The sequence below is a fragment of the Pezoporus flaviventris genome, unplaced genomic scaffold (assembly GCF_033815535.1).
Source record: "Pezoporus flaviventris isolate CSIRO_AGI_PZ_B2104156 unplaced genomic scaffold, CSIRO_AGI_Pfla_v1 ptg000050l, whole genome shotgun sequence".
In the NCBI taxonomy this organism is placed as follows: Eukaryota; Metazoa; Chordata; class Aves; order Psittaciformes; family Psittacidae; genus Pezoporus; species Pezoporus flaviventris.
The window spans coordinates 7618172-7762350 of NW_026892598.1; the positions used below are offsets into that span (position 1 = coordinate 7618172).

General features: G+C 39.4%; 4 protein-coding genes across 5 annotated transcripts; 3 read left to right on the plus strand and 1 right to left on the minus strand.

Moving 5' to 3' along the window:
- Window positions 1–6118: 6118 nt before the first annotated feature.
- Window positions 6119–47253, minus strand: IFT74 (intraflagellar transport 74). The gene is made up of 19 exons (XM_061468787.1): window positions 46346–47253; window positions 45708–45843; window positions 45141–45189; window positions 44207–44305; window positions 43982–44042; window positions 42917–42976; window positions 41830–41891; window positions 31673–31811; window positions 30625–30687; window positions 29651–29794; window positions 28988–29028; window positions 23785–23864; window positions 20463–20516; window positions 17428–17525; window positions 16306–16432; window positions 12590–12753; window positions 11823–11948; window positions 9332–9392; window positions 6119–6816 (listed from the first exon to the last, which is right to left on the minus strand). Exons 1-19 carry the CDS (start codon window positions 46460–46462, stop codon window positions 6701–6703), a joined length of 1797 nt encoding a protein of 598 aa, XP_061324771.1. The 5' UTR covers window positions 46463–47253; the 3' UTR covers window positions 6119–6700.
- Window positions 33370–40553, plus strand: LRRC19 (leucine rich repeat containing 19). 2 transcript variants are annotated; one of them, XM_061468785.1, is made up of 5 exons: window positions 33370–33499; window positions 36306–36471; window positions 37966–38476; window positions 38675–38881; window positions 40160–40553. In XM_061468785.1, the coding sequence occupies exons 2-5, from the start codon at window positions 36388–36390 to the stop codon at window positions 40480–40482; spliced, it is 1125 nt and encodes a 374-aa protein (XP_061324769.1). In that variant the 5' UTR covers window positions 33370–33499; window positions 36306–36387; the 3' UTR covers window positions 40483–40553. The 2 variants fall into 2 exon arrangements, with proteins under 2 accessions (XP_061324769.1, XP_061324770.1); XM_061468786.1 differs by having other exon boundaries at window positions 33408–33499; window positions 36379–36471.
- A 193-nt stretch (window positions 47254–47446) lies between the features above and the next one.
- PLAA (phospholipase A2 activating protein) lies at window positions 47447–64713 on the plus strand. The gene is made up of 14 exons (XM_061468788.1): window positions 47447–47673; window positions 50433–50626; window positions 52793–52893; window positions 52972–53092; window positions 53428–53595; window positions 54575–54710; window positions 55204–55373; window positions 56826–56983; window positions 57901–58117; window positions 59201–59269; window positions 60313–60384; window positions 60979–61080; window positions 62323–62487; window positions 64004–64713. The coding sequence occupies exons 1-14, from the start codon at window positions 47525–47527 to the stop codon at window positions 64561–64563; spliced, it is 2382 nt and encodes a 793-aa protein (XP_061324772.1). The 5' UTR covers window positions 47447–47524; the 3' UTR covers window positions 64564–64713.
- Window positions 64714–68964: 4251 nt separating this feature from the next.
- On the plus strand, window positions 68965–87244 carry CAAP1 (caspase activity and apoptosis inhibitor 1). Its single transcript, XM_061468793.1, has 6 exons — window positions 68965–69181; window positions 69931–70131; window positions 71209–71293; window positions 72308–72383; window positions 81264–81334; window positions 86120–87244. The coding sequence occupies exons 1-6, from the start codon at window positions 69053–69055 to the stop codon at window positions 86458–86460; spliced, it is 903 nt and encodes a 300-aa protein (XP_061324777.1). The 5' UTR covers window positions 68965–69052; the 3' UTR covers window positions 86461–87244.
- Window positions 87245–144179: the final 56935 nt, after the last annotated feature.

The following is a 144179-nucleotide window of genomic DNA, read 5'->3' on the forward strand; positions in this document are numbered from 1 at the left end:
TGCAGCCCCTAAGCCGTCTGTTTTACCTGGAAGCGAGAGATAGGATCCAGGTGGCCAGGCAGAGTGCAGGTGCAGTGGCTGGTCAAAGTGGTCAGGTGGAGGACCATCCCTACAAGGTGCAGTGGCAGTGTAGAAACTGGGGGTAGATAAAGGTTTCTGTGGTACATAGCTAAAGATAAGTTGTAATAACAGGGAAAGGACAGTATAGAGGAGTGGTTGTGAGAAACTTTAAGGTGAGGTAGAAAAGGTAGTAGAATCTGTTTTTTGTTGTAGCTCATTCTCTTGCATTTGGCACACTGTGGAGGTGCAGTTACTTTTTGCTTTTTCTGCTGCCTCTCCTGCATAAGCATATTCAAAGGGTAAGTCAGGATTGCAAACATAGATATCATCGGGTTTTTTTGCTCAGAGTTTTTGTTTTCTTCTCCTAAAGGAGCTTCTCTTGGATTTTCAGGAGACCATTGCCTGGAAAATGGCTGAGTATTGAGCAGTCAACAGAACAGCCTTAGCCAAAGACAGCTGTTGATTTTCTGTCTTCCTAGCCAGTGAAATAAAAGGGAATTTACTACAGCAGAATTAAACACAGGATGTCATGGAAATCTCAGGTTTCTCTCAACTGGAAAGTTCAGCTGATGAAACAACAGAGGAGTACTTTAGGGCCTCTGTATCAGTAAAGCCATTGTGAAGGGCATCAGGCTGTTTGACTAAAGTCTCTCCTCTGGAAACTTTTAATTTGCGAGTCACTTGCATTTTGCTGAAATAGGCTTTACGTAGATTTTACAAAGGCCTGTTGTCAGCACAACAAAAAAATTATGTTTCCCAATTCATTGTTGACAAAAGAGACTTTTTAAAAAAGTACACGGAGAAAGCAAGCATGGGAAGTGAAGCTATGAGTCAGCAATGGTGATGGCCCCTGATGATGTCAAACACATATATGAAATCACATGAGTAAGAGTGAGCAGTCTAGTTATATCCCACTTAGTTTTTGTTATGAAAACAACAAAACTGCATCCTTGTTGTCATTGCTTTTTGAGCGCATTGTTTTCCTGCTTTTGAGCACATCCACTCTAGTTTTTAAAAGATCTGATAAAAGAGGTGATTCTGACTATGTGCTAAATTGACTCCAAATCAAGCTTTTGTTTCTCTGCCAAGACCAGGTTCAGGACCAGGCTATGGGAGCACAGATGTAACTGATGTTAATTTGCTGCACCAAAGTCAAAAGAAGCCTGGAGATGAGATTTTCCAGCCTGAAGAGGTGTCACTCAGCAGGAGATAAGCAGAGCTCATACAAAAGCTACAGAGCTTATGATTTTTCTCCTCTGCTCTGTTACTGCTTTTCTACTTATTCTTTCTACAATAATATATTTTGAAGGACAAATGAGTCTTTGTATTTATGTTTAACATAAATGCTTAACTGTATATCCAAATATATATTTAACAGTATATTTAACTGTATATCTAAATGTCTTCATGATACTGACATTGAATCACCCCAAATGATGCACCACAGTAAAGATATGACTGCCTGAAGTAGCCTAGCATTAATGAGGTAGATTTCTTATCTGAGCAGTTTGGAGAGAGAAAGACTAATTGTGTAAGCCACTTATTGAACGTGAGGTTTGCAGATTTGACTATTGCTTCCAAGGACCAGGAAATGTGTTGTGTTCATTAGATCTCAGGGTTACTGTTTTCATCCATTCAGGGTTAGTGTTTTCATCCATTTAAGTTAACAAAAATCATTTTTAAAATCCTGTTTACTGGACCAACTATCTGCCACTGAATTAATCTCACACTGTTAATGTGATTCTAATGGTCATTTTTATTTGATGACTGCATCATTTAATTTTATTTAACTACAATCAGCATTCATCAAGTACAACTTACTGATAAATTTGCTGTCTACTTTGCTCTGCTTCTAAATTGATGTCACACTGGGATTGGCTAAAATCTTGTACTGATTTAGGAGAGCTACATGTGCACTGTTGGTGAGCTGCAGTGTAACTGTTCCTTCTCTTGAATGCTCCAGCTTTACCTTCAGTTTTCTTATTTTCCCTGTGAGAGAAAGATTTCTAAATGGAATACTTTAGTGTTTGATCAATACAATTTTTTGCAATTCTTTAAATATGGAAGCGTGAAAGAGAAACGTGTATCTCAAGGTGAGGAGTTAAAATGTAGATTTGCATATAGATAAAGAACTTCAGTAATTTTCAGCTGAATTATCCTAAAAAATGTGAACACAAGTCCAAGCCACTAAGCACTTCATTTAATTTGGAAGAAGGAACAGGAAGGATACAGAAGATTTGAAGGCTTTATTTGGAATTTTTTCTTTCATGCATAACTCATGGGGTGACTGATACTACTGATAATTTCTGCTATAATAATTATTTTAATTTTCTAATTTTCAGAGATGGTGAGTCCTTCTCACCCCACTTGAAATAGTATTCATGGGCAAATTTGTGATGTATTTTGGAGACCAGTGTCTTGTACCTTACTCATCCCTTGCTGCACAGCAGAACTCTTGGGCCTGATCCAAAGATACCAGTGCTGAGTGAATCAAGCCCAGCCACTTTGTAGCTTTCAAGGAATTAGCTTTACAAGAGGAAACGAGTGGATCATTTTACATTTCTGGCTCTTTTTTTTTTGTTTTTTTCTTTAAGATGTGGGAGACTTCCTCCATTTCACACATCTGGCATATAGACCAGCCAGTCCTCCTTCCTGAGAGGAGAACACTGCAAACCAGCGAACGGAACATTTCTTCCTCTGCTTCAAACTTCTGCCAATGCCAATGAATGATTGATCAAAGCTGGGATTTTGAATTCAGAACATCTCTGCAGTTACGAAATGCTTAAAGGCTTCCTTCCTCTTAACCAAAAAAAAGAGAAAGATGACACTGGCTTGGGAGTAATTCAGTTCCCCTCTGAAGAGATTAATGTGCACTCCACAGTATTGCTTTGGCCGAATTATCATCTAAAATACGTACAGCACTCAGCTAGCATTCAGCACTCTGTATGTGTTTAAGTGAATGCCAATTTTGTGATCTTAGAATCTGAGGGGTTTTTTTCACTTCAAACAATTGCCACATCCACATCACCAAGATGCTTTATCACTGAGACATGTTTCCAAGGAGTTCACACAAAGCAGATACTTTGCAGAACAGTTGTTATAAAGTAAGCATTTTAACATCTTTCTCCTCAAACGAAGGTATTTTATGGCTAGTATCTCATCATAAGATCCGTCTTATGCCTTGTATTTTTGTCTTACACTTGCAGCAGAAAAATAGACTTAAAAAAACAGACTTTACAACCACTCACTTTGGAAACTTACTCCTCCAGCTGTGAAACAGACCACACCAGCACTAAGAAACATTAAATAATGTCAGGCAGAAAGAACTAAAAAAGAACCTCAGTATTCTGCTCACCTGGAATTTCACATAGGAATGCAGAATGTTGACTTCTAAAGCTCATTAACAGAAGGAGAAAAAAATCAACTCATTTTGACAGAAAAATACCCTTTTTTTTTTGATCACAATGAAAAGCAATGGAAATAAGATGAAGCAAGAAGACCAACAAGAGGACTACCTCATGCTTGCAGCAACACCACAGCTAGCCTGGATGCACGATATCTCTGAATAGGGGAACAAGGTTGGTGCAGTATCATCCCATCATGAGCTGGGAAGAATGACACTCATTCCTATGCTCAACATGCAAAGAGCAAACATAGAAACAACAGACCATTTGGTTGAAGATTTTAAAATTGAAACGCTTGTTTCTGTGCAGTGTGACAGTGAAGTGGGATTTGGATTCACAGACACTGCCAAACCTGGTATTCTAATGCCTCAGTAGCATCTTTCTGGAGGATGACTAAGTGAGGCAACTTTTAAACAAACTATGCATAAATCTGTAGGGCTTGTAAGGATGCACACACATGTGCAGAAGCTGGCTGATGGCATTGTGAGGCCATGCTTGCTTATTGTTTTTTCATGGTGATAAGAGGGGTTCCGGAGACTGAAAGGAAGCAAATGTCATGACTATCTTCAGGAAGAGAAAGAGCAAGACAGGTAACTACAGGCTGGTCAGCCTCACCTCAATCCCTGAGAATGGAGCAACTTATGCTGGAAACCATTTCCAAACACATGAAGGATCGGAAGGTGATTGTGAGCAGGCAGCATGGATTCATGAAGGGGAAATGGTGCTTAATCAGCCTAATAGCCATCCACAATGAGGTAACTAACTCAGTGAGCAAGGAGAGAGGTGTAGGTGTTTACCTCAACATCAGCAAGGTGTTTGACATGGTTTTCCATCAGATCCTTATAGATAAGCTGACAAAGTACAGGCTAAGTAAGTGGACAGTGAGGTGGACAGAAAATTGTCTTGGGGCTCACTGTGTGGTCTAATCAGCCTTGGTGAGAGAGGTGAGCAGAAAAGGTTTTAGATTTCTTCACCTCATAGATGTTGCCACTTAATGTCTTCTCAGTTTGAAGTCATCACATAAAATGGATAAAAGATTGCCTGGAGAGAGAGACCTGTGTAACTGAGTAACTGTCTTGATACACACAAGAACTTTGGTGAAAAAATGCCATGTGTCTGGTACTTAAGCTTGTGTTTAAGAAAATATAAGAAGATTACCTCTTTTTATATTTTCTTAAACACAAGTTATTTTCACTGAGATGTTGAGAGCTAGATATGGATACAATTTACTCAGCTCACTTCTGGGAATAAGTTGTTAATGTCCTTGAGAGAGATAAAATGCCTGCTGTGTACCTCAGCGTTTAGAATCCATACAGTTCTTTTCAGCTACGGGTACTATGACCATAATCCAGGGCCATCAGGATGAACTGTTAAAAGTCAGAACAATTGACAAGATTCTGAGACAGGAACAGGTAACCTGGAGATCCCTGAACAGCACAAAAACATCATGCTGGAGAGAGGACTTCTATGACAAGCATCGCCTGGGAACACCACAAAAATCTGTAAACTCTGCCCTGCTATTTTACAGAATCACTACCAAAGAATAAAACTATCCCCTGCCCTGAGTGGAAGCAAATTTAAAGCAGTCTGTTTACTCAGTCTGCAGCTTTTTTTCCATTGTTCATTAAAATGTGTTATTGTAGCAGAAGTGGAATTCAGATCATCTCTGATGATTTGGTTGGTGAGAATATTAGACTTCAACTTTATCTCAGCAAATAATGGGCTCTCTCTGCAATAGCTGAAACTTTGACAGGAAGGAAGAGACATTAGTGGAAATTTCCCCTAGATAACAGTCCTTGGTTTATAGAAATCCTGTTCTATTATCTCTAAATATTATACAGACACACATATACAGAGCAACAGCATTTACTGTGCTGAATTTGGAAACATGTTCTTCTCTGTGAGAATCTTAAATATTTTTGCTTTACATAACTCTTTATACTCCCAATGACAATCACAGATTTGAGAAACTCAGTGACATAAATACAGAACTTCTATTTTAATCGACTCAGCACATTTTCTAATTCTTCGTCTACCCCAGTTCTATGAAGTGAAGCATACAGTCTACTACTTTTTTGGAAAACTTTTCTAAGAGAGTGGAACAATTACAAATCCAGACCCTGCTCCTTGTCATTATTTTTTAAAAAGGCTGGATTACTGTCTGGCTAAGATTCCTATCTACAGTCAATTGTGCTTTTTTTTTTTCTCTTTGACTGGGACTAGGGTTACAACATATAAGGTGGAAAAAATTATCAATAGGAAGTTTTTAATTACATGTAGAATGTGCAGGAAATACCCACATGGAAATTTTGTTTTATGTAAATGTTTTCTGAAAGTTCTGAAAAACACATTGTTATTTCTGCATCAGTCCTGGTTTTCTTCTATGATGTTGGATCTAAGTATTTTTTCAAAGTAGAGGTTGTGCATGACACTGCAGCTTGAAACCTGAGGGAAAAAAAAAATTGCAGAAAATACAAATAATTTTCCCTGTTATTTCTTTTATTGGTGAATACTACAAAAGTAAAATGCTCTGTACAAGATCAGTAATAGTTACGCTTCACTTTGCATGAAAAAAGTGAATTGTTCTCATATTAAAAAAATATAAAGAAGTTAATCAGTTCTCTATTGGGAAATGAAAATTTTCTAATACATAAAGTACATTTGCTTTTATTGTAAGACTATTTTATTATAAGACATTTATAGTATAAAGCAATTCTGACTCAAAAGGATGCTTGTCCTCCTTAGGTGCTTTCCTTCTTTGTCATAAGTTGCTGTTTAAATAGGGATGTTATATTACCATTAATCTTATTATACACTTCATTTAAGATAATGTGTATGACAGCCTGCCAGGTAATCCTTATTCAAGGAAAAAACTCCTGTTATGTTTGGCAGCGATAGGCCTACAAGACAACTAGAGTGCAAGCAGGCTAAAGTTTCACATTTCAATCCAGCAATGGGCCTCAGTAAAATATTGTGATGATTTTACACTCATTGCGCAGTATTTCTTTTTAATTTCTACAAGTTTATAAAATTCAGAAGTTAATTTCTAAAATTTTAACTAACTGTTGCAAAAGAGGAATAGTATTAAAAACTGTGACTTCTAAAAACCTGAAAGAACTACTTTTAAGAGTCTGTTGCCATAGTGGTGAGTGAATGAGTTCAGCATCTAGTTTTCCATGCGGCCTGCGGACATCTTTCATTGTTGGTCCCCTGGGGCAGGAAGGAAGTGCCTGGATTCAGTTCTTGGTGTTCTGTAAAGCTTCTATGAGAGCTTTGTTGTATTCTGTGACCAGCTTTCTCACGTTCTTCATTATTGGCTGGTAGTCACTCTCCTGACTTTTTGTTGCTATGACTGATTAAAAGAACTAAGGAAACAAGCTGCCAGTATAAATATTAGGATAATTAGGGACCATAAGGAAACCACAATACAGTAAGTTTCCTTCTGTGAAAACTGTCAAGGGGTGCAAATAATGGAAAAACCTCAAACTGGGTCTAAAAGATTTACACCAATTTACTAGCTGCAATCTCATGCCAAGCATTGTAAAAGAATAAAAAAAGAGTACATTGCCTGAGTCAGTTTTATTTTCATGTATATAGGCAATAGGTCACTTGTGGAAGCCTCTTCTCATTGTAACACTGCAAAGAAAATCATTTCAGGTCATAGAATCACAGAAAGCTTAGGGTTGGAAAGGGCCTTAAGATCATCTAGGTCCAACCCCTGTGCCATGGGCAGGGACACCTCCCACTGAACCATGTCACCGAAGGCTCTGTCCAACATGGCCTTGAACACTCCCAGGAATGGAGCATTCACAACCTCCCTGGGCAACCCATTCCAGTGCCTCACCACCCCCACAGTAAAGAACTTCTTCCTTATATCCAATCTAAACTTCCCCTGTTTAAGTTTTAACCCGTTACCCCTTGTCCTATCACTACAGTCCCTAATGAAGAGTCCCTCCCCAGCATCCTTATAGGACCCTTTCAGATACTGGAAGCCTGCTATGAGGTCTCCACACAGCCTTCTCTTCTCCAGGCTGAACAGCCCCAACTTTCTTGGCCTGTCTTCGTACAGGAGGGGCTCCAAGCCCCTGATCATCCTCGTGGCCCTTCTCTGGACTTATTCCAACAGTTCCATGTCCTTTTTATGTTGAGGACACCAGAACTGCACACAATACTCCAAGTGAGGTCTCATGAGAGCAGAGTAGAGAGGCAGGATCACCTCCTTCTACCTGCTGGTCATGCTCCTTTTGATGCAGCCCAGGACACGGTTGCCCTTCTGGGCTGCAAGCACACACTGCCAGCTCATGTTCAGTTTCTCATAGACCAGCACCCCCAAGCCCTTCTCCACAGGATGAAGTCACTCAGCTATTTACAGCCATAGATTCAGTTGTGTCACTTACTCTGCAAAGGGGTTCACATTTGGATAGGCAATACACTGTAGCAAGTAAGGAGGTGCTTTTAATATAAACCTATTTTTTCTTGGTTTGTTTTAGTTTTTTGTGTTAGAAAATATAGGATCTAAGATTTTTGCCTTAGTAAGATATTCCTGTAGAGTCTTCTTCATAGATGAGGTGCTAATTACCTTACATTGTCCAAGATTTTTTTCTTATTTTTTTCACAGCACTTATCAGATACGAGAAGTGGGATATCTGGAATATGAAAAAGATAATGCTATACGCATATCCTGTACTATTATTGTTATTTCCCTGATGACCAGGCTGATACTGAGTTGCCCGAAATATATTCTTGTGCCATTTGCTGAGACATGTAGTCATGTACACTGTTCAACACCCAACACTTGATGGTGTGGTCCAGTTTTGCTGTTGCTTTTACCAACTATATTTATACTGTAAAAATCATATAACTGTGGGTTATATGCACCTTTGAGATTATAGATTTTTTGTTACCTGAATCATTTTACAGAAGTTAACGTATTGCAGTGAATTTGAAGTCCCTAAAATATAAAATAAAAGTGTAACTATACCCTACTCAGATCTCTTCAGTAACTATGGAGAATAATACAAGATGAGAACCATCATTTCTAATTACAAATAATTCAGTGCTTTTGCTAATTTCAAAAACTACCTTATGAAAAACAAGCTTTTGCTGATGGTTTAGAAGGTCTTATATGCCTCATCACTGGAAGTGTTAAAGGCCAGGCTGGACAGGGCTTTGAGCAACCTAGCAGAAGGTCGGTCTAGTGGAAGGAAGGGGGTTGGAATTAGATGATCTTTAAGGTCCATTCCAACCCAAACTGTTCTATGATTCTATGATTAATGGAATGCAAGTTTTCAATAAGCAACGCATAATGAGAAAGCTACAGTGCACTTCCCCCATCCCAGCCCATTTTGCAGCAAAAGCACCTCTTGTCGTATCTTACAATATTTGTCTAATTTTCCCCTCTAATATGCAATTCCTCTTTTATTTGATAAGAAATAGAGCAAATGCTCAGAATTTTTTTGTTTACTTTTTCATAACTGATGTCATGGTGTTATAAGATTGCAAATTACCACGTAAAGTCACCATACTACACAGATTTTCCAACAATGCTACACTTGCTGCGTGATTTCAGATAACACTGGACAGATGATAGGATATTTGTATGAAAGTTAATGCAAGACTGATCCAACAGGAAAACTCCAGACTGCAAGACCAATCTCTTGCTTTAGAATTGTTTCAGATAACACATGAAAGTTTTGCTATATACAATATCTATCAGCTAAACAGACATTTGCAAGGCATCTCCTTTCCCCTCCTCCCCTGTCTTCTGCTGCCAATTCCATCCTGCCTTATTCTGCTGGAGGAAACAGACTTCTTCCTCAATTAATACACTGCATGAATTTTACTGTATTTCTTAAAGAAAAGGATACATTCCTTCATCATAAAGTTATTTTGCTCATGGTGTTGCCACTTCCTCTCCAAATTTATAAGCTGAAAACATAAAAAGAACAAAAAATGAAAACTATTATTATTACATACGTACTTTATACAAAGAATCTCCGAAAAAAACTAGGTTATATGAACACCCTGTACCCTATCACCTGATAAGATCAAAGCTATTTCACAAAAAAAAACCCAAAACACAGAAATGAGAAACAACAGCAAAATTGTTTTAAAACTGCCAATGATTAACCTATATCTAATTTAGCACTTCATACTTCTATTTATATAAAAGCACTGCATTTACCTGCAGTTGTAGGTGGAAGAAAAGTCACCTGAGAATTCAAGACTTGTCGTATAAGGAAATGTGTAAGCAAGTGAGAAGTAAAAAGGTAAACACTGCAGAGAGATACTAATTCTCATTATAGTTCATATCATTTAAATGATCTCTTTTTAAAATCAGTAAGATCTAAAATCACCAAAGATACAATATTTCCTGACACTGTCTTGGACTTTCAGCTATACAGAAGAAACTTCCTTACTTCCATAGTTTAGTTTCCTGTCTGATGCCAGAAGCTGTGATAAGAACAGAGCTGCAGCAAGAAGATTGTAGGAGTGTGGGTTAAGTGCTGGCACTTCTTCAATACTTTCAGCATCAACAGGAAACTAATGCGGACATTATATCGATGGCTGCTTCCTTACAGTACAATTTTATATTTGTTTTTCTGATACTACTGTTCAAGGTTCTGCATTTCAAGATATGCAGATGTTATTTTTAAATGCAAAACCTGAAAATCATTTTGAGACTAAATTTTCAGTGGAAACTAAGGTAATAAATTAGTAAAATATAGTAAGATTTTACTTAAAAGCTTATTTTTAAGCTAGAAGTTTATACGAAAATAATTCCTATATTATACAAAAATCTTTCAGTGAAGAATAAGTTACCTAGTGTATTTGTTCACTGAAACATGCCAGTCATTTATTTCCAAGATATGGTATTTCTGATCAAATATAATATTTATTGCTGTCTTTGTAGACACTGCTACATGCAGTACAGCCAGTATAGTAGCCTGTCTGATATATATAAAAGGAAATATTCAGTGCATTTTTGTAGTAACTCCTTGAAGGCCACAGCTCATACAGTCGACTGCTTACAAAATTGCCCAAACCCTCAAGAGATGCAAATGCTATTTGTACTTCAAAATGCTTGACGAATGTCAACTAGTCAGCCATTTTATATTTATGCACCCTCATGACTTTTGCTCTCATGACATAAAAAGCAAAGAAACAAATCCTTTTTGCACCCATTGAAATAGAACTGCCACAGCTTAATGAACTAAAGAAATGCTGTACATTATAATGCTATTTTATACAAAATTTTTGCATCATTATGCATATCTTAACACTGGCTGGGTATCCAGGTCTGATTTGCATAACCTCTAGGAATAAGAATCTGATTTTGGCATAAAACATAAACAATAACTGAAGTCTTGCGGACTTTGGCATGTAGCTTTGGGGATTTATCACTTTAGAGTTAGCCCACAATAATCATATGCTATGAATCCATATATATACCTCCTCATTTAGAGCTATGCCCTCTCATCTGCTCCATAAAACTCACTCCAGAAGAAAGTTAAATTAAACATGTACAAATATCTCTTTCAACTTTTAACTGAATCAGAAAAAAATAACAGCTCTAAAGACAAAGACTTCAACATCCTGAAACAATTAAAATCTGTGAAATGAAGAGAAAATAATCAATTTCCATTTTTTCAGTTTATTTTGATGTTGTCCATTTTCTTTCTGTGCATTCAAACCTATATGCCATTAAAGCTTTGTTGCCAAAATGACAGTGATTTTGGGGTGTTTATAATGGAAGAAAAAAAGCTGCTTAAGATTTTACAAACATCATCTTTCCTGATTCACTTTGGAAATGTAAAAGTAAATACACTCATATACCAAAGTTCCTTGGGTTTAAGAAGTCTCATCAAACCCTAAAAATTCAGTGTTCTGCAAGGAGCAGAAGGATTGGGAAAACTGAAATGGAATTAATGTTACAAGTTGCAAGAAAAAGCTTACTGACACAATAACTTTAAAAGCAAAAGGGATCTTATCTGACTACCAGTGACTCTTTTTTCTTGTAATTTCTTAAGCTGGTCCTCAAAACTCCTCAAGCAGAGGAAAGGCAAAAGGGGAAGAGTTCTGAGCAAGATTAATACAAACAGTTCAAGATTCACCCAATTTTTAAGCTCAGAGAGACCTCTGCTAGTGACTTTGAAATCCAAAGCTTATGAGCAATTTATTGGCAAGATATTAACTTTTGTTTGAAAACAGAAAACAGGGCTACACATTTACAGCACATAATTTTGAACTCCCTGAGAAGGGATAAATGGATTCTGTCAATACAATGCTTCATGTGCATGAGAAAACTGAAACTACAATGGAAACAACTGAAGAGATAGTATGTAGCTTGATCTATACCTGAGAATGTGTCTCATTCTCTTGCAGCTCTCTCTTTACTGTCTCATACTCTGTATTCAAGTGTTCCATTATTTTCTTGAAAGCATGGGTTCGTTTTGTTAATTTTTCTTTGTCATCCTGGAGTCTCTAGTTGGGAAAAAAAGAAAACATAAACCAGTTAACGGATGAGTTAATTTGCTTTGGGTTAAAGACAAATGAGTCTAGTTTAGCTTTCAAGATGCTACTTTTTCTTCCTTTCAGAACACAATCATAAGCTTAAAGAGCACATAATGCTTTTCTCTAGCATGCAGGTTCTATCCTAAAAACATTATTCAATGGCTGTAACCAAGTTGGAGGCTTGTAGCACTAGCAGGAAAGCTAATGTTAAGAATTTGTAGGAAATTTATCACCTGCAAAGCAGGAAGTGCTTTAGATGGAGTCTGTCTTAGAGAAAATACATGCAGAATAATTTTTCTTTAGTGTTTTGATTCCATGATTGCTAAATTCAAACTTATGGGTGGACATAAGTTACAGCAGAAAAGTTTAGATGAATCACTAAATGAGAAATTTTGTAGAAAGAAATTATCAAAAGGTATCCAGTTGATAGCCTGCTACAAATACCTAGTCATATGTATAAGCAGAAAAGCATCTGGATTCATTTGCCCTGGAGTGCAAGCCCCATTTTCAGGCATCAGTCAGGATCCCCAATCATAGACCTGGATTCCCCTCCACTAGGTGCTCAAAAGCACAAAAAGTCTGCATATGAAAGGATTCATTCTTTTCATTACCTGTTTCTTCTCTTCTCCTGATGCTTTCAGAGCTGGCAAATTATTATAGACCTTCAAATCCATTTTTGTTTGTTCTATTTTGTCTTGAAGAGAAGCTAGTTCATCAACCATCTTGCCCTCCAAGAGTTCCATCTTCTGTAGGTCCATCTGCAGTTTCTGGCTTTCTAGATCACAAGTACACAATCAATTAACACAGCATTTTATTTCATGATACACTGTCTACTATATAAAGATTTATTCTATATCTAAGCAACACAAACAGCTCCTTCTTATCTTTCTGATTTTGATATGCATGGGAGTGTTAATGTGAAAGGAAAAAAAATGATCTTCAAAATCATCCCGTAAGCCAGACTCCTATATTACAATTAGTGTATTATACTCAGTAAGTGAAGAGTATTGAAAAAGTGATTTTCTGCATGCAGTGTCGTATTTCTAATGTTGTTTACAGCAACAAGGCTGTGAACGGTGGCGATGCTTAAGCAGTGGTGATACCTTACAAAAAGTTGACTGCAATAATGCAGACAAACTTATTTATTTATTTGTTATTTACGTTGGTTTTATTCATTTTGCTTGTTTATCATAAGAGAGTTCTATGACAGTAAATAGCCAAATTTGCTTTAAGAATTCACTCTGTACAGGAAAATATCCACAGAATAAGTACTGTCATAGCTTATAAAATGAGCATGTGCTACAATATACAGTGTTTACTTCTGACAATCCATTAAAAACAAACAAAAGAGATATAGATAATTAAAGGAGTTAGAAATATGGATGCTTATATGAAAAGAAATGGAAATACTGAAACTGTTCAGTCATGAGATGCTCAAGAAAGGGCACAACAAAGATACACAAAATAAAAAAAAATACACTTTGATCCAGTTCAAGTTTTACCCAGTTTTGGGGTAAGTTATCCACCCCAAGTGTGGAAAAACTAGATGTGGCTAGACGGGTTTTCTGACCTGTAGCCTTGTCATTGTTTTTTCTTCATTTTCCTGAACACTTAAACATATGGGTACACAACCTTACGCTTCAGAGCAGTGTCTAACTCAGAAGAATGACACAAATAATGCAGGGTTTTTCCTGTATTCTAAAATTTTAGGCAAAGTGGGCTACTGGGAGGAACGGACACCATAAAGGAACTTCTATCAAAATAGACTGCATATTTTGCTCACAGACTTAGGTTTATGCTGATCTCCTGGAAAAAGGGTAGGATTTCTTTCCTCCAACTTTACCAAGGCAGTATAGATCTTTACGGCAGTAGGGAATGGACATGCATATGTAATAGAGGGCGAGTTCATTTTTCCAAAAACTGTGGGTATGGTTTCCTTAGTGAGATTATCTTGGAAAATCTCATGTGATCAAAACTCTGTCATAGCAAGCTTTTGATACTCATTTCTTCTCTTATGTATTTATGCCATATACTATTTTTTTAGAGTGAAATATTTGTTTTAATTAGCATTTCTGGCTTATTACAGAGTGCTTTGATGATTTCTTGAGGAACTTCAAAATAACAAGACAAGTCAAGACTTTTGTGTAGAGTATGAATCCACCTTAAAGCACTTAAGAAAACACCTTCCCCGTGTCTAAAGTATTTTGTAGCTGCCTATAGCTTCACTTTGAAGCTCCTGCTATTGTCAGTGTCAGATCCTAAACCACAACTGTACAGACCACAGCTCTGCTTCTTTTGTTCCTTATTTTGTTTCTGCCACTGTGGTTTAAAGACAGAGAAATGCTTAAGGACCTTAATAACTCAAGAATTTAACATTAAAACCAGTTAAAAAAAAAATTATAAAATAATAATAATTCAAATTGGAGAGAAATAGCAGAAAACAATTTCTGATTTTCTTATGCATTTATTTAGGCATAATCACAGTATTTTCACTCTCCATATAGCTGTTCTGATATATTTACTTTTTATTTTAAAATTATACATAGTTGACTAATTGGGATTTTTTTTTACATGTGAAGAGTCATAACAATATAAATGGCAAAATGCCAGAAAGGATTCTTATGACTGTTTTATCTATATACTGGTAAAAACTATGTTGAGACAGCAATGGGCCATTCCTATCCATTCATGTTTTCTGGTGAAAAGGGAAGAAACTGGAAGGAGTGAATTTTATCCTTATCCAGCAACAACCTAAATGAAAAAAAACCCTCAAAACTAAAAAAATTCGAAACTTCTCTACGGGAAGAGACAGGAAGAGGATGCAGCCCAGTTCCTTCTGATACACCATGAAGCTGCAGTGTCTAGCAAGCAGTGTGTACACAGTAGCAAACTCCCAGACCAAACTACAGTGACCCAGGGAAATGCTTTTGGGAAACTATGCTATCAGCACTTTTGTTTACTCTTCATGGTTTCCTTTTCTTTTTTCCTTTTTTTTTTTTTTCTTTTCTTAAGGGTTCTGCTGGTAGACATTTTTACAGCAATGTAATTTGTTTAAACACAACAAAAGAATCCTGAAGATGACTATGCTATAATTCAAGGATTAGGAAGAATCTAAACTGTGCAAATTGAATATTCATTGTATATTTTCAAGAATCTTATATTGCTTAATATAGTATTTTCAACTCCTTGCTTTCAGGAATTTACTTAAGAGTCATATAAATGTCCTACTGAAAATTATGTATTGTAACTTCCTTTCAACATGTCTCTATAGTGATATGTGCTTCCAGAATATCCTTATATTGTAAAATAATAAGAAACAATGCTTAAATGAAAGAATAAAAAGTCAGATTTGAACTTGCAATGTATGGCCCAGCTTTTAAGCCATGCTAGAATGGCAAAAGGAGTACTTGCAAACAAGCAAATACTACATGTTAAAACACACAACAGAAAAATCTATTTCTGTAACACTGTGTGTATAACAACTTAATTGCACGTAACTACTTGAAGTTACAACACAGGCTCCTACTTTGAAAATTTCTACCAAGTAGAGCATGTAATAGCCTTCTATCAAAATGATTTATGGTTCTTAATTCCTGCCCCTTCTTTTTAGCCAAACAAGGAAAGGCTTGCTGAACCAATAATGATATTGGCGAAGACTTAGAATTATAAGAACAATTTCACTGTAAACAATGAAAAAAAGAACTAAATAGAACTTGCCATGGAAATGAAAGAACAATACTGTAAGTTTTTTTAAATTACAGGCAAGATTCCACAGATTCTTACACTTACCTACTTCAGTAGTTCCAAAATGAAGTAAAAATTAATATCCACTCTGCAAAATCAAAGCCTGATAGTTTGAGAGCTATTCACTATTGTTGGAAATTATTCTTTCATGGTACATTCCCTTTTAGAAAAGCACAAAACCATAACTAAGTGATTCTGAGAACTGCATTTACAAATAATACATGGTTAGATAACTGAAGGAAGTCTCTACTTCAATTTATTAAACACTATTTTAAGACAATGAAAACTGCTTATATTCAAGGTGAATATTAATAAAGTCAAACTTCTAGATCAAAGAACTTTGTACCCCTTTATTAAAATACATATATTTAATGTATATCTGTGCAAAGAAGCATCATAATAGCAAGCTAAATACTCCTAAGGAATATAAAGAACTTGTAACCCACAAGAGTTTGAATTTATTAACTTGCCACTGTATTTTGGTATTTGGAGATCACTGATCTTGTACTTATGACTAATATAACAATTCAGGTAATTTTAATTTTTTTAAGGAATTAATTTGAAAATTAATTGGTGATCTTACCTGTAATCAGATTCTTAGCAGTGCTCTGTGATTTCTGCATTTCATTTGATTTAAAAGTGAGGTCTTCCTGCATAATCTTCAGTTCTTGATTGGTAACAGATGAAATTTGTTTCATACGATTCACATTCTGTGTGTTACCAATAAAAATAATGAGAATATGATGCATCTTTGAAACAACAAATGGTAACTGGACTAGTAAAAAACTCTCCTGTCTCTGTACATTGTCTGTTATGGGGCTTTTCTTCTGCAAAGACTGAAAATACTGGAAATACTCTGAAGGGACTTAAATGTGACCAATTTTCATTCTGCCAACTTTTGATAAAAGATGTACTGACAGGCCAGTGAAGATGAAACAGAAATTCAGCAAGTATATGCCATAAAAATGCAACAAAGGTATACTGTGTTGCCATTATTAATCCCTACTAAACTGTCATTGCCTAAAATATACCTATGGAATACCATACTGAAAAAGTTTTAGAAGACAAAAAAGTGGAGATATAATCAAACTATTACTCAGATGAAAGATTTCTGTAAGATCAAAAAAAAAATCTATGGGAATTAAAAATGTTGCAAGAACAAACATTTTGAAAGTGCAAAAAAAAAATAGCAGACGGCAAATGGGAACAATTTCTAAAGTGTTTACATTAAATATTACACAGCAGGGTATTGGAACACTGTCAATTACTTAACAGTAGTGACAGAATACCCATGAACTGATATTTGCAGACCTTACATAAACAAAATATTGCAGTAGTTTTATTTGCAATATTCTGAAATGTTTATAATGAATGGAATAAAGTTGATTATAGCAGTGATGATGAGTTACAGCAATTATGCACATCTTTCTTTTACTCTGGTGGCAAGTGTTATCTAATATACAAAAGTCTCTTCCCAGAAATAAAGTTAAATTAATCAAATATGCCTTGGTTTTGTTTTTTGTGGACTTGCTTTGTTTTTTTAACTACAGCTGTACATGATTTAGTGTTTAATTCTCTTACAAGATTGCAATGCAGATATTGGATGGATAATACATAAAAACTATCACCCTTCTTAAACCAAACATGCTCCTGTTCTGTCCTTTTAAATTCCTAGCTTACCACAGGAAGAGAAAAATAGGCTTACCCTGCTTGAGTGCTCCAGGAGTGCAACAATGTTGGCTTCTATTTGGGCTTTTCGTTCCAATTCCTGATTCTTCACCTCTTCAAAAGTCTCAAAAAAATCTAGAGATCAACAAACACTATAAAGAAACCTGCTGCTGTGTGGGTATAGCATAAGTCCTTGTAGTTTCCAGCCAAAACTTTCTAAGCTCTACAGTTTCAGACAGGTTACTTTAAGATAAATTATTTAGTTAAGACACAGGTGATAGAGTCCTTGAAATATGTCAACTTACGGGTTAGAATGAAAAAGAGGACAATTTTTGCAGAGACGCATGTTTGACAGATTAATGATATGACGTAATCACCTTCTTGGATACTGTTTAGGTGAGGGTTGCTACCCAATGCATAAGGAGTTTCATTACGATAATTTCTGACAGCTTTTTAAATGCTTGTCCCAGCAGCTGTTGATCTTAATTCTTCTGAGGGCTACCAAAATGGGCTACTATATAAAGGGAACAGGTACTTCACTAGGGACTTGATTATCTCTAATGGGGTGGACTAAATGCCAGACATTGCTAAGGGCCTGAGACCAATATTTACCTGGTATCTTTTTCTTTACGTATGATGTCCCTTTGCTACCTCGCTAATTTATGTTCATTCTAGTAAGTGTCCAACTGAATCTGGTAAGACACTTGTAATGGTGGTATACCCTCTGTATGTGTGTCCTGGGCATACTACAATGTACTTCTGATGACAGACATATTGAAAAAAGGGTGCTGGCCACATCACATGAAAGTTATAGGTCTAACAAGACGCCATCCAGGGCTACAAGTTATGATCGTCCCTCTTTCGGGTCTCCTTCTAAAACATGGCTTACATACACAGAAGCCCTCAGTAAATATAAGAGTTTGCAAACTTTCTAGCTAGATGAAAAAGAGAAGTGCTTGTTTGAGCAAGAAGGATTAGATAATAGCAAATTCAAGAATGAGGAAAGATTATAAGAGGATCTACTTAATGGAAATACTGACAAATCCTGAAGGGATGAAGACTGACTAGAGAATTCTGGATTTCAGAGCATCCACGGGTTTTAATAAACATCTGATTTTAAAATTCTTTACTAATAAAACATTCCTGGATAAGAAAACTACTGTAATATCTGACATCATCTGCAACACTGCCCATGAAAGAGTTAAGAGAGATGCTTCACAGAGTACAGCTTCTAAAACTTGTAAAGTGGAAAATCTGCACTATTGGAGCCAGTGGACAATACTAAGACACTACAAAGACTATCTCTGAGGCAGAGATTTCAGGATCAAAGATACTAGGAATTCTTAGAAGTTTAATTATGTGCATTAGAAAACACATCTGTAATGTGCACAGCTGATTACTAAAAATGACCAGTTCTGATGCAGATTCAGTTGGCTCGGAAAGTTGAAATAAAGTTTTGGTCCAGCTGATGCTGACTAGTAGCTGTAGAGAACAGTACTTGTCAAAAATGTAAAAAGGTATACCTTTTCCCAACACTGCTGTGAACTAGTAACCAGGAACAGAGTTAAAACCAAAGTGTAAAAGCTTGCAATTGAAAGAGGCTAGTCACTTCCCAAGTGCTGAATAAGACCATTGTCAAGCCTGTTTCTCCAGTACCCAGGCTACAAATGAAGCTATTTTCTGTGATGTTCTTTTCTTTCAGAATGAATTTGTCTTGTTCGATCTTAAAGATAGGACAACTATACTTTAATAAGAGGGACAACAGCGTCAGCTCCAAAAAGAGCTCCTTTCTCAAAGGGCACTTACTGAGTATTTCATACCATCTGTTGTGAAATACAGACAGGAATATCTCAGCACAACAGAACTAAGGGAAAGGTAGTAAAGAAGCAATAGTACTGAAATTTTTGTTTAATGTTTTGTGTTTAAAACATTTGAGCTCTTCTTTTTTTTTGTTTAAATAATTATGTAGGCAGTTTTTACAAAGGGAATCATTCAAACAACCTACCTCAAAACTTTCAGTAACATTTAACTATTTAGTGCTCTAGTGGTGAGAAAGGCTTCATTAATATCTGCCTTTTCTGGGGGACTGAGCCACTTCTTTTTACATAACAGATGATGCCATGGACTTTGATGCATCTTAGCAAACAGGTCTTAAATAAGTTGGCTGCAATATCTTGATAAGCCTATTTATTTACTTCAAAGGAAGCTGCAGACAATGAGGATATTGAATCTTCCAAAACACATAGGTAAGTAAGGCAGAGGAGTGAAATAAAAGTGCCTTCATGAAAGAAAAGCATTCTCACATATTCGTGAGAACAAAACTAAATTACTTTACATCCACAAATATATAATTCTGTAAAACTGAGCCTGAGTGGAATTAAGACCTAAGAATCATACCTGTATGTCTTGACTAGTGTTTTTAACCTTTGGCATTTTGGACCTTTTTAACTGTTTGTTTTATTGTTTGGTTTTTGGGGTTGTTTTTTTTTCAAACCTCCTTTGAATTTATTTAGAAACATCAAGCAAGGTCCATACTTACATCTCATCTCATCGTTTTTCTGCAAGCAACTCTCCATTTTATCACACTCATCTCATCGTTTTTCTGCAAGCAACTCTCCATTTTATCACAGCTGTCTGATTGACCTTGTTTGTCTTGTGGAAGAAAGCTTTAGTAGCATTTATTTTGAATAAACAGATATGAGAAGCCTTAATTTTAAAGAATTATATGATGTCTATGCTTTTCCATTTTTAACTTCTGCTTTTAATCAGACCTGAACAGCTGGCTGCATATGTCTTTTATTTAAATTAATTTAAAAATTCATTTCAGTCTTGTTTTCATACAATAAAGCTGTATTCCTAAGACTTTTAATGTTTGATGAAAAGCCTTGAATGATGCTCCAAATGTTTGTAACTGTCCTATAAGTCCTAAGATAGCAATTATCTTGTCTTGAGGCAGATCACAGAAATTTTATGCAAAGATCAGGGCACTGGTTCTTTCCAGCTCTAAATTAATACAAGGAAATCTGTATTTTGCTGGAATTAGGCCTAATTGAAGTATATTAGACAACTTACTGTCCATGCTTTCTTCCCTCTTCTTCAGCTCTTTGTATCTCCAATTTTCTTCTCCTGAAAGGGATGTAACATGGATTTAACTTTATTTGTCTCAGTCCTGGATTCCTTTAGGAAGGCAAAATGTCAGTTTTAAAAATTCAGATTCTACATGCCTAGAAACTACAGGACTCACCCCATGTCATTTAATGTAATCACTTCAAATGACTATGCCATACATATTTTTATATTCAGAAAAATAGATTAATAAATCATTCTCAATGCAGTTTTTAGAACCTTTTAGAGGCTAGCATTTTTTTATAAAAAAAAGTGGGATAAATACTTGCTTTGAACAAAGGAACAAGATTTTTCTGATGTCAGGTGAATTTCAAGAAAAGATACATGTTTTTGTATATATGGGCACCAAAATACTGACTACAAATAACTCTTAATTAAACTGCATTATTAAAGTGCGAGATCTGATATGTTACAAATTTCAAGAAGATTACACAATTCAGCCTCCAGGAATAATTTAAATTTCAAAGAGCTAGATTTTTAATTGTTTGAGTTTTTGTCATTGATAAATTGTCAGCATAATCTTGTAACTTTAAAGAATATAAGGAAAAATAATGAAGTGGACACAGATATAACTGAGCAAGCAAATCTCTCTAGGTCTTTTTACTGGCATACCCCATGCTTTCCTTTCTATCTCATATATACAAACAATAAGAACACCCATGGGTCCCTAGGGGACTGTGATTCTGCTTTGACTTCCTTGCAGCTGTGGCTTTATTCGTTGCTGGACTCTCTCTTTCATTTTCCAAGGCAAGTCCCCAACACTAAATAACTCAGTCTGTTCTACTCTTAAAAAGTCTAGTTATTGTGAACCATGAAACAGAGAGCTACATGATCTGCCAAGTATTTAAAGAAAAAAAAAAACCCCACAACCTTTAAAATTTACAGATAAGTTTTTGTTAAAATACAACATTATTACATTAATGTCTTAGCCTCTCTTGCAATTTCTGAAGTGTTAAGTCTATTCCATTATGAATTAATGTTGATTTTGACTGATCAGTTACCGGATCACAGAATCACACGATAGTTTGGCACCCTCAAACATTATCTAGTCCAACCCCCCTGCAATGAGCAGGGACATCTTCAACTAGATCAGGTTGCCCAGAACCACATCCAGGCTGGCCTTGAATGTCTTCAGGGATGGCACATCCACCACCTCTCTGAGCAACCCGTGCCAGTATTTTACCACCCTCATTGTAAAGAATTTCTTCCTGACATCCAGCCTGAATCTCCCCTCTTTTAGTTTAAAACCATCACCCCTCATCCTGTTGCAAGGGACTCTACTAAAGTCTCTTCCCCATCTTTTTATAGGCCCCTTTTAAATACCAAAAGGCCACTAATATGGTTTCCCGGGAGTTTTCTTTAGGCTGAACAACCTCAACTCTATCAGCCTTTCCTCATGGGAGAGGTGGTCTGGCCCTCTGATAATTTTTGTTAATGGTAGCTGCTAATATATAGAACATATAAATGAGTGATTTTTTTCCTTATTTAGATTTTCTTAAGTGAAAACTAAAAATAGTTATTTCTATTAATGGTCTTTTTATTTCGGTTTTCCTGCTTAAAAATGTTCCTAGCACTGAAATGTTTACCCTGAAACATTCAAAAAATCCTTAGTTGTAATTATTTTATGGCTATTTTACCTTAAATTTAACTGAAAAACTTAAAGAGCTCAAGCTTTGGGAATGCTTTGTAATAAACAGTTTAAATACTGAGCCAGTATTTAAGTTGGCTGAAGTAAGTTGATTGGGGATGGTGGGAGGGAGGGAGGACAGGAATCTCAAAGACACACCAAAGTGCTGATTTAGAGCAGAAGTATGAATGGCTCTCTGGGATTCTTTCTCTACTCACTAGAGAAAAGGACACTGGGAGTCAGGATTTCTGTGTCTTAAAGCAATTCCTTATGAATAACTTCTTTATCTCCTCTATGTTATATCAATAGGTACAATTCCCTCTCTTATACCACAAGTTAACTATATTTTTGAATATCCTGTCTGTTCCTGATTGTTGAAAGCAAGCATGGGCTTTCTCCTACATATGCTTTTAACACTTCTTTAACAGAAGTCTTTTCCTAAAATAAAGACATGCAGTCCAGCAATGAATGATAGTGTCTGTAAAAGTTATTATAAAATGCAAAAAAGCAACTCACTTCTTACCTTCTGCATTTCTCCAAACATACAAAAAAAAGAGTTGCAAGCCAAACAAAAAGGAAGAATTAAAGCAGAATAGTAAAGTTGGCAACGACATTATCTGGAAATAGCTAGTAAGACAGTCTTAATGAATTATTTGCACAGAAATAATGAAATATCTGGAGAAACATGAGATATTTTGTGACGCAAAAGATGAGAAACAGATGTATCTAACATTTGTATAGGATCAATTTTAGAAATATTTCTTCACCTTCAAAAAAATTACAGCTAAGTTTTATCCTGATTACCTGAGAAAAAGTATAAAGTAAAAAAGACACAAACACATTAAGTCAACTGTCCTACAGAATTTAAATAACTTGTTAAAAAATTTTCCAGAATGTATGTATATATTTATGCAACTCCTATCTAATCAAGATTCCTTATAAGAAGGTTTTCCATGGGATCAATTACCATTTTAAGGAGAATCTTCCACAGCTATTGAGGGCCTGCACTCAACTGTGGTTACATCAGAACCATATGTGCAATGCTAGGACAAATCCCATCCTAAACTAGCCCAATGTACTATAGCAGGTGTCTGCTGGAGGCTAAGTTTCTAAGGAAATACTATTTCTAAGCTCTGTACTATTTCTACAAACTCTTGTAAAAATCAACACAAGGACTTTGAAAGACAGATAAAAACAGTACCAAATTCTGTCTACTTTATACATTATTATTAAACATCCTCAATTCCACATTTGCTGACAGTACATCAGATCATATAAAAGGTTAAATAAAAGCTGTTCTAAAGCTGAGCTGGTTCTGCAATGCTGCCATCAAGAGAAACTCCTATTCCTCAAGTAGTCCTAAAAATAAAACCGGGACAGAAAACCAGACAGCTGTACTATTATTTTATATGGTATTTTTACTACTTAATATAAACTTGATGAACCACCCACTAAAGGTGGGTACTCCCCATTTCTCATAACTGAAACAAGTGTGCACCCCTGAACAGAAAACCTTCTTCTAATGGTCAATAATAGACATTTGGTTAAGCCTAAAAGTTGCAAGCAGCTAATGTCCATAACAATATGTGTTATAATACAGATGCAGCTCTGCATAGGCTGCTAAAACTCTAGCCATATTACCTTCATAATTCTCCAGGTCTGTATCAAGTCGTTGAATGACCTTTTTAAAGTGGTTTGTTTTTTCTTTTACTTCTGCCAGCCTGAAAATGGATAACGAAATCCATGGTTAAAAATGTGCTGTAAAATACTTGCTTTTTTACACAAAAGTGGAGAGAAAAATCAAGAATAAAAATAGCAAACCTAAGTTTATGAAAACAAAAAATATATCAGGATTTCTGTTATTATAAAAGATTTACATAAACCACCTGTCACATAAGTCCCCATATCTATTAAATGGAAGCACTGCTACTGTTTATTGTAATTTTTCTTTTTTGAGTCCTCAGGAGCTTTAACTTACTCAACTGGTCCCTCTGTTGTCTGCTATACCACTTTGCAGAGGTACAACGTAATTCATAAAATGCAGCCAGGAGCTGTATTCCTGAAAATTACTCATGTGTTCACTAAAATCCATTCAGATATTGCCAAGTAAACCAAAATATTACATAATCACCCTAAAAAAGCTTTGTAAATTCTCAAATATAATTCTCTGACAGTGTTTCTTAAAAAAAAAACCTCTTAACTTGCATTATTATCCACTCAAAGGTGTTAATGTATTAAAAATTAATGAATGATTACAGTTGGGAGTACTGCTTTAAAGAATTTAAAATTGTTTCTAGGAGATTTCAGGAATTATTTCATTGTTTCTGTAAAGGGCAAGAGATCACATGAGCAAGATTCACAAAAACATTGTACTGTTTTCACTCCTACCTGGCAATACGTTACTATTTATTGTAACATCTTCCAGAGTTCCTAGCAAATCTTCAGAAAGGTTGAATACCCAAGAATCAAGAAGCAATTCCCCGTTACTCTTAGGAATGGAATTTTCTGTAAGCAACTTTGTAACTTATAGGTTTTAAGAACACATAACAAATAAACTCTTCAAAATGTTACTACAGCATAATGTAAGCTCAACTTCATAGATGTCCCAGATGAGTAGCTGTCATGGATGAATGTCTTCTCCAGCATTAAATAAGTTTATGACAATGCTATTACCCATTTATTACCAATTGCTGAAGTGAGTAGCTCCACAGAGGATGCCTCCAACACCTGAGAGGGGGGTAGCTCAGCGTCCAGGAGCCTTAATTCAAAGCGGCGAGAGCCTCCCACTGAGGGAGCCTCAAGTCCTCAACAGGACTTGCCCAGAAGCCGGCAGCTCAGCTGACGCGAGCGAGCAGCTGACTCACACGGGGCGGAGCCTAAAGCAGCAGCACCAGCCCTGGGCGGGTAAAAACCTGCCCCAGGGAGCGCGAGTGACCGGGTCAGGTTGAGGCAGTTTGTGCAGCATTCCAGCGGGATGGTCAGCACTTGCCGTATGATCAGGGCCCGGTCTGGAAGCTCTGCTCTGGCTGCCAGGGCGGTGGCCAGCGTAGGCACCCAGAGCTGATGAGAGGGGAGGCTGCAGTGCAGAGCTCGGGGTGTAGAGCGTGCCTGCACTGGTCTGGTGAGGGGAGGGTGCACAATGGGCAGGGCTGCACTCGGTGCTCCCTGGTGGAGGTCCTCCTGCAGCAGGGGCTGAGCTGCGGGATGCTGTTAATAGGCTGCGAGATGTCAGGGAAGCTGAGAGGAAGCAGGAATGCTTTCCCCAGGCCCAGACTGTGCAGGGGCCTCAAGCGTCCACTGTAGCTCATGAAGGAAAGAAGGAGGCCGTTAACCCGGGGAGCTGGGAAACAGTAACAAAAAAAAAAAAAAAAAAAATCCAAAAACCAACAAAAAAAGGAGGAAAACTACATTTAAAAGCAAGGGGCTTCCTCCTAAATCTGTTGTCCCCACCCAGAACTGCTTTGCTGTCCTGCAGGGGGCTAATGAGGAAACAAACTCACACCAGAAACAACCGGCTGATGAACGGGTAAGATCACTACTGGTGCTGCCAGGAAAAAGAGGCGGGTCATAGTAGTAGGGAACTCTACTTTGAAAGGCACAGAGGCACCCATCCGTCAGCCTGACCCGGTCTCAAGGGAGGTGTGCTGCCTACTAGGGGCACGGACTGGGGATGTTGCAGAGAGGCTGCCTGCTCTAGTAAGTCCCACTGACTATTACCCACTTCTAGTGATACATGTGGGTGCTAGGGATATAGACAGCAGTAGCCTAGAGAACATAAAGAAGGACTACGGCACCCGGGGAGAGGTGTCTGGGGCTCTGGAGCTCAGATTGTCTTTTTGTCAATTCTCCAGGATACAGGGGAGGACCTAAAAAAAGCTAGGAGGATTGGCCAGGTTAATAAATGGTTAAAAGGGTTGTGCCATAGTCAGGGGTCTGGTTATCTTGAACATGGGATTCAATTTAGGAGGCCAGGTCTACTGGGGGCTGGTGGAGCTGCTCGTGCGCAGTTTTGGTAGGAGGCTTGCCAGGCTGGTCACAGAAGCTTTAAACTAGATGTGCTGGGGGAGGGGGGCATCATTCCATCCCAGCACTCCCAGTCAGTTGCCAGCACCTATAATAAATGCTTGGAGCAATGTAGAGATATTCCAGCTGCTCCAGCCAATGACCCAGCCTCATCTGGAGCTTAGCTCAGGTGCCTCTATACAAATGCCTGTAGCATGGAGAACAAACAAGAGGAATTAAGAGATGTGTGTGCATCTTTGGGGATATGATATAATAGGCATCACAGAAACATGGTGGGATGGCTCCTATGACTGGAGTGTTGGAATGGAAGGTTACAGGCTCCTTAGAAAAGACAAGCCTAGCAGGCGGGGAGAGGGAGTTGCTATTTATGTTAGGGATAGACTGAAGACTATGTAACTCTGTCTGGGGACAGATGAGCAGTTAATAGAGAGTTTGCGGGTCAGGATTAAAGGGAGCACAGAGATGAGAGACATTATTGTGGGGATCTGTTACAGACCACCTGATCAAGAGGAATCTGTGGATGAAGCACTCTATAGACAGATAGGAAAAGCCTCACGCTCACAGGCCCTTGCTCTCATGAGGGACTTCAACCACCCTGGTATCTGTTGGAGGGATGGTACAGCCTGGCACAAGCAATCCAGGAGGTTCCCCGACTGTGTGGAAGACAACTTCCTTCTGCAAGTAATAGAAGAGCCGACAAGGAGAGGTGCCATGCTTGACCTTGTGCACACCAACAGGGAAGGGCTGGTTGGAAGTGTGACGCTCCAGGGCAGCCTTGGATGCAGTGATCGTGAGATGGCTGAATTTGAGATCCTCAGGACAGTGAGAAAAGCGTGCAGCAAGCTCACTGCCCTGGACATCAAAAGAGCAGACTTTGGCCTCTTCAGGAAGCTGCTTAGTAAGGTTCCATGGGATATAGCCCTAGAGGGCAGGGGGGGCCAAGACTCTTGGTTGATATTCAAGGATCACCTACTACAAGTTCAGGAGTGTTGCATCCCAACTAGAAGGAAGTGCAGCAGGAGGGCCAGGAGACCTCCTTGGATGGATAAGGAGACGCTGAAGAAAATTTGAAGGAAAAAAAGAGGCTTCTAAAAGGTGGAGGCAAGGACAGGTGGCCTGGGAAGAATACAGGGATGTTGTTCGGGAAGCTAGGGACCAGGTTAGGAAAGCTAAGGCCCAGTTAGAATTAAACTTGGCTAGGGATGTGAAAGATAACAGGAAGGGATTCTATAGGTACATTGCAAATAAAAGACAGACTAAGGACAACGTGGGCCCTCTCTGGAAGCTATCAGGAGAACTGGCTACCCTGGATTTGGAGAAGGCTGAGGTTCTGAATGACTTTTTTGCCTTGACCTTCACTAGCAAATGCTCTGACCATACCACTCAAGTCTTGGAAGGTAGATGCAGGGACTGTGACAATGAAGACCTTGGGCCCACACAACATCCTTGTCTCTAAATTGGAAAGACATCAGTTTGATAGGTGGACCACTCAGTGGATAAAGAACTGACTGGATGGCTGCATGCAGAGTTGTGGTCAATGGCTCAGTGTCCAGCTGGAGACCAGTAACAAGTGGTGTCCCTCAGGGATCGGTGTTGGGATTGGTGTTGTTCAACATCTTTGTCGCTGACATGGACAGTGGGATTGAGTGTGCCCTCAGCAAGTTTGCTGATGACACCAAGCTGTGTGGTTTGGTTGATCCACTGGAGGGAAGGAATGCCATCCAGAGGGACCCTGACATGCTTGTGAGGTGGGCTGATGCCAACCTTATGAAGTTTAACCATGCCAAATGCAAGGTCCTACACCTGGGTCGGAGCAATCCCAGGTACAGCTACAGGTTGGGCAGAGAAGAGATTCAGAGCAGCCCTGCGGAGAAGGACTTGGAGTGCCAGTCGATGAGAAAATGAACATGAGCTGGCAGCGTGCGCTCACAGCCCAGAAAAGCAACCATATCCTGGGCTGCATCAAAAGCAGCGTGACCAGCAGGTAGAAGGAGGTGATCCTGCCCCTTTACTCTGCTCTTGTGAGACCTCACTTGGAGTATTGTGTGCAGTTCTGGTGTCCTCAACATAAAAAGGACAAGGAACACAGTTGGAACAAGTCCAGAGGATGGCCATGAGGATGATCAGGGGACTGGAGCACCTCCCATATGAAGACAAGCTGAGAAAGTTGGGGCTGTTCAGCCTGGAGAAGAGACAGCTGCGTGGAGACCTCATTAGCAGCCTTCCAGTATCTGAAGGCGGCCTATAGGAATGCTGGGGAGGGACTCTTCATCAGGGACTGTAGTGGCAGGACAAGGGGTAACAGGTTCAAACTTAAACAGGGGAGGTTTAGATTGGAGATAAGGAAGAATTTCTTTACTGTGGGGGTGGTGAGGAACTGGAATGGGTTGCCGAGGGAGATTGTGAATGCTCCATTCCTGGGAGTGTTCAAGGCCAGGTTGGACGAGGCCTTGGGTGGCATGGTTTAGTGTGAGGTGTCCCAGCCCATAGCAGGGGGCTTGGACCTAGATTATCTTAAGGTCCTTTCTAACCCTAACTATTCTATGATTCTATGATTCTACGATTTTACAACTTATATTCTTAAGGCATGTTCATAAGGGTAGGAGGTATCTTACTATACAGAAATAGGTGTCCTACCACCACAGAAGTTGTTTAGCTGAAATAGAAGAGTATTTTCTATTCTCTGTGGAAGGTTAACATTAGCAGAGGCTGGAAAATGTGGTGATGTTCTAAAAGTCCATAGAAACATACAATGGAATTCAGCTATGTGTCTTTAGACTCTAAATGTAATTTGTAGCAACAGTATAATGGGATTACTCACTGTCTGTCCATACTCGCTATTTCTTGACTGTCATCCTTAACCTATAAAAAATTGTAACAATTTTAACATATGAAACAAAATCTACAAATGAAAAAAGGAAAACAAAAAAAGAGATTTCTTAATTCAGTACACAGGGAATAGAGACTCAATATATGAAATCACAAACATGCTGCCACACTGTCCAACAATGACTCCTCACTGAATAGAAGTGATATGATTTAAGCGTTACTTCTTCCAAACTTTCTCCTGCTTTCTAAGTACATAATGAAAAATCAGGCACACCAGTGTTATTCAGTCCAATAATCTGTACAGTATATATGGGAAGTTACACAACACAGCATAGATGCTTGGAAACTAATTAAATTGCTCCTGGATTAGTGTATCTGCTTAGTACCCCACAAGGATACTGTCTGGAATTATGTTATGGAAGTGTTCAGTAGGATCAATTTTCCCATAACAACATGACTGATGACTGTGCCAATTTTGTTCTGTCTGAACCTGAAACATCCCATCCAGCCAATTCATTGTTTTTAATTTCAGATGGTTTCTGCTGCTTAAAGAACAAATAAAGGCAAGATTCAAACCAAAGTATTTTAAAATATTATCATCCCTTAAAATACTGAGTCAGAGAATATTTTACACGATATCATTTTATATTCTTGCCTGTTTTAGTAACCTTTCTCTTTCCTCCTGTGGAGATTCCATATTCTTATCCTCAGCAATCATTTGGTCTCGACGTTCCTCGAGCTCATGGAGCTTTTCATACATCTGCACAGCCTCCTTTTTCACCTGGGAGTGTTCTATTTCCTGTTGGGAAAAGCAAACACCTACTAGCTATTTTCAGATGTCAAGACAGCATTGCAGAAATTATGCTTTAGTTAAGCAGCACTTACCTATATATTGAAACTGAAGCTTATTTATTATAAACAGTACAGAGACAGTCTAAACAATAAACTTTATTATCCATATTCTCAATATGGTATTTTTGGAATGGAATTACTCAGTCAGCTACTTCTTCTTTATGTAAGCCTATCCTCAAGCCAATTTTCTGAGTAGGTTAACTACCTCATCATTTCTATGGGATTACAAACCATATACAGTTTTCAAAAGGACTGGAAAAATGTCTAGTAGTTTCTGAAATTTATACTTTCTGAATATATATACATGACTGTATGTTTCAGCTGACAGACCCTTTTATCCATGGAAGACCCAGTACAAGAAAATTATACTCCACCTAGCAATATGGCAGTGTATTAGAAGTGTTTATGTATGCATGTGGGATAAAAAATATCTTGGCGAGTACCACTTTGTGTTTCAAGTACTAGCTGCTTTTAAAATGGAACGTGGAAGAAGAAAATCATTCTCACACAACCTGAAAGCTGAAAATACATTGAAAAACCAGGTCTCACAAATCCTTAAGAAGGATGTGAATGATAATGTCATGTTTATCTTTACAGAGCAACTCCAAATTAATCAAAAGTCACACACCTCACTATTGCCATAAAAATTTAATGCTTGGCTTCCACAGAAACAATTTTTACCCAAAACATGGAAATTTCCACCCATAATTTCTGCATTATTTTTTACACTAGAGTTTAGCAAAGACTGGTACAGAGACCACTTGTTATCATACATACAGCTCTTAGAGCCTCCTCCTTTATATTTAGTGCATCCAATTCCTGTTGCTGAACAACCAATTCCTAAAAAGAAAAAAAAAATTGCAAAATTCACATAAAAATTGCTACTTGGTAACGTTTTTGTTCTGAAACTTATTATTAATAAAATACTGTAAAACATCTTATTGCTGCTCTAAAAATTTTAAAAGACTGTGTCCAGCTTCTCCAAGTGACTCAGATACAATATCCACCTACTTTCAGCATCCAGCTTTTTCAATAAACTGTTAGTATTATTTGCAGTTAGACTATGATGAAAAACGTGTGTACCCTTTTACCACTATTTTGTGTAAAATTTAGTACTGAGGGTGGAATTTGTCATTTCTGCATTAGAAGTTTAAAACTAGATTTTAAAATCTGAACTAGCCACCTCAGTTTCTTTACAGTCCAGAAAGAGACAGGCCCTAATTGATGATTTAGCTCATCCTAAGATACCTGGGAAGCACAGGCTTCAAAAAATTCCTATCACTGTATACACTATACAGAGGAACTTCCTAAGACTGTGTGCCTGAAGCTAGATGATCCCAAAGAACCTAGAAATCTTACTGCTTTTGCTAATACAATTCGTGAAGTCAGAAAAATTTTACAAAGCCCAGTTCATTTTTCTGATATACTGAGATGTACAAGAATAACAAAAAAAAGATTCACTTTCGCACAGAAGAAAACTTTCTACAGAAGTGAACTACAACAATTGGTGAGGTTGTTCTTCCCTTTTGCTTGCTTTTTACACATGATGAAACATTTAAGCACTACAGTAACTTTTAAAATCAGTCCCCAAATTTAAAAGGAAAATAATGAGCATCATTTGTTTTCTATAAAAGATATACAAAAAGACAAAGTATTTTGTTTTAGTCAATTGCTCTATTTATTTTTAAGGCAATTCTACAATTAATTAAGATACCAGCAAACTTTTTTATTGCATTACTCTGTTCTTAAGCTCTTTAATAATTTGTACCCGGAACCAATAGAGCCAGGCTGAGAAACATTTTATGTAAGCACGAGACCAACCAACCTGAGAGAGTTTTTCATTTGCAGCCTTCATCTCCATATATTTAGCTTGATTTTCCTTTGACATGTCTTTTATTATGTCTTCTGCTACAACCTTTTCACGTTCAATATCTTCTTCTACAGTCTGAATTAACTTTTCTGTGCTGTAAAAATAGATTGGAGTTGTAACTTTTACTAGTTGATGTGTGTTTTAAGAACCTATTTCAAACTCTGGTATTCCTCCAGCTTCACTGACAGCTTACTCTAGGAGCAGTAGCGCTGGACTAGATGATTTCAGAAGCCCATTCCAACATCAGCTCTACTCTGCTTCTATGAATTTTTCAGTGCTCACTTACCCTGAAATTATGCATCATATTTCAAGCCTAAGGGCATTCTTGGCTGCAGTCATTGATCTGATAACTGTTGGTTAGCCAGTTTAAAACTTTTTGCATCTTGCAACTTGGGAAGAGTTAATGAAAAATAGAAGGAAAAGAAAAAAAAGTGGACTGCATCAAAAGCAGTGTGAGCAGCAGGTCGAAGGAGGCGATTCTGCCCCTCTACTCTGCTCTCATGAAACCCACTTGGAGTACTGTGTGCAGTTCTGGTGTCCTCAACGTAAGAAGGACATGGAACTGTTGGAGCAAGTCCAGAGGACGGCCATGAGGATGATCAGGGGCTGGAGCACCTCCCGTATGAAGACAGGCTGACAAAGTTGGAGCTGTTCAGCCTGAAGAAGAGAAGGCTGCGTGGAGACCTCATAGCAGCCTTCCAGTACCTGAAAGGGGCCTATAGGGATGCTGGAGAAGGACTCTTCATCAGGGATTGTAGCGATAGGACAATGGGTAATGGGTTCAAACTTAAAGAAGGGAAGTTCAAGTTAGATATAAGGAAGAAGTTCTTTACTGTGAGGGTGGTGAGACAATGGAACAGGTTGCCCAAGGAAGCTGCTCCATCCCTGGTATTGTTCAAGGCCCAGTCAGACAGAGCCTTGGGTGACATGGTTCAGTGTGAGGTGTACCTGCCCATGGCAGGGGGGTTGGACCTAGATGATCTTAAGGCCCTTTCCAACCCTAACTATTCTATGATTCTAAATCCCAAAGGCACGTATCCAGCTGATTTTGCCATTCTTAGTTGTAGAAATCACTTGGAAACAAGCACACAGTTGAAATAATCCTTCACGAACTGTGAAGGTACACACTTCTTAGTCTCAGGATTTTCTGTAAATTTCCTTTAGCTATCTTCTTAATTGATTAGCCTCCAGAAATTTCTTAGAAATTAGTAGAAAATAAATGAAACAGACACGTGTCCTTAAGTGCTTGTAATTCTGTGCAAACAATGAAGTTTATGCATCACACCCTCCAGCTCTTCTGATGTTTTTCCAAACTACAAGAATTAACACCAATTTAACAACTAGAAATCCTTACTTCAGTATGCAAATATCTTGACTTTTTCTTCATTTGATGACTGATCACATAAAAAAAAAATGCAAGTATTTCGCTGTCTCCAGCATATCTTTAACTGATTATAACAAAACTTGCTTGTAAATTCCCTGTGGCATTTCAACTCAGTACCTTCCATATGATCTGGAACTTGACACCTGAGCATACTACTATTAGACTTTCCTATTGGCTGCAGATCCAATTAAATCCAAGATGATTATAAGAAGTTGCTCAACTTAGTCAATCTTTTCCTAAGGATCTTCTAGGTTTATTATTTTTTTTTCACTGCCTGCTTATTCATCAGGTACAAAGGTTGAACAAAAACAAAGTGCTGTTGCATCATATTATTTCTTGTCAGTGCATTGAAAAATCTGCTCTTGTGCACATATGCTGCTCTAAAAAGCAACAGAAAGGTAAGACACTTGCCACATCTTTTTGAAAATGTAGGCAAAGATTTATTAGTATAACTTTATTGCTAGAGTGGAAAAAAATACATCTTGAGATACATTAAAAGTTCAGGAATTACTATGAACCTTGGACATGGTAAGTTGCTGAGTAAATTGTACTTCAGTAGAAAGCCAGGGAATAGACTGTGTCTTCTCTGGAAAACAGACTATCTGATTACATAAACTTCACTATCTCCCAGAATCTTTTTCTTTAAAAATGCAAGAAAACCAATAGGAATTATATTACTATCAAACAATAACATCTTAAAAAGTTCTCAGAGGAAAACTTTTAAGAAAATGTTTTTAATTACAAGGTATTACAAAGGTACTGCCAGGCTCAGTTTCTTTCCAAAGTAATTATTTTAAACGGCAATTCCTGGAGTTTGGTTTAAGGAAAAAGCTAAATTGCAATTAAAATTACAGATACTTCCTTTTTCTTTTACTGCTCTTCCACAGGTTCCCCACACATACAATACAGGAAATCAAACTTGTAAAAAAACCCCTAACTTGTCATTAGAAACTAAAGTAAAAAATAGGAACTATGCTTTAGACATATGTAGAGCAAATTTTTATGCAGAGTGAAGTTTCAAACAAGAAAGGGATTTTTTAAATTAATGGCATCTCCTTAATTCAGATATTTTTAACTTTTTCCTTGAAGTTTTGAAAAACTTTAAAAATTACTTTCATTTTCAACTTGATTGTTACCAACTTACAGACTAATTTTAAAATAATATTTTAATACAAAACAATATTTTAATATATTTTTCTCACTGTATTAGAGACAATACTTTTCTTGAAATCTGCAAACTACAACAATATTATTAATTTCTATTTCTATATTGCCTGGTTAAGGCCACTCTCTTTCTGAAAATCTTGGAAGCAGGATCTTTAAGGTTCAAGTATACAACAAGATCTGACTGTTAACACAGTCTATACTGGGAGTTCTCAAACTGCAAAATGGTTTCTACTAGTAATATACAAACTGTCCCAAAAAATGAATTACTCAGTTTACCAGCACCATCACTGACAAGAACAACACGTAATATAGAACATAATGGTTGGACTTGACGATCTTACAGGTTTTTCCCAGCATAGTTGATTCTGTAATTTTGTGATACCAACATGGCTGCTCCTGCTAGTACCCCTTGTTTGTGCCACTGACAATGTCTAACAAAATGGTTTATGAATTCTTTTTGTATTTAATGTAGATTTCCAACAGCAGTAGAAACACACAATGGATAAGAGCAGCGTAAATGGCTTTTATTTTCTTATTTCCAAGAAGTTAGTAGGTTTCCAGGCTGATTCAGCTAGGTGACTGAGGTCAGTCCATAGACACCCCAAGCAATCAATTACACTTGAACAAGTTGTTCTGTGCCCTCATGTACTCCATGCTGACTGGCAAAGGCCTCCTGGCACTCTTTTTAAACATTTGTGGAGTTTTTTTAATCTGACTGGCTGCCTAGGTTTAGCATCGTTCATGCAATTGAGCTTCCTTACATAATTTTCCCCACTCTTCTCTGTCAAATTCAGTGATACTCCCTACAGCTAAAAATACAACAGGCATTTGGTCCTCGCTATGCAAAAAGGATATAGGCAGGCTAGAGAGGGTCCAAAGAAGGGCCACAAAGACGATCAAAGGACTGGGAAGCCTGTAGTATGAGGAATGGCTGATAGAATTAGTTTTGCTCAGCCTGGAGAAAGGAAGGCTCAGGGAAGACCTTATCACCATGTCTCAGTATTTAAAGGGTGCCTACAACGAAGACGGAGACTCCCTTTTTACAAGGAGTCACATGGAAAAGACAAGGAGTAATGGGCACAAGTTACTCCTGGGAAGATTCCCATTGGACATGAGGGAATTTTTTCACAATGAGAACAATTGTGAAAATTGGAGATTAATCTCCCCAGGGAAGTGGTGGTCTCCCTGGTGCTGGATGTTTTTAAGATTTGGCTGGACAGGGTGCTGGAACATGTAGTCCAGGTCATGCTTTGCCTAGAATGGTTGGACTAGATGATCCCTGAGGTCCCCTCCAACCAGCTATTCTATGATTGTATGAGATCTTGCAAATAATGCCTGATTCAAAGGAGACGGATGAGTGACACTTTCTCTAAGAGACGTTAATGTTGCAGTGAATACCACTGGTCAGAAAAGCTTTCCTGACTCTGAAAACAGTAAGGCTCAAATTCATACAAAACCCCCAGGACCAAGACTGAACAATGTTTACTTAGTTCCAAAGGTCAGAGCAACAACTGTACCTTTATAATAATCAGAAGACCTGGTTTACATCTTATAATATGCTATATTATAGATAATAAAAATATTAGAAGATCAATCTTCTAAGTAAAAGAATCACAAAAAATAACTTACATAAGAATTGAATAAACCAACAATCCATCTAGTACAGTATTCTACCTCTGTCAGTGGCAATGTAAGAAATTATTTCAGGAGAGCACACAAGCCTGAATACTTTCTGCAGTATGCTCCTATCAGTGTCTTCCAGTACCTGCAACTGTTTTAACAGGGAATTAATAAGTACAGCCATGGCTATTCATTTTACCCATATAAGAAACTGCTGTCTAGTAAATCCCTCTTCTATTTGCTGATACATTCTGCTCACTGGATTTTAGGTTTAGCTCAAAAAAGTGAAAGCTGAATGCATTAATTCTAATAACCTATGTTCTTCCTCTTAATTTCGCATTTCATTGTATTTGTGTAGAAGAAAATTGATTAAATTATCATTGAAATAACTACACCTATTAATTTGTTCAACTACAGAACCACTGTAGAAACCACTGCAGAAGTCAGCGGTATTCTCATACTGGCATATAAAAGTGTTGCTTTTTACTAGGCTCTAAACATGACACTCTCTTGGCTTGTGATCTGTGCTGGAACACTGTTTTTGAATCCTGTCTCTGCTGACTGCAACTTTACTTCTCAAACTGTAAGTTTTATATGTAAATTACCCTTATTTTTCAAAGTTACACTAGAAGCTAAAGGCATTTTTAAAAGCCACCTTGTAAACATAGAATTACTGAAGAAGCACGTAGAGGCAAGTAAGATTACATGGCTTTCTGTGAAATGGACAACTAGCTGCTGGCAGTCATTTTCAGTGGGTGAATAACACTGAAACATATTTGAGATGGATTTGTATACCAGCCATCTCTTTGCTGACAACAGGAGTGCCTCCTTTACCTTTACATTATTTTGGAATAGACCTAAAAAGCAACAGTTATTTGGACAAGGCCAAAAACTGCTCAAGTTTGAGAGATTTACCAAGTTAGTATTTGACCAAGTCAGCTCAAAATGTATGTAAGAAATTTTAAAAGGTTTTTTCTTCCAGAGATTAATGTAATGGATTTTGTATTTACTAGAGAATGGAGGGGAAGGAAGAAAACTTAGATTAACAGTCAAGTAATAAAATTGGTATTGCACTACCTGCTCTGACTCACTGCCCACTGGGTCAGTACTATATCTACTGTCTGTTAATCTTTGGGACAAAGATAAAGAATAAAAAAACCATTTACTGGGTATATACAGTGTAGAAAAGGCACTCCACTACATTTGTTTTTAAACCAGCTATCTAGCTATACTCAATCTGGTCACAGCAGTAGCAAGCTGAACGTAAGCTACTTAGTTAGGAAGAGGAGTAACACAACTAGTCAGTTTGCAAGACTAAGAATCTCCTTTAAACCCAGTTCAAGTATCTTGACACTAAACTATAGCTTACAGTGATGCATGCATGTACATATAAAGAAATCTACTCTTGTCAGCAAACAGCCGTCCTTTAAGGTATAGTTAACACTCTCAAACCTGAAAAGACTGCAGCTATGCTAAACTTAAAGCCAGAAAACCAAAATTGTTATAATAAAAAAAAAAAATCCAACAAAAATCAAATTAAATGTTTTGTTGAAGGTCTACTCCAAACATGTTTTTAAAAGTAAATACAGCTGTTTTTAAAATAAAACAATACATTAGAAAAGGCATATTTGAATTAATTTTCAGCCGTGGATCCACTTCCTGACACCTTCTTTCCAGATTGTGTGGGAAATGAATCCTTTTCCTACTTAGCCAATCTTCACATAGAGTCCTAAAACAGAGAGCCCTACTAACTCCAAAATACTATGCGAAACCATTTGAATATTTGCCAAATAGTTTGAATAATCATCATATAAAAAGCCTTGCATGCCAAACAGAGCTCGAGCACTAAGTGATCTGAAACTTCAGGTCTCTATATTAGGAGCATTCATTCCCCTCTATCACCAGACCATGGGTGTATTAAGAAAAATATAAATAAAATTGCATGAAGAGCATTAGAACTTTTAAAGTGCTGGCATTAAAAAATACAAGAAAGATTTTTTGTGCCCTCAATAGTCATCACTGAGACATCTTCAATGGACTTCCCTATAGTATTTAATTGTTGTCTTTTTTTCAACAGGTCACTTGTGAGGCGTCTGGAAAGAACCTCTCTAATATACCCAGTAACCTTTCCCAAAATGTTACTATATTAAGCCTCAAAAATAATAAAATCACTTTAAAAGATATCGACAAAGAGATTCTTCAAAGTTTTATTAAACTCATTGAACTTTACCTGAATGAAAACATGATTATTGTACTGTATAACAATAGCTTCTGCAATCTGACAAAACTGGTAATTCTGGATATCAGCAGCAACCGTATTAGCACAGTTCATAAGACAGCATTTGCAGGATTAAATCAACTGTCAGTGTTGAATCTATCCTATAACATGATTACTCAACTAGATCCTTATACATTTACTTGTCTAAAAAGTCTGACAGCTTTAAATCTACAGTATAACCCTCTGAAATATTTTCATATAAAATCACCCTTTAAATTGATTAAAATAGTTTTAGCTGGAAACCCCTGGACCTGCTCCTGTGACCTCCTTGATTTACAGATATGGCTAACTGCCTCCAATGTGACAAAGGGTAAGTTTTGGTTAGAGCAACATTTCATACTTTTTTATATTAAACAGCCTTATCTTATTTTTTACTGATCTGGATAATATCCACTATCAGCTTATTAGCTTTTTGCAATAATACATTAGCTTACCTATGACTTTTTTTAGATCAGAGTGCCAATTAATTAATAATATCTCATAGCCTTTCCACTGCTCGCATCCACAGAAAATGAAAACAACACTATATGTACGTTCCCAAATACCAAGGAAAAATGCTCCATCAAAACAGTAGCTATTCAACCAGCTGACTGCAAAACTGAACAAGCTTCTTTAGAAAACACTGTAACTTCCGCTTCTGCCATTAAGCTTAAAAGTAGCGCCTTCCTAACAGCTCGGACTCCAAACATCACTGAAAACAATGGGACGCATGCAGGTAATATACTGATGTTCCACATTATTGCTTATAAGATGTTGGATTTGCTATTCCATAATTTCATACCATTTGTACACCTCATACACTATAATTCTTCCATAAAAGCTGTGATTATGGAACAGGCATATTTCCAGGTTTTGGTAGACTGCATACAGACTATAGTGAATGCTAAGCTCTACGGAGTAAGTGTTCAAAACTGATAAACCACATCTGAATTCTCAAATGACACTACAAACTGACGATGACATTTCAAAGTCTTGAAATTCAGGTAATTGCCCATATCTACCTAGCAGAACTGGGGAAGGATCTTTTAAAAATTTCAGTTACTTCTTCCAAAATCACTGCTTTCTAGAAGCAGCTGTCTTCTTAAATGTGAAATAGTGAGCAATAGTGAGCAATAATTTTACTCCTGCCTTCAACTGTGTTCAGTGTAAAGGAGACAGATGTGCCCATCCCATATTCTTTCAAAATTTCAGTCTCCTTAATTTTCTACCCATTTTGAGGGTAATTCTATCATCACTGTAATATTTTAGCTTTTCTTTTGGTCAAGTCACTTTCTTCTTTCTCACATGCAAATTTCCACTCTCCATACTGTAATGTTTTTTACTTCTTGCTTCTGACTAAAGCAGAAGATACATTTTCCAGATACATACGCAAACAGTACACAGCCACTGCTATACACTTCTTTTACCATAACAGCTAGATTCTATTTTAGGACAGGGGCCAGCACACAAAACCAGATTCTAAATAAAGACTCCTGGAAACTACAGTCTATTGAAATTTTTATTTTAAAAGAAGTACAATAGCCAAACAAAAGATGTAATATTTTAGGCTGCAGACATCATCACCAAACAGAAATTTAAGCCTGCGAAATAGAATTTGAAGTCAATTACTGTTTGGGTTTGTCTGGTTTTGTTTTGTTTTTTTTTTTTCCAAAACCTAATCTTGGAATTTAAATTTTGGAAAAATATCATTTTTTAGTTTATATGCCCCCAGAATTTTTTCCAACTTTGAAGCTATTGTTTTTTATAAATATGCATGGTGGATATATATTGCTAAGAAATATAAGATGTACATGCATGTTTTGGTCAGGTGATGTGGCTAATTCCTCAAGAACATAACAATAAAACTCTACTAAAGCTTTGGATACACTCAGTAATTCCTCTATGATTGTTTATTTTGCGAGTTCCCAATTTAACTATGAAAAAATTCATACTAGAGTTCTTGCTGGCATTCCTCATGAGGATGATTCTTCCTTTTTTCCTGTTTGTTTTAAAGAGTTACCACTTCCTGGCAAAAGCTGGACCTTCCTAGCAGGTGTCCTAGGGTTTGTCCTAAGCATTACACTCCTGATTTTTATGGCTGCAAAATGCCCAACATGGTATCGCTATTTGATAAGCTACAGTCACCGTCATCTAGAAGAAAATGACTCAGAGATGTTTGAACAGGAATTCTCAGCTGACATGAGTTCTTTTCCTACATTATTGGATACAAACAATGAAGATCCAATTTCCCTTGAGAAAATTCATACATGTGTGCCTGGGGAAGATGGATTTATTGAGAATAAATACACTGATACTTATGCAACTGAGGAGAGTTAATAATGTCTTAAGGATGAAGAACTGATTTCTCAAAACTGTAGTACGCTTGTACTTCCGTATTATGCGACTTATGTACAATACAAAAGGAGGTTAAGCAGTCCATCTCCTCTCATCTTGACAAATTCATAACAAGGTTTGCTGCATGAATCATGAAGTTAAAAAAAAATGTGGTGATGTGCATGCCTCAGTGCCACAATAAGTAGTTCAAGACATGCAAAAAGTACTCAGAATCCACCTTTCATAAAATCCTAATTGGTTACTTACGGCAGGGAGAGAGCTTACTGTATATTGCTTAATATGAACTCTTTACAAAGTAGCTTGTAAAGTTGGCATAATCACTAATTCTTTAATTGTGAGTAAGTCCAGAAAGGAAAAATAATTTCTCTAAAATGCTGGAGCAGATCACAGCCAGACTAGGGGCTGAATCCAAATCAGTGGTGTCCCAGCTCAGCAGGCTATTAAGCTAAACCAAAGCTATCAAAAGAACAGAGCATTTGTTGGGTTGTTTTCTTTTTCCTTTTCCTTTTTACCCAAATTAGCAGAGCAAGAAAGACCAACTGCTCCATTCCCTTAAGTGAGCCTACATACACTACAACAACAAGTTATCATTACTGTATACCCGATGTCTTTACTCCTTAGTTTGCTACTGAACCTAATTTCTTCTTTTTATACTTATTTCCTTAACACTTAAAAATGCATTCAGGGATAAAATAGACACATTTGTGAGCTGCTGAAAACTGCAATTCTATTGAAAAGTGACCTACTATTACAAGGCAAATTGTTTTTTAAAAGTGCTTATCTATACATAGAATCTTATAATTGAGATTGCTCTTGCTTGCAACAAGCAAGATATCTCTTTCTCCCGCACATCTCTGGTTCCTAAATTAAACATCTCAGAAACTCACCCTCTCAGCCTATAACTACACAAGCCATTCTCATGGTGTACGAATTGTTACTGCAAGCATATTGCTGTCATCTTCCTCTCCACAAGTCCCCACCTAACACAGGAAACTCAGTGATAGTTCCCATTTCTGCTTACTTTTTCCACTCTGGATTCCACAACACAACTCACAAAACTCAGGTTCCCAAAAGACAGGAATCTCCACTGCCGCTTAAGTCCTCCTGGATGACATAGTAAGTATCTCCTCCAAGCAGTTAATCAGAAGAGTTTAAAGCTAGGAACCCAGCTGCGGTATGGCACTACTATACCATCCTGAAATTGCTCAGTTATCACATGTGGCATACATGGAATCGTTAAGGAACTTCTGAATCAGATACCACCTCAATTTTGCCAAGTTTGGTTATGATTTTAACAGCTTTGGAGAAACATACACTTCATGTACTCACGTTTGTCTTTCTGTGAAAATTTTATCCACACTCTGAGTGTCTTGGTCATTCTGAACCTTTAACTTAAAAAAAAAAAAAAAATCTGATATAATATACAGTAATAAAGATACATGTTCTATATATAAATTTGAAAAGTTTACTTTGGAAGAGAAGAAGCAGCTCAGAATGCATTAGAGGAAGGAGCAGCAGAGGCCACCTGCTCCAGAGGGTTTTCACAGTTGATACTGAGCAAAGGCCATCTGAAAGTACAGTCTTCTACTGGAAACCAAAGGAAGTAAAAAGGCATCTCTATGTTTAAAAAATCTAATCAAGTTTGTTACAAATCAAGTCACTTACTGTGGGATCTATTCCTGCAACATTTAGTAAAATACTGTTTAAGTCTACAGGCATGATGAAAATGTAACACTTGCAAAGCATTCTTTTCTTTATGACACAGACATTGTGACTTTATTGTGCAATCAAATGCAGGGGGGGAATGTTGTTTTGACCAAAATAACGTATTCTAAAATCAAACTAGTTTCTTTTGCTTATGGACAAAGTTATCCTAAGAAATGGAACATGCTTAATGCCACTTGTGTCTTAAGACTTAGAGGAACACTCTATCTGTATTAGAAAATAAAGAAAGGCAAATGAGAGCTCATTGATTTTGTGGTTATATTTATTATTTAATAAATATTGAATATTTATAACATGGGAGTAATTTAAAAGGCTGAAGAAACAATATAACTATCTTTCCAGAAGACCAGGCAGCTTTACAAGGCAGTGCAGTCTAATGAATTTGCCTTTCATAAGACTAGTAGTGTTCCATGTTCCCAAGTCAAATAAAGAATATATCTTAACACTCAAAATTTGGGTTGGGACAACATCCTTCTCAAATCTAAACCATAGAAAAATATCATGGGCCTGTTAATGCAACACTTCAGACAACCGACTCACTGCAAACATGTTGCCCATGGTTTATTTAACTTGGAAAAATGGGTAAGTTTTAAATTAGTGCTATGCCTTTTAGATACATTGTACATTCAAAGTTCCAAGAATGTAACACACCATTTCACCCTTCAAACATAGCTTATATCCTATTTCTTACCATATTGTAATCGTGAATCACTTCTGCCATATCTGTACTAGTATTAAGTATATCCACAACCTGAAATGAGACAGAATTCCAACCTATTAATGCTCTCCTTTTGTTTTAAATTACACACAAAAAAATCAGACAAGTAAGTAGTCACTCACAAAGCACTTACGAAAACACAACAATTTTGTGTTATTGCAAATGGAAAAAAAATGATGTGGGAATCTGAATAGATTACATGCAGTTTTAAAATCTCAGATTCATAGAATGGTTAGGGTTGGAAAGGACCTTAAGATTATCTAGGTCCAAGCCCCTACCCATGAGCAGGGATGCCTCAGAGTACACCATGCTGCCCAAGGCCTCGTCCAACCTGGCCTTGAACACTGACAGAGATGGAACATCTATCACTTCCTTGGACAAGCCATTCCAGTGCCTCACCACCCTCACAGTAAAGAACTTCTTCCTTATATCTATACTGAACTTCCCCTCTAAGTTTAAACCCATTCCCCCTTGCCCTATTGCTACAGGCCCTAATGAAGAGTCCCTCTCTGGCACCCCTGTAGGCTCCCTTCAGATACTGGAAGGCTGCTATGAGGTCTCCAGGCAGCTAAACAGCCCCAACTTTCTCAGCCTGTCTTCATATGGGAGGTGCTCCAGCCCTCTTATCATCCTTGTGGCCATCTTCTGGACTTGTTCTAACAGCTCCATGTCCGTCTTAGTTGAGGACACCAGAACTGTACACAGTACTCCAAATTTTCAGAAATTATTGTCATTATATGTAGCTGTACATAACCCACAAACGCTATGCTGCAGTAATTTCTTAAATCCATATGCAACTGCTTCTCCTAATGTATAGTACACTTTTTTTTCTTTTATGATTTCTTTAGTTTCCACAGTTTCACTTTCCAATAACTGAAATTATTGAGGCAGAATTAATGAGTGTATTTTCTTATTAATACTGAGGTGGTACTAAGCAATGTATTTTTACAGAGAAAAGTTAATAAAAAAGATGCTGAAGCAATACAAAGCAAACAAGATAGGGAGAGCATTCAGTATCATAAGTTGATAGCAGCATACCATGTTGTAGTCTGCTAGCTGACCTTGAAATTCTTTGATTTCTCCAGCTAGAGCCTCTGCCCTAAATATAAAACAAAATCAAACTTCAGACTTGTACGTATAAAAATAAAATAATGAAAAGAAAAAAAAAAAGATATTACTTAGTGGTTTCTTGAAGGCAGCACAATACCTGAGAATAGTTTTGTTACTGAGAAAGTTAGCACTGCATTAGCTGCAACATCTCACCTTTTTTCATATGACAAGTAGACAGTTTTCTCTTGCTTGTACATTTCTACTTCTTCCTGCAGCTTGTTAATTTCTGTTGTTAGTTCACTTGTTTTGCTTCTGCAAAAAAAAAAAGCAAAATATTGGAATGTACAACTAAAACACAGAATAGAAACTGTGTTTTACTCTAGCTGTGCAATCAGTATGTCTTTCTCACACTGCATGATGTTTCAAATCAATATTTCAAAGAAGAGCTGTGGAAGTGAGCAAAAAATACGACTGTTTCTAGCAGATAAATTAGTAAGTAGCTGTTAGAAAACCTGGATATGAAATAAAAGACTTTAATTAGCTGTGTCCCTGCTGGTGAAATGTAAATTATTCTCAAATGGACAGGTAAAAAGACCACAGTATCATGGTATATATCATAGTATTTCACAGAGTATGGATATCATCCATATGTAAAATTATGTATTTTAGGACTGATCATTCAATACTGCAATATGATCAACTGACAAAATAGCCTTGTATACAGTACAGTTTCTGCGAGGCCTTGACTTTGTTAGCATTAGCTCAATGTATTATCCACGTAAACCACCTGAAATGTACACTACAAAATGCTTAGTTTGTGATGTGACTTCTTCCAAATGCAGCTATCAGACCTATCAAGCATTACAGGTGGAAGCTCAAAATCACTGATCCTTTTTTACTAACGCTGTGGGAGTGCATACGATTTAGCAAGTCTGATCACAAAATGTCAAAGGCATCCACTTGGACTTGAACATAAGCATAAAATTTCCTCCCTCCTACACAATGACCATACCTCTTATAAGAGAACAGATTTTATTGTAAATGAACACCACTTATCCCATGCTCCTGTTAAGCACAATAAATTTCATGTCAGAAAGTGAACAGAGCATTAAACCTCCTGCAGTTTTAATGTGCTTTTAAGACATACCTCAGCAGACCCAGGTAATATGTTTTATCCATTATCTGTCTCTGAGGACCTGACAAAGGACAGTAAGATGACATTTTGTTAGAAAACAATTAATGTTGATGAAGTGTAAATTATGAAATTTTTTTTGCAGAATTTAGAGGCAGAGAACTGCCATCTTCTCAGAGTTCTTAAAAAGATAGTACCTCATTATAACAAATCAAAGCAGAAATTAATTTCACATTGTTGCAAAGATAAACATTACTTTTTTAGCTGTACTAATAGTTACTACATAACACAGTATTTTAATTATTCTGCAGTGATGAAAGAAGACATAATCTGTCTTCTTCTATGCTTCTGAATGATTTTTAAAGACAGCTCAGGCACAGAAAAGCCTTTGTCATCTATGATTGCCAAGAGCAAAGAAAATAACAGGGATGTTTTAATCTTCCTTTCCTTTCTCGTACTCCTATCATTCACAGCTATTTACTTGGCACTTTGTACAGGAATGAAAAAGTTGCCTTTAGAAACCTACATATTCCTTTAAAATGTCTGCAGACACCTTGATAGCTACTTTCAGTAAAAAAATACCTTTCATTGCAGTTTTCATTCCACTTAAACCATGTTGAGTCACTGGACGGTCTGCAACTTTAATCTGAGATGATAAGACTCCTCCAGTAGCTGAAAGGCCACCACGAGAAACAGGTCTTGATGTACTAGGAGGCATCTATAAAAAAAGGACCAAATAACCAAACTACAAACCTCCCAACACTGAATTATGACTTTATTATCCTTATGCAACTGTCAAAGCAACTGAAAACTTCAGTTAGTCTCTATACTATTCCTGTAAGAATCTTCTAATATTTACATCTCAGACAAAGCATTAGTCAAATGTCTGCTGCAAAAGGGTAAGAAATTACTTTTGAACAACTTTTCATTGTTCCCTCTGTCTGCAACATTAATGCTATTAAGGTCTCCCAGCTGAACTTTTGATGCAAGAGTTCTCTTGACTCCTTTCAGGCAAAATTGAGAAAAGAAACAAAACCAAAAACTCTCTACAAAACTTAAATCTTAAAAATTCTTCCTGAGAAACTATCACTCCAGTCACAGTACTAAAAATAAAACAAAAACAAAACACAACAAAGCAAACAAACAAACAAAAAACCCTATCAAAATGATAAAAATCTAAATATATCAAGTTTTGTTTGGTTTTTTTTTTTTTAACATACCCCTGTTCCTATTCTGGTTGCTGATGCAGTCCTTGATGAAGTGGAAGGCCTTGTGGTCAACCCTATTCCTGCTCTTGAAGAAGGACGAGCTATTGGAGGTCTGTGACTGCTGGCCATATTTATTTCTTTTTGAACTTCTTTCTGGAACAATGGATAGAAATACTCCTTTATTTTGCACAAGGTTTTTTAAAAATATCATGCATCAACTCTATAAAGCTTAATTCTTCCCCCTGTCAAAAGGAGCTTAATTTTCTTTAAAAATCTGCAAAGCACTTCATTACTGGAAAAGCATGGTACGAGACAGACAGTGCTCAGAAGGGACCACAGAAGATCAATGAGTAAGGAGAGACAGCAGTGCCTTTTCAGTCCCAAGTGCTTACTCAGTCCTCAGGTGGTACTGTTAAAACAGATGACTCCTCCTAATTCTTGTTGCACTTATTGTTTCGGCATCTGCCCACAGAATGCAAGTCTCTCATGAAATAAACTGGAAGTGAACAGCTGTTGTCAATACCCATCTGGGTTATCTGGGGACAGTCCTTCAGGCATCACCAGCCACCAACACAAACCCAGAACACACACCCCCTGACAAATCGTAGCAGCTTTCACCAGCCCCTGAGGAGCAACGCCACGGCCATAGTACATAGAAACTGCTCTTGAATGGCTGAGGCTGTCAGGCAGTGGATCAGACGGGCCTGTGAGATGGTGTTACTACTGGCCGTGACCTAAAAGGGCAGAAGTGCCGCAGGTCCCCCGGGTCGACAAAGACCCTCCCCCAGGCGCGCTGAGGGCTTCTGGAGCTACAGAACCCCGCGGAGCCCCAGGCGGGCCTGGACCCCCTCCTCTCACCGGAGTCCCGGGTCGCCATGAACTCTCCACACACCACACCGCTGGTATCGCAGCAACTCCACAACCAAGCGGCGCCGCGCCAGAGATATCGCGAGATTTAGAGAGCTCACCCCGGCGTACGCCGGCTTGCAGTTCGCAGGACTACAGCTCCCAGAATGCCTCGAGAAGAAAGCGCAGTGCTGTGTCCCGGCGCTGGGTCGCGCTGCCTGCAGGGACATGGAGTCTCCTCGCCTGTCTCTGTCGTGCCTACTGATACTTCTTCCGGCGCGGCGCCCGGTGTTTTCCGTCAGTGGGGGTGGTTGCTGTGTCAGAACGCCTCGGCTGCCTCCGGCCATGGCGGGCAATGGTGGCGTGTACCGGCTTCGCTGCTCCCTGCTGGGGCACGGGCAGGACGTGCGGGGTCTGACCCGCAGCCTGTTTCCGCCGGGCGGTTTCGTGTCCGTCTCCCGGGACCGGACTGCGCGGCTCTGGGCTCTTGACGGGTGAGTGCCGGGCCGCGGCCCTTGTCCACTGAGGCACCGACTCTGGGCGGCCGCTGCGGGTTGTGCTATGCGGAAGGAAGAGAGCGGACGTGCGGCTTTGGGAGCCCACTTACTGCGCCAGGGTCTTGCCCGCTCCTGCGACCCGGCGGGGTCGGCGGGGCTGTGGCGGCGGCGTGTGCCTGTGGCGGCGGTGGTGGAAGCATGTTCGTCGGAGACTTCCCGATGGGTTTGTGAGTGGCCGCAGCTTTGCCACTCGCACGCCTGCTTTGGGAGAAGGTCGGGGAGGCTCAGGCAGTTAAGTGAGTGTCGGTGTGTTTAGCTGCTTTGCAGGCGCCAGTGATGTCCGTGAATCTGTGCGTCTTTTCTCCGCGTGGTATTTATGTTGTTTCCACCTCTTGGTATTCAGTGCCAAAGTAATCCTGCTAAGTAGCAATGTTGCATTTTTGACAGTAAGGCAGTATGCTTTGAGTATTTTTTAAAGTCCCTTTTCTAGCTCTTGCTGAGCAGACTTTGGACATAGAAAAGAATGTGAATCATGACCTGCACAGAAGATTTAAATACACAAACAGGAATACTGGAAGAGGAAAAAAAAAAAACAAAACAACACCCAACATTAGCTTCTCCTATTTTCATGTTGTGCAGGGTTGTCTCCTACGGGATTTGTCTTCTTGAATTCACTCAGTGAATTTTTCAGGATATCACTGTGACCAGAAGAGGCATTGCTAAGAAGTGTTAATAGGATGGGGATGTGTAGGGCACTGAACACGGGACATTTCTCCTTACTAGTCTATAATTCCGAATTGTGAACTGCAGTCTGAATTTGCTAGACATGGATGTTCCACTGCTGTCCTGTTAGTGGAGAAGCTGCTACCTGAGCACTCACACACCATTCAAGGAGTTGCACACACACCAACCGAGGCTTTACTGCTGGGACCAGAGTCCCTCTGAGTCATGGATGGCCCTTCCAACTCCTTGCTCACCACACCCGAACCCTCCCCATCCTTTAGGCTCACTGCAAGGTTTCCTGCTGCAGAGTGTCAGCTTTTCGATTCTAGTGAGAAATAATTTAATAAAGTGGTACAGCTCCGTGCTGGTGTCTCTGAAGAGGGACCTGAGCAAAGAAATCCCTGGGCAATTAGATCCTTATGATCTGTGCACCCACTCCTCACGTGCCTTTGTAGTCCAGTTGTGAGTTTTTGTTTTTGTCTGGGGTCTCCTAACACTTTACAGGACTCTGTCTCTGCCTTCATACATGCAGGCTGTTAACTGTTCTTATTTTTTGAGTTGCAACTTCTGCTGATGTGGCAGCCTTCTTGTCTTCTGGTCTGTGCTTGTTGTGCACCTTCTGGAGCATGGAGCACTAAAAAAAAAAAGTCCTAGGCCTAGGATAAAAATTACTTGGCAACAACTAAAATTTCAATGTGCATTCTTCCCATACTAAGCACAAAAACCAGCACTATACTAGATTACTAAGAAAACTAACTGTATTTCAGCCAGAAGCATATCTGGGGAAAAGCCCAAAGCTTATGGCCCAAGGCTTTAGTAAATCTAGCTGTTCATGCTAAGCAAACAGCATACTAAACCACACAATACCAGAACTCCAAGTGACTCAAACTATTTAAAACTTACTTATTTAACCTAAATAACTAATATCTCTGAAAGCTTCCAGTGAAACAGAGATAATAGGCAAATGCATCTGAACGTATGTGTTCAAATGTAGCTCTGGAGTTGAGGGAGAGGAACACTAATCTCATTAAGTGTGTCCTCGCAAGGGGAAGAACTTGTTAAATTGCTTGGAAACTTACTGCAGGAAAGGAGGTCTAATTCCAACCCATAATTTTTGATGGCTGTGTGAGGAAGACATGAGTAACTTACACAGAGTCATAGCATTGGTGGTTATTATCTCTCTGAAGACTCTGGGATTACAGTTAGGCAGAGTTCAGTCAGTAAACAGACTGCTGTGTGTTATTTTTGTTTTACAGGAAGTTACCTTCATTTGTTCTCTGTGCCTTCAGCAGAGAAATTTTAGAATTTAAAAGAGTATCATGATTTCTGTGCATATTCCAAGCATTTCAAACATTACAGTCTGATATGATATATGTTGTTTGATGGTTTTGTTTTCTTTTTGGAGGGGGATGTGTGAGGGGAAGGAAGAAACAAACAAAGGAAAAAAAAAAACCACAAACAAGCAAACCCCACTGCAGTCCACACAGTTATTGTGTGGGAATAAGTAGCTTTTTCCAGTTAGTACTATAACTCTTGAAGATGGACCATGATGAAGAGATGAGTGGTGCTTGAATCAGTTATAATCTATTTAATTATTAAACATCTACTATGCTCCTAATTAAGTGCCAATGATTTGGCAGGCAGTAAAGTTCCTTCGTTTAGGTACTCTCATATTTTAGGCTATGTTGGGATACATAGTTAAGGCTTGAGACAGCAATAGATTTCAAAAGGCAAACTGTAACTACTTCTTATCAAATTGAACATAGTGTTTGCCAGTGAGCAAAGACAACCAAAACTAAGTCCTTCCAGGCCTGCCATGGAAGCTTTAAATATTGCATAATGGGTGGAATGCTGGGATATAACTTTTCTCTTAAGCTTTTCATTCTTTCTAAGTCATCCAGAGTTTTTATTCAGTGCAGTGAAAGCATAGTTATTAATTCAAGAGTTGGAGTATAAAACATCTGCTGTTACTCAGTGCCTCAAATAAGTGCTGTTTCTGTTATGACTCTGAACTGATTATGACTTATGTTTAGTCTTAACAGGGGGTTTACTGAAATCCACTGTATGAGTGGCCACTCAAATTTTGTATCCTGCGTATGCATCATACCTCCAAGTGAACTCTATCCTCGTGGACTGATTGCAACTGGTGGCAATGATCATAATATTTGCATTTTCACAATTGACAACCCAGCTCCTCTTTACATCCTTAAGGGTCATAAGAACACAGGTATGTAGTAATTTTATTTTGGAGTTTGTTGCATAAAAGCTAGCATAATTTGTTACAGAAGAAATGAAGTTAACTCAATTTTGATTAATGTTTAGCACAGAAAACTACTTAATTATTGCCTCTGCAAATAGTATTTTATAATCACAGTTCATGCAGTGACAGTTCATTGGAAGGACTTCTGAGTTTCACTGATGAATGCTTGAGCTTTTAAATGGCAGTTTACAGAATTGTCTTGAAAACACAGTCTGTCACCTGGTGTGTGATAGCCAGTTCACAGGCATAGCTGAGATGTTTGTTCATTGTTGATATCTGTGTTTTGAGGATGAAACAGTCTTTAAGGAGTCTTTCCTGTTTAGAGATATATTAGCCCTGTTTCTTAAACAATCTGTGCAAGGCCAAAGCCTTCTCCCCTGCTGTGAGCTCTTTTCATTAGTCAGTACTGTTGTTCTTGGGTCATCCTGAAATTTTAGGAGGCCCTTGTATTTGTTCAGGCTTTTCCATAGTAACAAAGTTCCATTTTTTAACTCTATGTCTACATGACATAAGTCCCATTTTTTAAACTATATGCCTACAATAGAATAACCTTTTTGCTTAGAGTTGCATGTTTTAAGAAGCAATTTAGCAGTTAAGAGCATTTAATTTAAAATGGTTAAATGAAGAGCAGCTAATTTAGCTCTCCATTTATTAAGCTTAATTTTTATGTCAAAGTTGATAGAAGTAGAAAAAGTCAGATTCCTAAGTATCTTCTAAAATAAAAGATTTCTCTGCCCATTTTTTTAACCTAGACAGGGATCTAATATTAATTGATGCTTTAAATACATAGTAACGAATAAAAGCTCACTGCAGAAATTTCGTCTCTCTTTAGTCAGGTCAGTACAACATGTGACGTATTAAACCAACTTTGTATACCTTCTTTTGAGCTATATAAAAGAAGATTCAGCAATTTTCATATTAGCATACCAAGTTTTGCATTTTGTGAGCTGATCTAATATTTAACAGACGTTTGAACTGTCTTATCATTTAATTATTAGGTGTCAAAAAAGAGTCTTGGAGATTTTGAGGGGTTTTTTGTTTTATTTTTTTCCCATTTGTGTTATTGAGTGGCTGTGGAGCCTAGTTCAAAAATACCCTGGACTTTCAAAGAGCACTTAAAATGTATTTTTGTATTATAAACCTCCTGTATTATATTTTATTATATGTGTATTATTTTTGTATTATAAACCTATTCTGAGAGAATAATGTCATTGTGTAAGGAGCCGTGGAATAGCTTGTGTACTTTATGAGAAACATAGGATGGATGGTTAAAATACTGTGACACATTACCTCCAGAGCTGGGGAAAAAAAAAAAAAAAATGCAATGAGGTATTTTAGGCATGGTATAGATTCCACTACAAACGAAGTATTTGTAGCAATTTTTACAGTAATGTAAAATTACATTAATTGTAAAATTGAGTGTTTCAAAGTGGGAGGAAAAATGACAAGGTACTCTTGACAAGTGGCAGTGTAGAATACTGTCCAGTTCTCAGTGTGGAGTCAGAGAAGGAAGAAACGTAAGGCCATACTTTCCTTCAATGAACAGTTAGGTGTACAGAGTACTCTATTACTTAACTCTTTTTGTAAACTTATTAGGAAGCCATATTATCACTTCATTTTTACACTTATGTATTACTGGAGCATTTGCAGATTAACTTTTTGCAAAGTCTTTAAATGTTGCCGCAGTTTCTTGGTAGTAGTATTTTGCCTTCCAAGGGGATGAGCTAAGTATTTTTTGTAAGAGATCTTGCTTTTTTTGAGGAAGGACATAAATTAATTCATCATGTTTATGAAATCTTGTCTTTCTCTGTAATCTTAAAGCTAAACCTTTGCATTAATTTTGTTTCTTGACTAGTTATCTAACTTGCTTTTCAAAATATCATAGTCTGAGGAGATCTAATAATAAGAGAAATTTAACAATATGAAAGGGTAAAAGATGTGAAATTTTGTAATCTAAAGTGAACAGATTCTTAAGCACCTGCTTCCTAGGTTGCAATGCAACTACAATTCTACTCCTCAAGACTAAATATGCTACTAACACCAAGTAAATGTCCTTAAATAAATCTTTTTAAATTGCTGGTATGCGATTGGCGACAATGTACTTGTCAGTGCTAATTCTAATCTTCATTCCAGTTTGCAGCCTTTCATCTGGGAAATTTGGCACGTTATTAAGTGGATCATGGGATACAACGGCCAAGGTCTGGTTGAATGACAGATGTATGATGACATTACAGGTATGAAGTTCCTCTACATGAAGATAAAGTAAGTACTCTGAATTTGATTCTGACAAGTCTAACAATGTCATTTTGCAGGGTCACACAGCTGCAATATGGGCAGTGATAATACTGCCTGAACAGGGATTAATGTTGACTGGTTCAGCTGACAAAACCATTAAACTGTGGAAGGCAGGCAGATGTGAAAGAACATTCACTGGTAAGCGTTGCTGCAGTTGGTAATTTCATCAGGGTCAAATGCTAATTTAAAAAATCTGACAAAACTGTAGATAGATTGAACAACGTTCAGGCAGGATTTTTAAAGACCCTTCATTTGTATGGCCAGAAATCGCATCACTTTTAAAAGAAATAATTTTTTTTTCCAGAAAATAATGAGCAATTAATTGTTTTCTTTCTTTTTCTTTTTTCTTTTTTTTTTTTAACTGCTCCCACAATGAAGATTGTCAGGATTTAGATGTGAGCTAAACAGAAATGGTATACTGCTGCTAATGGAAAGACAAGATGCATTAAAAGTTTTCCTTTTATTTTGTAAAGGACATGAAGATTGTGTGAGAGGTTTAGCTATTCTCAGTGAAATGGAATTCCTTTCCTGTGCTAATGATGCTACTGTTCGAAGATGGCAGATATCTGGCGCGTGTCTGAATGTGTATTATGGACATACAAATTATATATACAGCATCTCTGTCTTCCCTCAGTGTAAAGGTAGGATTATTTTTGTGACTAGAATCCAAAATTCTTCCAAAATGAAATGACAGAGTAGGCATTCTGTAGTTCTGCAGAGCTGCCACAACTAAAGAACTTGGGTAGTGTTTACTTCTTTATTTACAATTATTTCCAATTAATTAAAATTTAATCGTAAATAATTGAAAAAAAGACTATGATTGACTCCAGATCGCACCCCTGGCAGAATTGCTCTGGTAGTAGGTGAGATGAAAGGTCCTGGGTTAGGCCAAATTATAAGGCTTAAGGGAAACTTCAGCCAAGTGATAGGCAAAACTATCATCCAGTTTGTCACCTGTTCTTGAAGTACATTATAAATAGTTTAAGTTAAGAATTTTATATGTAGGGCTTAGTTGTGTTTGTTTTCAGAGTTAGAGCTTTAGAAGTTCAGAGCTAACTGTAGCTGGCAGTTGCAGAAGAAATGCAAAGTCGGTGAGCTTTGTGTGATGTATGGGTTGGCTTTTGAACAAGGAAAGTGCATGCATATTGGTGGATGTGCATGTAGTAAATCCCCTATGCCTTATCATTCTTCACTGAGGAGTTTATAGACTTCTGAGAGTGCTTTATTATTACTGCATGTTTCCTGAAAAAGTGGGCCTACCTTGCAAAAACCTGAATTTAAAACAAATGCTAAATTATGCAAGTACAGTGCAAGATAAAACAGTGATGGTTACAAAATTTTTCAAAATTCTCTATTTAAATTTTTGAAAGGATGAAGTAATCTTGTTTGTCCTGATCATAATTTCATTCCCTGTTTGGCTGCTTGGGCAGCAAGGTGTGCACTTCATTATTTTTTGAGAAGACAACTATGAGGTGGCTTCCTTTTAGCTCTCTTTTTGCAGTTGAAGAAGACTGTAGATAGGTCCTTCACTGTTCTAATCTTTAGATACCCAGTTGCAGAATGGCATCTAGTATCACAGTACACTAAATATATACTTTAAAAAAATTTATTTCTTTTCAGGTTTTGTGACTACTGGAGAGGATAGATCTCTTAGAATCTGGAAGAAAGGGGAATGTGCTCAAACAATCAGACTCCCAGCTCAGTCTGTATGGTGCTGCTGTGTGCTAGACAATGGTGACATTGTAGTTGGTGCAAGGTATCTGGGTTTTACCTTCTGTATTTTTTAGATCTAAATCTGCAAGCCGTAGATGAAATCAAAAGCATCACTGTGGATATCAGTTTCATTAATATTTTAAAATGCAGCCATCAAAGTGTGTATGGGGATTAAATTTAAACATGCTATCCTTCATCCAAAAAATCATTTTTTTATGTGAATCTCAGAGGTAGAGTGAGTTCTTCAGGCATGTGGTAAATCATGAATAGACTGAGTATGAAATTAAAAGTACTCTATAAAGACCCCTTGTGATAGGTATATCATACCTTGTTTTTTAGATTATACTGCAGACAGGGTTACCTGCTTAAGTCTTTCTCTGGGTGTTTTTAACATTGGAGCTAATTTGTTTCATACAAACAGTTGGGATGGGTTAGAAATAGTAGTTTCTTAAGACATAAAAGTCACTATTAGAATGTATGTGTTAATTTTGACATTTAAAATAGTATTTTTATTTGAATCTTCTCTCTCCATGCAGTGATGGAATTATAAGAGTGTTTACAGAGTCTTCGGAACGTACAGCAAGTGCTGAGGAGATTCAGGCTTTTGAATATGAGCTTTCTCAAGCATCTATTGACCCTAAAACTGGTGATTTGGGAGATATTAATGCTGATGACCTTCCTGGAAGAGAACATCTCAAGGATCCTGGTAAGTTCCTATATTTATGTTAGAGATGCCTCCAAATCTTGGTTCTGAGATACTAAAACTTCCCATAGTTTCCAAAATTTAGGCTTTGATCACTTTCATTAGAATTGTTGGAGAAAACAGCTTAATTCTGCTCTATTTTTTCAATCTTTCTTTGGAGGAAAGACTATAGTTTAATCATCTTTATTTTTGTAGACTGAAACGGTAAAAATGACTTCTTTTATGAGATAATTTAGAAAAAAGTGGAACTTGGGATGCCGCAATGCCTTCAATATGTTTTGGATCCATTATGCCAGCTGTGCCAGTAGTATATGAGGCAGTTACATAATTTGCAAAAGGACTACTGAATGTGGAAATTTTTTCCTAAAAGGAAAGTAAATGCAAATTTTCTGCTTTAGATTTCAGTTTGAAAAACAGTCTCGATTGACTCAGTTCATGCTTTCTGGGTAGTTGGGAGATTACTGAGAATACACTGGAAGCAGGTAGCTAAGATTACTCTTAAATACACAAATACTTTTTCCCAAGGCAGAGTAAGCAGTGACCTCAGGTCTTGACTCTGGTCAGCAAGTGGCGTCTTAGTCATATGCTTTCTGTCTTGTTAGATCATGGGTGATGCCCTTCTGTTAATTATAATTTCCCTGGGAAATAGGTAAACTTTTGAAATGCTTGACTTGGATTGCTCTTGCAGTTTAGTTTGGTGGCAGATACCATCACTAATAACTGTAAAATGACGTCAGTGTTTTTGCTATTGCGACATGTAGTACTGTGCCAGTTTTGGCTGGGGTAGAGTTAATTTTCTCCATAGAAGCTGGAAACAGTGCTGATAATTCGGGGATGTTTTCGTTGATGCTGAGCAGTGCTCATACAGAGTCAAGGCCTTTTCTGCCCCTCACCCCACGATCAAGGAGGCTTAGGGTACACCAGAAGCTGGGAACGGGACACAGATGGGACAGCTAACCCCAGCTGGCCTAAGGGATATTCCCTATCATATAATTCCATGCTCAGCATTTAAAGCTGGGGGAAGAAAGAGGAAGGGAGGAGGGGAGATAGATTTCAGAGCAATGGCATTTTGTCTTCCCAAGTCTCCATTACTTATGATGGAGCCCTGCTTTCCTGGAGATGGCTGAACACCTGCCTGCCCATGGGAAGTGGTGAATGAATTCCATGTTCTGCTTTGCTTGTGTATATGGCTTTTGCTTTACCAATTAAATTGCATCTCGACCTAGAAGTTTTCTCACTTTTATCATCCAATTCTCTCTCTATCCCACTTGAGGAGAGTGAGTGAGCAGCTGGGATTAAACCACAAGTATCTTGTTAGTTCCTTTGTTGTGTTTTGAAATGTCGGTGAACTATCTTTTCATCTTTAGATTTGAGCGGTATTTGAAGACGTTTTTACCTCCTAAAGTAGATCATATTCTTGAAAGTGTTCAAAGTCTTAAACGCTTCTGTCTACAGGAACAAGAGATGGGCAGACACGGCTTATTGAAGATAATGGGAAAGTAGAAGCTTATCAGTGGAGTGTTAGTGAAGGAAGGTGGATAAAGATTGGCGATGTTGTTGGTTCTTCTGGAGCCACACAACAAACGTCTGGAAAAATTTTATTTGAAGGAAAGGTACATGCAAACTTTAATTGTTTTATTTCTTCCTAAGTAAAATGCCTAATTTCCTATTAAAAATTATTCCCATATTTGCTTAAATGAAATATAATCTAGAAAATAGGTATTTGTTGGTACTTTTTTGTCTTTTTTGATCTGTTAAAACTCAGAGGTGTAACTGGGTACTGCTTCATACGTTACTTCTGAAACAGTGGAGAGGAATTATTTTGGAAAAAGCTAAACTGTTAGAGAAATTACCAAGTTCTCTAACATTCATTGCTAACACCCTGAAAAGTTACTTTTAACTTCCTTTCTAGAAGAAGTGAATTGTACAATTTATAATGGAAAGCGTACATAAAGTATTAGGCACCAGGCTTTCTGTGCCCCTTTTCTATAGTAACTTTTGAGCCTAAAGACAGGTAAGTTGAAAAATGTTTCCTTTACTGAAATATACACAGAAAAGACTTGTCTGGTGCCACCACAGAAGGAAAGCCTTTGAGATACTAATTTTCTCTCTCATATGTTTTAAAGAAATCTTAGGAATTTGTTATTTTCAAGTATTAGAAGCATGCTTTTAATACTGAAGTTTTATGAGGCATCTAACTGCCCTATAGCTTTGCAGGCAGGCAGAGCTGTTCATGAGAATTACCTGATGTATCTATTACTTTGTAATATATATCTGCATGTGCATTATCATGCTATATTGTTCTACTCTGCTCTTCTTGAGACAGAGAATTCTGCAAAACACAGGATGTGGTTTCAGTACTTTTTAATTGCAGCCCATGTAGGCAAGTATTATTGCTACAATTTGCAAGTAGCAGTGTTAAAGTTTTCAGGCTTAGCCCTGGTTGATTATTGGTCTGTGTTTGATACATCCTCATGTAATAACTGCTGACAAACTTCTGTTTTAATTTTTATTCTTATTCTTCTTAAAGGAGTATGACTATGTTTTCACTATTGATGTAAATGAAAGTGGGCCTTCCTACAAACTGCCATATAACATCACTGATGATCCTTGGCTGACTGCATACAACTTCCTGCAAAAGAATGATCTAAATCCTATGTTTCTGGATCAGGTGGCCAAGTTTATTATGGACAACACTAAGGGACAAACACTGAGTACAAGTTCTGAATTTTCTGATCCATTTACAGGTAAAAATTTTAAATTTGAATGATGACATCAGTCGTTTCTCCCGGTTTTGTGTCATCAGCAAACTTGCTGAGGGTGCATGCTGCCCCATCATCCAGATCATTAGTGAAGATATTGAACAGGACTGGATGTAGTACTGACCCTTAGAGTGCATCACCAGTGTCTGGCCTCCAGCTGGATACTGTGCCACTCCTTACCACTGACTGGGCCTTGTTCTTCAGTCAGTTTTCAATCCACCCCTCTGTCTGGCCAGGCAGACTGCAGCGTCATAGCTCTTGTGCTTCTTGTACAGGACTTCATTGTCTTCAGATGACTGAGAGCAAGGCCCAGATAGATCTGACAAGGCAAATATGAAAACCTGACAAATTTCTGAAGTTATTTGTCAGAACAAATCTTGAAAAAATTGGTAATCAAGCCAGTTGTATTTTTTAAGTCTAGTCTTTTTTTTTTTTTTTAATTTTTTCAGTGGGAGAAAACACCAGTTTTCATAGTAGTCCAAGAAGTGGCCAGCTGCTGTTAAGGCAGTTCATAATGTACAAAAATGTAGCTAGATAATGAACTGAAACTGAGTGAAATACATAAATTACCCTTTTCCAGGCAAGAACAAGTTAATTACTGATGAGCTGAACCATGTTAATTAATTATATCCTGCTTATCATATTTACAAAATAAACCACTTGTTTCAACTAGTTTCACAAAGAAGTTGGAAATAAAATGTCATCACACTAATTGAGCTAAATCTCCTTTCTTCTCATGAACTAGAAATAAGAATAAAGGCAAACCAGGTGCAGATGTAACTCATGGAGCTGCAGTCATCTGAACTTACATATTTTGATCTGGCTGTGTCCAAAAGTGTAATATATATGCTCCAGAAAACAAATTTCTGACCCTCAAATAATTAGGGAGAATTTCCTCATAATCAGGGAGCATATATGTGGATAGGATCAGATTTCTTATAATACCACAATAAACAGTAAGACTTATTTGTCGAGCTGAATTTTTGAGCTGCTTCTGTCTGAAAACTGTTGATGTTTTAGTAACATCAAACTGTGTAGCAGTCATTGCTTTTCTTACTGTTTCACTAGGTGCTGGACGTTATGTTCCAGGCTCTGCATCTGGATCAAGTACAGTACCTGGGGCAGATCCATTTACAGGTAATGCAAAATTCGTAATCTGTCTTGCAAGCATTTAAAATACATTTGTTATGGTGTTCAGTTGCATTCAGTTTTAGATTCCAGATGACTGTTTCTCACAGTTCTCTGTTTGGGGCAGTAGTTTGGGACAGACTGATAAGGTGGACATAGACCCTGCCACTGTCAAAATATGTCCAGATCTGTTTGCCAGAGGACAGCCTTCTGCCATCTGGTCTGCCTCATGTCACTCTGTCCTCTACAGCAGAGGAGTAAGGTCTTAAACCTTGTGTTTTGTCAAACTCTTATATGCATGGCCAACATGGGAATGGGTATATTCACAGAAGTACTTTTCCTTATTATTCCTTCTTTTGTAGTTTCCACCCTATATTTTAGATTCACACCCTCCCTGGCATAGCTAACTTAATGACCTCCTTACTAGTTCAGCAAACCTGTTGGAAAAGACATTCCAGCCCTGCATTGTCAGACTTATCCCATCTTTGACAAGTAGCTCTTGCTCCTCAAACAATGTCCTGTAGTCTATAGATACCCCATATTGGCAGTCTTTCTCTGTTCCTATTCTACTGTGGTCCCCATCTGTCTTTCCTTCCTGGCTTTGTGTGGCTCAGGCTGTGGTCTCTGCAGATGCATAGACCCTGCAGTTCCTTCACCAGAGGCCTCAGTACCACAGAGTCCACCTCTCCTTGGAGAGGGAAGCCAGGCCTGGGCAGCCAGTGCCCTCCCCTTTGAAGCTTGACATGTATAAGGTATTGCTGTGATGAGGGCCTTGGCACCAGTGGGTGCCATAAACCATGCCAGAATGTCTCCCAGCTGTGGGTCATTCAGCTTGTAATGCCATTGTTACCTCCAGCACCACACTCACACATAGGCTTAGATTTAATCCTTAATTTTAGGAATTGATGAAGACTTGTTTTAACTCCTCTAGTGCAAAATAACATGCAAAATAACACCTTTAATAGTGATGGTTGAAAAGTAGTAAATAAATACAAATATACATTACCTCTTCACCAGTGGTAGTGTTTAAAAAGCTTGATGTTTCTGTTCAGGTGCTGGTCGCTATGTTCCTGGCTCAGCATCAAATGAAGTAGCTCCAGTGGGTGGGGTTGATCCATATACAGGTAAGAGATGATGCCTGCTAATGAAAAGCATCCGCGATCTTTTGCTTTTTTTCTGTTGACATGGATTCTGTATTCATGCAAATTTATACTTAATTTAAAATAATAAGCAGATTGAAGCTGCTTTTACTACTCTTTTTCTAAAGAGATTTCAGGCCACTATTGCATATGACATAACTTGGTCATATATATTGGAAGATACGCAGAAAAAAAATTGCCTATTCATTATGAAAGTAATCAAAGGATAAGATTTCAGGGGCAGGAGGGATCTTTTCTCTAAAATGAAGCTTGCCATTTTCATGTCTTAAGTGCAATATCCATTCCTATGAAAGACTCTGCATTTAGTTCATGTAATTGAAAAACCACTGTTACTAATTTGCACTCATATAGTAAATTTTTACACAAGGGAAGAAAATTTGTAATAGTATTGCTTTAAATTTTAACTGTTGAAAAATAATGTAAGGAATGACAACTATTTGCATAAGCATTCAATTTTTTTAAAAGGTGTTTCTTCCGAGGAGGGTCTTACTGATAGGATATTGTTCTCTGTCAGGTGCTTTGGTACACTGTTGAACTTTTTGTGTTTTCTTTATGTAGGAATGGGTGCCTACCAGTCATCTGAAGCTAAAGTTGAAAATATTTATTTTCCAAAAAAGGATGCTGTCACCTTTGACAAGGCCAACCCTTCACAGATACTGGGTCAGTGTTTTAATTCCAGTGATGGTTTTATTTTTCATCTGTTTGGAATTAACTTCATTTTTGATTTTTTCAAAAAGCTAGTTGAACTCCAATAGCTTTCCTACTGTTTCTTGGTTTTGACCTTTTAAAATTGCATTCATCACTTGAATGGTGCATGTATTTGGAGGATTAGGAGTATGACTGAATTTCATAAGAACTCTGCCTAATTCAGAATATCATATCTTCCCCACCTTGGCTTGTATCTGCTGTTGTTTGGTATCTATTTTTATTAAGCTGGTATATTTGAACTACTGGGTATGCAGGTCTTGTACAATTCCTTCCTGATTTTTGCCCATAGTTCACCAGATAGCTATATAATGTAATGTGTGAAGTGCCGAAGTATGGCATTTTGCACTTTCACAGATTGCAGCGTTCATTTCTGTATTTAAAAGGAACACTGCATAACAGGAAGAGAAAACAGTATACAGTATTTACAAATTATACATGTTTGATAAAAGCTATTATTGGCTTGGTTTTCAGTCTCAGAATCTGAGTGTTTATTATTACCAGTTAACGTCAGTATGTTTCTTTAGAGTGCCTTAGTACATTTAAGGGTTTTGTAAAACTAGCTTGTATTCATAATATACCTGCTATGTACTAATGTGCTGCCTGCTTGTGTGTTTACTGACATGGCCCTCATGAATTCTGGAAGAATCATGACTGGGAGGTGTTTAATGTAAGATCTATTTCAAGCAAAATGTTGTATATTAAAATTTTTTCCAATACTGTTTTAAATTGCCTTGAAATCTGAATATAGGACATGGTGCAATCATATTTTGCTTATGGCACCTCAATTAAATAAAAATACAGAAACCGATTACACTAAGAATATACAGTTTTTGTCTAAAAATGGAAAAGATCAAAAAGTAATCACATTTCAGTTAAGAAAACTACTAGCACTGTGATTCTATTCTGCATTTTTGCCTGTATATAGGCTAAGATGTGAATTCTGAATATTTGGCAGTATATCAGAGAGGGCTTAATTGTTGCAATCATTGTGATGATTAAAACTTAAAAATAGGAAATTACGGAACTGGGAGAAGTAATGTTTAAAGATCTAGCCCACACCCCTTCCCCCCCCAAAGAAACCAAATTACAGTATTTGCAACTTGTTTGTAAAATGTTTATGTAGTATGTAATTCAAGATCTGAATTTGTGAAGTTCTAATGTCAGAGATCCATGCTTATTCTACTGTTCTTACAGGCAAATTAAAGGAACTTAACAGCAGTACAACTGAAGAGCATAAGCTTACAGAAGATGACTTGATAATCCTAGAAAAGTTGTTGTCTGCAACATGCAACACCTCTGCAGAAACACCTACAGCACAGCAACTTCAGACTTTATGGAGAGCAGTTAACTGGCCAGAAGGTAGATACTTATGATTATTTTTTGTACCATCATCTTGTCAATAATTGATCATCAATACTATGAACACATCAATACTATGAACTAGAAGTCCCACTCTGCTGGCTGTTGCAATGGGGCTGTCCCAAATAGAAACCAGAAGATGGTAAACAGATGTTAATAGCACTGATAAGTAGCAGGTGCAGTGGCACCAATTGCAAAATTGGTAGCACCAATTGCAGAATTGGTAACTGGTCAGCTTTTGCTGTTGGCACAATAGTAAACATGAAGCAGAAAGTTGATATAAACATAAGGTATTTCATTATCAGGAGCATCCTCGAGAAAGATGTCCGAGTCTTGTTTGAAATAAAACAAGAATGTGAGGTTGGAGTCCTAAATTATCAAATGAGAGATTAAATTTATGGAGATAAATTACTTAAAAAAAAAAATCTCAAAAGTATCTCCTGTTTAATGTGGTAGAAAAGAAACTAGGTTATATGGTCAGAACTGCATTAGTGAAATGACATTCTGAATGAATAGAAGCGAAGGTGATAGAATTTCATTTGATAACATAGAGTTGTCAGCACTGATGTATTGGAAAGACTATTTCAATTGTAAGGGCACATTTGGAAAAAATGGATACATTGCATGTACAGATATCTAAACATCCAGTTGAACTGCTTTCTTGAAATTGCAGTTCAAGATTTATTAATGGGGAAATTATTCTGCTGTTAAAAATTCATGTACATTATATAACATCACTTAAACTATGTTTTTGCATAGCTGCTGATGGCTAACATATTCATACCTTCCAGACTCTTTGCATAGTATAAAGCATTAAATCTCAGGATTCTGCATGTCTGCAGGGAAAACTGCCCAGTAGCTAGCTAAGCAGGTTCAGCTTTGATTTGGTTATAAGCACAGGATACCAACAGCAGACCCAGGAAGCAGATATATTTGAAATTTGGGTAAGTGGTGGGAACAAAATCTGAGTTCCACTTCCTTACAATGATTTCCAGCTGACCAGCTGAGAACATCTTTTTACTGTTGTTGGTTTTCTTTGCAAATTATATCTGAGAGCTGAAGGTCTAATTTTCTTTTTTAATCAATTTTCTTTCTGTAAGCAGTTTTGTGGTTATACCAGACTGCAAGATACAGAATGAGGACAAAAGGAGATGCTGCCTATGTAGGGGTGTTAAGTCACTGAGAAGCTTTCAGAGATGTTTTGGATTAGTTAACCGTATTTTGTGTTTGCCTTCAGTGTTATCAATTAGTTTTTAGGATTTTAAAACTTTTGCAAAGCACTGTGTTTATCCTAAATTAAAGACCATGGTCTTTTTGTGATTAATTGAAGTTTTACTAGAAATAGGTTTGTCAACACTTCTCTTTATTTCAAACAGCTTGCTTTCTTTCTGCTTGAAACTGCTTTTTGTTCCCAAAGCTAGGGATTTAAGGAAGTCTGTATCTGAAAGAAAATCAGCAGCACACCTATATGTAACGCAATATTAATACTAAAACATTTTTTTGTTTTGTTTCTTAGATATTGTCTTTCCAGCCCTAGACATTCTTAGATTGTCTGTCAGGCATCCCACTGTGAATGAGAACTTCTGCAATGAAAAGGATCACGTACATCTTGCCATCCTCCTTAAATTTCTGAACCCTAAAGGAAAGCAAGCAAACCAGCTGTTGGCACTTAGAGCTCTTTGCAATTGTTTTGTCAGCCAGGCAGGCCAGAAGCTCATGATGGAACACAGGGGTGAAATAATGACACAAGCAATAGAAACAAAATCGGGCAATAAGAACATCCACATTGCACTTGCCACACTGACACTGAACTATGCTGTGTGTTTACATAAAGACAACAACATTGAGGGCAAAGCTCAGTGTTTATCAGTAATCAGCACAGTTATGGAAGTTGTTCAAGATCTTGAAGCTGTTTTTAGACTGCTTGTGGCTCTTGGGACGCTGATCAGTGATGATACAAATGCTGTGCAATTAGCTAAGGCTCTTGGAGTTGATTCTCAAGTAAAAAAGTATGCCTCTGTATCAGAGCCAGCTAAAGTAAAGGAATGCTGTAGGTTTGTGCTTAATCTGCTATAATTATTTTTCTTCGCACTTGGGAAACACTGTATGCAGAAAAAAGATGCTTTTGTTCCTATTTTGTGACAAACTACAATTGAGAAAACACTGGGGATGAATTACACTTGGTTTGTTGCAAGACACAGAGCAAATAAAACTTTTTACACTCTTTGTCATTTGACTGCTTTTCTGAGGTCTGTAGTGCATAGGATCTTCACAGGAAGTCCTTTTGATGTAGCTCGGATCAAAATAGATCACCAAGAAGTCAGACAATCTTGTAATTAAAGGTTACCTAGATGGCAATGTAGGAACTGGCTATGATTCAGTGACCATTAACTCCCAGCATTCACCTCAGGAATATTTCTGCTTTTCCGCACGAGCCTTTTTCTTGACTCCTTTTTTGGTCAGGGGATACGGGGCTCTGAGAACTGTTCAGTAGTGCTTTTCACATACTTACCAGTGGTTAATATTAACCCTGGTCAAATATTCTGCTAAGGAAATGATATTTATCTCATTTTGCATCTGCTTTTTTCCACTTCCTTTTGAAACCGAGCTGTTTTATGGCTCTTTAACCTAGAACTAGGTGACTTTTTGAGGGGTGGAATCTTTAATTGTCATGTAGATGTTGCACTTCACTGATAAAGTGAGTATCTTGTAGCTTGTAAAATGGCTTGAAGTTCTACAATAGCTTTTAATTTCTAATGACAGGGATACTCCACCATTTGATAGCGAGTATCTCATCCCAAAGCATGTTACATAACAGGTGATTAAAATGAAATAAAAAGTAGTTTTTGGGAGAGAAATTCAGGTGCAGAGAACATACTGAAGAGCATAAACTGGAAGAGACTTCCTAGAGGTGGTTGATACCCCAGGCCTGTCCCTGTTTAAGGGGCATTTAGAAAATGCCCTCAATTTTAGCTTTAACAGCATTAACTTTTGGTCAGCTATAAAGTGGTCAGGCAGTTGGCTAGATGATCATAATAGGTCCCTTAGAACTCAAATACTCTATTCTAAACTGTACAAATGTAAAGTCAAGTTTTACGAAGTAGCTTTAACGTAGTAACTGTGGTGACTGTGAAAAGGGAAAATAACATTTTACAGCTATTTGAGCAGATCAAGATGTTCAGCTCAAAAGGGGATATGATTTCCTACAAATGTTACACTGGTTTAGAATTAGGATGCAATCAAGATGGTCAATGTTCAAGTTACATTTTTCATTTGACTAATAGAGTGGAAAACATGAAAAAAAATTGGCAAGATTTTCAGACACACGAGCTCTTTGTCACAGTACCTGTCTGCCTCATTTGTGCTAGGTGTGAAGGATCGTGTAACCAAGAGCTCTAACTTTTTTTTGCTCCATCCAGTGAACTGTGAGTTACTTCCAGCAGACCTTGTTTCTTGGACGCTTAGTTGCACACTTGCAGTGTTACAATTCTGATAGATTTTCTGATACATATCCTCACAGTCTTGATTACAGCTTTAGTCACAGGCTTTCTTATTCAGTGCATCACAGGTTCATGTGTAAGGCAGTCCAAAAGCTTACTCATGATTTACAGTGCTAAACAATAGATCAGCCTCTTCTTGGGAAAGTATCTAAGAGGCTATCTTTAGGAAACATGTCTGTGAAATGATGTGCCTGTCTATTGAATTTTGGTTGCCTATTATATAATTGTTCTTGAAGCTTGGGCTTTTTAATGTGCTTTTCAACTGTGTTTGTAGACATGCTATTTTGAGAAATCTATATTCAACTAACATTTTGGTCTTATTTCTGTGGGATTGCTGTGTTACAGATTACCTCTTTACGTGAAAATTGTCATGAATTTTCCCAGACCAAAAATCAGTGTTTGTGTTAATAAATACATTTTGGCAACTCTAAGAAATGGTACATTAAGAGGTACTACAAAATTAATTTCAAATTGCAGGGAGATGGCGGGGCACAGCAACAAATCCTTCATGTGGGGATTGCAGCATTGTGTTAGGTAAGATACACAAATCAGGCCAGAAACATTTGAATAGGACAGCTGCTACTACAGGGTACTGTGGTACCTGACCATTCCATGGTTTAGCGCTGTCTGAGGAGAGAGTGGGAGTCATTGGATTCCATTCCCATGGGAACTGTTGGAGACTGTCTCCACAGAGATGTGCAGTAGCAGCATAGGCTGGTAATAAGAAAAAAAAAAAAAAAGTTGCAATACACACCAGGATCTTACAGTATGTTGTAACATCTTACAACAGGGTTTTTTGGTTTGTTTTTTTTCGTTGTTTTGCTGAGGTTTTTTATTGTCACAGAAGTGTGGTGGTGTTCTTACACTTTCATGTGTTTGTGCAGCTTTCAGTGAAGATTTTCCCAAGCTAGTAACACTCAGTATGTGTTAACACAGGTTGAATGCAAAAATAGGAGAACCTCACGTATTTTACAGAGCAGAGTACCTTTTTTTTTCTGTCTTTAGATGTATAACTAGATGTCCTCTTTTTGTCAGCATTACCTTGAAAATAAGTAACTGTTACTGGTCTTGTTTTAAATTACACTGTTCTGAAACTCCTCTGTGGTACAGGTAAGCATGCTTGTACATGAACACACACATATATATATATATATGTGTACTACACAATCTGCTGCTGAGATCACTAACAACTAGAAGACCTTACGGTTGCCACCAGGATGAAATTTCTGTTTTGGTGGAAGGATACTAAATCTATGGTTAGGAAGTGTGCCACAGAAGAGGTCCATGGTATACATTGTATAGAATATTTTGAGGACACTGAAAACAATTATGTGCCTAGCACAGAACTCAGCTTTCTGTCCACAGCATTAAAACCTCAAATAGCTTGTTCTGTGTACTAAGTGCTCCTGCTGTGATTCATCAGGAGAACAGTAAAAAGTATGTTTGAGAGATTTCAAGAGCCCCTTGGTGAGAAACTGCGTCTTCTGCTATGAATTCAAAGCTTCTCAGTAGATGATATAATCATTATTTCGGCATCTTTTTCCAAGCTAGAATGGAAGCTCATAGAACAGCAAATAACATGTAATAGCACTTTACATTAAACTTTTCTCAGTAGGCCTGCTTTAGGTTGTATGAAAGGGAAGTACTTGGGATCTGCTTAGACCATCACTCAACATACAATATGAAATGTCTTACTAGGGAACTGAATGAGGAATCAAAACTGACTTAGGTGAACACCAGCTGCTGTACTTGCCAAAACAAATGGAGACTACAGACACTTAACTGGGGATATATAAATTGCAAGATTTCCATAATTATGTTTATTATGATGGACCTTGCCCTCCCCAAGGTCTGATCTTAAGCAGACTTTTAAAATCTACTCAGGTTGCAGGCAGAAATAGACTAACTTCAGTCTGCAAACCTATTTCATTAAAAGCATTAAACTATACATTCATGAATTGTTGGATGCAGTCTCTCCTCTATGATGTAATACACTAAATTAATCCACTAGAGAAGCGTAGTACTGTAGATCAATACTAAAGGGGTAACTAAATGATTTAGGAAATGTTACTATCTGCTGGTTCCAATTCTGTGAAGTTCTTTGTTTAAAAATATTTAGTTAAGCAGTCTTAGCTGATCACTTACTATATCCTATGATCATTTTCCCTTTTTTTCCTCACTCTCCTTTAAAGTATCAACAAATCCAAAGTCTTGCAACAGCAGACATTTCTCATCTTTTAATAATGTGTGCTGAATAGATTGTGAAATTAAACGTTCAGCAGCAAGATCACAGAATCATAGAACGATTTGGGTTGGGAGGTACCTTAAAGATCATCTAGTTCCAACCCCTCTGTCACAAGCAGGGATGCCTTCCACTAGACCAGGTTGCTCAAACCCCATTCAACATGGCCTTGCATATGCAACCGTATAAATATATATATGTATTTATACATATGTATGTATACATATTTGTATGTATATTTATATGTATAAATATATATATTTATATATATTTATTATATGTATACATATATTTATACATATATATGTATATGGCAACTGCAGCCAAAAAGAGGAGAACCTGTGAAAGCAACAGCCCTGCAGACATCCACGTCAGTGCAGAAGGAGGGCAGGAGGTGTTCCAGGTGCCAGAGCAGAAATTCCGCTGCAGCCCATGGTGCAGCTCATGGTGAGGCTGCTGAGCCCCTACAGCCCGTGGAGGTCCCGTGGAGGTTAAACCGTCCCTACGAAGGGTCAAAGATACTTTTGTAAACGGGTGGCCTGCCTACGTTTGCGAACAGTTGTATCCCCACCTCGCTACCCGAAAAACATTACAGAAAGATCCCAAGACCGCTCCAGACCCGGGCAAGCGGAAAGCCTGCGCAGTGCGGAGCCGCTCTCGCCGCAGCTGTCCCGTCGCGGCGGGGGCTCTGCAGACAGGACCCCGCTCACCTCAGCGGCCGCCGGAAGGGGCGTGGCACGCGGCGCTGCGGCCTGTGAAGGCTCCGCCGGAAGGCGGGCCGGTGGCGGCGCGTCGATGCGGAGTCGGCGGGCCCCAGGGGGGGATGCCGGGCAGGAAGTCCTCCCGCGACAAGAAGCGGCGCCGGTCGCGGTCCTGCTGCCCCGAGGGAGCCGCGGTGGACAGCGGTGACAGGAAGCGGCGGAGGACTGAGTTTAGCCACGGCGCCACAGAGGTAGTGCAGGAGGGAGGGGCAGCCTAACGCTGCTGCGTATCCTCCGCCTCTGACTGGGAGAGCTCGGGCCGCTCCCCGTTGCCGTCCGCCCGTCTCCCTTCCGTGGCGCCCGGCGGTCGCTGCCGTTTGGCTACGACAGGGACCGTGGGCCAGTGACCGTGCCCTCTTCTCGGCCGGCAATTGCGGCCGGCTGCTGCCCGCGCCGCACCGGGCAGAACGCGACCGGTAGCAGAGACATGCCAGTGCGGCCTCCGAGGTGAGGCTGGTCCTGGTGTGTGGGTCTCTCCGAGGAGATGAAGGTGCGCCAGGACACGCACTCGCGTGACGCACCCTCCTCAGTGAAGTGTGGGATGTCAAAGCGTGTTTCTGGCTGTAAATTACGAGATTACTGATGTTACTGTACAGCAAATCAGACAAACGGATTTTTGCTGCTTTAAAGCATGCTTTCACATATAAACAGCAGCTAGGTATTTGCAGCTAATATTTTACAGTGAGTGTTTAAAAGCATGTTTCACTTCCTTAAGCGTTTAAAAGTTCCTCTTTCATAAGAATGGTTTCAGTAACTAGAAGTGTAGCTTCTGTAATGCAGTTACCTTGCTAGCTAAAACACTGTAGGGAAGTTCAGAAGTCCACCTTAAGATGCACCTTATGAAGGGAAAACTGTTGCAAGCATGAATGAGGCTGTAGGTTTCCTTCTTCTGCAGTTCACAAAAAAAGGTGGAAACACTACTTGTTCTCTTTTATTATAGGAAGCAAAATGCAGTGTGCCACCTGGAGAAAAAGTGGAAGAAGCTGATCAGCTCAGTGACATAGAAGAAGGAGGATTAGATCTCAGTGTGTCACTCAAACCTGTCAGTTTCTACATCACAGACAAAAAAGAAATGCTTCAACAGTGTTTCTGTGTCATAGGAGAGAAAAAACTACAGAAGATGCTCCCTGATATTTTAAAGGTGCTGAAATACTCTTTATCTTTTATACATACCTTTTATATACCTTTTTTTACAAGCTGGAATGCTTGTATAACAAAACACATCTCTCACATATAGTGGATTTCCAGCTTAAAAGCTGCCTGTCTGTTTCTTAAACAAATGCCTTTGACATTTGTTTATGTCTTTGAAAGCGAGACTTTCTTAAGATTTGATGTAGTTATTTCAGTTTACTTCTTTCTTCCAGTGCTCAGCCATTGCTGAACTGTGGGCTACATGTTTGTATACTGTGTCTCTACTTGTTATGTAAATGCAAAAGGAATTTCGTAATTGTGTGCACTAAGATTCAGTAGTGTTGTTCACTAATAGATATGCTGTTTTCTTAATGAAAGGTTGATTTCTGTTTGTGTCAGCTGAATTTCTTTGTATGGCATTAAATTAAAATCTGTGATGAGGCAGTAAAACCCCTTCTTGATAAATAGCTTCTGAAGTTGTAACTTTTGTGGACTTTAGTGGTAGTGTTCCTAGATTTACTGGCTTAGTACATGTGCCCTTTGAGTCTTGTGAACGGCAGGACTTGGTAAAAGTAGGTTAGGTTACTAGTCTGTACAGAAGAGGCTGCAGACGAAGTGCCGCCTGCAATGCAGGTGTTTGTTAATAGTTTTTAAAATGTTGTTGCTTAATTATGTGATTCACCTGCTCCCGAGTGATGGAGAATTAGGACCAAACAGGGCTATAGTTGTTTGGTGTTGTGTGCTTCAGACACATGGCCCAATATTTCTACTGTTCAGTGTTGCAGCTGCAGTAAAAACTCCACGCCACAGATCAAGTAACAGATACTGTTGTATTGCTTCATCTCCTTACCACCATTCCAGAAAAAAGCATACACGCTATTTTTGGTAGTTGTCAAAGCTGAAAAGCCTACCTGGTGTTCTTCAGCAGTTCTGTCAATGAAGGTCAGAATAGGGAGAGGACTTGCATTCTGAGTTAAGTCTTCATTCAACACAGTCAGAGTGCTACTTACTATGATTACTCTTTTATTCATGATTACTCTTTCCTCAGAAATTTTTAGTAGTTTGCGGTGTGTCTTATCTGTCTTAGAACTGTTCCATGGATGAAATCAAAAGGCTTTGCTTGGAGCAGTTGGAGTTGTTATCTGAAAAAAAGCTGTTGAAGATACTTGAAGGTATGAATGAAACTTCTAAGTGCCACTGTACCCCAGAAAGTAGTCTGCTTCTAAACTGGATTTTCACTCTCTCTCTAGTTACTTTATAAATACATATATGCACTAATAAGTATATATTACTTACTTACACATATTAGTATACACACATATGTTAGTGTTATGTATATATACCTGCTAATAGCATGTATGGGGGTGTGTATGTGTATATATGCTGGTTTTGACCTTTTAAGCTTGAATAAAATTGTCCATTGACTTAGACGCTATTCAGAACACATTCAGAAAATAGTAGTATAAACTTCTTTTCTTTAGTACCCAAATGAAGAACAAAGCTTTTGACTCATTAAAAAAAAAAAAAACAAACAAAAAAAAGAAAAAATACCCAAACAAACCTAGGAGTATAGAGGTATTGTTTGAAATCCATTAATTTAGATAAACTGACATTAAATTGTTTCCTGATTCCCTGCAGGGACATCTGCATAACTGCAATACCAGTTCAGTTACATTAGCAATTGTACTAGGATATTTGGTGTAGTTAAAGGATTATGGGTGGATCCCTCTGCTCTGCTGAGACAAATGGTTCATGAACTTAAATTAAGGATATGACATTCCAGCTTTTCAGTACCTTCTTGAACTTGTTGAGGGCTGTAGCATTTATTTGTAAACATATTCTGTCTTCTCAATGAAGTGGAACTCTTTGAATCTTGAATGTTGCAGAGTACCTTGTATTATTTTTGTCTCCTGTGCTTTATTTTTAGTGTCTATAGTATTGTACTAGTAACATGTATTCTGTTGGGTATTTTCATAATACTGTAGAACTGAAAAATGCCAGCCACGTGGCTAGCAGAAAACTCACAAATAAGGTTTTTGGTTTTGATTAAGTCTAATTTTAGAGCATCTGCTTTAACTGAGGAGAATAAACTTCTGCTGATTGCAGTCGTTAAGAGTAAGCCTAACTATATAGCATTAATTATATCACCTGCTTAAATTTTCATGTTTGACATTGTGTTTATTTAGGCAAGATTGGAGCTGATTCTGATCCTGAAGAGGAAGCAGATGGAAGAGGCAACACTGGAGGTGAATCAGTCAGTCAGTGAGTAAAAGACAAAACGTTGAATTTAAGATTCCTGAACAATGCAGTCATTTTTTATGAGAAATGATCAAATATAACATTGGAAGACTTGGTCACTATATCCTTGACTATGTAATTACTTCAGCTGAATGACAGTGAGCTGTGACTGCTAGCAAGCACTAAACTGTAAAGTGACTTTGTCACCTTATAATGTTGTCTGAAGCACGTAACTGGGTTTCATAGTGGTTTTACTGCCCGCTAGCTGAGTTGTGGTAATTGAACATGTGCACACTCCTAGCCTGCAGCAGAAGTGAAGTAATACGGTTTAGGTTAATGCTCTTTCAGTGAGATACAGCAGGTTAAGTAGCCTGTTCCCACTTAATTCGGTGAATTGTTTATTTTCAATTCAGCTGAGATATATCACTCCTCATGCACTCTTCTGTTCCTTCATTCCTGACCCAATTGAAGCAACATGTTCTCAGTCAGGGATGTTGTAGAATGTCTAGAGTTCCAAGAACAGAAGCTTCTAGTTTCTTGGTTTTAGGTTGGCATTTGTCAGTTTCATAAAGGCCAGTACTTTTTAAACTTTTCTTAAAATACTTGTCTGTTATTTGAAAACAAGTCTTCTGTAGTATATTACAAAGTCAGTTTATTGAATAGGTGAACTCATCCCAACAGTTTCTATAGAAGTAGTGAAGGGAAAAAGAAAGTTACTAGTTAACACCCACAATTTTTTGAGTCTAACTGGGTTGTAAAAGACAAAAAGCTTTTCCGTTTTCATTGCTGACCTGATTACAGTTGGTCCACTGATTCAGTGCACAAACTTGATAAACCTCTGACACAATACAAGACTATACCAATGTTAGGCACATTAAAGTTCCTTGTAGTTGCTGGTTTAGTTGGTTCATTTAGGTGTACCAACTAGAAACAAATGGTTAGGAAAGGTGGTGATAATAATCCATATTTCACATTCTGGTCAGTATTTTTGATTTAAGGGACCTGGTTTCTGATCCTGTCTTTGACTAAGAACAAATTATAAAGTTATTGAATGAAGTAGTTTTTCTTTGATCACATCTCATCATACAAATATACTAGCAAATGGAATGATACTAAGTTAAGTTATGTTTCAGTTTTTCTTGTGTGATAGTTTTGATACTTCCTGGCACTATTTCTTCTGGTGTTCCATTTAGAGCTGATTTGTGACTGTATTCCCGTTTTTGCTATTTATTGCTTACATGATCTGTGAATGGTGTCAGTACACCTGTTTATGTAGATTAATTTTCTTACTTTGGACATCGCCCATGCCTGGGTATTTAAAAAAAAAAATAAATACAAAATATGTTAAATACCAAGTCTCTATGTAAAGGAGTCTCTGTTAAATGACTGATATTTTGCCAGTAAATTTCTAAATAAATTAGAAGACAAACTTGTTGGCTGAGGAAACCATGAAAAATGCCCCAGGATTTTGATTTTTGGAGAAATAACATGTTTTCTTTAAGGCCTAATTCACAAGCTCTTTACTATTGCAAGATACATTAAATGCTCTTCACCTTTAAGAGGTATGGCAGGATTAGTGCTGCTGGATTTCAGAAAGGCAGTTCCATGGCTGCATAGTTCCATGGCTGGAAGATGTTTCAAAACTACTCTTGAGACATGTATTTATGACAGTAGATTGAGTGAAGTCTTGCTTATATGCATTACTTTATAGTAATGATTTGAGCTACTAAAAGCCTAAAAGGGGGAAATTGTTACTGGCAATTAATGAATTGAAAAAAAAATAAGCAAGTGGGATTTACTTTTTTTTTAAATAGCAGGTATCAGAAGATACTAAATTGCCTGTGGCAAGTAGGAAAGTTCCAGGAAAACACATCCATAGGATATAAATTGCAGTTTGGGAATCTACTGGTTTTATGTTGCATGAATAATATTCCAGGTATAAGCAGTGAGTAAACCAAAGTGAGTTGGTGGTGTTTACCTTTTCTCATAGCTGTGTTGAGGTATAGCAGAATTAAAACTGACCCAAGTTCTTCAACCAAAACGTGACAAAGCTAGGTCACCTTATGTTGCTGATGAAAGATGTGAGGAGTAACTGAGAGCAAAAATAGGAAATTATGTTTAAAAAATGTAAAAAGCTGAGAGATATTGATCAAAGTTATAGAGCAGATTGCTTCCTTTGACGAACAGAATCATTGAGGTTCCCCTCATTCTTATATCTCTATCTCCACCCTGATTAATATTTCAGACCCAACCAAGCTGGTCAGGCAAGATATGTTGATGTAGGAATTGTGACTTCCTTCCCCTTAAAATGCAGTGGGTGAAAAAATAGTACTGCTACACAGATGGGTGCTATCTCAGAGCCTTGTCTCATAGGTTCAGCTGTGTTAGCCTTAACAATAAAAAAAAATGGCAAAGCTGTTTGGATGATAGAGAAATGAAGGAATAGGAAGAAGTAGGTGAAATGGGGACAATTAAGGTTTATATTAATCATTAAGCACAGTGCTCAGTAAGTAGAGCAGTATTACGCTTTTACAACTGTAAAATTCCACAAGCCCTTTTTACGAAGTAGTTCTAATCTTCTGGCATTTAGGTTAACTGTTTTCATAACCTCTGTGTAAATAAATGTAAATGCAAGTTTGCAAAACTTCAGAAAATTTGTGTTTCAGCCAGAACAGAAGCAAGTCAGTCAGTAGGCAGGGAAGCTAAAGATGCAAGAGTGAACAAATAGGGAAAACCGTACTGATAAGCTTAACTTAGGTTGTTTGTAATCGTTGTCACATTTTTAATTGTAACCTGAGTTTAAATGGGTGAATTTGTTTGCCCTGGAAGAAAAAAGACTTTTCAGAATTAAAAAGGCGGTTTCTTTTTTTTTTTTTATTCTTGCTGTTCATTCTTCCTAGTTTGTCTTCATTACTTGTTTTCTTGTAAATGAATACTTTTTTCTCCATTTTATCAATGACACAACATTAAAGCTTCTTTGTTTAAATAAAGCTTGTCTTAGTTGTTTTCATGGACATGTAAACATGGGAGGTGAAAAGCAAATGATAAGTAAAAAATTTGTTAATTGATTGGAAACATCGGTTTATTTCTTTTATTCTTTTATTGTTCCTAAAAAAAAAAAATCAACGAACTTGTACCTTCAGCAATCTATATATCAGTAGAAATCCAGAAATCTTAAATTAATACGTCTGAAGAAATTACAAATGTATTAAAAAATACAGGCTTTCTTAGAAGGGTGTAGTTTGACCATCCCTCGTCCTGCTGGCATAGAGACTTATCTGTCTCTAAATACCAGCTTCCTGTCTGTACCATCTAAAAGGAGCAGAGATTTAGTTTCTTCAGGTGCAGGGAAGATTGCAAAATGCAGATCTTTGTGTGATGTTTTGGATGGTATTGCATCTGTAATTGTAAATTGAAAAAAAAAGCCTGCCTTTTTCTGCTGCACGTATCCTCATTCTGACAGCAGAACTGGAAGTCCTGAGGCTTATTCCTAAATTTCAGCTCTATAAAAGTTTCACGTTTCCATTAGCATGTAAAACACTTGCTCTGTTATTTGTCGCTAGCTGCTTCCTGAGTTAAACACTGGAAATCCTAGAATAAGCCAACAAGAGAACTGAAGAAGCAGGGCAAGTATTTGCCAATAACTATAAATTGCTGTTACAATAGATAGCTTTGTTGCTTCACTTTGTGTAGATTTTTGGTTATGCAGTTCTCAGATTTTTGTTAGTGTTTCTGTGTTACTGTCTGCCGTGGAATATTGTTAAACCAAGAGCATTGTTGTATGCTATGCTTCCAAACTAAATGACAATTAATTAAAAAGAGTTAGCCAGTTCATGTCCTACAAAATGAAGGAGACATTCTTCCATCTCATTCAAAAGATATTAGCATGCTCTTGAGACCTTTTTTCCTGTTCCCTGTATTGACTCTTGAAATACCCTCTAACAGAAAGACTAAGTAAATTATTTGCTGTAGTAATAAAACATATAGTGAGAGAACAAGCATGCTAGTATTGTTAGTGATCATATATTCTTGTGTATAACGTGAGCAAATTATCTTTTGCTTTGAAACTCTAATGTGCTTATTTTTTTACTGTGTGAAAATTTGCAATTTAATATTCACTCTTTCAAGAATTCTTAGGCTTTTTAGTGCTTTGCAGTCATAAGTCCAGTATTGCTTGTTTTGTTTTTAGAAAGGTTAGTATTTTAAAGGTGTGCCTTGTTTTAACATGTTTTGCTCCTGGGTACTGGGCTGTTCCAGCATGCCATTGCCATCTGATATTTGCATCTTTAGGGCAATTTGGTTATCTTCACTGTTTGGAATCACTGGAACAATAGGCTACATGAGTCACTGAACAGATATATCTGCATTTGGCCTCTGTTCACTGTCTTGTGTTCTGGTATCTTCAAACTTCACCTGTAATCAGACTGATGGACCTTTCATAGCTCATTAAACTGATTAGCATCTGTCATTTAGGATACCTTTCCTGAGGACCACTGCTTCCTAAGGACTTTTTTCTTTTTTTTTTTTTTAGTTCTCATTTCTCATGGAAAGCGGCCCTTAGAAATTTTCAGGAAGCTTATGAGGACCTGGGACTCAACTAGAAATTTTTTTTAGACTTGGAACTGCCAAGACAAATTTTAGTTTAGGAAGGTACATAACCTTTATGCCAAAAATAGCAGAGATACTGATCTCAAGGCTCACTCCAGAGATTTTTCTTATGTTTCTTAACAACAGTTAAAAGCCCTGTAACAGCATGATTGTATCTTATGTTGTCAGACTGTCTTCTTGCATGGTACATTAAGATACATTTTTCTGTCACAGAACTTTTCCTCCTGGTCTCTCACAACAGTTACTACTATTGAAGGTTGATATCCTAGTGACCAACCAGTGTTGCGGTTTTAATCCTTAGCTATCTGCTCTTTTGACCAGTACCCGTTTTCCTGACCTGTGCTGCTGTTTTACCTCACTCTTCATAATCTGCTGGAGTTGTACCCAGCTACCCTCAAACCTGAACTTCTTTGTCAGCTGTGCAGATTTCTGGAAGTAATAGGTTCTATAAAGAATCCATGTATGTGAGCCCAGGTGAACACTGCACTAGTGTGGAGCATATCAATGTGAAAAGCTAGCATAGGGCAAATAGATATTCATAGCATTTGTCACCAATGAAGTGTAGTAGTTAGCTTCTTTCTGCTGAAGAGAATATACTGTGCAAATGTTTTTCTGTTAAACTCAGCATTTTATTTTTTTTTTATCTCTTGAAAGAGTGACTTTGAACTTAACTGTTATCCTGAGGGGGAAGTAGATTTAAAGACTGATAAGAATATAGAGATACAAATCACTATGATCACTTATGATCATGGCATGGAAGAGGGTATTAAATTTGTATGCTGGTGTGCCGTGTCTTAATTTTAGGTTAATACATCTTCTGCTGACATTGTTTGAAGACATGATGTTGTGCTACCCATCCTTAGCCCTATAAGCAATATAGATAATTAGGACAAAAAGTATTTTTACTAACAAACTAAACAAGGTTAACAAGACCAAAGCTAAACTGAACTGAAATGCTTCTGCTTGGCCACAAGATGGTGCAGAATGCCTGCCTGTTAAATGAAGTAGTGAAAATTAAGAAAAACAGTCGAATCCAATCAATTTGGAAGGAGTAAAATGTGCTATAGAAGTACTTTTGGTTTAAAAAAAAATTGCTGACATATGTTGCTTTAAAGAGAACATCGATTTATTTCCATCAGTGATAGCTGTCAAGGCAACAGGAGGAAACTTTACAAGTTCTGGTGGATGGGTTTTCTTTATTTGATAATTTCTTTTTATGTAGCTGTTAAAATGGGTGTAGGTGATTTCAGCTGATGCTAGACCTCAGAAGCTCTGAGGCTTCTGTCAAAGGAGTGATCGTAATTCCTTAGTGAAATTTGGCATTGGAGCTCAGGGTGATACGAGAGATGTCAAGTTTCTTGCCTGGATACTGTTTGTTTGAAGTCTGACTTTCCCATGGTGCTGTCCAGTGCAGAGGTGTTCAGATGTTCAGTTCAAAATTATGAATCGTGTTTGTGTGAGGAAGGATAGGGTAGGGGCAGCATGAGCTGCTTTTGCTCCTGGTGATGACCAGGGTATATCACCAGCTTATTCTGGTTGAAAGTCAAGTGACTAAATCGTTAGGAGTTGTGGATGTGGTGCCTGACACCAAGACCTCTCATACTTGCTGGCTAGACTAGCCTGAGGTTTGTTAGTGAATTACAAGCATCTCCATACATGCTGATGCATTACACTGAACTTCCTTGAGGAAGCGTACACATTTTTCATTCTGTCTAATTTGTGGCAGTGCAGTTCTGCAGGCCTCTATGATCTATGGTCTCCTTTGCAGTTGCAGGCACACTACATGCGTGTATACAGAGATTAATATCCTCTCATTTGGAAGAATGGTATGGTGATAGAGTTCAGTAAGAAGGCAGGACAAAGCTGTTTATGCTCTACTGGCCCTTTATAATTTTTTCTTTTTTTCCTTTTTTTATTTTTTTTTCATGGTCTCTCTGTCTTTTCACCTTTTTCTTCCTCTAAATATCCTATGCTGCCTTACATGTTTCTACACTCCCCTTAAAAGACATCTGCCAGTATGTTTTGGGCAATCCTGAAATGCTCTTCCACAGCATCCTGTAAAGACTCCTTTCCTCCTATAGACAGTAATACCCTTCAGTCTATGAAGTGATTTCTCTAGCTGACTGCTCTTACAAGGTTTTATTGCCAGAAGGATGGGTTGGTTGCTGTCCTTTCACAGCCCTAGGAGCAGTTCAGGCAGGGTGATCCCTCTACATTGGTGAAGTTACTCAAAGTCCTCTGCTTGCCATTTTCTTGGGCTCCTTGCTAGGTCTTTGTGCTTATGGTGCCTCACCATTAAATGCATAACCTAATGGACAAGACAGTACAATGGAGAACTGGGTGAGATAAGCTTTGGCAAGTGACAAGAGACCAAAACCTGAAATTCCTGGGAAGGTGTGCTGTGAGTGCGTTATGGACAGGTTTTGTTGGTGGTCTGTGCTGGCAGCTGGCCTAACCCCACCCAGTAGTGGAGGTGGGTAGAGAAATGTTAATATCCAGGAGTCCAGCACTGTATTAAAGCGGAGGACCAGCAAAGGCTTGGTCGTAAGCTGTGGCTTGCGCTCTGAGTACTAAGAGGGTGTTTCCCCTGATATAGGCTGCACAGGCTAACTGGAGTAGTCTTAGTTAACTGTGACCACATGGGGGTGTGTATTGGAGCAAAACTTTCTACCACAGCCTGTCCTCTGATCTACTTAATAACTTGAAAATGGTGATGTCATGTTGAAGTCCAGTGATTGCCCAGTGTTCCTTTTCCCCCATAACAGCGGGGAGATTGAGACTCTCACTAACATGTCTAAACCACCACATACAGCAGACCTTTTTATTTGTTCAACACATACACACACAGATACCACATACAGCAGACAAATTTTATTTGTTGAATTCATGGGTTTATTTTACATCTAACGAGTGAGGGCTGTAATCCATCCTGCAACACCTCTGGCCTTTGTAATACAAGACTGATGACTGGAATAGAAAACAAATTGGAAAACTCTCTTGTTAAGAGGCAAAGTTTAAATAATTTTCTGAAGGGGTTAGCCATGCATACAGAACTTTCCGCTCATCACAGCTATTTGAATCTAGTTGTATCCATTCTTTCTCCTTCAGCCCTGCCTTGGAATGGAAGTTCCAACAGGAATTAAAAGGCTGTACATTTTCTTTACTAAGGTGCAGAACATTTAGAAGTCTTTCTGGGTGCTGTGTGCTACACATTCTCCTTTATTATTCCATGCTGCCATAGACATTTATGTAGCGATGGACACAAAAAGTGGGAGAAATAGAACAGTCTATTGATTTGTAATGTTTGCTACTACAGAAAGGGAAATAGCAATCAAAATAACTCTCTCTCAAGCCAGGATGGCTAAAAGTGTTTTGGTGTTCTCCCTCCTGACACAGTGATTGGACACCTTAAAAAAAAAATAAAAATCTGTATTCAATTTTAGGAAAAGCCTTCAGGTCATTACGGAAAAAACCCAAATGTTAAGTCATTATATTTACATCTGTGTTACCAGAATACTGCTCTCCTTTTTATAGGGCTGTTTAGCTACTGCAGCATAGTTGCATTGATTCCATATTAATATGTATGAAACCAGTGCTGCACCAATATTTAGGGTAGGAAATCGGCAGTTCAGTTGTCAAGATGCTCACTAAATGTGGCCACTGAACTCGTCCTGTGATTCTGGTTCCTTCTGCCTTCCTCCTTCCTGTATATTTCTCAGTATTTTCACAGTTTATGTAACTAGTCTGTGCAGAATGTGTGAAGGACATGAACACTTCATGGAAGTATCTTTTCCTCGTATTTTGTATAAAGCAGTTGAAACTTTACAGGTCAAGGGTAAAAATCCTGAAATAGAAGAAATAAGAGAAATGCAGATACTGAATACAATCTCAGTTGAGTTGCATTTCTTTCTAAAAAGTGTGCCTTTGTGAAACTGTGAGGTTGTGATGTAGGAGAGGTGGATGGTTGTGGGGTGATTGTAACTTCATGAAAATAGCTTCTTGATTTCAAAAGAAAACAGTAAGCACTATATAAATGCAACTGAAATGATAGTTTTTTTTCAAGTCATTCAACTGTGTGACTATTTATTCTGAGTTTCAGAGAAAAGCTCCTAAGGGACTACTGGTGAAGATTATTACTCTGAAAGGCCAGAGCATAGTGGAAATACTTACTTTAATTTCTCCAATTAAGTTTCACGTAATTTCCACATAATTTCTTCAATTAAAGTAAATGTTTCGTAGAAAGTTCTCTTAAATTGTAAAAGGTATAGATTAAGATATTTTCTTACTTGTTTCCAGACAGGACAACAGTATAGACTCTACATCCTGTCTCAGAGAAGACAAGCTGGAAAGTCAGGAGTCGAAACAAGGTATGTGGTGGAGAAGGCTGAAAATCTGTTTTCTTGCTGTTGGGCAGGGGCTAATTCCAGATAACTGACAGCTCTCTTTTGAACAGTAGCTGCAATCTACTGTAGCTGCAAGAGAAGCACCTTCTTAGAAATCAGTTTGCATGGGGTTACAACATCTCCCTTGGGACCAATTTCAGAAAAGGAGAAGGGAACATTGAAGAAGACATTGTAGTAACTTTGGCTAAAAGCAAATTGCAGCTGTTCAAAAATTTGCTACGTTAGCATCTAAAACATATCTGAGGCTCTTGTGAGATTCGTTTAGCTCTTCATATCTAGTTTTTCAGCTGAAGAGAAACTTCAGTAATTTCAGTTTCTTGGTACAGGCAATTGCTAATAATGCTATTACCATTTGCTCTATTCTTTTAGAGTCAGTTCTGCTTTCTGTTGAGATGATAGGAGAGTTGACAGTACTCTGTTTTGATATTCACAGAAATCCATTATAATAATTTTTTTGCCAAAGGACTGCTTATAATTTTGGTCAGTCTTAGTATGTGGTACCTGGCTTGCTTTGACTGTAGAGCTGAGGTCCAATGGTACAGTGCTTAATACCCACCACTCCCAATAACTGACACATTTTTCTTGAAGTTAGTTCCAGGGGAAGTGCCCACTTAAATCTTTGAATCTCTGAGGATGAACGTTGTCTTGTATATTTTCTCTTTTTAAATGCAAAAATGTAGTGGGTGAGATATTCAGAAACTACAGTGATTGAAAGAATAGAAAATGCAAAAGCCAGGTAGGTTAGTGGTGCACATTTGATTACCTGCTGCATCAGGAAACAGTTTTCGTAACCTGCATTAGTATTTGTTGTATTCCAGTCATTAAGTCATCACTGTGTAATGACTGCCAGTATTATTTTCTTGCACAAAGCGCTAGAATTGTAGGTGTTCTGTCTGAGTCTGCTTATTTTCATTTAGACCAGCTATATGCAGTAACATCAGAAACAGCTTTTCCAGTCAAAGAGGTTTGCAAATTCTTCTAAGCTATATGTCTCTCCTGCAAAGATCTAACATTATTTGCTTCCTGCAGCTCCAGTTTTGCAGTTCAGAATGTTGTCTACAAGATGTCTCTTGGAATAACTTTATAAAAAATGTTGTTTTTTTTTTCCTGAAGTAGTTAGTGAGGGGAATTAAACAAAGAGGAAAGAGTCAAAAGCATCAAAATTTTTAGGAGCAGGTTGTTGTGGCTTCGTGAGGAATGCTTTAGGTGTTGCTTGTTGTACTATATGGACTGACCTAAGAACTGACAGATTTGCTGCAGATCTCTTCACTTTTCTGTTATGAAAGGGAGTTGATGACTGTTGTAGGTGATTGCTTCATTGTTGTTTTTTATGACTTAATCAACCAGAGTATCATGATGTCTTTGGGCTGTAACAGTGGCTCCACTCAACATGTTAGCTTTAAAGAGCTTTTGAGAATCAAAATTCATCCCTATGAATTTAAAAATGTAACTCTAATCATTCTGCTGAGCTGCAGTGTGTTATGCTATGGAGAAAAAAAAAGAATGAGAGGGTATGCAAAAGTGGATAAAATAAAACTAAAAAATGGAATTAAGCGTGCTAAAAGAATTTTGCAACTGTATCTGAAGAAAAAATGAAAACTTATCAAAATGAAAAAGATAATGAGAAATATGAACCATGATCTTTATTACTGGGTAAAAACACACTGCAAAAGAGGGTAATAAAGCCTACCAGCTAAATTCAGATCTGTAGGCCAGTGAGCTTGTATGAGTGCAGTATTACACATTTTTGGAGGCAGTATTTCTAAATTGGAACTGAAATGCCATGAAAAATTGTAGCCTGTGATCAGGAGTGAATATGTGAATATCTTTAATCCTGAATCAATAAAATCCTTAGAGTTAGTTTTAAAATGATACTGTTGCTTATAAAACCAATTTGAGGTTTTTTGACTAGAAAATAAGAATTAGTTTGCTTGCCTGCCTCTCTCTCTCACTCCCATCCCCTCATTATTTTTTTTTTAAGCAGAAATTGTGCATTAATAGCTTTCTTAGTAGTCAGTATTGATTATTTTTTTCTCCACACCCTCAGGATAGCAGCAATGTCATAAGCCCCAAGAAAAACAGATCTTTTTTAAGGCTTTCGTGTACTGCTAATGAATTAAATGCATGCATGTACCAAAAGGCATTTTAAAATATTTTGAAAGAGAGTAGTATTTTTCTAAAGCCTTGTTTAGAAGCTTTCTTTTAAAAGTGCTCTCTTTTTAAGGTTGGTTGATTAAACTGATTTGGAACAAAGAATTTAATTTTTCTAATCCATATTCTACTGTTATTCTTGTATAAGAGCTTCCACCTAATGTGAGGGGTTTGCACAAAGACTCAAGAAAAAAATAAAATCACTGTGGGTGGGGAGGCTTTTTACGCTTCACATTTGTGTTTTCTTAAAATCTCACATTTATTCTGTTGCATTTTTAAATATTTTCAGTATAATAAAAGGCAGTGCAACAGGAGTGTAAACCAAAAACTTCTAAAAATGTTGCTTCTAATATCCTTTATTCCTTTTTAAAGGATTTTTTGTCTTGTATCTGAAACTCATGTCAAAAGAACATTCTTACTGAGAATTATTAGAAAAAAAATTGAGAAGTTTTCCAGCAGTAAAACATGTGTGACCATCTTGAGCAAAAAAGCCAGTGATAGGAAGATAATTATAGGTATTAAAACTATAGGTTCCTGCTGTGGTAGATTGCATTGTCAATGTTTTTTTTAACATACTTTGAATGTCAGCCAGATTGTGACTGCAGGCTCTTAAAAAAAGGAAGTACTTGCTTGGATTTTGAGTGTATAGATTGTTTTGTTGTTGATGAGCAGTCCCTGTAAATCTGTACTTCTGCCTTGCAAATTTGAGGTTCAGGAACTCAAAGGTATGGGTTGATGAAAGTAACAGTTAAAAAAAAAAATCAATGGGTCGATTAAAGTGAATCTTTTAAAGCCGGATGTCAACACACTAATTTTAAGAATCAGTCACAAAATTGCTTAAACTAGAAGGGACTGTTCTGTGACCATTGAACCTGATGCTCCTGCTCTGCCAGGTCAGCTAGAGCAGGTTGATCAGGACTGTGCAGTCGAGTTTTGAATATGTATAAGGATGGAGACACTCCAGCCTCTCTGGGACACCTGCACTGGTGTTTGACCACCCTCAAAGTATAAAAGTTAAGTATGTTCAGATGAAATTTCCTGTGTTTTAATTTTTGCCTGTTGCCATTAATCCTGTTAGTGAGCAGTGCTGAGAAGAATTTGGCTCCCTTGTCTTCATGCTGTCCCAGATTTTCAAAGGAGAATTAAAAAAAATTTTAAGAACAGGTTTGCAATACTGTCTGAATATATCTTAAAGAATATTTTGGATATATAGAGAATCATTATAGACTAAAGTAACTTTTTCAGAATGGTTTGGGTTGGAAGACACCATAAAGATCATTTAGTTCAAGCTCCTCTGCCATGGGCAGGGACTTCTTCCACTAGACCTGATTGCTACAAGCCCTGTCCAACCTGGCCTTGAACACTGTCAGGAATGGGGCAACCACAACTTCTGTGGGCAGCCTGTGCCAGTGCCTCATCACCCTGAGAGTAAAAATTTTTTTCTTAATATCTAATCTAATTTAATGTCATCTTAAACCAGTCCCCCTTATTCTGTCACTATGTGCCCTTGTGAAAAGTCCCTCTCCAGGTTTCTTGTCGGCCCCTTCAGGTACTGGAAGCTGCTCTAAGGTCTCCCCTAAGCCTTCTCTTCTTCAGGCTGAACAAGCTCAACTCTCTCAGCCTGTCTTCATAAGGAATGTAAACTTTCTTTGAATCTTTATGGTAAGAAATTGTATGTATTTCAAACCCACAGATATTTAGCTCTAGAACCCTGTTGTTAATTAGAGGGAACACAGCTATACCTTTAGATAGTGATACTACCTAAACTGATTATAAAGCTTTAGAATCAGTAACTTTACCATCATCTAATCTATAAATTGTTTTAAGCAGGATCAAGTCCTACTGTAAGTTCCCACAGATTAAATGATTGGTGAAGAACTAATAATTTCTGAAGCCAGTGTGTCAAAAGCAGCAGTCTCACTTTAGCCAAATTATGAGAACAGTTGCTCAGGTTCTCTTAAGAGTTTTGCCTTTTTTTAGTTGCACTGCCTCCTCTATTTTTATTTTTTTTTATGTTTTAATAAAATGCAACTTTTACCCAGCATTAAAAGTCAATGCCATAACTGTGTTCATGTTTTTACTGAGTCAAGTGTCTGAAGGACTTCTGAGAGATTCTGAATTGTAAGTGGAGATTGTTTTACTACTGTAAAAGAGTACTCTGTTTAAAATACATGAAATAGTTTTAAAGTGGCATTTCTAAAAGTACGTTTTGAAAACTTTACTAAGTTTACTTCAAAGATAAACAGTAATCAGTTTTGCACTGCAGAGTCTTCCTTGTTATAAAAAAACCTCAAGACATTTTAATTGGGAAAATAGATCATGTAACTCCATAGGATGGAATAAATTTTCGTGGTACTGCTGCTTTGCTATACTGCCTGTTCTTCTAAATGAGCATAAAAATGCATTAACAGTTGTCTAAATTAGATCAGCCTTAAAAGTTGGAGGAGAAAAAAAGGAGGAATTAGTTGTCTTCATTTCATGAATCTTTTTTTGCAACTCTTCATCTGCAGAGAAACCCTTTAAGCAGAAGTGATACTGTAAGTTGAAAGAAAAATGTTTCTGTTTGGCAGCTGTATGATTGTTACACTTGTGTTACAGGCAAGGGAGAAGATAGTGATGTCCTCAGCATTAATGCAGATGCATATGATAGTGACATAGAAGGCCCATGCAATGAAGAAGAAGGCCCAGATGTGCAAGAGAACCCTGTCAGAAGTGGAGCCAGTCAGTTAGACGACCTTCAGAAGGACATTGAAAAAAGCGTGAATGAGATACTGGGGTTGGCAGAGTCCAGCTCAAAGGAGCCCAAAGCAGCAACCTTAGCCATTGCTCCATCAGATGTTCAGCCATCTGCACAGCAGCTGGAGCTTCTGGAGCTTGAGATGAGGGCCAGAGCTATTAAGGCTCTGATGAAAGCTGGTGATGTAAAGAAACAGCCCTGAGATTGTTTAGATTAAATTTTCAGTGTTTGTTTTGATGGATGTGATGTCTGTTATCCTCAGTGCTAACCTATGTTTGGGTTGAGTATGACATTCCTCATTCAAAACCTATTCTGTATCATGACCTGTGACTTCAGCTGCTGATAGTTGGCTTCATTGCCTTTAGTGTGCTGCTTCCATGATGTGCACAGACAGAGTAGTTTGATGCTTCACCGAGATACCGAGATCAGGTCTTTTTGTGTTGGGTTGTCTCCTCTAGGAGTCACAGAATATAGAGCTCTAGATATATGTATATATACCAGGAGCCTGCTGCCTTTCAGAAAGGTTAGGAAAATCAAGTTCTTTCTAACCCCATGGTTAGAAATTACCAGCTGTTTTGTTTATTAACAACTTGTTCAACTATTTGAGAAATTTGATTTATATGTACTTCGTTAAAAATAACATTTTTAAGGGGTCTTTCATTGTGTGACTGCCTTCAGCAGTCTGTAAAAGGATTTGAGATTACTTATTTCTCTTTGGCATCCACCTCATCATAACATAGGTATTTTGAAAAATGAATGATTATTCACTTAAAAGCATACTTAAATATTAGGAAGTTGAATTCCTGAAGGAAGGGATTTTTTTTTTCTTTTCAAATACACAGTTGAACCATGGTATTTTTAAAGTTATGAAAGTGCCTGAAAGTGACAAATAGTGGATTTTTATACTGTTTGTCATGTAATTTTGTCACTCTGCTGTTTATGTCCTGTGTCATAACTGAAATAAAGAAAATGAGGTTTTTTTTCTTGACTGTGAAGCTTTTTTTGCTGTTTCATTTAATATTTAGGGCAACACAGCAAATCAGGCTATTTAGAAGACCTTGAGGTTTTTAACATTTAACTGATGCAGTTACGTCACCTGTAAATAGGAAAATCCACCAAACTTCAGTATATATGTTTTTTTAGAAAGGACATTTATTTTATAAGGTTTTTAAATTATTCCACTTTTATCCATTTCAAGGGCATTTCTCTGTAAATTGTATTATAGGATTAATTTTCCTCCCATGATTTCTTACAATTAAATAACTATGAATTTGTTTTGATTTAGTGCTGGTTTTATACTTGGCTGCTAATTAAACCCATAGAATCATAGCATGCAAGAATGGTTTGGCCTAGAAAGGACCTTAAAGATCATCTGGTTCCAACCAACCCGCTGTGGGCACTAGTTGGGTTCCTTCCACTTCCACTAGTCTGGGTTGCTCTAAGCCCAGTCCAACCTTGAACGCTGCCAGAGTTGGAGCATTTACCACTTCTTTGGGCAACCTGTGCCAGTGCCTCACCACTCACAGTGAAGAATTTCTTCTTTATATCTAACCTAAATCTACCTTGTTTATGTTTGAACCCATTCCCCCTTTTCCTTTTAAAATATTTGTGTTTTGTTTTTGTACACACACACAGATTGATTTTTTATTTTTTTTTCCCCTTAGGTATGAAGTTTGCGAATCTGGTCCTTGTTAAGTGAAACTATTATATGTTGTTAGTCCTGATTTTCCCTTTGTTGTTATCTATAAAGTAAATTAGATACTTAGCAGCAGTACCATAGATAATTTCAACATGCTATTTTGTAATATTACTCCAGATGTTCTATGCAAATATTATGTCTTTTTCATTTCCTCCCTTTATTATCTTCCCTTTCCTTTTTTTTTTTCCTTTAACCTGCTTTCTACCATTTTCCTTTCTTTTTTGGTCATGAAGTGCAATGTCTTCAGCAGCAAGCTTATATATTTCCTAACGTCTTACTGAGTTCCTCCAGAATCAACACTATTGTGAGTACAATGATAGAAAAATAGTGCAGTGTAAGTTTGATTATAAACTAAAACCTGTATTAAATATAGCTGAGAATTACAGTGTTCATTTGCAAAATTATGGCAGTGACCTGAGTGAATTTCTCCTGACTATTCTGTTACTGATGGCAGAAACATTTTTTGTTTTTAGCAAATGGAGGATGTAAGTTAGAATATATATATCAAATTCCAAAGGTAACTTAACTGTGTGTGCATGTTGTCTCTACTTAATTTCATTTGGCTGTTTGGTGAATTTGTGATTTATTAGATTACAGGGAAACAAAAGCAGGTAATGAGAGACAGCTGGCAAAACCTGATGTGCTGTCTTGTTATTTGTAGAGTCAGAGGCTAGTGGAACTGTGTTTGACTGTAAAAAGAAGTTTTATTGCTGCTATGCTTAGTTCCTTAAGGCAATGAACACTTCACTTTGCCTGCTATGGAAACAAAAAATCTCACCTCAAGGACGTTTGTTTCCTAGTCCTACTGTGCAAACAGTAGGAAAACTTATCTCCTATTGTCTGCCTCTCTTCTTTCCTGTCAGTGTTCATTTGCCAGTTCTACAGTGTGCCATAGCATTGATGAGGCTTGCAAAATCCCAAGCAATAGGAACAAACAAAATTCAGTCCTTAATACTGAAGTAAAATGTGCAATACGGTAACAGTTGATAGAAAGAATAAATGTTTATAGACCTCTATCTTTCCTTTGCTGCTGGCACTCTCAACACTTGTGGTTTCGTCAGCCACCAAGGTGATTTCCAACTGACTGCATACTGCTGTGTGGCTCACATGTATTTTTGCCAACCACGGAAGTGCAAAAGGTTACTTCATGCAGAAGCCATGCTTTGGTAAAGGTGTCGTGGGAAAGCTGGCTGCAAATCAGGTTTAATTAAAAATATGTTTCCTGTGCCACCAGAATAACTTAGTCAAATATACAAAGTCCCTTCAGGGATGTTGTAGAACCATTCATTTGGCATCAGGGAATACGGCTAGGAAGACTAGATAAACTAGAATGTAGTTCTCTTCCACTGCCCAGCTGCTGGAGGTATGTGTCATTTCTTTCTGAACTAAGCTTTGTTTACCTATTGGCTTTCCAGGTCACCTTTAAAAGTTCATTTTGTAGTATGCTGAACTCTCAAAGGTTATTATTTCAAGGTCTGTATCAAGAAGTTGTGTATGCTAACTTTAATAAGCACTGCGACAAAGAAGAAACAGGTTTGCTGTGCATCTGACAAAGAAGATTTGTAATTACAGCCTAATTAAATTTGAAATGAAAAGAGAAGGATTCCAAGAAAATTAAATTAAGCTGTTTACAAAAATAAAAAATATGATTGTGATTGATTACACAAGCGCTAATTCATTTGTAGGATATTGTATCATTGCTGCATAGGTTGAAAACAGCTCAGATAAATTATATGGGTTCCTGCACTGATTTATGTTACTGCACAGTTAAAAAAATCCATTTATATGGATTACATATGAATTACATTAACACATAATATTTAAAATGTGTTAAACAATTTTTTTGTTGTTCACTTCTAAACATCTCTTTGATTTTTCCTGGAAAAATAAAATTAATTTTTCTTTTGAAGGAAGAGTCAATTTGTATGTAAAATGAAGTCATGAATTATTTATGAAATTTTAAAACAATTCTACGGGGTTTTGATCAACCACTTTATTGGGAAAAAATATACACTTGGTGTTGGTCAGCATGAGGAAAAAGACCCTGATTATATTCTGGCCTGCAACAGAAATATATTCGAATGAATTTTGTCTGTCGTTATAGATGAAGCACAGTGCTTTTTTTGAGGAGGAGAGATGACTGTGCTTGTATTAGGTAAATGAAAAGGTGTGACTTCCCAGAAAGCCAAAAGTATCTATTATTTCTGTTCAGATGCTTTAATGTTATTTTTATGATGATTTGATGGAGAATAATAATTCAGGAGGCCACTTTTGAGAGGCAAATCACAGGCATTTCCTCAGTAAAGAATTAGTTCTGTTTGTAACACTATGATTTTGCTCATGAGACTTGTGCCTTGCATAAGTTTTCTTAAGCTGTGTTACAAAATACATTATTTGCTGTTTAAAATTATTGTAATTATTAGTCACAGTGAATGATAATTTTGATCACTGACTTCAGGTTGCTTCTAAGTAGGTGCAGGCGTAGAACATAGGGGATCAAATCATCTGTGTAGATATTTGAGATGCTGCAGTTCTCCCAGGATACTTTTGAAATGCGGCATTAAACATGAGCAGCATGGCTCTGTGTTGTGAATCTCACCCACTGAGGCAGCTGGGTAGCATTCCTGCAGCCTTGTCTGTGTTTGCAGAAGCACAGTTTCACAAACAGCAGCCACAGTGCGGGGACCCTGTAAAGGGGCAATTATGTCTCTTCACCAGACGATTCCTTATGTGGTGGGGGCTTTAAAGATTGTAAATGGTTGCTTGGTTACTACTATTATTTTTAAAGTATTAGTCTACAAAAGCAGTTGTCTTTACTGAAGTTACTTCGTTTTCGTCTGTAGATAAAGCATGTCAAGGTTTTCCTAAAAAGTAGCAACCGATAAAAGGTTTTGTGCACATGAATGCATAGCAACTTGTTATATGTAGGGCATTTTAAATGCCCATCTTAAAATTGTTAGCACTGATTTAGCTTTGTGAGATCACTGATGCTGGTAAATGTGCCCTTTTCACAGAAGATAATTGAAGATTAATTGTGAAATAGGCGTTTTAGCCAGGAAGGGGGATGAAGTGGTTGATGCAGAAATATAGAGAACAACAGTGTAACTTTAGGAGCGCAAGCACCAAATTAAAAGCTGATTATGAAGTCATCTAATTTAGTCCCAGCAATATAAACCTTCATGTTTATTGCTAAATCAATCTGCCATATACAGAGAGCAAACAATGTTAACTTTATTTATGGCCAAATTTAAATGTTAAAAACCTGGATTTTTTTTCCCCAAGTCTCATGTTTCATGGGCATTAATATTAAAATATGTGAGCAGAATACATGAAAGCTGGATGAAAATCTTAATCTTGTAAAAAGACTTAACCCCATACTAGTTAATCAAACTGATTCTCAAAAGCCTAAATGTAAATACTGCATGGTTATTACATTGTACAGCCTAAGTAGTCATCTCTGAAAAGAAAAAAAGAAAGTTCATTCAGTGCATCATTGCTTTCTTCAGCACCTTGGAAAATGTCATCTTTCCTGATGGGATCTGTCTTGATTATTGTCAGACTCAAAACTGAATTTTCAACTTTTGCATCAAATTGGTTCTGCAAAGTTGATCGAGGTGGGTATCTTACACCATGAAATGTTGAATCTGTGATCTTGCATTCCATTTCCATTTTCTTAGTTACAAAATACCAGTTTTATTTCCCTGGAATACTGTGTGCAAGCTCTGCATGGCTATATCATAGGCAAATCTGTTGGGAGTGGAACAAATGCAGACAAAGTCTTATAAGATCACCATAGGAACAGAGGCCAGGTTGGATGGAGTCTTGGGTGACAGGTCTGGTGTGGGGTGTCCCTGCCCCTGGCAGGGGGGTTGGAACTGGATGATCTTAAGGTCATTTCCAACCCTAACTATTCTGTGATTCTATGATTCTGTGACATGAGATATGACTGGAAAAGCTGGTTTGGTATAAACATGTTGAAACTTGTCTGTAAAGACTGGCAGAAATAGAGTGCTGGGAAAGGCATTTAAGCTTGATACCAATACTGGCAAGCAGCTATGAATACATTTTGATTAGCTTACTTGTTTCCAGGCTGCCTCCTTTTCTGCTCCCTCCATACTACTGCTGTGAAGCTAGTGTTTATGTGGGTATGTAGACAGCCACAAGAAGAATCCCATCTGAGCAGGGAATCCTGGCCATTTGTTCCCCCCAACCTGGACCAGCATCCTGATTAAATTTGCTGTGTTAGCACAACAGAATAAGTACTGAAAATCCAACTGCTGAAAATGGCACTGCAAATGGATTATCTTCCACAAGAGTTACCCTGGGTTTTTCCAGTCCATTAGATATGAAGCATCAGAATTAAGGTCCATGATTTATTTCTGTCTTGCTGGAGTGGTGCAGATCTCCACTCACAAATTGTAGCTGATCTACTCCACATGTAAATAATTTTAGCTATTAAATTTGCTAGTCTACGTAACTCTGATCACTGGTATGAGTTTTCTAAGCAGTAGTTCTAATTTGTACTATGTGTAGTATGGTTAAACTTAGCTTCTCACAATTGTATAGAAATTAAACTTCTGAATTGCATCCACACTAGGGGGCTGTGTTGTTGCAACAGTGTCTGTTTCGATGTGCTGTATGCTCAGAGCAGAACCCAAACTGTATAAACAAGTTGTAAGAACTACTTTTTCCTACATAAAAACAGAGATGGGAGCAGAATAGTAAAGGGGAATAAGGGGGAATGATTTGCAATATAGACAAATATAAGGTAGGAACAAGGAAAATTCGTTGTATATATACTTAGATAAAATGTTGAATTTTAAGGGTGAAGCGATGCTCTCCTTGTCTTGAGATGAGTGGAAAGGCTGAGGCCAGTACCGTGTTTACTTCAGTCCTAATGTGGCACTTGATGACCTAGGATGTATAACCCAGTTTGTTGGAATTTGGGACAGGTAGGTTGCTCTTTATCAAGATGTAGCAGCTGTAGCATTTTCTCCTCCATAACAGGGAATTTCTCTATGCTGCATATCCCAGTGCTTCTGCTTTAATATCCTATTTCTTTGGCTGCATCAGTTCCTGTATCACTACAGATAACACTCATGTATCACTATGGTTGTGAGATTTCTTTGTTACAAATACAGGCACTCCTTTTTTTGAAGCTGTCTGTTCTATATCCAAAGCAAAATTGAGATTAACTTTCTTTCCGGGCCTCATCAGCACATTGATGTAGACATAGGCCTGTAACTAGTGGAGTGCCTCAAGGGTCAGTACTGGGACCGGTATTATTTAATATATTCATCAACGATTTAGATGAGGGAATTGAGTGTACTATCAGCAAGTTTGCTGATGACACTAAGCTGGGAGGAGTGGCTGATACGCCAGAAGGCTGTGCTGCCATCCAGCGAGACCTGGACAGGCTGGAGAGTTGGGCAGGGAATAACTTGATGAAATATAACAAGGGAAAGTGTAGAGTCCTGCATCTGGGCAGGAACAACCCCAGGTTCCAGTATAGGTTGGGGAACGACCTGTTAGAGAGCAGTGTAGGGGAGAGGGACCTGGGGGTCCTAGTGGACGACAGGATGACCATGAGCCAACACTGTGCCCTTGTGGCTAAGAAGGCCAATGGCATCCTGGGGTGTATTAGAAGGGGGGTGGTTAGTAGGTCAAGAGAGGTCCTCCTTCCCCTCTACTCTGCCCTGGTGAGACCGCATCTGGAATATTGTGTCCAGTTCTGGGCCCCTCAGTTCAAGAAGGACAGGGACCTGCTGGAGAGAGTCCAGCGCAGGGCAACGAAGATGATTAAGGGAGTGGAGCATCTCCCTTATGAGGAAAGACTGAGGGAGCTGGGTCTCTATAGTTTGGAGAAGAGGAGACTGAGGGGTGACCTTTTAAGTGTCTATAAATATATAAAGGGGGAGTGTCACGAGGATGGAGCCAGGCTCTACTCAGTGGCAAACAATGATAGGACAAGGGGTAATGGGTACAAACTGGAACACAAGAGGTTCCACTTAAACTTGAGAAGAAACTTCTTCTCAGTGAGGGTGACGGAACACTGGAACAGGCTGCCCAGGGAGGTTGTGGGGTTTCCTTCCCTGGAGACATTCAAAACCCGCCTGGACACATTCCTGTGTAACCTTATCTAGGTGTTCCTGCTCCGACAGGGGGATTGGACTAGATGATCTTTCGAGGTCCCTTCCAATCTCTAGCATACTGTGATACTGTGATATCAGTATACCTGATGTTTCGGGTGCACTGAAACTCAAGTGGAGGCAGTATTGGAAAATTAACTGTAGGGACCTCCTGCCATTGCAAAGGCAGGTAATGTCTTTGTGTCTTCAGTTTCTACTAACTTTTTTAAATACTCAGTGGATCTAAGCAACTCTATTAGTATTACCGTCTTTTTTAACTGTGTAAAAAGGGTATTTTAAAGAAATGTTTCTTATAGTAGTTATTTTTGTACTAAAATGTCGTAGAGCTATTAATGTTGCTGCCAGGAAGTTAGAATAGGTAGCATCCACCATAGCAGGGCCCTGTTTAGACAATCTAGGTTTTTCTATTCTTTTGTATTTTGTGGGTCTGAAGAGCTACAACCACTAATAGAATAAGGTATCAGGATTTAGGTAGAATTTAGGCAGTTCAAATGTCTTTTATTCCAAATTATTGGTGTCAGGTCACATAATACTAGAGCTTCATCAGTTGTTTCACTGACTATTTTGCATACTCTTTTCAAAAATACAGTAGTTGTACCTGCTTTGCACAAGAGTCCATTGTGACAATTTCATCATCTTGACAGTGTTTCTGTATAAATGTCTTGGCATGTGATATTTATTGTCTGTAAATTACTCATTTGGTGAAACAAGCTGATGCAGGCATTGGTAGATGTTTTTACTAAAACTCCAGTTGGTAAATCTGTAGCAAGAGTGATGAGGCTCTACAGGCATGTCTGTGTTTGCAGGCTAGGGTCATTCCAGTCTCAGGAGTCCTTTACTTTTGCTACGCTGGGGTGTTTTAGCAAATACAGTGTCTGTGTGAGATCTGAGAAATGAAGGTTACTAAAATTTTCATTGTCTCATTAAAAGTATAACATGTCAAAGATGTGAATGACTGAAATGCTTTTTAGTGGACCAGGTTTTTAAAATACATTATATCACTGCCATAGCATTAAATTAACACTGAAATTTGTATGGGAAGCCAAGCCATAAACAACAGAGGAGGAGAAAAGGGAGCCACTGGGCCTTGCTACAGAAACACGTAATATTGACAGTACTCTTCACTAAATATCAACAGGCCAAAGGGAGTGATCTTAACTGAAGTGAGTGCTGTGGCCAATGAAAGATGGCAGCTTCTAAAGCTGTTGGGGTATCATACATGCTTAACACTGAAAACTGGAATCAGGGTCAGGAATCAGTGGCCAGTATTTGACACAGTCAAATTGTAAATGTGGTTAGAATCGCAATTCAGACTACCACATTAAGCAAACCTCCAAATGCCAAACTTTCTATGGACCAGTATGGTTTATCTTTATATTGTTTATTTTATATTTTATCTTTCTATTTATAAGGAAGGCTTTTCACATTAATTGTACCTTTAAGCAAAGAACAGTGAATGCTCTCATAAGGAACAAAAATTCTGTTATCTATCCTCATCATGTCTTAAACAAAGGACATGGATGCAGAAGGAAAGGCTGTACTGAAATGTTCTTGTGTATTCTGTGCAACATAATCCATGGTTACATTGTGAGATGGTATGAACATTTGCTACTAATGTTATAAATGCCCATACATGAAAATCAGGTTTCATTCCTTATTCTTTAGTATGCAAAAGGAAGAAAATGTTTGCTGTTTGCAGCTCCCTGCATTTTTATTGATAAAATGTTGTAATCAACACTTTGTCTCACTACTTCATTTCATTTTTTTAATGTATATATCTATGGGGAGCTCTAAACTGTACTTTTATAATGTCCTCTCTCTCTTTGCTAACTTTTATGTTTAGCTACTGAAGAGGATGAATAATCCCCATACCTCAACTGCAGAAATTTAATAAACAAAGCTTAATTAAAACAAGAGAAGCACAATAAACCCAAAGGGTTCTGCTTTAGTGCTGCAGATTCATGTAATTTTTCTTGTTTGTTGTGTGTTTTTAAAAATTGGGGAGGGGGGAGGGCTGAAAGAGAACTTCAGGTTTTTGTGTTTAATTGAACTAACAGCATATGCTGGTAAGTAATAAATAACAGTGACACAGAGTGACTAAATAAATTGGTTTCCTCAAGCAGTGATTCATTTGCTGTCTTTCATTGCCACCAGGTTAAGAGGCAGCTTCTTTTTGTCAGCCTACAGGAGAAATATTTGGTAGTCTAACAACCTCCTTTCCATTCCAGCCACAGCAGCCTTTTAAATGCATTGAATTAATATAAGTTAAGATGTTGACGCAGGAGTCACGGACAATGTAGAGATGATCAATGTGATCAAGCGATTGCCAAATTTATTACAAAGCCTTAACTCCTTATATACTGTTTCTTACATGCACTTACAGTGATTTGGCATGTTATGATTGGATACATGTCTTGAAGACCCTTAGTGACTAACATATAATTGGTTAAGCACAGGTGTGAGAACTTGACTTCGAAAGCTTGCCAACAGTCCACAGTTCTCATTAACTCGGTGAATTCCAGCTTCTTCTTATCTTGCTTGTTTAGGCTTCTTTGGGCCTCTTATGGCCTTGCTGTATCTTTCAGGATTTTCAGAGTTTATGTACCAATTATCCATTCTCCTGTGAGATCACTGTCTCCACATCTCCCCCTTTTTGTTTTATATATGGTTTGGGTGACTCTGCTTGAGCAGGGGATCTGGGCTCGATCAAATCTCCAACATATGCCAGCTACAGGCTGCTGGGCCTGCCCCTTTTTTCTGCTGTATGGCTCTCTGACAACAGGGGAGGCCATCCCTCACATCAAGGTCTGGCATGGCATGTGTCCCCACCGCTCCACGCCTGCAGGGTTGCAGCCAACAGCGGAGCTAAAGGTTCTTCTTGGTGGCAAACACAGAAGCCAACCCAGTCTTGCCCTTGATTGTGGTAGCAGGCATTTTGTCAGTCTCAGTCCTTGCACCTTGTTGTCAATGCAGAGTTTCACCTGCTTCATCCAGTAACAAGTTGCTACTACAGCAAGGCACACACAAATTTACATTAGCAGAGTAACTATTACAGGGTGCAGCAGCATGTTGAAGATGCTGATGGCAGCGAGGGACTAGCCAAAGAAATTTCTTACCAGTGGAATTCTCCCACCCTCTTAATTTGTTCCATTACCTGCTTTATAACACTACCATTGTATTAGAATCTTTCTGGCTTTTGCCTTAGCATTTTCTAGCAGCTACTGCAAATTTCCATACTCTAACATCTCTTTTACAAGTGACAAATCTATACAATACAAGGTGTAGTTCCTCATTAGCAACTGGCTAGTAAATACAGGTGGTTTTATACACGAAATCACAGCCTCTAAGAATAGCTACTTTACAAGCACACATATTCAGGATGTTACTTTTCAGTTGTCCCCAGGTGATGTTTTGCAGTCATTCGTTTTTCTCTTCCTCTATCTCATTCTGCTTGGGGCATTCGCTGTCAGCTCCTGTAGCTGAGGCATCAGGTTTTTCCATTCGTCTGTCCAGCTCATGGCAAGGCTTGACAAACTTTGCAGGCAGTCGCCATGGACCTGTAGGCGGGAGGACACAAATATACCCCCTCCCCCAGGTTATCAGTTCTTGAGAAGCAAACAGGATAAACTGCACATTGTTCACAGTCGAGGAGTTTGCTGCATCATTGCCTCCTTTTTTTTTTTTTTTTTTTTTTTTTGCCACCCTGATGCTGCTTAGGTGACGGCTCATGTGCTTGCACTACCCCTCTGCTTTTTCAGTTAGCAGTTCTTATTTCAACCGATCTATCTATTCCTCCAGGTCTTGGATTCACCCCCAGGTTACCTTAAACATACTAAGCAAGGCTCCTACCATGCACCCACTGTGTTGCGGGTGCTCTTTAGGCTTTGTCTGTGGTGTCTCTACAAACTGCCTCAATACCTCAATAGACTGAGAGGTTGAGTTTTGTTTTGTTGTTTGTTTTGTTTTTTGTTGTTGTTGTTTTGTTTTTTTTTTCCCTTCACTCCTCGGCTCTGGCGTCCATCCTGGCCGTTCTGCCGGTGGAGCACCGGGAGCTGAATAGGAGGTCAGTTTTTTTTTTTTTCCAAAAGTCGCTCACCCTGCTTTGCACAGCTACAAACGCCGGCCTGCTCGGCAGCAGCTACAGCTGCCTGCCTGCTTCAGCAGCAACCATAAATACCTGCCGGCAACCGCACTTTTGCATTAACCCTTTCTTGCCCGAAATGTTAAACTGCTACCGGTTAAAAACTTTTACATGAACCCAACAACAAAAAATACACAGAACACCGTCTGCCCTCAGCACACACACACACACACACACACACATGTATGGGATCCCACAAGCACACACCACACAACTACAATGTTTGAAGCACAAAATCCAGACAACCATTACTCCCACTACGCAATCCCACATACAGAACGTGACACAAGGACCCTGTGGAGACTAACAGGAAACCAGCTCCGAGAAGCATCACTGCAGTGCGAGGTGGCAGGCTCATCCTTAGTGCGTGTCCCCGCAGAGGCTCTGCCTCCCGCACATCGCATGAGGCTTGGGCTTTTATGCTGACCAAAATGCACACTCATTCCGACACAGGTGGCCAGCCTATGTTGGAAGAAGTGGCCAGCAGTATCTACAGAGGTCTCCAAAGGTCGATAGAAACCTGGACATACTTATATTTACCAACTTCTGGTACATGAGTATCACAGAGAAACTGTATTAAATGAGTTGTATATGGGCTCCCAAGTCCACGGTCCATCACAGTATGCCCAATACCCCTGATAAGAGCACAAGAGAGACCTTCCCACCACCGGAAAATCACACAATACAACTGTATCCCGTGCTGGTCTCACTTCCCTGGAGGTTTGGGGGAGGGGGGCGTGGGGTGGAGGGTGGTTTTTTGTTTTTTTTTTTGTTGTTTGTTTACTTTAACGTAAAAAAGATTGCTCCCTTCACTTTAAGAAGGACTGAAAACATACATAAAACGGATGTCCTGAGCTCAAATTTCAATTCATTCAATCACTGACAAGGGGGGTGTCCTGGAGCGATGCTGACTCTTTCCAGGGTTTCACCCATCGAGCTGGCACCCACTGCAAACCGGAATCTGTAATTTACACACATATAACCTCAACCACTTAGTTTTACTTCCTCAGGACCTTTCCAAATGCTGGTTTCCAAATCCTTGTACTGGACCAGAATACCCGGAGTTTTAGTCATATAACCTGAACCTAATGCCTGGCCTTGTATTATAGCAGGGGGATCGTTAAAGTCTCCTGTCAATCGCAAAAAAAATCATAACATATACAGCTTGAGTATAAGAGGATTTTAACCCATACGTGGTCACCACTTGTTGGGCCTCCTTAACTATTTTGAGATCAAAAGCTTCCCACTCTTTAACCCCCTGCTGTGTAGTAAACACAGGATGTGCAGAGAGCCCCATTGCAAAAAATTCACCTGTAATAACTGCATCTTTGATTAACCCGCGCCAACAGTGCGCAGGATTTGTGCCCCCCCGATACCTCTCCCACCCCCTCCCCGTTTGCCTTCTTTAAGGAAGGGGTTTTACGGAGGATAAGGTGGAGGCACCGATAGAGATGTGTCAATCCGAGTCTCGAGGGCTTCAAGCTTTTTCATCAATTGTTGCAGCTGAGCGTCTCCAAGGCCAGTGAGTAGTTGCTGATGAGCTGAGCAGACCTACCCGGGAGACGAAGAGTCAGAGTCTGGAAGCAGAGGATATAAATCTGGCTTGGATCCAGGGGACTCGAAGTCTGATCCTGGGTCGAACTCAGGGTCTCCGTTTCTCACAGCTATGTCTTTCTTGTCAGATGTCTCTCGTTCGGTATGTGGCCATCTGCGGACCTGGCTCTTGCTTTCATCGGCTCGGGGCGTTGATTTTTTTCGGTGCCGTTCCAGGTACCACAGGAGGTGCAAAAGTCATAGCCACAGCACTATGGTGGGGGTTAGGGGAGACAGCCCCTTCTGGAGCTGTGGCGGCAAATACAGAAGCTACAACCGCCCTTTCCAATTTCATCTCTTTCAAAGTCTCAAACACCAATCTCCAAAGTGTAGAGTGTTTCTGTGCATCTTTGGTCCCTTTACTAACCTCGCGATCACGGGACCACTTTAACAGCCTCTGTAAGGCGGCGCTATCATATTGCAGTCCTCTCTTAGAGAGAATGTGTTGGAGGAGCTTCACCACCTCCTGTTCCTCTTTGGATAGCAAGTGCTCCATCTCCTCCCCGGCCGCTTACCTGATCAGGGTGAGATTCCTGAAGTTTTGCAGACGTCTGACTTCCCAGCACCAGGGCAGCGCTGAATTTCGGCCGGCTCTCTGCCCCCTCCTTTTTGTCGGACCTTCAAACTCGTCTTTGTTGAGTTACCGATCGGAGGGTCCCTGTTCGGGCGCCACTTGTTGACGCGGGAGTCACGGACAATGCAGAGATGATCAATGTGATCAAGCGATTGCCAAATTTATTACAAAGCCTTAACTCCTTATATACTGTTTCTTACATGCACTTACAGTGATTTAGCATATTATGATTGGATACATGTCTTGAAGACCCTTAGTGACTAACATATAATTGGTTAAGCACAGGTGTGAGAACTTGACTTCGAAAGCTTGCCAACAGTCCACAGTTCTCATTAACTCGGTGAATTCCAGCTTCTTCTTATCTTGCTTGCTTAAGCTTCTTTGGGCCTCTCATGGCCTTGCTGTATCTTTCAGGATTATTCAGAGTTTATGTACCAATTATGCATTCTCCTGTGAGAACACTTCTCCACATTAAGATATAACAATTAAACAAAAAATGCAGCAATTAAACAAAACTTGGGATGCTCATTGACTTACAAAAAAAAAAAAAAATCCCTGTAGAACCAATTATCAAGAAAGCATCTTGCTGTGGGTCTGTGCACTTTGCAGAAGAAAACACTGCTGATAGGCAAGGTCCTTGCAGTTTTGCAGAAAAAGGGTTGTTAATATTGAATCATGGGTAAAGTCTTCGATCTTAGCAGAGTTCTGCTAAGCACTCATCATTCAAGAGCACAATAAAAACCATGTTCTTGCAGAAATAATTTGCTGCTACCTTGTTATACCCACTTACGAAACAAATTGGTTGGATCTTTAAGTGTGCACCATTTGGAATATTTTCTAGTTAGTAGCTTAATGTATTGTGTGGTTTTATTAATCTTACATAAGGTCATTGCTACAAAGCCTGGAAAACAAGAAACTAAACAGAAGAGCTAAAAATCAACTTTTCTGACCTTTCCTTCCCATAGTGCAATAGTAGGATGATAGAATAAGCTTGGAGCTATGCTGCCTGAGTGAAATTTATGGGGCTACTGTAACTTGCGCATGTAATTCAGGCTGCAGAAGTCACTGCATTTATTGTGCTGATCCTCTCCTCATTTGTTTAACTGAATTCCTTTCAGGATTTTGGGTCTGAAGACCCAAGCTGGTCAAAAGACATTTTTCCATCAAAGATAATTGGAGCAGCTGCAGGAATGTGCTTATGGCAGAGATAGACGCAGTTCAAGAGATGATCATACTTGTTGCATGACTCATTGTTAGGAAGCTTACCCTGACTGTCTGCACAGCATGGTAATGTGATTGCCATGGTACTGCCTGGCATCTGCAACAGCTCACCTATGTCCCACTATGTATCCATGCAGCATTTAGGAAACAGAGATCATCAGTGAAAAGGAGGGAATTAAAATGTACTAGGGTTTTTAGATATAATGAATCTTGCCACTTCATTGCTTAAGTGTTATGAAAGGCATTCACAGTGCCTGGAAGGCATCCTCAAACTTTTTCACACCAGAACCCAGAATGCCTACTAGGAATTTTTGGATCAGATCTACAGTTTTCCTTGTCAGAGCTGTTTTCTCCACTCACCATACTAACACCCCCTGATGTAACTAAAGCAACATCCAACATAAGCTGTAATACAAAGATAAACATTTGCTAGGTATTTTCTGTCTTTTAAAAAAGTGAACCTGATTTCATGAGAAGGTAGACACCTGATCACACTAAAAACTCACTGTCTGCCACATATTCCTGATATCTCTACAGTACTGGGACAGGTGCTGACTGTAGCTTCTGCTTCTAGCTCAACACCAGACCAGCATGCAGTATTGAAATTCATAGAATCATAGAATGCTTTGGGTTGGAAAGGACCTTAAGATCATCCAGTTCCAACCCCCCTGCCATGGGCAGGGACACCTCACACTAAACCATGTCACCCAAGGCTCTGTCCGACCTGGCATTGAACACTGCCAGGAATGGAGCATTTCATTCTTTGGGCAACCCGTTCTAGTGCCTCACCACCCTCACAGTAAAGAATTTCTTCCATATATCTAACCTGAACTTCCCCTGTTTAAGTTTAAACCCATTCCCCCTTGTCCTATCATTACAGTCCCTAATGAAGAGTCCCTCCTCAGCATCTCTATAGCCCCATTTCAGATACTGGAAGGCTGCTATGAGGTCTCCACGCAGCCTTCTCTTCTCCAGGCTGAACAGCCCCAACTTCCTCAGCCTGTCTTCATACGGGAGGTGCTCCAGCCCCTGATCATCCTCATAGCCCTCCTCCAGACTTGTTCCAACACCTCTAGTCCAAGGCAAACTTGCTGAGGATGCACTCAATCCCACTGTCCATGTTGGTCACAAAGTGGTTGAACAAGACCGGTCCCAGCATCAACCCCTGAGGGACACCACTCATTACTGGTCTCCAGCTGGACATTGAGCCATTGACTACAACTCTTTGCATGCAGCCATCCAGCCAGTTCTTTATCCACGGAGTGGTCCATCCATCAAATTGATGTCTCTCCAATTTAGAGACAAGGATGTCGTGTGGGACAGTGCCAAACGCTTTACACAAGTCCAGGCAGATGCTATCAACTGCTCTACCCCTGTCCATCAGTTCTGTAGCCCCATCATAGAAGGCCACCAAATTGGCCAGGCAGGATTTCCCCTTAGTGAAGCCATGCTGGCTGTCACCAAGCACCTTGTTGTTTTTCATGTGCCTTAGCATGCCTTCCAGGAGAATCTGCTCCATGATCCTGCCAGGCAGTTCCCTGGGTCTTTCATTTTCCCCTTCCTGAATATAGGGGTTATATTTCCCTTTTTTCAGTCTTCGGAAACTTCACCTGACTGCCGTTATTTTTCAAGTATGTTGGGCAATAGCTTAGCAACTTCATTTGCCAGCTCCTTCAGGACCCATGGATCAGACCCACGGGCTTATGCACATTCAGGTTCCTAAGACGATCTTGAACCTGGTCCTCTCCTACAGTGGGCAAATTCCTCATTAATTATGCCGTTTCTCCCAAAGCCTATGCTTTATACCTACAGGTATACAGGTATTGTAGGTATAAAGCATTTTCAGCTAATTATTTCTCTCTTCTGTTTTCTTTGTACTACTTACAAATAAATATTAACCATGTACAGGCTGCTATCTGTCTCTCTCATTTATCTAACCTTCTGAATCACCTTTGCCTCAGCTGTCCTGGAATGGTAAAGTGCAGGTCCGCCCTTGCACAGCATTGGTTTAAGTCCAGGACACAATAAAGGTCTGCTCTGCATGTGCATCCAGAGCTGTGTGTGCTGCTGTTATGCCTGGACAACAACCATAAATTGTACTCCTGTAATGGTGACAATACAAGCTGCATAAGACCTTCTCAACACAGAAAGATGGTTCCTAGCATGAATTTCCTTCGTATGCATTGCAAAATGATATATCTGATTTGCTGATGATCTCTGTTTTTGTTAACCCTGCAGAGCTATCACAAGAAAGGCAGAATGAATTGAACTGGTGCAAGTTCTTTTATTTTCAGTTGAATTTACAGTTGGCACCTGTGTAACTCCATACTTTTGTGCCATTTGGAATTAGGTCCCTCTCCCTCCTTAGGTTGTTTTGTTACTTTTGTATCTTCCCAGTCAATAGTTCTTATGCATCTTTCATTTTTGGGGGTCAGAAAAAACTCTATTCTGTGCTGCTCCTTTTCTGAAAAAAAAAAACCAACCAAAAAAACCAAACCCCAAAACCCCAAAACAAAAGTTATTCAGTGCTCGAGATTCCTAGAGTAAAAGGCCCAAATGACAACTATAAATTAAGCCTACTTAAATTCTGTTCAGACTAGAGGATTTCCATAAATTAAATACTTAATTATGTTAATTAAAAAATATTCATGTTTTTTCTTTCTGAGACTTTGTCTCAGTCATTAGATCCTGTTATACCTCATCCTGGCAGCCTGAATAGCCCTCTGTTATCAGGCTTGTGCTTCCTAAGTGGTACTTAAGGACAGTGACCAGTGCATCCACTAACCTGCTTCTATTAAGGTAGAAAGATTGAGATCCTTAAAATCTTCCTCCCCACTGCACCATTTCCAGTTACTTAATTCATCTTTAATTAGGTCTTCCAAGAATCCTCTTCATCATTCTGGTGTCTTCCATGAACTGAGAATATTGGAGCTTCAAGACAGCAGGGACTTTGGATAGTTTACACTCCAACGCCCTGCCCAGAGGAGGCTCAGTCCAGAGCAAGGGGCAGACCAGGTTGCTCAGGGTTTTATCCCATGGGGGCTGGAAACTCTCCAAGGAGGGAGGTGGTACTGCCTCCCTGGCCAAGCTCCACTGCCCAGCTGCCCTTGTGGCGGAAAAGCTTTTCCTTATCTCCAAGTTCTCTGGGCCTGCTCAGCTTGGTGCCCACCAGAACCCAGAACTTTCTCCTCGGAGCTGTCCCTGGACCCACTGGCATCACTGCCAGGGCTCTGATCCTGCCTGAAGTGCATGGGATTCTTGGTGAATCTTTCTTTCTACCAACTCCAGTGCCTCTAGAAGGGACATCAGGACTAGAATGACTGTTCTATTATCATTAGCACTCATGCCAAACAGAGAGTACATCTTTCTCTACTCCTTGATTGTTCCTTATCTTTAATACTCAGGCAACTTCTCTTGTACCAGTGTCCCACATTCTGAATCATGGCTGCCCAGGATGTGAGCTCCCCAGCCATTTTTAGCTGCTGCTCTGAGTTAGGCTTAAAGATTCCCAACTTACTCTTTATTTTCCCAGTAAAAAGGGTATCGAACATCCTCTTCACTGTTCTTACATGATATCTTGCTCTGTTCTCAGTCTCGTGTTTGGTAGTGGTAGAGGTACCTCTGTTGTATCTTTGGTGAAAAACTGTCACTCTTTCATGGGAAACCCTGATAATGTATAAACCTTTTTGGTTCAGCACATTCATTTTCGTCCTGCAGACTTACCTCCAAGGCTAGAGCTGATGTGCAGTTACAGTAAACACTAACAAGAATTTCATGAAGGCTGAACCTGGGCACATTCCCAGGGTGGTTGTCTCTGCACACATGTTCTAATTAGTTTTTCTTTTTTATTTCACTTTTCCTGCACCTGTTTATCATGCCTATTTGCATCTATCTCTCTGGTTTTAGGTTGTGTCCCAGTCTCCCTCTGAAGATTTCTGCTAGCAGTGTTCTGCTGTCTTAGACCACCCTATTTGCCTTCCCAGAGAGCTAGAAATTTCTCTTTTCTCCTTAAAAGTACAGCCAGTTCTTCATGTAATCCTGAGGCTTATATGGTGGAAAACAACTACAAATAGCATCCTTACCTGCCAGGTACTTCTCCTGACCCTGTTCCTTTCATATCCTTTCTCACTTCCTTTTCTGTTTGTGAAGTACAGCCTTGTTTTAATGAGCCAAATCTTTCCTTGGCTAATGAGAACAGAAAGGATTTGTGTTTTTCACAGCCAACAAGTGTTTTATTGCCATCAGCTAGAGGTTGTTAACATACTTTTTGGTCTGTGGGGAAAAAAACTATTGAGCAGGTGCTTTATATATATATTACTAAAACAAAGAGGAAGCATATATTATTTTATCTAGAGAATTGGTTGGGATTGTGACCGAGGTTATTAAATTCAATGAAGTTGGTAATCCAATTTCTGGGTGTTTCAGTGTAGCACTGTCCTTAAAATGAAACTGACAAAATCCAATATGCACAAACTTTTGGAAAATTATATTTTTTGTTAGTTCTTAAGGCAATAGGGTTTTTTTCAAAATCAAGTATAAATTTTTTTTCTGCAGTAGATATCTGACTCAACAGTGTTCAAAACATGTTTCAGTACCCAGATGGTGCAAAGTTCCATGCTGATCATGAAGTGCCTAAGTAATGAATAGTATTAAAAATCTTTTAATTATTGAATGTCTACATTACTCCAAGTAAAAATGGAAAAGGAGGGAGAGTGTTTACAGCAGCTCACACCCTTTGTTTTGAAGGACTGCATGCTCCACGGCAGAGTATTTGTATTATGCCACCCTGCTGCAGCATGTCCTCTTCTTCCATGTAAGCCCCAGTATTTTCAAATGACCAGGCTATCAGTCTCTGTCTTGTATGGATAACATGCATTTATAGATTATTAAATAAAAATATAAGAATTTCCTCATCAGTGTTGTGCCTGTTTATACCGTATGATGCTCTGAATCAATATTTCTTTTTCTATCTGATGTATTTTTGTTAGTGAAAATATTTATTTTGCTAACACTGCTAATGAATGCACTGCTGTCATATCTGGATGCAATTTATATGGGCCATCTGCAAAGAAGGAGAAACAGCTTTCTAAATAGTTTATTAGACTGCCTAAATTTGTATCCTAGTCAGACTGCAAAATTTAATTGAGGGGTTATTTCTTTTGTCAAGTTTTAGGCCTTCTATTGTTGAGGTACTGCAAGTTTTTCTGACTCAGAAAGCTAGCAAAACTGTTTGCTTTTTAAGGTTTTATCACACATAGTAGGTTGTCTCTGTGTGAATAAAGAGAAGGAAGAGTACAGTGCTACTATTTCCTGTGTGTTCATGTATGTGCAGCATGTATGCATGTATGTACATAAATAAGAAGCCTCTTTTTTTAGCAGCAGATGGAGGTAACGAAGAATATCCTTGGAGGAGGAGTAACTGGAAAATCATATGGGGTACTGGATGGAAAAGGTTTCTGCACAGAAATTCTCGGAAGAAAAATCAGAAATAAATCATGGCAGGTACTGATGAAATCAGTGGCTATCAGTATTTTCCTCAACTAAATACTTTCATTCCATGAAGAAACACTGACAGTGTATATGAAGGCTGAATGGATTCACTAAAGTGTGACTGAACTAAAGGCTCTTTAAGAAATAGGTTTCTCTTCTGATTCTGTGCCTTTCGGTCAGGGAGTTAGTGGTTTTTTCCCTAGCTGCTTAATAGGAGTATCTCTATAGCTGTAGTAATGGGGTGAGAGGGAATAATAGAAAAGGCATTACTTGTGTAATGTAAGGGACTTGGAGGGCATTTTGATTTCTCATTATAAGTGTAAAAATTCTAAATAAGAGCAGGAATGAAGTTTGTTTATGCATTTTCATGGGAGGACATGAGGAAAGCATGTTGTATTTCTTTAGTAATAAAGTAATTTTAAGCTTGCCTAACTTTTTAAGAACTAATGATAGCTTGAAACAGTGCTGAAGACTTTCTGAGGAGATTAATTTGTCTCCTGCAGTAGAGACCTAGGTTGGCATAATCCCGCAGCAAAGCTCCAGGTAGCCTCTCCCTGGGCACAGCAGTGGCCAAGGGCCTTCTGCTGCTCTGAAGCACCGCCCCTCCCACCCCACAAAAAGACAGGCTCAGCACACTGCAGCAGATGTGCTAAACTGGTCAGTGAGCTAAGACGGTTTTGAAGTACACAAGATTTTCTGTTTTGACAGGGTTGCTTCTAACCCAGGTGCTGTTCAGTGTACAGCGCTACTGAACAGTTGTTTTGGTGTAACTGAGGGGCAGCACAGGGCAAAGAATGAGACCTGACATCTGGGGCAGGAACCCCTTACAATGACAAAAGCCCGTGATATTGTGTCCTAACATCTGCAAAGCTCTATTAATGTGCTTCATGGGACATGTACATTCATCTGTCTTACCTGATGACAATTTTTAAAGGAAGAAGTTAAGGAAGGTAAAATAATGCTTTTCTTATAAGAGCAAGTAGTGATAGGACAAGGAAAAATGCTTCAAACTCGGAGAAGATAGATTTAGGTTTGGTACTAGGAGGTGAGATACTGGCACAGGTTGCCCAGACAAGTTGTGGTTTTCTCAGTGTTCAAGGCCGGGTTGGACGGGGCTTTGAACAACCTGGTCTAGTGAAAGGTGTCCCTGTGGGTGGCAGGGGGGTTGGAACTAGGTGAGTTTTAAGGTCCTTTCCAACCTGACCCATTCTATGATTCTATGATAATTATTAGTCTATTACATGCACATATTGTTTCTGAAATGTACCTAGTTCCTAAATTGTGGGTAAAGTTCCTGAAGTAATTCCTTGCTAGGGTAATCCGAGTGATAAAAGCCACAAAGTCACTTTTATGAAAACTCTGAGGTCACTAAGATTTTTGAAAATGATAGTTCTGCCCATGCATTAGCCACATCAAGTCTTGGTAATATTTGCATAGCAGTCTGGAGGTGTCTCTTGAGCAAACTGACCGAGCTTTCTCATTAACCAAAATATGGCAGCAGTGGAAATGGAAGTAACAACGGAAAGAGAAAGCAGGCAGAAGTGCAGGTGAGTGGCCAGGACTCACAGGAGTTGAACTGCATTCAGAGGTGTCAGAAGCAGTGTGGACAGCTGGGCTGCAGGGATGCGGAGCCTCCATCCCCAGCAGGAGAGGATGGATAACGCCTGCCGGCTGCGAATGCAGGCTGTGCCCTAAGCAGCTCTCAGTTGCTCCTGGCGAGGGCAGCGGAACACAGGATTTAGGAAATTTAGAGCGTGTGACTGGAAAGCATCTCTGTACCTTGGATACCACTCTGGACCACGTAACATTATGCCTGAGGGACTTCACCGCATGATGCACTGAATGACTTTGCAGGCTTGATTTGTAGAGATGCTCCTTAAGCATTTGCAATCAAAACAGACTATATTTTTAGCAAAAGTATTACGGGGATTAACATATAAAAATTGCAGGAGAAAGACAAAAACCGTGCAAGATATTTTTGCTTCTGATACCATTTTCACAAATGAATCAATTTCAAGCTCCAGTCCTGGAGCTGTGCCTGAACCTGGGTCCCCTCACTGGGACTGATCCTGACTCCTCATAATATGCCAATGTCCTGGCTGTGCCTCTCCCATCCCTGTTGCAAGAAGGTGTCTGATGCTTGGGGCTCCCTGTGCAGGGTAGTGAGACAGTGCTGGCTGCCACGTGCTGCCCTGCCAGCCGCAGGGCAGCCCTTGATTCTCCCACCACCAGCAGCCCCTAGCCCCAGACGGGGGACAAGGGTGGTTTTGTGATTTTTGCTTTGTTTGACTGCTTTGCTTTATTGTCCTTATTCAGTGACTTCTGGCTGAACAGCATGATCACATGGCATTTATTCATGCTCATGCTTAAGAAGCACTAGGGGGAAAGCAAATAATTATGTATTAACACAGATAAGAATCAACAAACTGTTGTGTGCCCACCACGGTCATTTGAGACACGTTCAGCTTCCTCTTCACAGTATCACAGTATCACAGTATGTTAGAGATTGGAAGGGACCTCGAAAGATCATCTAGTCCAATCCCCCTGCCGGAGCAGGAACACCTAGATAATGTTACACAGGAATGCGTCCAGGCGGGTTTTGAATGTCTCCAGGGAAGGAGACTCCACAACCTCCCTGGGCAGCCTGTTCCAGTGTTCCGTCACCCTCACTGAGAAGAAGTTTCTTCTCAAGTTTAAGTGGAACCTCTTGTGTTCCAGTTTGTACCCATTACCCCTTGTCCTATCATTGTTTGCCACTGAGTAGAGCCTGGCTCCGTCCTCGTGACACTCCCCCTTTATATATTTATAGACACTGATAAGGTCACCCCTCAGTCTCCTCTTCTCCAAACTATAGAGACCCAGCTCCCTCAGTCTTTCCTCATAAGGGAGATGCTCCACTCCCTTAATCATCTTAGTTGCCCTGCGCTGGACTCTCTCCAGCAGCTCCCTGTCCTTCTTGAACTGAGGGGCCCAGAACTGGACACAATACTCCAGATGCGGTCTCACCAGGGCAGAGTAGAGGGGAAGGAGGACCTCTCTCGACCTACTAACCACCCCCCTTCTAATACACCCCAGGATGCCATTGGCCTTCTTAGCCACAAGGGCACAGTGTTGGCTCATGGTCATCCTGTCGTCCACTAGGACCCCCAGGTCCCTCTCCCCTACACTGCTCTCTAACAGGTCATTCCCCAACCTATACTGGAACCTGGGGTTGTTCCTGCCCAGATGCAGGACTCTACACTTTCCCTTGTTATATTTCATCAAGTTACTCCCTGCCCAACTCTCCAGCCTATCCAGGTCTCGCTGGATGGCAGCACAGCCTTCTGGCGTGTCAGCCACTCCTCCCAGCTTAGTGTCATCAGCAAACTTGCTGATAGTACACTCAATTCCCTCATCTAAATCATTGATGAATATATTAAATAATACCGGTCCCAGTACTGACCCTTGAGGCACTCCACTAGTTACAGGCCTCCAACTAGACTCAGCCCCATAGACTACAACTCTCTGGCTTCTCTCCTTCAGCCAGTTCGCAGTCCACCTCACTACCTGATCATCCAGTCCACACTTCCTCATTTTAGCCGTGAGGATGCTGTGGGAGACTGTGTCAAATGCTTTGCTGAAGTCAAGGTAGACCACATCCACCGCTCTGCCATCATCCATCCACTGTGTTATTTCCTCATAAAAGGCTAAGAGATTGGTCAAACATGATTTCCCCCTGGTGAAGCCATGTTGACTGCCCCTCATAACCTTCTTATCCTTGATATGCCTTAAGATGGTACCAAGGATAAGGTGTTCCATCACTCTTCCCATGTCCTCATACATTAAGAAAAAAAAACTGTTGAAAGCAAAACCCACAGAGCTCAGATGTCTTCCTCCCACCAATGAGTCTGATATCAGTCCACCCATGACTAGATTAACTGAGGTGGCTTCTCAGGTTTTTGTGGTGGCATATTTGCAGACCAGGAAAGCCTGTGATCCTGGGTGCACTACCCTTGGAAATACTGCATATGAGGAGCTTTGTACTAAACAGATTCCTGAGAAAATGGCATCATTCTATTATTTTTATCTGTCTTTCTAATCACTCAAAAAGACTTTATCCTGATTTAACTGGAGTTTGCAGCTCCCCTACATTTAATATAATTTGCAGCTTTCACAGATGTAACATTTTTTCCTGTAAAACACTACACAAGGGAGGCTTTAAATAAAGCCAAGAGTGACATAGTTCCATTTCCTTGAATATCTGTGTGCCTTTGAAAATTTACAGCACTGTCTTTCACTTTTGACTCTGCCATTCAGTTTCCGTAAATGTTTGTCTTTTATCCAAACAAATATAAGTGAGTTTTGAGGTAAGGTTTCACAAAAATACTGAAAGCTGCACAAGCATCCCAATACAGTTCATCTGGTTCCACGTTCCCTTTATCCCTTTGTCTTAGAAGTCAACAGGAAAAACCAGTTCAGTTTGTTATTTGAGTCCTCTGTCTGGTGCTGGAACCAAGGAGACAGAAATACGAACCTCTGTGCCAGTGCAACCAGTTGCTTTCTGAAAGCAGAGCAAGATCAGTGTCCATTTTCTTTATAACTTCTAATACCAGGAAATAAAAAGTTCTAGAAATCCCCTAGTTTAGCACTTAACGACAAGTGTTTTGCACACAGAAGCCTCTATAGCGTGAGCCAAGACCATGCTTTTTAACCATTAGTTCTTGAAGTTTTGGAACTTTCTGCATAACTTTTTTCTATTAATCAGATTTATAAAAATGAGATGGTGATTGGCAAGACAGCTTTTCATCCTGGGCAAGCAGTATGGCACTTGTTAGCTTTCCTGTCCAGGAGATTTGACTAAGGAGTGAAACTGAGCTCAAGCATGATGAATCAAGATTTCCAGAATCTTGAAAATTACTTTGTTTAAAGAGTTTTAAAATATGTTTTTAAACATGGCATACTTTTTATTTGCTATCTGCTTTTTTAACTTTGGTCTGATGAAGACTTTTCTCCACAAATGGGAAGACAAAAAGCAGCTTTTGAAATACGAACTCAAACCAAGAATTTCTGTGTCACATGGCACCAGCAGCAGAGGCTTCATGAGTAACATGTTTTGTGATAGTCATGATAAAATCATATGTATTGCATCAAGCTTGGAGGTTAATTCTCTTGGCGCCCACACTTGTGTATCAATGTCATTAGGGTATTACACTGTGCTGAAAATCATCTGGGCAGATATAACCAATGAAGATTCAGGAGAAAGGCATTTAAGGCAACGGTTTGTTCACTACTTTGAGTGCTATGTCTATCTTTTTTGTCCTCACAGTTTTCTTTGTTTCTGTTTTCTGAAGGTACATTTTAAAGAGGAGGGCATTTCTGCCTATCTTACCTCTGGGTTAGGTGGACTGCCTGCGCATTTGTATACAAGACATACTTGACAGCTTGACACTGTATGCTGTGGTCCCAGGACAATAACGTACTCTTTTCTCAGTTCAGATTACAAGACACCTTTACTCATAATTCTGCCACCTTCACCAATCCTTGCTTTTGTTTTGTTGCCCTTACCCTTTCCCCTGCAAGCTTAATCTAACCTTCAATAGCTCTGGCTCTTTCTCCCATGTTCGTTTATTTTATTTGCTCATTTTTCTTCTGGAACTTCTGTGTCTCTCAGCAGTTCACCTGTGGCTCTTGTGTTGACTGCCCCTTCCTCTCCCTCTTAAATTTTTCTGTTTTCATTCTTCTTTTTCAGATAAGTTGATGTCTGTTTTGTTTTAATTATAGAGGTTTCCTCCAGCTTCCTTCTACACACCCTGCTTACCTTTACCTCCTCTTAGTGTCTACATAAGATTATCTTGCTTTACTTAGATTTATTGTCCACTTGACCAACATTATCTCCCTCAGGACTCCTAGTCATGGTCTCTGAAATCTTTCCTGTAAACAAAGGTGCAGCAGGGTTGCTTTGTGCTATAGCTTTTTTGGGGGACCTGACCTCTGTTGCTCTTCTGACTGCAAGCAGAACTGTTGGAGGCACGGATGGGGAGTTATTAGCCATTTTATGCTGTAATTTTTTTGTTGAGTGTTTGCCTGCATCTGTTAAGTCAAGGCAGTTGGAGGCTGAGCAGGATCACAAGAGATTGCACTAAAACAGCCAAAGGAGAAGAGCATTGTCATCTGTAGATGGTCATCTCTAGATGTTATTGTGCCCAGCCCTGGGCTCCCCGGTAAAAGAGAGTTGTGGACATACCAGATCAAGTACAGAGCAAAGCCACAAAGATGATGAAAGGACTGGAGCATCTTTCTTGTGAGGACCGGCTGAGAGAGCTGGGACTGTTCAGCCTGGAGAAGAGAATGCCAGGGGTGACCACATTGCTGTTTATAAATACCTCATGGGGGAAGTTAAGATGTTGGAGCCAGACTTTCCTTAGAGTGCCCAGTGACAGGACAAGAGGCAATAAGTACAAACCGAAAGACAGGAAAGTCCATTTAAATGTAAGTAAACACTTTTTTTACTGTGTGGGGTTTTGAGCACAGGAACAGGCTTCCTGGAGATGTTGTTGAGTCTCCGTCTCTGGAGATATCCAAAACCCTGAGCAACTTGCTCTGGCTCAGCAAGGGAGTTTGGCCATGCGACCTCCAGAGGTGCCTCCAGTGTCAGCCTTTCTGTGATTTGGTAACATTTTAAAGCATCCTCACAGTGGGATTTATCATGCTGTTAATTTATCACAGCAAAATCATCAAGGAATTTTGCTTGCAACCAAAAGGGGGGTTCCAGATAATTGTGTCTGCAAACGAAGTCCCTTTGCCCTGCTAACCCTAATCTGCTGCTCAGATGTGCTCTAAGTGATTCCTGCACATTCCTCCAGGGAATCCTGAAGCTCTGTAAACCACAGTAAGCCTTGTGGTGGTGAGAGGAAGGGTCCACAGAGCTTTTCCACAGATGTGGTGCTCCATTCTGCATCCTCTTGAAAGCAGTCAAAATGCTTGGTTGGTTGGTAATCTTGTTTTTTTTTATTCAGTCCCATTATTGATAATGTTCCGTGTGGTAACAACTTCACCAAGAGATACTTAACAAACTTAAAAAAAGTTTTGAATATAAAGGTTATATTATCAACAAAAACTGTGATTTGAAAGAACTAAATAGGATTATGAAGATTATCCTTCTTTAACAATGCCTTAAATTTTTATCTCCTTATCCCTTCCTCATTGCTTTCTCTTTCAAGACATTATGGTTTATAGTGCCTCCACTAGGTACCTTGCATATGATTTACACACTGAATGACTCTGCTTTCAGAGCAAGGTAATGATATAATATCCCCATTTATATTCAGAACAGTCAACACTTTCTAGCTCTCTGAATAATAAAACCACCTGCATTTAATATACATGGAAAAATGGGAAGGCAAATAGCAGATATGGCACAATCACATAAGTGTAATCAGATAAACTATCACAATATTATAGCAGATCAGCATCTGGTAATGACTTGAATTTTAAAAGACTGACAAACAGCATGGCCTAAAGCAATCAGGCATACCTCATTTGGAGCTACTTATCGCAGATTTGATTGCTCTTCTCATATGTTTCTGGGAGATTAAACATTCAGGCTTTCTTACTTTAACCATTCCTGTGCTGCGTCTCTTTAAGTGGAAAAACACCGGCTTTTTACCTTTTTCTCCCAGAGCAAGAAAGCAACAACAAATTACAGAGTGGAAAAGGGAGCCCAGTTCAAGGGTTGCAGTAAACTAAGCCAAGCAGCCCTTCTGCAGCGTGTGTGCAGTTGCACATCCATCTCTGTCCTGTGTCTCTGCAGCTCCTGCCAGAGCTTAGCTGCGTCCTGGCTGCTGGAAAATTAGTGGAATCAGAAAGGTTCTTTTTGTATCTTTCAAGCCCGATTTGAGAGGGCTGTGGAAGACTTTCTTTGGGCATCCCACTGCAGTGAGTGGGACCCTGGTGTTATTTTGGGGCACCCTGCAGTTACCATGAAAGATACAGTACAAATCAAGCCACACCACAGTACAGCAGGTGTTCTGTGGAAGTGCAACATTGCCTGTCTTCTAGTTGTTTCTATGTCTCTGTCAATATCAGGTCTTAGCTGTTAATGAAGGTGCTGGAGTATCACCCAAAATGATGTTAGGATCATATTCCTCTCTCTTTCCCTCTCCCTTGCCTCCTTCGTGACCTTTTAATGGTATATTCTCCTTTCATTTGGACAAACACTTCAGGTCCTGTCAGGATTATGTGCAACAAAATATAGCTGCAAGCTCTCTCTTATGCATCTAGATTTAATGCAAACATTAATTATAAAGAGCTGCTCTAATTTCTTCTTTCTGATTTGGTGTCCCAGGTGATGCTACTGCCGGAAAGCATATCCCTTGCCTTGCCACATCTTGAGTACAGGGAGTTCATTTGCTCCCAATTACTGAGCTTGTGATCAGACCGTGCATGCAGCAAATTGAAACACTGCATCTCCAGAGTGTATTGGGAGCTACACGCTTGCACTTGAATCAGATGTGATTAAAGCCTTCTTTTTCCTTTTTTATTTTACATCACAGGACTCTGTCCTTACTGTAGCACCAGGGAAGTTTTAACGATAGCTGAAAAGATGCAAGACTAGAACATCAAAGGAAGAAAGGGAACAGCCTATAGCTGCATTTTTTCCCTGCTTGCTCACACATGAGATTAAATAATATCTCAGATGTTTTGCATGTAACTATGAGAAAGACTGTCCAATCAGAGGATATCAGCATGATTTAGCAATGTAAAATCTGAAAGCAAAGGGTGCCATTGGGCCCCAAGTATATGGTTAAGAGTAAGCTGCACCTACTCTGGAAGAAATCATGTCCAAAGAGGGGTGTGCACTTTGGAGGGCAACCTATGGAAGATCTATAAGTGCCTATGGAAGATAACTGCAAGTGCCTAGTAAAGACAAGGCACTTGTAATATCAGCATAGTTTAAGTGCCCATCTTAACTCATGAGTCCTCAATAAAAGCAAATGTTATGGTTATACTGAGTTGACTTTTATGGGGAACTGTCCTGGATTCAGCAGTAGCAGTCATTTTTCTCCTTCTTGGTAGCTAGTGCAGTGCAGTGTTTTGACTTTCGGCCTGGGAACAGAGCCGATAACAAGGATGTTTTGGTTTGGCCAAGGACTTTGTGAGCCTCATGCTCTGCCAGGGAGGAGGGGAAGCCGGGAGGAAGCAGAGACAGGACACCTGACCCAAACTGACCAAAGAGGTATTCCATACCACAGCACGTCATGCCCAGGAGGTAACTGGGAGTTAGCCGGAAGGGCTGGTTCACTGCAGGGTTGGAGGAGGCATTGATCAGAGCTTGGTTGGGCTGGGGGGGGCAAGTTATCGGTCGGCTGGTGGTGAGATGTCGTATTCTCTTCCCTTGTTATTTCCTTTATCATTATTATTACTGGTGGTAGCAGTAGTGATTTGTGTCATACCTTAGTAACTAAACTGTTCTTATCTCAACCCGTGGGAGTTGCATTCTTTTTGATTCTCCTCTCTGTCCCTCTGGGAGTAGGGGGAGGGAAAGAAGAGGGGAGGAGTGAGTGAACGAGTTACCTGACTGGGTTTAAACCACAACAGGAACTCTCTGGGCATCATATTGGCTCCCATGAACTAGATTAAGTGAAGTGAGAACACATGAACTTCATCAGTAGCTGTAGAACTAGAAAACAAGGCTTTCCCACCTTTGTTTCCTCTCCTGATTTCTGGGTGTTAAGGGTGGAAAAGCAGAATTTAAAAGTTTAGACACAACATAGTTCTTCCTGTGAAATCCTGCCCTGTGGCTCCCTCTCCAAGAGGCTATATTTTGTTCTCCACTGCCTCGTGGAAAGTGAACAGTGAATGGGGATCAAGCTCTACCCTTTCCCTCAGCTGCTGGTGTACACACACAGTATCAGCTAGAGAGGAAGGAGTAACAGAACTAAACACATGATCCAGAGAGCAGTCACAGAGCTTGATGGGTCCTATTCAAACCCACTTCATCTATACCTAAAAACCAAAAATTCATGGAAGGCATGACCAAAAAGTTGCATCTAATCAGGAGGAGAGTAAGGAAGAAAGAATGTGTAAATGTTGCTTCCTGTCACATGTTTAAACTTTGTGAAACACAAGTATAGACTTTTTTTCTTTCTTTTTCAAATAACACAAAATTCTTAAAAATGGAGAAGGAGACTCAAAGTGTTCCTGCCATTATATTCACTGTTATGAGTGTATATTCTTGTACTGCTTCATTACTGAGGGTGATAAGTGACCAAATACATTAGACATCAATTGTGTACAAGGAAAATGAGGGATGATTCGTCATGACTTCTTTCTTCGTATTGATAAGATGTGTAGTACCAAGATGAAATATGATCTTTTGTCTTCCACTCCTTAATGCTTCTGATTCCTGTTCTATTCCTGTTCTCTTGTCCTCACACCTTTATTAGGCTCCTTTGCTTGGCAGTGTTAGTTTATGATGACATTGTCAATTGTAGGTCAGTGCTGTTGATTGCACTTCAGCTGGCCTGGAGTGCAGACAAATCAGTTTTGGGGGAATCTAAAGTTACTGCTGTTCTTGTCCACAGCTTGTTCTTTGGTGAAGCCCTGGGCACAGTGAAACAAGAAATAAACCTTTCACTTTTTTACTGCAGACAAAACTTCATGCAAAATGTGTGTCTGCACACATTACCAGTGTCATGTGGCTTTAGAAAGGTGGTCCAATGAGTATTCCAGGGACCTTGCCTCTAGAGCTGTTTTATGCTTGCTTTGGGGGGATGAAGGGAGAAGCATTTTGATCTCTAACAAATAAGAATTTTTGATTTTCACTTTTTTTTATTCATTTTTATTTGTGTATAGGGGATGGAAAGGGACTCAAACTCAGTCAGACTCCACCAATATTTTTTATTTCTCAGACGTACATATGGAATGTCTCCCCTTCCCCAGGAGTTTCTCTTCTGCCTGTCCTTTACATGTTGAGAAAATGAACCGTGCATTTAGTTTTACACACAGCTCACAGCTAGCTCTAGGCCATGATTCAGGGGTCCAGCAGGACCAGTAGTGGAGGAAAGTCCCACAGTAGGGCAGGAATCTGAGCACTGACTTTCCAAAGGGATAGGACATGAGAGACTTTCATGCAGCATCTAATACCAGCCTTATCCTTCACCCACTGTTAGATGCCCTCTATCCAACCAGGCAGAAATCCCTTTCAAACTCCACTTGGAGTATGAATGGTTCAGCCCTTCCCAGTAGGAGCCATCTAACAATTTAAACTCAATTTCAGATCAGCTTTATAAGAACCTCTAACACATTTTCTTCCTCAAGCTAAGTCATAACAACTAATAATCAACAGAAAGGTGCTACAACTTTTCAGATTCAAGTCACCAACAGTGTCTGGTTGAGCTTGGGGGTTGCCCCTGAATGCACTGCTCTCCACCAGCTGTAGATTCATTAACTCTGACTGTCATAGCCTCAGATTGAACTGTCTGTCTGCTGGAATTGCTGCTCATTGAAGACCACATGTAAAAGGGCAGATTCCCTCTTTTTCTCCTGCTTTTTTAGGAATTCCAACTTCCTTCATTATGCTAGGAAGATACATACCTCTACATGGATTGTAATATTTATACATGTAGATTTTATCCCTCAGTTTTCTGCTAAAAGTAATGATGAACTCTAGGCCTCTTTTTACAGACATGAAAAGCATCTCTTATCTCTCATAGCATGGAGAGTTGTTGAGAACATATTGGATATCTTATGTGCAACTTCATAGGATTTGAGTGCCAGATTACCCAAAGGTTTCTTCGAAAATCTGAGCCTAAATACTTAAACTGCAGAGAATTTCAGGTTACAAATACCGATTTGCTTTGAGAACAACTTGCAGGAGCAAACTTTCCCCTCTTGAAATTCTGAACCCATATCCTCCTCTTCCATCTCTTCCTCAGATGATGGCTTTTTTTATTCTTTGTCTTTGGCTTGTGATGTAGAGTATTATGCACATGAATATGTGCATAATATGTGGTTTGGTGTGCTAAGAAGTGGGATTTATCTGCACCCCTTGGATAAATAACTACCTCCAGTGTCAGAGAAAGGTGAGGTACAGAAACTTGACAAGGAGCAGAGAGAATTATACCCCATAAGATGATTGTCACTCATTTTAGAGTGACAAAAAAGATGAGCTTTTTCACATGCACCTACAAATCGCCCCCTGCCACTCTCTTGCTCACATTCACCATCAAGGAGCTGTTTCCTGATTTGTTACTTAAAAAGCTGCCATTTGACTTCATAACTTGAAAGGGATTTTTTCTTTATTTTTATTTTTTAATGTGTGTAGATAAGGTCTCAAGCAGTCCAGAAGACACTGCAGCCCACAAATGAAATATCAGAACGCAGAATCCCACATCCAAATGTCAAAAGAGCTATTACTCCATACACAACCAGACCCCCCCCCGTCAGTGTCCTCCCAAAAGCTAAAATGGAGTAGGACCCTCCAGCATCCCAGCTTTCCACAGAGAAACTGGGAAACACAGTTAATATTCATTATGCTTCTTTATGCACCCTGATATGCTATAAGATTGTCAGTTTTGCAGTCTGGGGAGAATATAGAGTCATTATGGCACAGGAATACCTATATTAGCGTTAGCAGGAATCACTCAGGCTTGCAGGGGAGAAAAATAAACTCCCTTGCTTACTTGCCATTTCACAGCTACCACCGATATTTTGCAAAAGAATTGTGACTGAAGTGTTTGCAGCTGTTCTGAACCCAGATTGAGAACTCGTGGTACTGAAATCTAGTTAGCACTTCTGCTGAGTTCAGATAGCTAATTTTTATTATTAATGGAGGTTGAAAAGCAGTCGATAGTGTGCACTAGATGTGCATTAACTTCTGCCTCTGATTGGTGATTTCTCTACAAAAATCCTCATGAAACCCATTTTTCAGTTAGTAGAAAAACTGTCATATGGTTTTTAAAATGTTACAATAACTCTCATGAATTGTATTTGGGAAAGTAGTATTGGCAAAGAGATAAGTAGGCGAAATAATGAGAAAGATAATCAACATATTTTTAAATGAATCAATGTTATGGCTTGTCTTGTCTTTGTTCCTATTCAAAACTAGCAATGGAAGGTACTGCAACCCTCCTAATTTCTTACTAGGCTGATAGGCACAGCTGAGCATGCAGCAAAGAATGATATAAATGAGTACATTTATGCTAATTTTAGTATAAACCTACAAACCCTGTTGGGGATGATGGAGCAAGATGAAGAGAGAAGACACAGGTCAAAGTCAGAACCCTATATATCAACTTTTTGTTGCCTTTCTTCAAACCTTAGAGACACTGGAATCAAATTCTAAAATAACTCTGCAGTTTTTCTTAAAGACTGCTGAAGCAAATCCAGGCCTCATGTTTCAGGACTATAAACCTATTTCTTTAAGTTTCTGTTGTGAATTGAGCCTCAGTTCCTGAGAATTTTTTCATCCATAATTCAAGACATGTATTGTGGTGTCACAGTAGGAAAGGATGTGTTTATGGGAAAACAAAATCACATAATTGATAGAAATTGTGAACATACTTGTTTTGGCTTTCATACTGCCTTTGTGTATCTGCTTTTTTCTAAATTCTTCCCCTCAACACTTAGCAAGAATATTTAGAGAGGTAAAGGCATTTTAGTTAATCTTGGAGAACTGCAGCAACAGGTGAAGAAAATGAAGTCTGAAGCCTTGTTTGTTGAGACAGTGAAGGGGTTAATTGCATCAGCCTAGATTAATGAAGAAACCTTTCTTTCATAAAAATTCTTCTGTTTCAAACTAATTTTTTTTTTCCTCTCAATATATTTTTCAAAGTACAATAGGGGGAGGAGAAAATAATTTCAGCAGAAGGGAGTAGAGGAATAAAATTAAGAACAATGCATCAAATATTCCTGGCTCCTGGTCAGGTTATGGTGGACACCAAGTTGACCATGATCCAGCAGCATTCTAAGCTGCATTGGGAGGACTAATGCCAGCATGTTAACGGAGGTGATACTTGTTCTATGCTTTGGAGTGCTGGCTCCCCGTCTCAACTCCTCAGATATATTGGAATGACTCCAGAGAAGGGCTGCAAAGATGTTGAAGGAACAGAAGCATCTGTAAAGCAAGGAGAGACTGAAAGAGCTGGGACTGTTCAGAAGTGAAAGATCAGGGGTGTCTTCTCCGTTGTATAAATATCTGATGGAGGAGCATAGAGGTTGGAGCCAGACTCTTCTCAGTCATGCCCAATGACAGGACAAGAGGCAATGCACAGAGACTTAAATAATAGAAAGCCCATTTAAATACAATACAAAACTTTTTACTATGAGGGTGTTCAAAGACTGGAGAAGGTTTCCAAGAAAGATAATATTAAATTATCTCTGTCCCTGGAGATATTAAAAACCTGACTGTACACAATCCTGGATGCCCTGCTGTAGCTGACCGTGTTCTGAGCTGGAAGAGTTGGACTAGATGAGATCCAGAGGTGTCCCCAGTCTCAGACACTTCATGATTCTGTGATTCTTGACAGTATCATCCACTACTGGCCTATAAAAAAGAAGAGAATGATTGAATCTTGATTATTATTTTTAATTAAAAGAAATCATGTATAGCAGAACTCTCCAAATCCTAATAGTCAAAAGAACTCCAAAAATCCTAATAATAAAATTTCTTTTGGAACTGAGAGCAATTTCTCAACAGAAAAAAGTTCTAGAAAGATGTATATATATTTATTCCTGCAATTTCCATGATAAATAGAGATCAAGCACATATGCAAATAAACAGCTTTAATGAACATGTTCAAAACAGCATCTATTTTTAACTCGATGCATAAAGCTTGTGTTTAACTGGAAATTGCAGGGAATCTGAAGTTAAAGCTGATTTTACCTTTCACTCTGAGGAGTGTAAGCAAACATCAGTGGCATTATGTAGCTGTCATTTCATTCAGTTGTTTAAGAAGAAAACTTAAACATTCACTATTTAGCACTTACATTCTGTTTTGTGAGCATTTTATTCTTTTGAAAGCCAATTCAAACCAATTCAACCCTGAAGTCTGTTTTCAACACATTTGGGTTGCAGGGACACAATAAGCACCTCTATAATTTTCTTATATTTTGATTTAATTTATTCCAGTTTTCCATAGCATTGAACTTAAAATCAGGTCAGCTAGACAGAAAGTATATCTCGAAACTGATTGTGGATGAAAACGCTTCCAGCAGGTGGAATGCACCCCCACCCCCATGCTACATCCACAGGGTATTTTTCTTGTTCAACCAACCTTCTCTGCAGCAAGACCTTTTGTTTCTTGGTTTTACAGCATGCAGCACAAATGTAGCAGGTCCATTAGGCAGAATGTGAAACACAGCCACGGAGTAAGCAATGAATTAACCTTATAATCACTGTGAATTAGCTGGAATACAAGGTAATTTGCTAATTTCTTATGTGGGTACCTCTCCAAAAGCATTTTCTCTTCTTTAGTGCTTCCTTTCACACCTTTAATTCTACCTCAAGGGAAAAGTGATCTTGGATGAATATCACATGATTCTATGATTAAGGTATTCTACTACATATTTATCTTCAATTTTCATTCAATCCATGCTGACTTTTTTTTTTTCCTGGCAGTGTAAGAGCCTATAAAATGGAGACCAAACTTCTGCCTCTCATATTAACAAGTGACTAATTCCATGAAGATCATTGCTGGTCTAAAGTGCCACAGAAGAAGGTGTGTCCCAGGAATAATATCCATAATAGACCTGTGATACAGCCTTAGGTAGTAATATGATAGTGGTTTTGCTTCTACTCCTTTTCTGACCCCTGTAAGAAATTTGGGTTCATAGTGAGTTTCTCTCAAGAGCTATGTCCTGGATTCAGCAAGGTGCAGACCCTTTGTTTCATGAAGGTTTTCTGATTTAGAGATGTTACTAACGAAGGTGAAGATAGCAGCCACATGTATGTAAGTGCTTTATTTCAGCTGTCCTGAAACATGACAGTTTTTATGATGTCTGTCGTAAAGCTTCTTGGGAGTTTAGTCATTAAATGCAGTCATTCTAATCCCGTTTCGTCCATTATTTGTATCCTCTCATTCCAGGTGACAGAATCATTTTTTTAAAGTAAACGCCATGTGAGCTGGTTGAGTGGAGAACTGTGAAAGTCTTTAATAAATTATATGTGGATTTATTAATTCTGCTCAGGGCCATGCTAACAGTGCTGAAGGGAAGGGAAATTGAACTTGTCCTTTTGGATGGGAGAGCACCACTAGTTTAAAAGAAAATAAAATGAAAAAAAAAAAAGAAAAAGAGAGAGAACATTAAAGTCAGGTCTATTTTGGCACCATCCCAATTTCAAGGTTAGAAAACTTAATTTCCTTATCTAGTGAACATCTATAGCTACCCTCACCTTCAGTAGTGGCAGCCTTTTAACAGACTAAAACAGCAGAAAAAGGAATGGTGTGAAGGGCCTGGCTGAAAGCTAATAGAAAAGTGATGTCTTGAATATTGTAAAGTAGCACACAGTTTCTTAAAACACATTATTCTGAAACCTTCTGAAGTAATAATGTTCTACTTAGAAAATAATCAGAGGACACAAGCTGTGAGGGACCAAAGTGAAAAACCTCATATCCCCTCGCCAAAGTGTCTGCCAGATTTGAACACTAATGTTGCACTTTGCTTGGAGTAGTGAATTAGATGAGATATATAATCTGAGGTGCTTTTTCTGTGGGGTATACTAAGCAATTTATTTTCATTTACATGAGTTTTTCTATGTGAGAAACTGTAAGTTGCATTAAACTGTTGAATAGAGACAATTTCCATCTGATCTGCTGCAAAATAGAAATGTTGAAATGAATATGTACGTATGTATGTATCTATCAATCCATCTGTATACCTACCTAACTGCCTTCCTACCTGTGTGGCTATATATAAGACAATTCACTTAGTGTAGATGATATTGTGTGTCAAGTAGTAGAATTAAGTTAATGGGTCTTTCTTTTGGTTTGTTTTTTTTTTTTTTCTTTTTTTATTCCCAGTATCACAGTATGCTAGAGATTGGAAGGGACCTCGAAAGATCATCTAGTCCAATCCCCCTGCCGGAGCAGGAACACCTAGATAAGGTTACACAGGAATGTGTCCAGGCGGGTTTTGAATGTCTCCAGGGAAGGAGACTCCACAACCTCCCTGGGCAGCCTGTTCCAGTGTTCTGTCACCCTCACTGAGAAGAAGTTTCTTCTCAAGTTTAAGTGGAACCTCTTGTGTTCCAGTTTGTACCCATTACCCCTTGTCCTATCATTGTTTGCCACTGAGTAGAGCCTGGCTCCATCCTCGTGACACTCCCCCTTTATATATTTATAGACACTAATAAGGTCACTCCTCAGTCTCCTCTTCTCCAAACTGTTAGAGACCCAGCTCCCTCAGTCTTTCCTCATAAGGGAGATGCTCCACTCCCTTAATCATCCTCGTTGCCCTGCACTGGACTCTCTCCAGCAGCTCTCTGTCCTTCTTGAACCGAGGGGCCCAGTTTGAAGGTTGGATTTTTTTTGTTGTTGTTGTTTTCTTTTGGTGTTTTTTGTTTGATTTTGTTTTGTTTTTGTTTTGTTTTTTGTTGGATTTCTTTTCCCCCAACTGATGATATGCTAGTGACAGAATAACCAAAGTTATTAAGAAACAAAAACCTGCACCAGGGTAATCCCGTTGAAGGATTGGGAAGGCAGTCAGAAAAGTCCTTTTCATTTGGTTCTGAAACATATTTTATGAAAGCTAATGAAAGCTAATGTTCCATTTTTATTAACCATCTCATTACAATATCAATTATATCTGCTTATACTTAAGCTGAATTTTACTGGAGGAGGCAGCTAGGCAGCAGTGTGCCTTTGTAAAATAATGTAAAGTAAGTAGGTGGTAAATAGATTAATAGTGATCATCACCTGTAGGAAAATGAGACTGTAACAAAGCCTGTGTTTAAAATGGCTGGAAAGGTTAAGCCACAGAGATCAAACCAAAATTGTGAAAAAATTTAGGGTTCAGGGTACAGAATTTGTATTGTGGAGGTGGGCTTTCCTCTATTTATTTATTTAATTGGGTTAGAAAATACAGTCAATGAGATTTTTGATCTTATTTTATATTTGTACTTAGTCTTGATGAAAGACTAACAGTAAAACTCTTTGAGTCACACATTAATTTCATAGATACTGCTATAAATTAAAAAAAAAAAAGCCATTAGTTTCATTGCATTACTCTGAATTAACATCAAAAAGAGTGGAATCTCACCTGCCAATTCTACCCAGTGCTCTTCTTTCCTTCAGAGAAACTAACTAAACATGAAATTGACTTTGAATTTGTCTATGAATATTGTTTATCTATAGAACCAATAGATATTTTTAAGTCAGGATCTCTGTGGGATAAAACGTATGTTGATATAGTTTAAAATTAGTCTGAAAACACGTTTAAGTTACTAATATTTACTGAAGAAAACTAGGGGCAAAATTTGAAACCCCTATCTTGTGCAAATCTGCAAATCGGTCCCTGCCTTTAAAAAAGTAGGTAAGAGAAGTATTTTCCAACATCACAAGTTGAAAATTAGTTATGGCTTCCACAGGACAAAAAAAAAAAAAAAAAGATTACTTGGGTTTTAAAATTCAGCAGGTAGAAACTCTGTGATAATACAAGGCTATGCTATGTTTCAGTGCATGTTTTTCTCAGTTAGAAATAGTTATATTCTGCTGGATATAGCGGAGCTACTAGTGGAGCTATTCTGATTTATGATTATATAAGAATATGGCATACCCATTTTTTCTTCTTTTACTAGAAAAGACAAGAAATACCTTTTTCTTGTTAAGGAAATGCCACAGGTTATTCAGCTAACACCAGAAGTGAATAAAACCAGACCTCATTTTTAATTAATGAATTCTGCCTTAATGTGATCATTATAGGTTGATGTCATTCACCTGGAAGGTATCTTCTAACCTAATAACAGCAGGAAGAATGAGCTGGCATGACATTCTTCTTTGGATGCTAGGATATACCTACAGGGTACTCTCTTAACTTTTTTTCTCTTTAACATGTAATAGAATGTAACATTTTGGAATGAGAAAAGCACACAACTCGTTTGTAATAAAATTACTACCCTTGACTGGGTAGAAAGTTTCTGAAGCAGCATGTAATGATTTAAAACCTGTCACGTTCAGATATTAGAAACTGTGTATTTCTAAAAGGCAAATAACTTGTTGAAAGCCTCTGGATAGTGTTGAAACAAGCTGTGTTATCTGGGTTATGTTTTAGCTGCTATAGTCCTTTGATTTAAATTCAGTTGTGTGGAGTTCTTTTCACTGTATTGCAAACTTGTTTTTTTTTTTGAAGTTGGTTACAGTTTGATGTAGAGATGTGAAGAAAACCATTTCCAGTTCTAGATGACCTTTGAAAGGGTTGTTTGGAGTCTGGTTCATCTCCCACTCTATTTAATGACATAAAGTCTCCCTGACTGGTGCAGTAAGATGAAGAAGCTTATAGGATCCAGTCCTTCTGTCTGTCAAGTGCTTCAAATTAGTACTAAGTGCCCTTACCCTGCGTTACTGTGAATCAGAGTTAAACATGATAATTTGCTAAATGTATTAGTGACTTATTAGGACCTATTGTGGTGAGTTATACATAGATTTTTTTGCTGCTCCCCTGCATGGCAGTGAATATCCTTTTAGCTGCATTGTAGCATGAGAAGTAGAGCTGACAGACATGTCAGAGGAAAAAAAAAGTTTCAGATGTAACCACAACGGAGAAATGGGAATAAAAATCATACACAACATGCTGAACTGCCAAGCCAGACAGCACTGGGAAAAGGAATGATGCATTGTCTTAAACATCTTTTCCTGAGGTGATATAAATGGGTCCAGTGTTTTCAAGCTGACTCTAACTTTATGTTGCGATAAAACAGTGCAGAACTGAAGTAACACACAGGGATGTGCTTTGTTTTGAGCCTCAGCATGTATTAGACCTAACAACAAATTGTCACTCAGTGTAACAACAACTAGTATCTTGCCAGCTTTGTGCTTATTTTGGTAGCTGTTATGATGACTCTGAATAAAAAGAAAAAAAATCTGTGGTGAAGGGTTTGCAAGCCAAGCATAAGATAAGACAGCAGCAGAAAGGATGTACTACAAAAATGCTCATTGGATTGTAAAGCTGGGGTTGACAGAACTTGGAATTGTTATACTACATGCTTCCTCATGCTTCTTCCCACAGACAGCTCTCCCAAGAAATCCTTTTCCATGTTGTGCCAAATTTTTTACACTGCTTTTGTTGCTTTTGTGGTTTTAGATTATAGGCACATCGCAGTTTTGTACACAAAGTGTAAAGATCAGTCCCAGATATCTAATTTGAAAGTAATAGGCTTCATGCATTTCCATCACTGGACCTACCAAATGTGCACATATATGGCTAATTGACAAGTAACATTGCATATGCGTGAACGCCTTCAAGATTCCAGTTTGGTCTGACAAACCCAGAGGACCCTGGTCCTTTTGTGGGATTATCATAATGTGTACAGAGCCGCAGTAAGCTATGGGAGGAGCTGTTTGTGTGTGCAGTGGCCATTTCTGGGCACTGTGCCTGACATACAGAAGCCTGGTACAGTCCCTCCTCAACCCCTAAGTGGCAACATAGCAATGGACCAACAATCAGAAAATATTCTGCTGCCAGTGCTGTTGAGGTTGTTAGGTTTGGAGAATTACCCCTTCAGGCAAAACTGGTAAATGAGGACTTGAGCAAAGGACAAATATCTCCATCCTTTCTTTCTGAAGGAAACACAATCTGTTTAGAGCTGACTCTCCTGCTCCATGTGAATATGATGTCACTGGAATGGATAACAGTTTCATTTACACTGGAAGATTAGAATGTAGGACCTGATGATATAGGGATAGAGCTGTACAGGTGGAGGAATTAACATTCTCCCATTGTATGACTGGGACATGTGAGTGCACAGACGTGTGTGTCTCAGCCTAAGTGCATGTGAATCTTGAGCCTTTGAGCCACTTCTGCAGATCTTGTGAGGCTGAGAAATACTTCTCAAATATTCAAAGAAATTTATTCACATGTAAATGGAGTAGGGGGAATTGCACTGAAAAGTGATCCAGTAGCAGGCCAGAATTTTTAATGTCTCTCATCTTTCAGCTATTGCCTGAACCACACATACAAAAAAACTACACTGAAAGCATGGAAAAAAGCAATAATATAGCACAAATTGTAGGTACCATTAATCTCCTCTGAACCCTCTTTTCTGAGATTCATTCATTTGTTTTGTCCCTTCTTGACATTAAAATTGCCTTAAGAGAAGTGTGTGGAGTACATATTGTACTTGTCACTACTTGCTTGCATCACTTTGAATTAGGGATAGAAGAACCTGAGGCTGTTCAGAAAAAAGGATGTTTAGCCAAATTTTCAGGTTGTCTCTTTTAATGTTCTGGAAGCTCAAAAGCTTTTAGTTGTGAAGGGAGGCTCTGAATGCCATGGAGAGACTAGTAATAATGGAAGTGTACATGGTAGGGAAGGTCAGTGTTTGCCCCATTGGCTTGTTTAAGGTGTATTTTGAAAATGAAGGTTTGCCTATTAATCTGTCATGCTTTCTGTGAGCTGTTGGCAGTGTTGCTTCCTGGAAGTTGCAGACTCTTTTGCTTTCTCTGTGATTACGTTCAAAGCCAACTAAAAGGAAGAAGCACTGGTCTAAACACCACACCACTTGGGGTAAAATCACTGCATGTTTGTCTGAAATGAAATGTGAATGCAGGTTTGTCTGCAAAGGCTATGCAAACGTACTAGATGCACAGTGTCAATAGAGAAGCCTGGCTGCTCACAATGGTCTCATATTTTTAACTTTTCTACTTGAAATGAAGGGCAAAATCAGGGTTGTAACCTCATATGAAGATAGCTGTAGCTGGATCAAATGCAGTATTTACAGCTTTCTGTATTACAACTTGTTTCACAGTACCAGCTTTCAACCTGATCAGAGTGACCTTCTGTCCAAAGCTTTTCACTATCATTGCCACTGAAAAAACTTGCCTCATCAACCAGGGAGGAAAAGTGATCTCTACTCTGCTCAGCTGCACCTGAAAGGCTCTGAATATGAGAAATTCCTGATTCAAACATAATCTTGAAATACCTGAACTCAGCTGAGAAATTCAATGCTTATTGAAATGATCATAATGTCATATTGCTTTAGTAGGGTCAGGATTCAGTGCATCTGGCTGTGATACACTTAACTATGTTTTGGAGGCTTGCAGCTGGCTAGTTTGGGTCCAAGATTCTTGGCTAGCAGGACTAGAACTGTTCTCTGTCATGTGTTAATTAATGCTGACACTTTGCTCAGTTTTAATACCAACAATATGCCAAGAGTGCACTCTAAAAAAAAACCTAGTTAGGTGTTCTGGAGCCTGCTCAGCTAAACTGAAATGAAAATACAATGGTTTAATTTGGTCAGTATGTACAGAATTGTTGGCATAGGAGCCTGTATTCAACTTGATCTTCATGGCTGATGTAGGATAAACTTTTCCTCAAGTGAGCGTGGAAAAGGCTCTTTGGTCTTTAAGAGTATTCATCCCAGCTTAAATACATGTGGGGAGGACCTCTTTTAGTTAGGGACCATACAGATCAGGATGTTCAGCTGCTGAGATATTAATGGATGCAAATTTTACTTTTAACTACTTGGTGCACCTACCTGCTTATGATCTCTTGGTTGCCCACATTCGCAGGCATCTGTTTGAATGGCATGTTGCCTACTTTCAAGTAGGTCAAGTTCTTGCTATAAAGCATAATAACCAAGGAAACTTGCCTTATGTGTACAGTTTGCATAATGCTTCAGGAAACTCATCTCCAGAAATAAGCTTTATAGTGATGCTTCTGCCAGTTCCCATATGCTTTCTTATACTTGAGTATGTGCCTTGACATTTAAAGTTATACCTCTACAGCCAAAAGAGACCCAAAACAGACCCATAAAGAAATTCTGTCAAAAGTGTTTTACTGTAATTGGAAACTGTTTTGGAAAATGGTGTGGATCGCTGGAGGTACTAAAGTGTATGTTAGAAGGTAGGTCTGTCTATAGGCATCCAACAGTACATGCAAAGGTAGCTCTGTAGCAGGGCACAACAGCAGCACTGCTTTCAGTGGATGTTGACTGCTTTATCTGTTAAAATATGTGAAGGTATTTAGGAAGCCCTATATGAGAATGCCATGGAAAATGGCAAGAACAAAACAGAAAGAGCTCAGAAAGCAGATCTGTATAAAAGAAATAGTAAACCATTAACTCTGCTTGTTGTAGTTATGCTGGAAGACATTGAACAGAAAAGGGAGAGACATATTTCCCACTTTATTCAGAGGCATGCTTACATTGGCTTTCTCTGGCATGGTTGTTTTGCATTGAAAGTGAATTAAATCCTTACTTTTACTAGCATAAAAGGACTGGAAAATCCATTAGCTCTGACAACAGAATGAGAGACACTTGACTTTAAAAATGTTCAGAGTTCATCAACAAAAGTCTGTTCCAGGCACCTTTATCTTGATTTTTTTTTTTTTCCCCTGCACTTGTCAAACCCTAAGACTTTAAAATCTTTTAAATACATGGAATTTTACCAAAGTTCTGTTTTTCAACACTCAACCCTGCCAGTTCAAGACTAAACCACTGCCTTGGAGACCTGGTTCATATCTCTGTTTTGCCTATTTTGGGGCTGAGATTTTTCCCTTCCCCCCCTTAATATGGAATTGCCTGTCATACTGCAGATTTCTTCCTCTGTGTGAGGAAAAACTGCCCCCCACAAAGTGGTTAGGCTTCCAGGGAATGCTGTGCACTCATAGCTGTCTTGAAAAATTCAGTGCAACCCCCATAGCTGGATCCAGTTTCCCCTGAGGAATCAACAAGACTACTGAGTTGAGAGTTGCAGAGATGGAAGAGATCCACATTTTCTGATGAACTTGCTCCTGCACGTTCGAGAAGCTTCTGTGCTGGCTCAGGGGCTTCCTAAGCCCTACCAGTACCAGGCCCATGCGTACCTGCATACACACTGATGTGCAAATTCACACAAACCCTAAAATTCAGACGCACAATTCACTTTTGTTCTGCTTAGGCTTTCATTTTTTTTTTTTTTTTTTTTTTTTAAGACTAGTGTATTTCTACCTGTGGGCAGTCAAAATATCTTGCTAGACGTGATGCCTTTTAAAAATATTATTAATGTGGGACGCCTTTGTTGCATTTGGTATTAATTTTATTACCTGGGTGAAAAATTAAATTTCTTTTCTTTTATTTCTTAAGATGATTTCCTCTGTAATGATGTATTTATCTACTGTGGGGACAAGCCTTTTACCTCTTTCATAATTCAAGTAGTGCTAGCAAAGCTATATTATAAAGTCCTAATTAACTGCTAAGAATTATGGTATTCTATTGAAACTACTTTGTAATTAGCAGGCAACCAGCAGAGAATTGGTTGCATGTCAGTGTATTGGCTTGATTTTCACAGGTATTGGAGCTCCTCTGTGTTGTTTGGATAGCAAAAATTTCAGCTAAAATTGAGACTGAAAGAGTTATGGGTGTGTGAGTTGTTCTTTTCCTATGTATTGCAACTATTTGGTACTCATTTTTCAAGAAGATTGACCTAGGATCTTTTTAAAATGTAATTTATGGTGTGGAAATTTAGGGAAGTTTGTTATATTTTATTACTTCACGTCTCACCAATGTCTTAAACTGGCCTTGTGTGTTTACATTGTGTATACATTGTATACATAAAGTTGCATGGACTTCCATAAGGCAGAGATTTAAAGGATTTTTTTTTTTAAGTGTTCTTATCTGAACTGATAAAATACTGTTTAACTCATGAAAGGAGAAGCTGACATTAGAGCATTTATCAGACATATGAACCCTGTCCAGTTTTCTTGTACTGAATGCTGACCCTTAAACCCAAAGAGTATGTTTTAGAATATTAAGGTTTTTAATAATCAAAATCATCAAGATCAACATCATTCTTGGGGATGATGTTCTAGAAGTCCATCTATCTGATGTGTTTCTGCCATAACAACACAGTATCTCCAAGCTTTTGTGTGCCTGCCATATACTCTGCAGCTGCCAAAACCTTTGTCTACTATCCAGTATTTTCTAAGACGTATGCAATGAAAGCTTCTTCAGGCTTACATTGTTGCTGTTGTTAAATGTAGGGGCAGTGTAACATCTTTGACAGCTCTGACTTACTGTTTTCCCTGACTTCTTATTGCGCTATTGTTTAGTATCCTCTACAGCCACCATGCTATGCTGGTGGTCTTTCACCAGTTCCTTGAAAATATGATGACCTTAGCACTTCAGACTTTAATGCAACAAACACATTGATGTCACCCAAAATAGATGCATAAGAGTAAGAAGTCTGCAACAGAAACATCTCTTTCGGGGTGGGAGGAAGAAAATAGTGCAGGGCATAGGTCTATGAGTAGGACACCTCCTAGCTCCATGCTTTCCATTTGTACCTTAATGATTGGTTTCCCCTGCTGTAAAACAGGCAGAGTTTCAACGGATTTCTGCAGAAATCGTAAGTCACATGTAATATTTTCATTCCATGGAGTAAGGCAGTAATTAAGTGTACACTTTCTAGAACAAAGTGGCTGCATGAGTGGTTGCTATTTTCCCATGCAGCAGAGTTTTAAGGAGGCAAAAGACCATCCACAAGAGTATGTGACAGAGTATTAGCTTTCAGGCCAGAGAGCATGCAAATAATATGGTTGTTTAGTGGAATGAGTTCACTTTTTAATGGAAAGTAATCCATTTCAGAGAATCTATCACATATAATTTGGTGCAATTGAACTTCATCTGTAACCTTTTAATATGATTTATGTGATTAGGTCACCAGAGGAAGTGGTTTTGGAAAGCATGATTAAACACTTTAAAGAAATAATTTCTATCTTCAAGCACCTTCTGTAACTGTGCTTTTCAAGTGTTTGTCCTTCTTCATCAGCCTGGCTGCATCAAAATGTAGAAACACGTCCTTTGAAATGCTATTTTGTTTTTTTTAATATAAAACTAGGGGAGAACAACTGAAGCTCAAATGAATTGTTGTTATTCTGATACTGAATATCTTCAGGTTTTACTGAATAATTTGAGTTTCAGTATCTGCTTAGGACATTGCTACTCACTCTAAGTATAGCATAATACACGTAATTTCTGTGCAGTTGTTCTGCTGCAACTTACCATTTTGAAACTAGTATCTGAAATTATAGCCAGTAGATAATGCCTGAAGAAACATAGATATGAAGGCACAGTTCAGAAAGAAGCAATTTTTGAATCAGCTTGAATTCCATGCTTAATACTTTTATCTCTGTAATGAACTTACATTTCTGAAGAGGATTCTGTGATGTCCAAACATGTCCTACCTTGTTTGGTTTCTGGCATTAATGCCAATGGACAGTGGGAGCTTCAAACTGTTCCAGTGGTGAGTAGGTTGTGACCCATCAAAGTTCATCAACTCACTGAACAGTGATTAACATTTAAAATGTATGCAAACTAGTCTCATAATTAAAGTTCAGTAATGTAAGTCTTTGAACCTGTTCATTGCCTTTGGAAATAATCAGAGAAGAGAAGCAGGGTGCTTATCAGCAGAGGTCATTATCATAAAAAGCCAAATTCAGCACGTCCCCGTTCTGCATCTTCACCATATTGGCCAGTCTTGAATAGAGACAGAGACAGGTAACAGAATATGGATGTGAACTGGAAATATACAAATTTGCTGCAGTTCGTTTCCATTTGGCACTTGGAATTTGTTCCTTATAACTGAGGGATCTGGATGCAGATCTGTTGCTAAATTCATGTTTAAACACCAAAGTAAAGCTAATTTTCCTCTACAGTTTGCATAATATGCCACTGTCGAACTGAAGTCAAATCACTGAAACCTCAACTCTAATCTAGGATATCTAGCCTGCTTATCTGTACTTCTTTACATTATTTCTATCCAGCTATGCTCTTCCTCTCTTTCAATATCTGTGTGCAGTCAACATCACATAAGCTTTCCTCTTCTGCTAATGTTGGAGAAGGAATATTAGTCTGGGGGAGAATATTTGCAGGAAATTGAGGAAGATAGGCAGAGCTACTTTTATAGTGTCTGTTCTGTAGTGTTAAATTCATATTATTTGTCTCTTACTTTTCTTTATCCCTGAGAGGTTTCCAAGAACCTTACACTCTTGTGTGTCTGTGCATGTCTGCAAAGACAAAGATTAGCTCCAAAATCACAACGTAAAATTGAATCGTTCACATCATCATACAGTATAAAGAAATTGAGGCGTAATGATTTGTAAAGGGTCATGTTTGTCTGATTCAGCATTTGCATTGGAATAAAAATTGTTTCTATGTCATATTGCTGTGAAGCTTATGAAGAACAAATTCCTGCATGGTACTGAGGATCATTGCTGCACAATTAACTCAGAATCACCTTTGGATATTTATCAGTTAAAGAGAATGAATGTTTTTTTCCTCTTGTGACGTTTGAGTTCCCTTCTCTTGCTATCCTTCTGCAAGATATCTACTGTATGAGACTTTGTCGTGGTTTAAACCCAGTCAGGTAACTCGTTCGCTCACTTCCCCCCCTTTCTTGTCCTCCCCCTGCTCCCGGAGGGATAGAGAGGAGAATCGAAAAGAATGCAACTCCCACGGGTTGAGATAAGAACAGTTTAGTAACTAAGGTATAACACAAATCACTACTGCTACCACCAATAATAACAATAATAAAGGAAATAACAAGGGAAGAGAATACAACACCTCAGCACCAGCCAACCGATAACTCACCCCCCTCAGCCCGACCAAGCACCGACCGATACCTCCTCCAACCCTGCAGTCTCCCAGTCCTTCTGGCTAACTCCCCATTACATCCTGGGCATGACGTGCTGTGGTATGGAATACCTCTTTGGTCAGTTTGGGTCAGGTGTCCTGTCTCTGCTTCCTCCTGGCTTCCCTTCCTCCCTCGCAGAGCATGAGGCTCACAAAGTCCTTGGCCAAACCAAAACATCGCTATCAGCTCTGTTCCCAGGCTGAAAGTCAAAACACAGCACTGCATCAGCTACCAAGAAGGGGAAAAATGACTGCTACTGCTGAACCCAGGACAGACTTTTATTCCCTTCTCTGAAAATAGCTGAAACCTCTAAGGAAGAAGCATAAAGACATATTTTTAATCTCTTTACTCCTTTCTTATTGATATGTTCATGTAAAGATTTGAAAGGTCCCATGAGACAACTCAACAAAGGAAAAGAGTGTGGGCTCAGTGGCCTGACTAATGTAATTTCACTCAGTAAATCACTGCAGTTTAAATGCCAGTAGTACAAGAATTCATGATAGCCTTGCTCTTTTCACAATAGGGATGGTATGTATACTTACAAGTCAGTGCATTTCAAAAACAAAATGCATTGCTCCATAAACTGCTTTGTGATAACATGTTTGTGGGATATTAAATGTTATATATCAGGAACCCACATAAAGTGTTTGCTGCGTTTATTATGATTGTTGCATTAAAAGAAAAGTGATGGAAAGGGCAAGGAGCAGAAGTTTATTCTGAAATCCACACAACACTATACAGAACACAAGGACAATGAATGTCTTCTCAGACATCCTTTTGTCAGATCAGTGTTTAAAAGCCCAATTTCCTTCACAATGATGATGAAATTTAATTTACTCCCTATCTTTGTTTTTAGAGTGCTCAGTTTGAGAGAGATGGAAAGGCTGGAGGTGGGAAACAACCCTGTGACAGTAAGACCCCTTAAAAGTGTCGCCAGTTCAGGAATCCAGAAATTACTAAACTTGTTTTCAAAGAGATTTTTTTCAGTCAGTTTTCTCACAAATAGTTATACTGAACTGTAAATTTTCTACTTGAACAGTCACAGTTTAAAGCAGCAAGTTCATCTTCATCACCCATTCATTTTTTTGTAAACAATATTATACATCAAAAATTTAATCTGATGTTAATAATTAATTGTCCATAATTTAGTAGTTGCAGTCAATGAAGTATAGAACACCAGAAATTATCATCAACAGGGTGGCGTTTTATATTGTTTTGTTTCAGAACAACAAATCTGAAAGTCTATGTTTGAATTGCTGAGGTGAGCAACTCGAGAGAGGACGCCTTCAACACCGGAGCTGAGAGGAGATCAGTGTCCAGGAGCCTGAACTCAGAGCGGCGAGAGCCTCCCACTGAGGGAGCCTCAAGTCCTCAACAGTACTTGCCCAGAAGCCGGCAGCTCAGCTGACGCGAGCGAGCAGCTGACTCACACGGGGCGGAGCCTAAAGCAGCGGCACCAGCCCTGGGCGGGTAAAAACCTGCCCCAGGGAGCGCGAGTGACCGGGTCAGGTTGAGGCAGTTTGTGCAGCAGTTCCAGCGGGATGGTCAGCACTTGCCGTATGATCAGGGCCCGGTCTGGAAGCTCTGCTCTGGCTGCCAGGGCGGTGGCCAGCGTAGGCACCCAGAGCCGATGAGAGGGGAGGCTGCAGTGCAGAGCTCGGGGTGTAGAGAGTGCCTGCACTGGTCTGGTGAGGGAAGGGTGCACAATGGGCAGGGCTGCACTCGGTGCTCCCTGGTGGAGGTCCTCCTGCAGCAGGGGCTGAGCTGCGGGATGCTGTTAATAGGCTGCGAGATGTCAGGGAAGCTGAGAGGAAGCAGGAATGCTTGCTCCTGGCCTAAACTGTGCAGGGGCCTCAAGCTTCCTCTCTAGCTCGTGAAGGAAAGAAGGAGGCCGTTAACCTGGGAAGCTGGGAAATAGTGACAAAAAAAAAAAAAAAAAAAAACAAAGAAAAACCAACAAAGAAAAGGAGGAAAACTACATTTAAAAGCAAGGGGCTTCCTCCTAAATCTGTTGTCCCCATCCAGAACCACTTTGCTGGCCTGCAGCGGGCTAATGAGGAAACGCACTGGCGCAGAAGCAGCTGGCTGATGCCCTGGTAAAGAAGATCACTACTGGTGCTGCCAGGAAAAAGAGGCGGGTCATAGCAGCAGGGAACTCTACTTTGAAAGGCACAGAGGCACCCATCCGTCAGCCTGACCCGGTCTCAAGGGAGGTGTGCTGCCTACTAGGGGCACGGATTGGGGTTGTTGCAGAGAGGCTGCCTGCTCTAGTAAGTCCCACTGACTATTACCCACTTCTGGTGATACATGTGGGTGCTAGGGATATAGATAGCAGTAGCCTGGGTAACATAAAGGACTACAGAGCCCGGGGAGAGGTGTTTAGGGGCTCTGGAGCTCAGATTGTCTTTTTGTCAATTCTCCAGGATACAGGGGAGGACCTAAAAAAGCTAGGAGGATTGGCCAGGTTAATAAATGGTTAAAGGGTGGTGCTATAGCCAGGGGTATGGGTGTCTTGAACACGGGACCCAAGTTTGTAGGCAAGGTCTAGTGGGGGCTGGTGGAGCTGGTCTGATAACAAAGGGAAAGAGCAGTTGTCGTGGTTTAAACCCAGTCAGGTAACTTGTTCACTCACTCCCAGTGAGTGGTGCCGAGCTGACAACAATCAAGGTCCGTGTCCGTCTCCCCCCACCCCCGCACCGGGGCTCTCCCCTTCCCCGCTCCCGGAGGAACGGGGAGGAGGATCGAGAGAGTGCAACTCCTACGGGTTGAGACAAGAACAGTCCAGCAACAAATCACCACCGCTACTATCAGCTAAAACAATGATAAGGGAAAATAACAAGGGAAGAGAATACGATACCACCGGCCAAGAAAGTGAGTTCCACCCGGAAGCCCCTGTCCTTCCGGGTAACTCCCAGTTACCCCCCACCCCGGGCATGACGTGCTGTGGTATGGAATACCTCCCCGGCTAGCCCGGGTCAGGCGCCCCGTCTCTGCCTCCTCACAGCCTCCCCTCCTCCCTGGCAGAGCATGAGCCTCACAGAGTCCTTGGTCAGGGTAAACATCACTTAGCAACAACCGAAAACATCAGCTTCACCAACACTGTTCTCAAACTAGAAGTCAAAACACAGCACTGCACCAGTTAACACAAAGGAAAAAACATGACTGCTACTGCTGAACCCAGGACATTATCCACCCCTTATTCCATACCATTCACGTCGTGCTCAGATCCCACATTTTCAATACACCATCGCTCTCCCACATATATACATCCATATACATACAGACCAAAAGGAAAAAATCATTTTCTTAGTGCATGGACCAATCCCTATAATGCTGCCGAGTCCATTCGGTCCATGATGTTCAAAGTTCATTCTCTGTTGGGATGATGGCTGGAGGGAAGTCAGGGCCAGTCGCTGGTGACCTGGAGACATCTAGTTGATGGGCTATAAAAGCATTACACAGCAGGCAACGGCATACAATTGAGTTCACTGGCTGTTTTCCCCTAAAATCAAATCCCCTTGAGGTATACATCGAACTTCCCCATCTTCCCGCATTACCCACCAAGTATATCCAGGTCCCTGAGCAAAAGCAGTCCCACGAGTGGGTTTGCCTTTACCTGAAGCAGGAATAACCCAGACTGTCTTCCCCAGCAAATTCTTCATATGCACCACGGGAACTTTGTCCCCCTCTACAATATGTAAAAGTTCTGACTGGGCTGGGCCAGCCATGTTGGCAGATCCTCTGGTGTTGACCAACCAGGTGGCCTTTGGTAAATGTGTATCCCAATGCTTGAAAGTTCCCCCACCCATCGCTCTCAGTGTAGTTTTTAACAGCCCATTGTACCGTTCGATTTTCCCAGAGGCTGGTGCGTGGTAGGGGATGTGATATACCCACTCAATGCCATGCTCTTTGGCCCAAATATCTATAAGGTTATTCCGGAAATGAGTCCCATTGTCTGACTCAATTCTCTCTGGGGTGCCGTGTCGCCACAAAATCTGTTTCTCAAGGCCCAGGATGGTGTTCCGGGCAGTGGCATGGGGCACAGCGTATGTTTCCAGCCACCCGGTGGTTGCTTCCACCATGGTAAGCACATGGCGCTTGCCTTGGCGGGTTGGTGGCAGTGTGATATAGTCAATCTGCCAGGCCTCCCCATATTTATACTTCAACCATCGTCCTCCATACCAAAGAGGCTTTAACCGCTTGGCTTGTTTAATTGCAGCACATGTTTCACACTCATGAATAACCTGGGCAATAGTGTCCATTGTTAAGTCCACCCCTCGGTCACGGGCCCATCTATATGTTGCATCTCTGCCCTGATGGCCTGAAGTGTCATGGGCCCACCGGGCCAAAAATAATTCACCTTTATGTTGCCAATCTAAGTCCATCTGAGCCACTTCAATCTTAGCAGCTTTATCCACTTGTTGGTTGTTCTGGTGTTCCTCAGTGGCCCGACTCTTGGGTACATGGACATCTACATGACGTACCTTCACCACCAGGTTCTGCACCCTGGCAGCAATATCTTTCCACAGTGCAGCAGCCCAGATGGGTTTACCTCTGCGTTGCCAGTTGCTCTGCTTCCATTGCTTCAACCACCCCCACAGGGCATTTGCCACCATCCATGAGTCAGTATAGAGATAAAGTACTGGCCACTTTTCTCGTTCAGCAATGTCCAGGGCCAGCTGGATGGCTTTCACCTCGGCAAATTGACTCGATTCACCCTCTCCTTCAGCAGTTTCTGCAACTTGTCGTCCAGGACTCCATACAGCTGCCTTCCATCTCTGATGCTTTCCCACAATACGGCAAGAGCCATCAGTAAACAAGGCATACTGCTTTTCACTTTCTGACAATTTATTATATGGTGGGGCCTCTTCAGCACGCACCACCTCCTCCTCTGGTGACATTCCGAAATCTTTGCCCTCTGGCCAGTCCATGATGACTTCTAGAATGCCTGGGCGACTGGGATTTCCTATTCGAGTTCGTTGTGTAATTAGTGCAGCCCATTTACTCCATGTAGCATCAGTTGCATGATGTGTAGAGGAGACCCTGCCTGTGAACATCCAGCCCAGCACGGGCAGCCGGGGTGCCAGGAGGAGCTGTGCTTCAGTGCCAGTCACTTCCGAAGCAGCTCGAACCCCTTCATAGGCTGCCAGTATCTCTTTCTCAGTTGTGGTATGGCTGGCCTCAGATCCTTTGTATCCCCGACTCCAAAAGCCGAGGGGTCGACCTCGAGTCTCCCCTGGAGCTTTCTGCCAGAGGCTCCAGGTAGGACCGTTCTCCCCAGCTGCAGTGTACAGCACATTTTTTACATCTGGTCTGGTCCGGACAGGTCCAAGGGCTACTGCGTGAACTATCTCGCGTTTAATTTGCTCAAAGGCTTGTTGCTGCTCAGGGCCCCATTTAAAATCATTCTTCTTCCGGGTCACATGATAGAGAGGGCTTACAATCGAACTGTAATTTGGGATGTGCATTCTCCAGAACCCCACTGCACCCAAGAAAGCTTGCGTTTCTTTCTTATTAGTTGGTGGAGACATTGCTGTTATCTTGTTGATCACATCTGTGGGGATCTGTCTACGTCCATCTTGCCATTTTATTCCCCAAAATTGAATCTCCTGTGCAGGTCCCTTGACCTTACTCCGTTTTATGGCAAAACCGGCTTTCAGCAGGATTTGGATTATTTTCCTCCCTTTCTCAAAGACTTCTTCCGCTGTATCGCCCCACACAATAATGTCATCAATGTATTGCAGGTGTTCTGGAGCTTGCCCCTGTTCCAGTGCAGTTTGGATCAGTCCATGGCAAATGGTAGGGCTGTGTTTCCACCCCTGGGGCAGTCGGTTCCAAGTGAACTGGACACCCCTCCAAGTAAAAGCAAACTGTGGCCTGCACTCTGCTGCCAAAGGAATGGAGAAAAATGCATTGGCAATATCAATCGTGGCATACCACTTGGCTGCCTTTGACTCTAGTTCATACTGAAGTTCTAGCATGTCCGGTACAGCAGCACTCAATGGTGGTGTGACTTCATTCAGGCCACGATAGTCTACTGTTAGTCTCCATTCTCCATTAGACTTTCGCACTGGCCATATGGGGCTATTAAAGGGTGAGCGGGTCCTGCTGATCACCCCCTGATTCTCCAGTCTACGGATCAGCTGATGGGTGGGAATCAGGGAGTCTCGGTTGGTGCGATATTGCCGCCGGTGCACTGTTGTGGTCGCAATTGGCACTTGTTGTTCTTCAACTTTCAGCAACCCCACAGCAGAGGGATCTTCTGAGAGACCAGGCAAGGTGGACAGCTGCTCAATTTCCTCAGTCTCCAAAGCAGCAATACCAAAAGCCCACCGGTACCCTTTTGGGTCTTTGAAGTACCCTCTCTTGAGGTAGTCTATGCCGAGGATGCATGGAGCCTCTGGACCAGTCACAATAGGGTGCTTTTGCCATTCCCTCCCAGTCAGGCTGATTTCAGCCTCCAGCACAGTCAACTCTTGGGATCCTCCTGTTACTCCAGAAATATAGATGGGTTCCAGCCCTTGACAGCTTGATGGCATCAGGGTACACTGTGCACCGGTATCTACTAGAGCCTTATACTTCTGTGGGACTGATGTGCCAGGCCATCTGATCCACACAGTCCAGTAAATCCGATTGTCCCCTACCTCCACCTGGCTGGAGGCAGGGCCCCTCTAATGGTCATCACAGCGTTGGACACTTGAGTCGTGGTGAAAGGGATTATTCTTCGTTATCACAGGAGCTGGAGTAAAATCAGCTCTTCCACTCCATCTGGGAAACTGCTCACCAGAGACTGAAGCTGTAGCTCTCATGGGATGATCAGTCTTGGCCCTTGCTCCCCTCTTCAGTTCACTCACCCGTTCCTCCAAAGCTGAAGTAGGTTTTCCATCCCACTTTGTCATGTCTTCTCCGTGATCCAGCAGGTAAAACCATAGGGTACCCCGTGGCGTATACCTTCTGTATCTCCTCTCTTGAACAATAGGACGTCTTTTGTTAATAGCTGAGACGTGTGTTGGTACACATGAGGAGCTGGATAAATGAGATACATCGTCCCTCAATTTTTTGAGGTCCTGGGACAGTTTTTTCACAGCTGAGATGATGGAAGGAGTGAGATTGTCTTCGAACTCTCGGAGTTTATGAACCATTTCATCCACTGTTAGTGGTACTATGTCATTCCAGGTCACTGTTGCCAATGAATGGGCATATGATGACGGTGCATTCCGTGTAAGTTTTCGCCACATGGGTCGTGTACATTCAACTTCATCTGGATCTATAGGTGTATCCCCGTTATTCGGCTTGATGTGATAGATCATCTCTACGATGGCCGATTCCCTCAGAGACTGGATGCCTTTGTCTATAGTAGTCCACTTGGCCGAACGACTCGTAACATCGTCCTTGTACGGAAACCTTTCTTTCACAGCTGCCAAGAGCCTCCTCCAAAGGCTGAGGGACTTTTTCTCTCTTGCAGTTGCTTTCTCAATTCCCCCTTCTCTAGCAAGTGATCCCAGCTGCTTGGCTTCTGTACCTTCTAGTTCGTGACCATCGGCCCCATTGTCCCAGCATCGGAGTAACCAGGTGATGATGTGCTCCCCTGGTTGACGGGTAAAATCTTTTCGCATATTCCGCAGCTCGGTTGAGGTCCGAGGTCGAGAAGTTACCTCTTCTTCTTCTTCTTCGTCATGTGATGATGACTCCTGATCAGATTCTGGACCAGGTGGTGAATTCATTGGTTCTTCATCTCGCTTCACCCTTTTTGCCTCCTTTTTGCTTGTTCTCTTGCGTACAGGGGCAACTGATATTGGTACGAATTGGTCCTCTGGTTTGGCTGCAGTGATTATCACTGTGGTTTGAGTAGCGACTGTACTTGTTGCTGGGGGTGGTGTAGCTACCGTGCTTGGAGCTGGGGTAACCGCGCTGTCTGTTGCAGTTGAAGTTTGAGCAGCTGCTGTACTTGCCACTGGGGTAGCTGCGCAGTTCATTGCAGCCAAAGTTTGAGTAGCGACTGTCACTTTGCCCTCAAATCCGCCGACATTCTTTTCCTTTTGAAGGTGCTGGATAGTGTTGAACAAGGCCCTGTAAGCATAGGCCAAGCCCCAGCACATTGCCGTGATTTGTCCATCTCTGGTATGGCCAGAATGACCACACACCTCATTTAAGTGTTTTACTAATTCTTCTGGATTTTGCAGTTGTTCGGTAGTGAAATTCCAAAATACTGGAGGGGCCCACTGACCTAGATACTTGCCCATACTATCCCACACACCCTGCCACTCATGGCTGTCCAGCCTCTGGGAAAATCTCTCGGTCCTCCTACATCGTCGTTTGACCCCAGACAAGACCCAAACCTGAATCTGCTTAACTCTTGAAATCAGTAGTGGGCAAAACACACTCTGTATGCGTGTTAGCATGGTGATTCCCATCACCATCAGCAAACAAGTCTCAACAGCATTAAAAGGCCATTCAAAAAATTCAAATCTCTCAAATGTAAATGGTCTGGGGGGACGACTAGGAGGGTAAAAGGATGTCTCCTTCACAGGTTGAGCACCTGAGAAGGAGAAAAAAGATGTGTAATTGCTAAGCACCTCCATCATATACCTCCCAAAGTATAAAGGTGGTGACCACACTGGGAACATAAGCCAGATCAGTTTCATGATCAATGATTCTATTGTATTACAAGTCATTACCATAAAGTACAATGGGATAAAAACCTTAGCCCAAGCCCCACACTTGAAAAACACTAATACAGCCAATACCGGATGGACGTAAGATATGATATACTGAAACTGTGAGATCAAGAGGAACAACCTTGAGAGCCAATAAATCAGCATTGTGACGAGTGACTATCAATCCAGTCAGATCTGTTCTTATCTCAACCCCTCGTGCCCCACGTTGGGTGCCAAAAAGAACTGTCGTGGTTTAAACCCAGTCAGGTAACTTGTTCACTCACTCCCAGTGAGTGGTGCCGAGCTGACAATAATTGAGGTCCGTGTCCGTCTCCCCCCCCGCTGCACCGGGGCTCTCCCCTTCCCTGCTCCCGGAGGAACTGGGAGGAGGATCGAGAGAGTGCAACTCCTACGGGTTGAGACAAGAACAGTCCAGCAACAAATCACCACCGCTACTATCAGCTAAAACAATGATAAGGGAAAATAACAAGAGAAGAGAATACGATACCACCGGCCAAGAAAGTGAGTTCCACCCGGAAGCCCCTGTTCTTCCGGGTAACTCCCAGTTACCCCCCACCCCGGGCATGACGTGCT

What these genes read in the sequence shown, in the direction of transcription:
- LRRC19 (XM_061468785.1), top strand. Translation starts at nt 36,388, where the DNA reads ATGACACTCTCTTGGCTTGTGATCTGTGCTGGAACACTGTTTTTGAAT. An exon ending in TGCCTCCAATGTGACAAAGG is followed by an intron (nt 38,477 to 38,674) that starts GTAAGTTTTGGT and finishes TCGCATCCACAG; the next exon opens with AAAATGAAAACAACACTATA. An exon ending in AAACAATGGGACGCATGCAG is followed by an intron (nt 38,882 to 40,159) that starts GTAATATACTGA and finishes TTTGTTTTAAAG; the next exon opens with AGTTACCACTTCCTGGCAAA.
- IFT74 (XM_061468787.1), bottom strand. Translation starts at nt 46,462, where the DNA reads ATGGCCAGCAGTCACAGACCTCCAATAGCTCGTCCTTCTTCAAGAGCA. An exon ending in AATGAAAACTGCAATGAAAG is followed by an intron (nt 45,190 to 45,707) that starts GTATTTTTTTAC and finishes GTCCTTTGTCAG; the next exon opens with GTCCTCAGAGACAGATAATG. An exon ending in AGGAGGAGGCTCTAAGAGCT is followed by an intron (nt 29,795 to 30,624) that starts GTATGTATGATA and finishes TTTTCCCAACAG; the next exon opens with GAAATAGAACACTCCCAGGT.
- PLAA (XM_061468788.1), top strand. Translation starts at nt 47,525, where the DNA reads ATGGCGGGCAATGGTGGCGTGTACCGGCTTCGCTGCTCCCTGCTGGGG. An exon ending in GATGTATGATGACATTACAG is followed by an intron (nt 52,894 to 52,971) that starts GTATGAAGTTCC and finishes GTCATTTTGCAG; the next exon opens with GGTCACACAGCTGCAATATG. An exon ending in TGTCTTCCCTCAGTGTAAAG is followed by an intron (nt 53,596 to 54,574) that starts GTAGGATTATTT and finishes ATTTCTTTTCAG; the next exon opens with GTTTTGTGACTACTGGAGAG.
- CAAP1 (XM_061468793.1), top strand. Translation starts at nt 69,053, where the DNA reads ATGCCGGGCAGGAAGTCCTCCCGCGACAAGAAGCGGCGCCGGTCGCGG. An exon ending in TTAGCCACGGCGCCACAGAG is followed by an intron (nt 69,182 to 69,930) that starts GTAGTGCAGGAG and finishes CTTTTATTATAG; the next exon opens with GAAGCAAAATGCAGTGTGCC. An exon ending in GCTGTTGAAGATACTTGAAG is followed by an intron (nt 71,294 to 72,307) that starts GTATGAATGAAA and finishes GTGTTTATTTAG; the next exon opens with GCAAGATTGGAGCTGATTCT.